The 118,205-nt window shown below is 34.8% G+C and overlaps 12 protein-coding genes across 13 annotated transcripts; 7 read left to right on the top strand and 5 right to left on the bottom strand.

Moving 5' to 3' along the window:
- Positions 1-12,475: 12,475 nt before the first annotated feature.
- On the bottom strand, positions 12,476-14,110 carry LOC149386082 (Octicosapeptide/Phox/Bem1p family protein). The gene is made up of 2 exons (XM_089625790.1): positions 13,748-14,110; positions 12,476-13,634 (listed from the first exon to the last, which is right to left on the bottom strand). Exons 1-2 carry the CDS (start codon positions 13,989-13,991, stop codon positions 12,745-12,747), a joined length of 1,134 nt encoding a protein of 377 aa, XP_089481916.1. The 5' UTR covers positions 13,992-14,110; the 3' UTR covers positions 12,476-12,744.
- Positions 14,111-21,587: 7,477 nt separating this feature from the next.
- LOC149386081 (equilibrative nucleotide transporter 3-like) lies at positions 21,588-24,442 on the top strand. The gene is made up of 9 exons (XM_089625789.1): positions 21,588-21,887; positions 22,005-22,109; positions 22,190-22,345; positions 22,428-22,571; positions 23,029-23,134; positions 23,217-23,395; positions 23,499-23,641; positions 23,760-24,018; positions 24,105-24,442. Exons 1-9 carry the CDS (start codon positions 21,849-21,851, stop codon positions 24,213-24,215), a joined length of 1,242 nt encoding a protein of 413 aa, XP_089481915.1. The 5' UTR covers positions 21,588-21,848; the 3' UTR covers positions 24,216-24,442.
- A 15,787-nt stretch (positions 24,443-40,229) lies between these two features.
- On the top strand, positions 40,230-45,373 carry B160 (protein). The gene is made up of 12 exons (XM_089625925.1): positions 40,230-40,973; positions 41,082-41,227; positions 41,908-42,013; positions 42,107-42,239; positions 42,322-42,385; positions 42,467-43,196; positions 43,290-43,619; positions 43,855-44,385; positions 44,472-44,544; positions 44,637-44,722; positions 44,897-45,016; positions 45,108-45,373. Exons 1-12 carry the CDS (start codon positions 40,353-40,355, stop codon positions 45,183-45,185), a joined length of 3,018 nt encoding a protein of 1,005 aa, XP_089482051.1. The 5' UTR covers positions 40,230-40,352; the 3' UTR covers positions 45,186-45,373.
- Positions 45,374-46,957: 1,584 nt separating this feature from the next.
- Positions 46,958-51,557, bottom strand: LOC149386079 (uncharacterized). The gene is made up of 5 exons (XM_089627130.1): positions 51,115-51,557; positions 48,838-50,176; positions 48,438-48,707; positions 47,964-48,119; positions 46,958-47,570 (listed from the first exon to the last, which is right to left on the bottom strand). The coding sequence occupies exons 1-5, from the start codon at positions 51,126-51,128 to the stop codon at positions 47,451-47,453; spliced, it is 1,899 nt and encodes a 632-aa protein (XP_089483256.1). The 5' UTR covers positions 51,129-51,557; the 3' UTR covers positions 46,958-47,450.
- Positions 51,558-53,825: 2,268 nt separating this feature from the next.
- Positions 53,826-54,499, top strand: LOC149386078 (uncharacterized). The gene is made up of 2 exons (XM_089627072.1): positions 53,826-53,857; positions 54,104-54,499. The coding sequence occupies exon 2, from the start codon at positions 54,139-54,141 to the stop codon at positions 54,436-54,438; it is 300 nt and encodes a 99-aa protein (XP_089483198.1). The 5' UTR covers positions 53,826-53,857; positions 54,104-54,138; the 3' UTR covers positions 54,439-54,499.
- Positions 54,500-63,937: 9,438 nt separating this feature from the next.
- LOC149386077 (transcription factor MYB102-like) lies at positions 63,938-65,658 on the bottom strand. Its single transcript, XM_089625110.1, has 3 exons — positions 65,340-65,658; positions 65,097-65,226; positions 63,938-64,997 (listed from the first exon to the last, which is right to left on the bottom strand). Exons 1-3 carry the CDS (start codon positions 65,470-65,472, stop codon positions 64,268-64,270), a joined length of 993 nt encoding a protein of 330 aa, XP_089481236.1. The 5' UTR covers positions 65,473-65,658; the 3' UTR covers positions 63,938-64,267.
- Positions 65,659-75,332: 9,674 nt separating this feature from the next.
- LOC149386076 (Inositol monophosphatase family protein) lies at positions 75,333-80,210 on the bottom strand. The gene is made up of 9 exons (XM_089627559.1): positions 79,974-80,210; positions 79,794-79,890; positions 79,602-79,704; positions 78,788-78,990; positions 78,647-78,706; positions 78,137-78,483; positions 77,490-77,568; positions 77,350-77,400; positions 75,333-75,769 (listed from the first exon to the last, which is right to left on the bottom strand). Exons 1-9 carry the CDS (start codon positions 80,069-80,071, stop codon positions 75,629-75,631), a joined length of 1,179 nt encoding a protein of 392 aa, XP_089483685.1. The 5' UTR covers positions 80,072-80,210; the 3' UTR covers positions 75,333-75,628.
- A 6,436-nt stretch (positions 80,211-86,646) lies between these two features.
- Positions 86,647-90,822, top strand: LOC149386075 (uncharacterized). Of its 2 annotated transcripts, none has more exons than XM_089626043.1 (5): positions 86,647-87,021; positions 87,136-87,190; positions 87,874-88,229; positions 88,724-89,725; positions 89,883-90,822. In XM_089626043.1, exons 3-5 carry the CDS (start codon positions 87,993-87,995, stop codon positions 90,210-90,212), a joined length of 1,569 nt encoding a protein of 522 aa, XP_089482169.1. In that variant the 5' UTR covers positions 86,647-87,021; positions 87,136-87,190; positions 87,874-87,992; the 3' UTR covers positions 90,213-90,822. The 2 variants fall into 2 exon arrangements, with proteins under 2 accessions (XP_089482169.1, XP_089482168.1); XM_089626042.1 differs by having other exon boundaries at positions 87,136-87,195.
- Positions 90,823-91,724: 902 nt separating this feature from the next.
- On the top strand, positions 91,725-92,828 carry LOC149386074 (receptor-interacting protein). Its single transcript, XM_089626806.1, has 2 exons — positions 91,725-92,241; positions 92,337-92,828. Exons 1-2 carry the CDS (start codon positions 91,987-91,989, stop codon positions 92,502-92,504), a joined length of 423 nt encoding a protein of 140 aa, XP_089482932.1. The 5' UTR covers positions 91,725-91,986; the 3' UTR covers positions 92,505-92,828.
- A 2,796-nt stretch (positions 92,829-95,624) lies between these two features.
- Positions 95,625-98,258, top strand: LOC149386073 (PapD-like superfamily protein). Its single transcript, XM_089625821.1, has 7 exons — positions 95,625-96,163; positions 96,780-96,850; positions 96,958-97,039; positions 97,146-97,264; positions 97,478-97,555; positions 97,643-97,762; positions 97,856-98,258. Exons 1-7 carry the CDS (start codon positions 95,848-95,850, stop codon positions 97,913-97,915), a joined length of 846 nt encoding a protein of 281 aa, XP_089481947.1. The 5' UTR covers positions 95,625-95,847; the 3' UTR covers positions 97,916-98,258.
- A 4,242-nt stretch (positions 98,259-102,500) lies between these two features.
- On the top strand, positions 102,501-105,376 carry LOC149386072 (GDSL esterase/lipase 5-like). Its single transcript, XM_089627471.1, has 5 exons — positions 102,501-102,898; positions 103,390-103,511; positions 104,118-104,348; positions 104,645-104,900; positions 104,981-105,376. The coding sequence occupies exons 1-5, from the start codon at positions 102,643-102,645 to the stop codon at positions 105,214-105,216; spliced, it is 1,101 nt and encodes a 366-aa protein (XP_089483597.1). The 5' UTR covers positions 102,501-102,642; the 3' UTR covers positions 105,217-105,376.
- Positions 105,377-108,837: 3,461 nt separating this feature from the next.
- Positions 108,838-111,800, bottom strand: STP12 (sugar transporter protein 12). The gene is made up of 4 exons (XM_089627470.1): positions 111,475-111,800; positions 111,065-111,390; positions 109,785-110,414; positions 108,838-109,518 (listed from the first exon to the last, which is right to left on the bottom strand). The coding sequence occupies exons 1-4, from the start codon at positions 111,605-111,607 to the stop codon at positions 109,063-109,065; spliced, it is 1,545 nt and encodes a 514-aa protein (XP_089483596.1). The 5' UTR covers positions 111,608-111,800; the 3' UTR covers positions 108,838-109,062.
- Positions 111,801-118,205: the final 6,405 nt, after the last annotated feature.

The raw sequence follows: 118,205 nt of genomic DNA, 5'->3' as shown, positions 1-118,205 counted from the left end.
TGGCATTGGTGCAAGAGAAAGCCTGAAAGGTCATGAATAGAAAACCATTTGCATGTTACTGGGAGACCAAACTAAGCTTTTTCTTTTTACTTTCTGTTTTTATCAACGTCGCTTTTTGCATGTATGTGTGTGCTAAGTGCTAACCGACGTCTGATCAGTTATTGTAAACTCATGCCAAATTTTATTTAGGTCCTTAACATCTTCATGGTATTAATAATTTTATCCTTATTTTCCGGATTCGATCATGATTCACTTTTGAAAACACAAACTCTCCAGCCAGATCAATTGGTTTTCGTAGGTGTCCTATAATCCCCGCTGATTGCCTCGATCAATGCTAGATCAGATATTCTTTTCTTAGTGTAAAGTGTAAACAAGTTCTTCTTCTGATTCATGGTCATCATCTACAAGACTATAACTGTTAATGCGATTTCTCGGATAACATTTATGAGACACGTGTCGGGGTGCGAGCTTGCGACGTGTCTTGATCTTGTGTTGTTGGGGTAGTGTTTCTTGAATTCTTGAGAGGGTGGTGAAAACTCTTCATTCTCCTGAGAGATTCTGAGATTGCTAGATGCCTTCTGGTTTCCTTCCTTGTTATTCTCGTCTTTCCTGTATTCTCTACGTTGGGTAGTCAGGTTTCACTCATTGTATTTCTTTTTCTTGAAGAACAATTGGGTCCTTGATCTTCGTATATGGGCTGTGAGAATTTCGGAGTTGAGAGAAAAATGAGAGTTGAGAGGATTCTGAGCTCAGAGGATTCTGAGTTGAGAGTGAATTCTGAGTTGAGGGTGAATTGAATTTTGATTTGTGTGAGTGAACTATTTATAGGGAAAACATGCCGCTTGTTGCAAATTCGCTTGTCGCTTGTCTCAAATTCGCTTGTTGCTTGTCTCAAATTCGCTTGTCGCGTGTTACAAATTCACTTGTCGCTTGTCGCTTGTCCCAAATTCGCTTGTCGCTTGTCCCAAATTCGCTTGTCGCTTGTTGAAAATTCGCTTGTCGCTTGGTTTTAGTCATGCTTATTTTTAGCATTTGACTAAATTGTCCTTTTATATTGTAACGTCGTTTTTGCAATTGAGGCGTCGTTTTTGCAATTGAGAAAAAAGACGGTATAACATTAACCCCCCAGTTTCTTGAGCGACTTGTCGTGCGAGAAATTTAATTTGAATTCCCCGAGAGCTTCGTCGTTGATATTTTTGGACCGTTTGGTCTTATGAATTAGATACGTATCTTGTAGCGGTACGTCTCATGGGACGTGACTTTGCAAAATTTAAGTCTCGTGAGACATGGCCCATAAGACTAATCCCGTAGGATTGAGTCTCGTGGGACGTGGACTCGTAAGGCTAACTCCGTGGGGTTGATCTCGTAGGACTGAGTCATGTCGCACGTGGCCTCGTGAGGCTAACTCCGTGGGTTGATCCCGTAGGACTGAGTCCTGTCGCACGTGGCCTCGTGAAGCTAACCCCGTGGGATTAATCATGTAAGATTAAGTCTCGTGGGACGTGGCCTCTAAGGCTAATCCCGTGAGATTGTGTCTCGTGGGATGTGGCCTTGTAAGGCTTGATCTCGTAGGATTGGGTCCCGTGGGACGTGACCTCGTAAGGCTTGATCCCGTAGGATTGGGTCCCGTGGGACGTGGCCTCGTAAGGATGACCCCGTGGGGCTGTGTCTCGTAAGACGCGACCTCGTAAGGCTGATTATTTCTTAACTCTTTTATTTCTCTGAATGCATAAGTTTTGAAAATTATTCAAAAACAGCAATGTGAGCGGAAAAATATTATTCCATTGCAAAAGAGGCGTCCGCGATGCGAATTACAAAAGTCGGGCCCTCTTAAGGGTTTACAAAAGTAAAGACATAAAGAAAAATAAAAACATTTCCCAGTGGAGGTTGCGAATTCAAATTTCAAAATAGGTGATCTAGGCCATGGGATCCATATATGGCACGGATCTCTAATTTGATAGACGGCTCTTCAGTTGACGATGTTGAGAGGAGTCGGCGCTCGGTTGCTACGGCCATGTGTTTCTCCATTGGTGGTCGCAGTTTGTTGGCTTGTAGAGGCTCTGGCGTTGTTGATCATGTCAAGGATGAACTCTTTCAGTTCTCCTTGCTGGATGAGGGCCTCAATTTGCCTCTTCAGATGGAAGTACTCGGAGGTTAAGTGTCTGTGATCCTTGTGAAACTCGCAATACTTTGACCTGTTTCTCTTACCCGATTCCATCCTCAAAGGTTCGGGGGATCTGAATTTCTCACGAGCTAGTACTAAGATTCTTTCAGGCCTCGTGTTTAACGGAGTGAAATTGGCCTGATCTTGGAATTTGTGCACTAGGCCACGCCTTGGGTCAGTCGGGGGGCGACCATTGGCATCAGTTCTCGCCTTCTTCCTACGTTGGTCCTCAGATTCATCTTCTTCCCTTCTACGGCTTCCGTGGTCGTTAACTCTCCGGCCATGAACGAACTCCTCAAGAGTAATGTACTTTCCGGCTCGGGCAGTGAGTTCAGTCATTGTTTTCGGCTCCTTCTTGATCATAGAGTCGAGGAAGCCTGCAAGTTAGAGTCCATCTACGATCGCCAAAATAGCGTCGTTGTCTTCAAACCTATCGACCTTGTTTGATTCCTCAGTAAATCGCGAGAGGTATTCGCGGAGAGGCTCATTCCTTCTCTGCTTGATGGTGCAGAGATGGTTCTTTCCAAGCTTTCGTTCTCTAGAGCTGCTGAAACGAGCAAGGAAGCTTTTTTTGTAGCTCTTCAAAAGATTGGATGGCCTCAGGCCTCAGTTTGAGAAACCATTGATAGGCGGGGCCACTCAAGGTGAAGCAGAATGCCTGACACGTGATTGCCGACGAGTGTCTCCCCACCTTCATCCACATCTGGTAATGCTGGATATGAGGAAGAGGATCGGTCTTCCCGTCATAGGTTGACATGATCGGGAAGCGAAAGTCACGCGCAAATTCCTCTGCCAGGATTTCCGCGGCGAAAGGTGAGACGATGTCCTCCATCATTCCGCGGATGTCGGGTGTCAATGTTTGAGCAGCTCGTAGAACTCGCACTTCGTCCCTCAACTCTTGGAAGAGGGTCATCATGTCCGTGTTATCGAGGGGAGTCGTTGTGGGGTCAATTCTTGTCGTGCGTCCTCTCTCATTTGACGCTTGGTCGAGAGGTGCAATGTGTAGTGGAGTCGGGTTGGCCGGGATCGATCTCGTTCCCGCTCGGAGATTTGTTGGTTCGGGAGGGGGGAGATTTCGTGGAATCTCCCACCGAGCATTTAGTCGTTGTCTTAGGTCCTCGTCATGGCGGGGCACGGGCCTTGGGTCGTGGACGCGTCTTGGTGGCGTGAATCTCCGAGCGTCGGTGTTATCTGCTATGTCTTCTCCGTGGCTTATGCGATCGAAAGCGGATTGACGAGAATGTCTTGTTCTTGACCCGGAGAAGGAGTGAAAGCTTCGCGAGGTGGCTTGGTGGTTTCGTGACCTTGGATCAACAGTCGTTCGGCGAGCCTCATGCATCTCGTGATTTTGGTGACGTTCACGATTCTCTCTCGTCTCCGTGAGGACGATGCGCCTAATGTCACGAATACTCGGGTCAGGGGCGTCGTCGCTAACCTCTTGGCGGGGCTCGAGGTCTTCTTCTTCAGGGTTGTGGTCGTTGTTGGGACATTGGTCCGAGTCTTGCATCTCGGGTCCCAATGGGATATACTTCGGCGCATCTCGCTCGTCTTGATCGTTGAAGGTGTCTTCAACGACAGTGTCGCGGCCTCCAATCCTTCCAACAATGTCGGCAAGTTGGAAGAGACTTGTCTCAATTCGCTCCATTCGTGCATCTCGGTCGTCACGAACGGGCACGGGGTGGGTCTCGTCTCGATTGGAGTTGTTCTCTTGAGCTTGGCGGGCTCGAGCCCGAGTGTTGAGTGCAACGCCTCCCATTGGAGGGGCACCGCCCTCGGAGATGGCTAAGTGGCTAGCCATTTGTTGTCAGTGAATTTCTTGGTTTCCGCGGAGGAAATGAATTTGTTGGTGGAGAGCCCGTGGTTGTTCTCGGGAACCCCTCCTTCTAGCGCCAAAATGTTAATGCGATTTCTCGGATAACATTTATGAGACACGTGTCGGGGTGCGAGCTTGCGACGTGTCTTGATCCTGTGTTGTTGGGGTAGTGTTTCTTGAATTCTTGAGAGGGTGGTGAAAACTCTTCATTCTCCTGAGAGCTTCTGAGATTGCTAGATGCCTTCTGGTTTCCTTCCTTGTTATTCTCGTCTTTCCTTTATTCTCTACGTTGGGTAGTCAGGTTTCACTCATTGTATTTCTTTTTCTTGAAGAACAATTGGGTCCTTGATCTTCGTATATGGGCTGGGAGAATTTCGGAGTTGAGAGAAAAATGAGAGTTGAGAGGATTCTGAGCTCAGAGGATTCTGAGTTGAGAGTGAATTCTGAGTTGAGAGTGAATTCTGAGTTGAGAGTGAATTGAATTTTGATTTGTGTGAGTGAACTATTTATAAGGAAAACATGCCGCTTGTCACAAATTCGTTTGTCGCTTGTCGCAAATCCGCTTGTCGCTTGTCTCAAATTCGCTTGTCGCTTGTCTCAAATTCGCTTGTCGCGTGTTACAAATTCGCTTGTCGCTTGTCCCAAATTCGCTTGTCGCTTGTTGAAAATTCGTTTGTCGCTTGGTTTTAGTCATGCTTATTTTTAGCATTTGACTAAATTGTCCTTTTATATTGTAACGTCGTTTTTGCAATTGAGGCGTCGTTTTTACCATAAGAAAAAAGACGGTATAACAATAACTATACCTCGTTGGATTTTTGCTCATCGCCGAAGTTTCTCCCACATGAATGAAATGATCGGTTTCCACGTGAATTCAGGTTCCAAATCTGAAAAAAAAAATGCTCTTATTTTCAAAGTGTTGTTTGGTTGGAGGGATAATAAATGGTATAAGAAAATATGAGGAAAAATGTATAGCTAATGAGTGGAGGGCCGGCCCTGATCTAAGGCGGGTAAGGTTTATACCTTGGGCCCCCAATTGGGTTGGGCTAAAAAAAATTATTTTACACTTTTTGTTTATTTTTAAGAGAATTTACATTTTTTTACCCTAAAAATTTATTCTTTTGGTCCATTTTCTAAAAAATTTACATTTTTTACCCTGAAAATTTAATTTTTTATTAGTATTATAGGGCCCCAAAATATTGAATCGCCTAGAGTCCCCGGTGAGTTTGGGCCGGCCCTGAATGAGTGGATCCATATTTTCATGAAAAATTGGGTGGGAAATGAAATTCATCAAAATTTATAGACGTGGGGGGTTTGAATTTGTGTCTAGTTTCTATATTTTTTTTCCTCTCATTTTCATGAATTTCAAACATGCAGAATTTTGATTTTTCTCCTACTTCTCCTTCAATTTTTCTTTTCCCTCGCTCATAATTTCATTTTATTTCGCATTCCTAAGATCTAAAAGGAGTCTCAGAGTTTGCTGTTTGGGAGTAGCAGGATTTAAGCAGGATGATCAATTGATTTCATCTTGGAACTTCCTATCAATATATGTCATACAAACATAGTTTTTGGGTGGTTAATTTCGGACCACAAAATAATTTGAGAACGCACTCAAAGATTTATTTGGAGCACAAGTGCAAGCCAAGGTTTCTCACTACAAAAATTCCTTGAGAAACATGGAGACTAACAGTGAAATCAATGAATTTATCTTGAAAGAACATAGTTGTGCTGACCTTTTCACTCTACTTGGTCAAAAATATTGACTAGAAAGAGAATATCAATGTGATTGATGACCTTTCGAATGAGTATGAGATATATTCATGATTGTCGATCAATTTGAGATTGGATCTTTACGACGTCAGCTATCTAGAATCGCTTTTTTCAATCATGAAGCGAAGCGATGCTCATAAAGACATAGAGTAAGATTCATATTATTTCAGAGAAAATTTTATACGTTCTTTAATGGTATAGTTCAAAATAATTAATTAAATAAACGATTTAAAAAAAATTGATTTTGCGCGTGTTCGTCGAAGGTCGCTTAGAGGAGTTAGAACCGAAATAGTTCGAGAGATATATAGAGAAGTGAGGGAATGAGAAAAAATATTTTAAATAAGGTATATGACATTATTGTCTAAAAGCTTGACAAAATTTTATTCTTAAAAGCATGTAAATTAACATATATTTAGAATTATTTGCTACTTATCACGTTTAGAAAATGAAATTTTCTTGCACGAGAGAGAGAGAGAGAGAGAGAGAGAGAGAGAGAGAGATGCATGTGATACTATGAGTGCGTGCATGCACGCTTTGCCCCCATGCAGAAAGCATTATCATATCATTTTCGACTATAGAACAACGTTTCCAATATGACCCTTGAGTATTTTCTTTAATAACAAATATACTCTTCGAAAAAAATATATATATAAAAAAACGCTAATATATTATTGGTTACGTCATAGTTGTTCTTCTGTCTTTATTGTTTTCAAATTAATTTATATTCCCTACATCAAGAAAAAAAAAAAAAGAAAAAAAAAGTCATGATTAAACCACTATTTTTTTTAGGAAATAATTTAATATTCCACCAGCGGTTATTTCACAAAATATTTCATTAATGAATTCTTCCGGTTAAAATTTTGGAAAATGCTGTTCGTATATAATGTGTATGTATTCAATTTGACGAACTTGAAATAATATATTTAACTTTTCAAAACACAAGGACGAAAATGGATTTTTGACAAAACTCGAGGAATATATTAGTTTTTCTATTTCCAATAAGCGATTTTTGTGAAAAAGATAAGAAAACTTTTGAGAGCGATGTTATATTTTTCTCGTTTATTATTCCATATTAATTATATGTACATATATACTCTGTGTCTATATTAATTCGTGTGCATGTGATTTTGTGTATTAATGGTGTTAATATAACGAAGAATTCTGTAGACATTTATTATTAATTATTGTGGACGGCGATATTAAATAAGAGGCAATTAAACTAGCAATTCACCCGCAGTAAATTAAATTAACTAAAGAATTAGTTTAATTTGTACTGCGGACTGGGTAACTATTTTTTTAATGAAATAAAACTTGTAATAAAATAATAAAATAAGTCAATGGAATGTCTAATTAATTGCAATAAATATTTTATTAATGAAGTAGGATTATACTATGTAACGTGGCCAAAAACATAAAAATACCAAAACGTCCCCAAGGAAGAACGGCCTAGGACCTAACGTCCGAGAACACGTGAGACCTAACAACCCGGAACCAAACCAAACGTCACCGAATTGAAAACAACCTGGGACCAGACATTTCGATCATGTCGCTAGCACAATCTCAAAACATCCCGACTTAACTACCTCAACTAACACTAACCCACGCTCAAGAACTCATGTATTTGGGCAAAGTGAGAAGTTAGCTAATTCAACCGCCATTGGAGGCTTATGAAATCTAATTTCGACGACAAAGCTCAAGGTCAAAACTTGAAAGACTATTTTTTTCACAATTTAGCAAGCACCTTATAGCTATTTTCAAACTTCTTTTACTTTTTTCACACTCGGACCAACTCGTTGTAGTGCCTTTGCCACAGTAATCTCTAACAAACGTTTGATTCCTTATCATTCATTGCATTGTGATATCTTATCATCAATTACAAACCTCGATTATATGAATTTCATTTGTGATTAGCAAAATATTACATAAATTATCTGTAGCAAGAAAAAGGAGACATCAGATTAGGCCTTCTCCAGCCGGACGCTATATATCGGTAATAGCGTATATTGATGCTCCAATCGTACGCTTTATCTCACGCTATTATGGCGTGAGATATTTATTGAGTTTGGTGTCACGCCAAATATGACGTGACACTATTCACTACTCCAAAATATTTTTTTAGTCCCTATTAAATTTATAATTTATATATTTGTATTGATTTATAAAATTATATCATATTTATCCTTAAATTATTCATTAAATTTATTTTCAAATACAACATTAACAGTTGGAGTTTGGGAAAAACTAAAACGACATTAATATTAAAAGAGAAATAAAATAACATTACAATGTGTAAAAAAAAGAACACTAAAATAAATAAATAAATAAACAAAATACAACAAAATAAAATTAAACATAAATTTGCAATACATAAACTAGTAGTCGGGAAGATTAGCGCCGGATCCTCCAAGACCGGTGAAATATTGTGAATATGAATCAGAATTGGAAAATGGTGTTTGAGATTGTTGTTGTTCGGTTCTCTTTTGTAAAACTTTGGCTTGTTCAGCTTCCCAAAATGCACGAACCTGAGGATCTGATATTTTATTTAAATTCATTTTCATTATTTTATTTTCTTCTTTGATTGTTTTCAAATTATTAGCCTTATCTATACTTTCTAAGAGGCGTTCCCTCATATCACCTGACTTCTTCATTTGCTCAAGAAATGCATTGATCGACCATTTGTGGGAGAGATATTCTAATTCAGATGTGTAATTGTACTTTTTTTATTTTATTTTATGTTATTTTTTTGTATTGTATTTTGTGTTTAATAAATATTAAGTTTACTTTGTGTTAATTTGTATTTTGAATAATTTTATGGAGTAATACTTCATTATTAAATCATGAATAAGTGGTATAATTGATTAATATTAAATAAATATAAGGATATAGAAATAAATAAGAGAAAGTTGAATATAAAATTAATATTTTAATTTGGTGTAAAAAATAGAGTTCGGTTGAAGATGAGATAGTGTTTGATGTGACATGTACTGTAAAATAGAGTAGAAAATAGTGTTATCTGGTGGAGTTGGTCTTAGTAGCTCAAAATACCCGAGGACACGAGCCCGAAGCCAAGTTGATGAGGAAGTGATAGCGTACGTTATTTGAGAGTGTACACGACAAATTGATGAGGTAAAGATAAGACTTTGGAGCAAATCAATGAAGATAGATAGATCCATTAGACCCTATAAAACATAATAAATTAGTCAGAACAGAGGCCTAATAACAAAAATAAATTTGGGCTTAGCACGGAACTCAACTCAGACGAAGAGATAGTCGGCCCATTAAGTACGATTGAAAGAAAATTGCCCACTATGAGGCACGGGGTTAAAAAAACAAATTCCATAATAATCTCATTCCAAAATGGTATTTTCAATAATGCCTCACATTTTCAAACATTTATAAATAGCTTATCTTTTTTTAATTTTTGAAATCTTTGTACGTATTTTAATGAAACTCTAAAATAACAGAAAACAAGTAAGTAAAATATAATTGTAAAGAAGAAGTAAAATGTAGTAAATTATGTAATATTGAAAAAAAAAATTAGTAACTTATATAATCAGGAAATCAGTCAGAAGATGACAGTTCCAAGAACGTCTCATATTTATAAATAAATAAATCATAAATAGATTATTTTATATTTTATAAATGTTTGCCCTTATTCTAAATGAAACCATAAAAAATAGTAAAAAAATGGTATGAAGTAGCCAATTTAAACTATGACTTTTGCAAAATAGCTATAGTTTCATTAGGTATAGCAAAATAGCCAATTGAGAGTACAGGTTTTCATTAAATTTAATCCTGTCTCGATTAATTTTAATTCAGCCTTCATAAAGCTTACATTCTGTATTTATAGTTCGTTGGGATTAAATTTAATCCAGTCTAGATCAATCTTACTTGGGCTAGTTTGTTTATAGTTGACAAACTATGATTATTTTGCAAAAACTTAAGTTCTATTGGGCTATATAGCCGCTACAAAAAAAAAAGTCAAGAACTATAAACAGCAAGTAAAATGATTTACATAGTTAGGAAACTGATTCTTCAAATAAGATATTTTAGGTAAATTCTATAAAATGGACAAAAAAAATTGTCAATTTTGACTTATTGTAATAATTTGCAAACATAATATAGGTCGTAATTTGATATGAATGTCTGGGGGTGGCAAATGACCTATTTTGACTATTGTTTTCCATTTGATTTTAATAGGTACATTAATTCCTATTTTATCATTATCATTTTTATCCTATTATGCGTTAAAAGCATTCATAGAGCGTTTGTGATAGAACGCTTTGTGTTTTCAGTGTTTAATGTGGAAAAGTTGATGTTGTGTTATTTTGGAATTTTAATTCGCTGGAAGGAAATGGATCAACCGCGCTGAGAATACAGCAAAATGGAGTGAGTGAAATTTGCCTTTGATTGACACGTTTCAACTGTTGTACCTTGATACAACTAAGCACTATATGCTCCGTTACAAGCTGAGTTTGAGTAAATATTCGGATTCTTTTTTTTTTATATATATAAAAGACTCTGGATTTTGCCGTAACACAGAGATATCAATTTTGAAGAGCAAAAGTCGGACAACGAGAAGGTTTTGGAGACGGGACTCAACTCGAATGATACCATCATCAACACAAAGATTTGAGTAATCAATCTTTGTCGTTTTTTTTTTATTTCTTTCCAATCTCTTCTTTATCACGAATTTTATTTGTCTTTGGGAATTTTTTTGGTATGAGTAATTGAATTTCCAAATGATGGAGGGAAATTTCAATCCTAAAACACGACTTAAAGATCTTTGGTGTAGACATTGTAATTATTTCTCTTATTGAAGTTATTTTTTTTTCCAATTGTTAATTGCTCTTGAATTGTGCTATTGCTACTTTGATTGATCACCTATATAGGAATATTATTGTTTTTTGAAGTACTTCTAATTTCAATACATAACTGTTAGGATTGATAGTAACTAGTTGAGCAACTATGGTTATGGGTTTCATGAGAATCTTGTGACCGCTTGAAAATTTAACCAAAATTAATTGAATGGCATGTGTTATATTTAAATTGTTCCCGTGTCTCGATTTCAAAATTTGTTGTTGTTAGATTAGATCTAAGATGCGTGTTCACTAGGTTATTTGACGATTATGAATTTTCATCGGTACAATGTCATGATTAGCTAATATCATAATCTTGGGTGATTTTTTTAATTAATTTTATAATTCTTAAAACACTTGATTCTTTTTTCCTCTAAGTATCAAACCCTAAACCCTTTACATAGTACCCCTGGTACCCAGTCTTTCAACTATAAAACAACAATGAAAAAATAAAACAAGCTCTATCAATACCTAATTTTTTAGTGACTAATTCACATCAAGAGAACACAAAACCTTAGCTAGCCGTCATCGACGTTCGTTTGTTTTCGCTCACCCTCGATGTCGCCCCTCATCGCTTGCCCAACGATGTCTTTTATTATCTATAATTATAGAAGGAAAACTTCGAACCATGTCTATATGTATTATTGAGATGATGAAGATACTATTGAAAATATATATTTTTTTAATCACACGTGTGTTTATCTTTAATAAATATTCTTTCTATAAATTTTCTATGAAATTGTTTTTTAGGAAACTACTTTATCTAGTGTAACGATGGCGTAAGACGTAAGTCATGAAGACAAACTGAATTGTGCATACAAAAATCAAAACATGAATACATACACTATTTTCTAATTTGTAAACTTTAATTACTTTCGTTGAATTGTAATATCGCTTTGGTATTTTTAATTTTAGGCGGATGCTATTGAGATATTGTTAGTTGTTTAATTAATAATTAAGGAAATATTCATACGTTCTGGAATAGAAGTGCAGAATCTAAATTTTTGAGAATTTTGTCATCAGTTGATGGTCTTTTTGAACCTACTTACTATATTGGCTTGTTAATTGGGCTTGTAAGCCTTGTATTATCGCTCACTTCATTATCTCATTTCGATTGGAGCCTCGCACTGTTCATAGCGATAATCTTCGATTCGATCTGTTCCGAGTATCTTCATAGCATCTTATCTTTTTTATTAACGGATAAATATCTAGTAGTCAATTATGTCAAGAGCGGATAAATAAGGGATATATTATTTTTAATCGTGCATACCGGTTAGTAGACTCGCTTTAGAAACCGAATAAACAGTTACGAATAACGGGTAAAAATTTAAGATGAGTTCGAATAATAGATTTACCCGGCCATACCGTTAGACATTCCTAGTTTTTGGTCACATTATAGGACGAGATCATATAGAGCTCCGAATCGGAAGACATGCAATGTAGATGTGGGTCCTACACTCCCACCTCTAAAAGGTGAAAATAATGGGTCCCACTCTCTGCCCTTTCTTATCTTTTATGCATTATTTAACCCTCTCATGGCAAAGCCCAAAGCAAACAATGATTGGTGTGGTCAAACCGTCAAAGTCAAGAATTCAATGTTTTACAATCCCCTGATATATTTTACCAAACCGTTATTTCGGCTCGCTCGTGACGTGGCCAACCATAAACTCACGCAAAACAAAGGACCACAAGACTAATCTACGAGAGTCACACCCATATACTTCTTGCTCGTGAATTTTTTACATAGCATACTAAGATCAGTGGAACTATGAGCAGCACTAAACACTTTGCCTAGAGCGAAATATCATATGATCATAATACGGCCAAAAAAAAAACTCTCTAACTAACATTCACAAGAAAAAGAAAAATCAATGAGAAACATCTTCCTTCTTCATATACTTTCTTATATATATAACAATTCACACATCAAACAAGAGAGCAATGAAAAAAAAATCATAGCGAAATTCCAATGACTTACTTACACATATAATTTTTATACAAATCAATACATCCAAGCAAAACATGAAACCCTTTCAATATATATATATACCAAAATCAATCACGCCAAACAATTTTTATTTTTTTTTTATTTTTTGAACTTATTCATTACCGAAATGAAATGAAACAATCGACCATTATCATCACGAATGCGAAAAATTACCCGTTTTCGGGTCGGGCCCGGATCCCCGAAGCTCCTCCCCCGCCGCCACGACCATCCCCGGAAACCCCGACACGACCGTCTGACCGCCGGAGCTCCTCACACCGTACATGACGTGATGCTCCGGCAACGACACCACCCTCGGCGAAGCGTCACGAGGGTCCACCGTCGCTACGGCGGGCCTCCCGTACATCCCCTGGACCGGCTGTCCGTACGGGTACTGAACCGGCATGTACTGCACCGGAGCGTGGTGGCCCTGCACGTAGTACACCGGCATCGGGTGGTGCGCCGGCGCCGGCGCCGGCGTCTGAACGTAGTGGCGGAGCACCGGGCTGGCCTGCATGGGGATCGAGTCCGCGTGGTCGGGCCGGGTCTTGACCGGCGGGAGATTCGGGATGGACGAGAATTGCGGCGGGAGGATGGTGGCGGGGGAGCTGGGGTCGGAGACGGAGACGGCGTCGTGGAACGCGGGCCGGGTCTTGATCTTGGGCTGGGATTCGTCGGAGTTGTCGAGGCCGAAGAGGTAGTCCGGGACCTCCGAGACGATGGAGGAAGCTTCGGAGCGGTTCCGCTCCAGCGGCGGCGGAACTCCGTTTCCGCTTCCGCCGCCGCTGTTGAGGGCGTCGATGAACCAGTTGTCTCGGTTGGCGCCGGAGCCGTGGAGGAGCGTGGCGATGCCGGCGCTGTTTGGGGGGAATTCGTCGTCTTTCGGGAAGAGGAACAGACGGAGGCGCGTGGCTCGGGGGTTTTGATTCTGTGCGACGCGGTCGTACTCGTCCATCATGTTCTCCACGTCCTCGTCGGTGCTCACGGAGATCAGAGCGTCCAGGTCCTCGCTCGGGAGCTGGTACTTCACCGCCACGTTGCTCGTCCCTGAATCAACCAATCAATCAAATCGAGGATTCGGTGAATCGAAAGTCGAAATTGGGAACGGGGTTTTTCTTTTTTTCTTTTTTTCTTTTTCCTAGGGATTCGATTGGGTTTACCGGCGAGCTTGGAGAGCTTGGCGAGGAGGGAGGCGTAGGTGGCGGAGCGTTGGACGGCGACGATTCGAGTATCGCCGCCGACGTAGCGGAGCTGGTTGTCGTGCGGGCGCGGGATGATTTTGCCGCCGAAGCTGCACATGAAGCGCACGCGCGCGTGGTCCGGGTGGTGCGCGTCGGAGCGCGGAGACGACGCCACCGAGTCCGTCGCGTAGGATTCGATCTCCGACGGGTGGAGCGACGCCATTTCCGGGAGGGGAAGAGAAGTCGCTTCGTCGGCGATGTGACTTTGGAGACTTTGTTGTTTTGGTTGGTTGAGTTTGAGTTGTTATTCTTCTCAACTCTCAAGGCTGGCTTTGTCGGTTTTTTTGTTCATATCACTTTTTTTTTTTTTTTTTGTTCCACATGAGATGAGATTAATATTATTATTTAGTATCGTATCACGAAATTGAATTTCTTTACTTTTTTTCGCCCATAGGAATAGGCTATCAAAAATCAAAATCAATATTTATTATCATTTTAATGGATTTAATTACAATCAGGAAATTTTGGTTAATTATGGTTTCCAATAATTTGTAGAAAAATCATGTTTCGGGCCATGGACAATCTTTACATTATGTAGTTTCATTTCACTATCGTATTATATAATATTTCCTTTAATCTGAAAAAGAATGTTGTGAACTGTTGTATTATAAGCATAACGCATGAGTCATGACTGATTATATATTATTTAAAGGAAAGCTTAGTCAGCCCCAATAAACAAGAATTTGTACTTACTTAATTGTTGTCAATGTCATTGTCGTTTGCCACTTTCGGTTTAATCTTTAAACTCGATGACGTACAAGAGGGCCCCACAGTTGCAAGAGAGTGGGTTTTTTTTTTTTTTTTTTTTTTTAACACAGGGTTGGTGGGCGTTTCCATTGGTTTCAAACAACTTATTGGTTTCCAACTTTCCACAAAGATTTATTGAAGCATTTGTTTTTTTTTTTTTTTTTTTTTTTTTTTTTATCGAAGTATTTGTACTTTTATCTACTATTGCCTCAGTGGAGTTTTACTTTTACTGTTGATAAAAAAAAATGCTATCACAATTGGCTTCACTCCATGCAATGCAAGGTGGAATCATATTCAAAGGTGACAATTGCTCTAATAATTTCAGAACTCGTGAACTTGAAGAAGGATATACCATGGAGGACATCCATGAAATCAACAAAGAGTTTATTTTTAAGTGGGTTATTGGCCGTATATATATTTTATTTTTTTTATTTAATACCATGACCATTTGTTATTACGACAAAAATACATAACGTTACGTTTTAGGACCACTGTTACTCTCAATCCGTTAAAAGTACACGTGGAGGCCCAATAAAAAAAAATCCCATATGCTCTCCCTCCCCCTCTCTTTCAATCCCCTTCTCTACCTTGTGGTCTTCTCCGTCGTCTTCTCCGTCGTGTTATTTAGCTACATGTGAGAAACATTAATAAGTAAAAAAAAAAATAGAATTCTTGAAAAGGATAGCAATATCTCCATTTCCTTTGTCAGCCTTCTTGGGAAGTAGAGTTTGGTGAATGTGTGGGAAAAAAAAGCATCTGACTGTTCAAAGAGATTCTCCGCAAGAATCGTGTTTTTGGGTTTGAGGAGCGTCGAGAATTTCAGGCGGTGTTTTTTTACGATAAGATGTCAGAGATGAGATCGATCTTGACGTGTACATCGGTTTGAGTGTCGGAGATGTGAAGTCGATTTCGATTTATAGTTGCAGCGATGATGGTTTATTGAATTCTCCGTTCATCTCTCTCTCTCAATATGTTGTTTAATTTTTCTTTTTTATTAAACAATTTTATGTTTTATTTTATTTTTAATGGTATTCTTTTAAGAAAAATTAATCAAATATTGTATTTAAAATATCAGCTCTCCACACGGATTTAAATGGTATTTATTAAAGTTTGTGACGTTCACGTGGCATTTAATGTGATCAAAGCTAACGATGATTTCAAACACAAACGTTAGGTATTTTTGTCGTCGAAAAAAAAAAAATTTGTGGTATTAAAGTGTATCAAATAAAAAAGGTAATGTATTTATACCGCCAATAACTCTTTTAAGTTTATATTCTATTTCTAATACTTGATTTTATGTACCTCCTATTTTTATCAACTCTTTTGGTGGCGGATAAACCTTTGCTCAATGTGAGCTAATAAAACAGAGCAGCAGACTATAAGAGAGAATCATAGCAAGCGATTACGAATGAGATCATCTTATTATCTTGTATTTTTTATAGTCTAAATTTTCTTAAATTATACGCTAACCAAATCCATTATTTATCAATTATTTGTTGATAATCGTTGAGATCATGACTCTGTGTAGTTTCTTAGTGATAAATGTTGAATTCGTTATCTCAATGGTTATATGTGGATATTTAGGCCATATTATTTCTTACAAGTGACAAGTTTTAAAAAAATTGCATAATGTCTCTGATTTCTTCGTTGCGTTGGAGTCGGGGCAGGGTTCTGGCATAGAGGTCAAATGGTTCTTGTAGGTGCAGTTGAGGCACGTAATCACGATTACATGTGAGCATCATTGAAAATCTGATGAGTTGCACAATTATGGGCTCTCTCGCGTAAATGCCTTCTCCAACGGTCGTGTTCGCTTGTTCATCGATTAATTTCTTTTTTCTTCTATTTAACGAAGAGTTATGTCAATTTGTACGAGCGACTATTTGATCAAATGATCGTGTTCTTTGCGACTTCAATTGTTGTTCAAATGAGCAAGATCGGCTTATCTTCGTGTTAATTCACGAAATAGAGCATATTCGTATATAAACAACATTATTTTTGGAAATCAACACCCAACGTTAAATTTCTCTCTCCCACAAAAATTGTTCTTGCCGACGTTCGAATTTCATTGACTTTTAGTTCAGTCCAAATACATGCTTATGGCGTCTTATGGTATTTTTGTTCGAAAGCTTTAAGAAATGTTCAAGGTGCGGAAAATATTATTAAATTATGCGCGTCTCAAATTCAAATTTGGATGGAACTTCACACACTTTTTATTTAGTTATAAAAAAAAATTCAAAAGTGAAATGTAATAAATTCTATTCAATAAATTATTCAGATGTGATGAGAATATTAAATGCCCCCTCCCAATAATATATATATATATATATATATATATATATATATATATATATATGTGTGTGTGTGTGTGTTCAATAATAAATAAAAAAAAAATACATTCAAGCCCTTGTGCAGGCCTACACTCGTACGAGATTAAGACGTTAAACATGGTTCCAAATTAACATAAATATCTTAATACGACAATATTTGAAATCTAGCCATGTTTAATTAGTTAGGGAAACTGGGAAGGATCCAAGTGACATGAGACATGGTTTGATTTGGGCGGTGGATATTGATAACAACAGTATTGCTTTCACTCCCTTTTCCCCTCAAAGATTGCGACCTCTAAGTCCAAAAATTGTTGCATAAGAAATCTCATCGCATTGCTTCTTCTGTAAGCGTGGAATTCCATACCACAACTCGCTACGCAATATAATCGTCGCCAATGACTGGGATTGGGCTTCTCACAAAAAAAAAAAAAAAAAAACTTGGACTTGTCATGATCGATCAAAATTTAAAGACATTTAGCCTATGACTCGAGCTATGCTTCACTAAGTTGGGCCGCATTTCTTAGGGTTCAGTTGGCAAAAATGTTACATTGTCGGGAAAATTGGGAAATTACACAAGTACCTCATTTGAAGATATGGTTTTTTGATTACCTAAATTTTCAAACATTCTATAAATACCTTGTTCTGTTTTACTTTGAGATGATATTGTGGATATTTTTAATGAAATATGTAAAGTAATAATAAAAATTGAAATAAAACCACAAAAATTACAAAAGATAAGTCTAATAAAAATGTAAACAAGAAAAAGTATAATTATATTATATTTTCATAATAAAACGAGACATTTTCAGAATAGAATGAAAAACGAGGTGTTCTCGGAAAAAAATTATATAACAAGGGTACTCATGTAATTTCCACTGAGGAAATTGTAAAACAAAATTTCTTGCTATAATCGTAAAACAAAATTTCAAATTATAAATAATAATTTCTATTTGTCTTGATGTTTACATACATTTTTTTTAAAAAAAAATTCTATTTAACTTTGATTATTGTTTATTGTTTCTTTTATAATAAAAATAATCTCAAATAGTTGTTTAAATCTTGACAAATACTATTCTTTAAGGGGTTTATTTAAAACAACTAGTATTTAGAATATTACACTTTAAGAACACTATTTATATAATTTTACCCTAGATATTGAGGGTAAAGAGGGAGGAAATCAAAGAAAGCCCATTTAAAATTTCGAGCATAAAACCCATAATTATATGCGTAAGATGATGGGATTTGGACAAAAATATTAATAGTTTGGAAGATTTTTACCAAAATCAACCAACATAATTAGAACAAAAGTATTAATAACAGTTATAGAGAAAAATCTTTGTGTACATGTGCAGGGGCGGAGCTACATAGAGACCAGCGGGTGCACGGGTCCCCACTGGCTCAGGACAAAAAAAAAATTAATAGGCTTAGTTATAATTATTAAAAAAAATTAAATAATACATATTAATAAATATAATAGGTACACTAATATTGTCACAAAGTTGTTGCAGCTCAAATGGTCAAGGCTTAAGAGTACAGTTGGCAGTGTTTCAGGTTCGAATCTAGGCTGGACGAAAATTTGTTTTAATTTTTTCTAATACAAACAGCAGACTTTTTAAGAGAAAAGTCCAAAAAAATATTCATTAACAAGTCTTCTTTCATCTTCAATGTTAAAAAAAAACTCCAATAGCAACCATACACTTTTTTTTCTTCTAGTTTCTCATTTCAACTATTCTCCTTTCTTGTTTATCATTAACAAGGTAAATGTTTAATATATGATTCATACGTGCATTGCTCATTTTTTATTTTTATTATTGGAGTTCTCTAATCTTTTAATGCATACTATGTGTTTGATGAAAGTCCCAAATGATTTTTTTTTTCTCCAATCATTTGGTGTTGATTTTTTTTTATGAGTATAGATATGGAGAGATATTTCAAAAGAAAAGTAGACTCAACAACGACATTAATAGAAGAACATGCTAAAAGTGCAAAGAAGAGAAATGGTATGCGCTCAAGTGTAGAGTTTTCATATTTGAAATTGAGCTCATGGAACTTGATGATCAACTTGAAAACGATATTGTTGATATGCGCTCAAGTGTAGAGTTTTCATATTTGAACGGGATTAGTCATCTTGCAAAAAAAATGGTTGAAATGGGAAGAGATAAGGTGTATCATTTAGTCTACCGACTATTGACATTGGCATTGATTTTGCCGGTTGCGACTGCTAGCGTTGAAAGAGTGTTTTCTGGAATGCATCTCGTGAAGACCAAGTTACGCAATCGTATTGGAGATCAGTGGTTGAACGACAGTTTAATTATTTATGTTGAGAAAGAAATTTTTGATTGTATTGATAATGAAGTCATTATAGATCGTTTTGATAAATTAAAAACCCGTCGTGGAAATATGTAATAATTTTATCGAATTGGATATTTTTATTATATATTTTGTATCTTTAATTTTGTTGAATTTTTTTTTTTGGTCCCCCCTGAATTCAATTCCTAGCTCCGCCACTGTACATGTGTACTCTTTCATTTTTTTTTTAAATTTTTTATAACGATTTAATTAGTGAGTAAATAATTTTACGTCAGTAACGCGTATCCATTAGTTTTATATTTATCCATAAATCGAGAGAATGCGGGTATAGGTGGGTATTTGGAATTCTATGAAATTTCTTTTAGGGATTACCATGATTTTGGTTCTAAATAACATGAAATGTTATGGCCCAAATAGTATTAAAATTCCGGCCAGATCAGAACGGGACACTGTTTATATACTAAAACAAATCATTAAAACCTAAATGACTTGCTCTTGCAGTATGAGATTGACGCTTTTGCCAATCGCATTTTCTACTATTAACTATTATTTTATTGTGCGGCAATTAAACTATAAAATTAGGCCACATTTTTTTCGAGAGAACAAAATTAGGTCACCTTAAGAATCGGCTTTGGCAGTTTAGATTCAATGTTGAGATACTTATTACTTCTATGATTCTATCGGATTCTATGCATGTGGCTGTATTGGAATATCACTTTGCGAGAAACAGAGGAAGATCACTATTTTCTAAATAAGGAAACCATTTAAGAAGGCCTATAAAATAATTATTATAGCCTAATTGTGGATATAGATGAAGTATATATACACCATTTTTGTCTCCAAACGTAAACCCGTGAAGTCTTGATTTGGCATCAAACATTAATGTGATCTAACTCTGAAAACAAATTAATCGCATGGAGTATAGAATTTCAAAATTACAGGAGCAACATAGCTGGCAATTGTTGAAGTTCTTTAAGATGAGACAGTACATATTTCCAAAAATAAATTATTTTTTGTTTAACTATTTCAAAATGAAATAAACCAAATCTCCAAGATATTCCTTTGCAAAAGAGTTTAAAAATATCCACTATCATATATATTATTTTTTTACCGTATTTTACAATTTAAGAGATATTATACTTATGGAATTGCTACATAATCATAGCACTTAACACATAATTAATGACGTGGCACTAAAATGCAGTTATAATCCAACTCCACGTGAGTATAAAAAGTCAATTCCTTGATATGATTTTTCTGGAGTACGCAAACCTAGGGCGATTATAAATACGATATATTAAAAAAAAAATCCATTACTCTCACTCTGGTCTCTCACTAGTCCGTACATCGGCGACGGTAACAACCCTCTCTCTCTCACCGTTGATTTACCTTATGTTGATTCTTCTCATGTTTATCGTCGAAGTTCTTGATTTTCTGAAAGAATATTTATTCGTCTATTTGTATATGTGCGTGTGTGCTTTTTTTAGCCTTTTTTTTTGTGTTGATGGAATATACAAATATTCAAAGCCGAATGATAACTTTTGTTATTATTAGTCACATTGTAGAAGTTTTAGCTTGTTTTATATTGGCCATGGCAGATTGTGAATCTATGGCGTTTCAGTAATCGCAAGAAGAGGGGATAAATTAACCGTTTTTTTATTTATTTATTTTTTGTTGATCCGATTTCAACTTGAACAGAACCGGATTTTTATCTATATAAATAAATATATAACAAAACAAAATAACAGTCGTATATAGTCTATTTGCGACTATAAAGATCTTTGACGTCTTTGGTGCGCGTTTACATGGTTTGGTCAACTCGAAATAAAAGGGAATCAGTATCAACAGTGCAATATAAGTGGGAATCTTTTTCTTTCTTTCTTTTTCTTTATTTTTCTTTTGTCTTTACTTATTCCTGGCAGAATATACTGTATTTAGATATTTGTATCATAAATATATTATTTAAAGCTTATTCATCATTACTCAATTTGCTTTAGTTGTTGCTTTCAAATTCCATTATTATTATTTATTAAAAAAAATCCATTATTATAACTATTAAAACAAAATTTTATAAAGCCTTCAAATTCCATTAATGGTTCGGCGTTAATGATATATATATATATATATATATATATATATATATATGTAATATGATGAGATGTGAATGCATACTAGATAATAGATGGCATATACGTATATTAATTTGCTTTTTTCCCTTCTTTTTTCTTAGCAGTCCATGTCCAACCATCCATAAAAAGCTTTACACTTTTTATTTATTTATATATTATTCGCATTCAAATATATAATATATATTTAGGCTCATAGCTCAGATCTCAGAAGATAAGGCCCATCATTCATCATTGGTCTACTTATTTATTATATTTTTTTTTTCTCTTACTCTCTAAATTCCTCTGCGGCAAATAACATATGTAATTGTAAACGCATATTTTGATCGTGGAAGCAATTATTAGAAAACAAAATACGCTCAAAAGATTGCGCTCATCGAGATATATTATATTATTTTTAAAAGCTATCAAAATATTCATCTATATAAATCTATAGAATTGACTGTGCAGTCTATATCAAACTCATTGACATATTGAAGACGAAACAGAGAAGAGAAAGAAAGAGAAGCCATGACGATCGAGTCTGGAGTTACGGTGGTGAACCACGAGGTTAGTTAGCCAGCTAGTAAAAGTGATTAATCTCGATGTTATATGTATATTGTTTATCCTTGTTTAATTTAACATAATAAATTTCTTATTTATAAAATAAATAAATAAAAAAAACAGGGCAAGTTAATGGCAATGTTTGTTTGCTGGGTACTGGGAATGGGCTCACTTGTTGCCTGGAACAGCATGCTCACAATCGGAGATTACTACTATGAATTATTCCCAGTAAGTACACACAGGACATAAAAATCGTCTTAAATTGAAAAATAATTATACACTAATACTCGTTTAATTTAAATACGAAGGATTACCATCCATCCCGGGTTTTGACGCTTGTGTACCAACCCTTCGCTCTGGGAATGATGATGATCATGGCGTACCACGAGGCCAAGATCGACACGAGGAAGCGCAATATCTTCGGATACGCGCTCTTCTTCGCCAGCACTTTTCTCCTCATCATTGTAAACAAACGCACTCATTTAGATTTATTATAATTATTTAAGGCTTAATTGTAGTTATTTATTAATTAATTATCATAAACAGGTTGATTTGGTGACATCTGGGAGAGGAGGCGTGGGGCCGTATTCGGGAATATGCACACTCGTGGCTGGCTTTGGCGTCGCCGACGCTTTTGTCCAAGGTGGCATGGTCGGCGATCTCGCCTTCATGCTTCCCGATTTTATGCAGGTAAGCTTTCGAAAAATAGATTTCCTTAATTTTTTTTTGGTCCATTAAGTAAATAGCCACATTTACAGAAATAGTCGATGTTTCGTAAATGTTACGTAAATAGTCATTTTCATATATTTAGTGAAGTAAATCTGAGATAATTAACTACTTTCATTTATTAGGTCACGCCATATTTATGGCTATTTACTTGAGATTTACGAAACCTTAATTATATAGCAATTACAAACGTTTTAATTGACTATCTATCTATTTTTTTTTCGCTTAAACGTTAAAATTATAGTTGAACTATCAAATAGTTTAGAAAAATAACTCAAACAAAGACAAGACGCAGATGCGACATATTAGGGGATATTTAGGCATAAGATGATGAGCCGCATTTTTTATAGTAGATTATAATTTTAATTGAGGATAAGCATTGAACTATTTCAAACAATTTTTTGTTTTTATTGTGTTGCAGTCCTTCATGGCTGGCTTGGCCGCGTCGGGAGTTTTGACTTCTGGCCTGAGATTGGTGACGAGAGCCGCTTTTGACCAAACCAGCCGCGGCCTTCGCAAGGGAGCTTGTAAGTGCATTTTTTTTAAAAAAAGAAACACAAATAAATAGTCTCTGAATTATTACGCGGACTCATACGAGCGAACTCGCAGTGCTGTTTCTTGCGTTGGCTTCGCTCATTGAATTCGCTTGCATATTTCTGTACGCGTACGTGTTCCCGAAGCTTCCAATCGTGAAGCACTTCCGGAGGAAAGCTGCCTCGGAAGGTTCCAAAACCGTCTCGGCCGATCTCGCGGCCGTTGGCATCGTCGACGCGCACTCTGACCAAGCGGTACTAACAATAAACATATAATCGCTTAATTACCGCCTTTTCTGCTTTGCTTTCCATCCACAGCATTCTAACTCAAATTTTTTTATTTTTTATTTTTTTAAAGGTTATGAAGCCAATGAGCAAGAAGAAGCTGATAATGGAGACCCTTGATTACTGCCTCGGCCTCTACATGATCTACGTCATCACGCTCTCCATCTTCCCCGGCTTCTTGTACGAAAACACCGGGGAACACGGCTTGGGCACATGGTAAGAATGAAAAAAATTATAGTTATTAATTTTGACACAAATTTTGGAGACCTTATTAGTATTTCAATAATTGAACATTATATATAGAGTGATTTATTTATTTTGTTGGGGGGGTCAGGTATCCACTAGTATTGATTGCCATGTACAACTTGTTGGACTTGGTTGGGAGATACCTTCCGCTGGTGAAGATTCTGAACATAGAATCAAGAAAAGGACTCATGGTTGCGATTCTGTCGCGGATTCTGTTCATACCGGCTTTCTATTTCACGGCAAAATACGCCGACCAAGGCTGGATGATAATGCTCGTCTCTCTCCTCGGTCTCACCAATGGACACCTCACCGTCTGCGTTCTCACCGCCGCCCCCAAGGGCTACATGGTATTTTTTTTTTTTTTAAGTACCTTAAATTATGGATATCATCTATGTATGAATAAATTTTTTATTTTTATTTTATTTTATTACAGGGACCTGAACAAAATGCTTTGGGCAACATTCTAGTGGTGTTTCTTTTGGGAGGAATTTTCTCAGGGGTCTGTCTTGATTGGTTGTGGCTCATTGGCCACTCCTCATTCTAGTTCTACTAAAATATTATGACTAAATATATAGTATATTATTTTACATGTTTTGGTAGATTCTTTTAAAGTCAATATTTGGGTTAGAAGGTATAAGCTTTAGGAGAGACAAATGCATAAATGTGCTATTGAATTATCTGAACTTCAAGTTTTTCTTACTTTATTTATTCATTTTATGGTTGCAAGTATTTGTATATTTATTTTATTTTAATCTTTTTTGCTTATTATCATTTTTTTTTATATTATTACCATCTTAGAAGAGTTGAATTGATATTTTTCTAAATTGTTTAGCCATGACGATGGATATGTCAATTGCGATCGCATAGTCACTATTATTCATAGGCAAGAAAATAATTAAAAAAAAAATATTTATTTCTTAATTACACTTCTTCTCGAGGCCCTTGATGCCATTTTGGTTTACAAGGGGCGAGGTTACGACCTAGAGGAGGCTCGTTTGATCCTTAGTTTCATATTTTTGTCTTTGTCTTTTTCTATTCATTCGAGATTCTCTGTTCGGATCCTTTTATTCTACCGGGAGGACTTTCTGGCCAACCACCTCTCTTCGATGTACCCGAGTTTTGGGCCTTGTGTTGTGGGTTTTCTTCTCAGGTTATGGTGAAGTGTGGCATTGCCCTTGCCTCGGGTGGATTTTGGTGTTTCTATCGATACTGTCAACATCGCTCCTAGCTCCTCCCCGACATGGTCACATATCTTCCGCACTCCTTGAGGCGGGTCTGCTGTGGCCTTCTTCCTCGGGTGGATTTTGTTGCTGTATTGTGTTTGTTTTTGTTTTTTTGGAATGGATATAAATTAGTCGCTTTTCACTATATTTGTTTGGTTTCGTGACATATATTGTATATATAAGATGAAGAATAATATTTTTCAATGGTCATCGAACCGCAGTTGCTTGAATCTCTCTAACCATTTCGTCTATATTGAAAGAGTCAAAGGAGTGCTCGAATTTTAATGTGCTCTATATTCAATATGATTCCACAAGATCTAGTTTCGTTCATACTTCCAAGACAACGATTATCTATACTTAGTATCAGATCTATTTCGATCTAGACTCGTATTATGTATAAGATATGTTTTCACTTGTATCAATAAATATTTTACCATTGTTCTAAAGCTTGTGCGATGAGCACGCGATTTTTTCGTAATAATAATAATAATAATAATAATAATAGGATGTCGCTTAATGGCTATCTTAATGAGTTTAAAATGGTAAATATTACTTGAATCACCTTATTTCTAAAATAGTACTTGATAACACCTCGCTTCTCATTCTTATTATGAGAATACTAATTTTATTATGAAAAAAATATATTTTATAGTTTTTTCTTGTTATTTACAGTTTTATTAGACTTATTTTTTTACTTTTCAGTTTTGCTTCAATTTTATTAATTGTTTACAGTAGGCCTGTGCACGGTCCGGTCCGGTCCAAAACCGGCCAAAAAATCGGACCGGACCGCTCAAAACGGTCCAAAAAAACTCAAACCGGACCGGACAAAAAAACTGTAAAAACCGGATCGGACCGGACCGTTTTGAACCGTTTGGACCGTCTTGAACCGTTTAGACCGGACCGGACCGTTTTAGACCGTTTTGGACCGTTTGGACCGTTTTGAACCGTTTTACATAATTAAATTTAAAAAAACCATTAATTTTCCACCAAAACAAAAACATATATAGTCATTTATGGGAGGGAAATACATGCACAAATGCCTAATTTGGCTAATTGGACATTAATTTATTTTTTTTAAATAAACCGGTCCGGTCCGGTTCAACGGTTTTTTTTTTTAAAAAAACCGGACCGGACCGTTTGAAGTGAGTAGACCGGACCGGACCGAACCGGGGAAAAAAAACTGTTTTAAACCGGACCGAACCAGGGAAAAAAACTGTTTTAAACCGGACCGGCGGTCTAAAAATCACCGGTCCGGTCCGGTTTATGGTTTTTACGGTTTTTTTTTTGCGCCGCCCTAGTTTACAGTTTTATTAAAACATCTATAAAATCATATGAAAATAAAAAACCGAGGTATTTACGAAATGTTTTAAAATTTGAGGTATTTCGGGAATCATCAAGAATTCCCATGGTCAATAAGTTTGGTTGGGCCTTCCACTCTGGTGCAAAATCGAAACCTAATTTAGCTAAGTTGTACTTCTAGATCTAATATCGGGACCTAAACTTGGATGATCTCATTTCTCGAAAATTCCATATAGAAATTCTTACGAGAACGTGTACAGATGTACACAACGTACTTTCCTTGGAGTTTGTATTATGTAACAATAGTTGTAGAACGTATTCAAATTTTGGTGCAATAGAAGAGGAGAGAGACAGAGTCAGAGTCGTGGTTTATATGTAGTACAAAGTTTTAAGCGGTACAAGCAAAACCAAGTACAAATATGGCCGATGACCACATTTTAATATTGAATATCAGCCTCAAAAATCTAGCTGAGAGAAAACAAATTCTCGCTACATGTACTGCACTATTAAACTAGGACTTTGTCATTGTACGATAATTTTTTATTATCACTTTTTTATTTTCTTTTTCTTATATCATTGTGTACCGCTTCCATCTATAAACATGAATGAGTTTTATGCAATGTTTTATAATTTCAGTCAGAGAAGAATTTTGTATCGAAAAGGTTAAGTGAAACGTCATTGAGTGCAGCGTTGATGAAAACTAACAATTATGAACTTTTTTCATAGTTAATCAATATCCGTTTGTTTTTTGGAATTTTCATTAACGATGCACTCAATTATGTTTCTATCCTTTTGGCATTGGACATTGCTTCCTTGTTTTCCCTGGAAACCGGTATGGAAAATACTCTTCCCTCATCAGTTATTTAATTTAAATATTTTCTTGTCAATCTCAAAAATCTCTACAATAATCATTTTGTTAAATGATTATTCTTTTTCTTTAAGGGATTTGTTATCATGAAATATCTTTTATCTGAAAGTATCTCACTTCTTCTTTACTACCCAAAATTTTAATAAATTTCAAAATCGAGAACTTTCTACTGGTCAAACAGGTGATTTCAAAGAACAATTCTCGATTCAGAATTTACAAAATTTTAGAGATTATTTTATTAGAATGGAAATAATTTGGGGAAGAAAGTCCAACGGGTTAGGAATGAGCACCGCTACCTCCTCATTATTCTGAATCTAGACCCTTTTTTTCCCTGCTTAAATATACAAATATACTTTGAGGAAGAATTAATCCTAGACTTTAGACATACTTTGGCATATGATCAGAAGCTGTATTCTTTTTTTTTTTCTACTCCTTGTTTAATTATGATTCATATTCTTCTGTTCTGTACATATAATGCAAGTGTTTATAGGAAAAGAAAAAAAAAAGGAAGAAAAAAGAAAATTACACGACTAAGCGACTTGAAACGTTGATATTGTGAACTAATCAACGTTTTAAGATTTTAAGCAAAAAGGTCAATTTTGATGATGTAACAATTAATTCAAAATTTGTATTTCACTTGGTGTAGTTAATTGTGAGATTTTTTTTTTTTTTTTACTTTTAAGTTCATTAATTATAGCAATTATTTTGTTTGAATTTTTTTTGGGCGGTTTAGTTCTTTTTTACATGATGAAGTTGTTTGAATAAATCCAGAAGTTTTGGGTTGTGTCTGGTAGTTAACTCAAAAAGTTTTTGTTTTCTATTTCCTAATTTTTGTAGTTGTACTGAAAAATTATTTTGGAGTTGTTTTCAAAAAGCTGTTTGGTACAGTTTTCATTTTTGTTTTTGAGAAAGTGAAAAAACTGAAAAAAGTGTTTGGTACAGTTTTCATTTTTGTTTTTGAAGAAATGAAAAGAGAAGATGAGGAGAAGGAGGAGAGAAGAGAAGAATTTTTTTTCCAAAAACACATTTTATTTGTTTTCAGTTTTCTTTACTTTTTTACAAAACAACGTCAAAATTTTTTGAAACAAACACATTTTTACTTTTTGTTTTCAAATATTTCAACTCAAAAACTCAAAAACTGTTTTTGAGATAAGAACCAAACATGACCTTGGACTCTCTCTCTCTCTCTCCGGTTGGTAATGGTGAGGCTTAGGGTTAGGGATAGGGATGTTGCTTATGTTTCCGTTCCCGACGGCGACGATCTATGTCGACTATGCGCTCAATGAGTATTTGATCGCCGACACGCGAGCGTCTTATTTCTCGCAAAGATCGGCGATTTTTTCAATCCACAAAAATAGAGAAATCTGTTCTTTGAAACTTTCTTTATCTCTCTCTTTACTCACGATCTTCTCTCTTTTCGCCATGGCCGCCGCTTCGGCCTTAGCTTAAACTCCGACCATGACACATCGATCGCCACGGCGACAAGTGATCAATGCCCGCGTCGTCTCCACCTTCGGCGACTACCTCTGCTCCGATGAAGACTCTCACTGCTTCGCCTCCGGTCTCCACATCGCTACTCCGACGACCTCCATCGCTTTAGCTACAGCCCCTTGGTACGAGTCAATTAATTATTTTTTATTTATTTAATTATACAATATCTTTTAGATTAGATTCGTTAGCGTTTGTGGTGGTAATTGTGATTATTTGGTCATTTTTATGTGTTTGATTTTTGTTCAATATTTTTTAGATTAGATATGAGTTTCATTTGTTCTTTTTGTTATTTACAATTCTGAATCGTGTACAGTTAATTCCTGTAAATATTTGTTAATGTTTGTTAATAATAGTTAGCTATTGTAAATATGAAGTCGTGTTCATCTTTGCCGGCAAATTCTTTTATGGCAAATTCTTTTATGGTTTTTTTACAGCTATTAATCGTTAATTATTATTAATTTCGGTATATATATTTGTGTTAATATCTTTAACATGTGTTTATTTGTAATTTTTTGCAGCCAGAAAAATCTGGGCACACGGGGTTTGAGCGCCACAATGAAGAGTAAAAATCGGAGCAGAGAGACAAATTCATTGTTAATGGAAAAAGAGAGAGAGAGAGAGAGAGAGAGAGAGAGAGAGAGAGAGAGAGAGAGAGAGAGGAATTATTGATCATTCAACGATTTATAGTCAACTCGTTAAAGACTTGTATTTTTAATTTTTAATTATGAAATGTTTAATTAATGATATTTTAAATATTTGATCCTCGTTTATTTATGTTAATGGCTATTTTACAAAATTAACAAAACGTTGACTATTTAACAAAATTTAAGTTTGGTGACTAATTAGCAATAGAGCCCAAAAAAAGTATGTTTTTGCATTAACATAAATGATTTTCATCAACGGTCAACTGTTGATGTGAGAGAGGAGGTGGGATCCACATGTAAGATTGGTCCCACTCCTCTCTCACATCAACGGGCCGCTCCTCTTTTACTAAGTAGGGAAGACTAAATAATGAATCAAAATAAATTCAATAATATTCATGTTATATAACTAGATTCAATTATAGATTAAATACTTCACACTTTTTTCTTTACCCCCATTTTGACTCTCATTCTCTTTTATCTCTCCGGAAAAGTAATTTTCCTTTGTTTGTGTTTTTTCATATTTTCATATTATTTTCGATGTATGTTGGAGATTACTGAATAATACAGTGGAATATAAGGAATTTATATTAACTTGTTGGCCATACTACTGAAAAATAATAATTAAATATGAAATCTGTAGTAAAAAAATTCGATTAACTAATTTTCTTTTGGCAGTTTCTAATGACTGATTTGCACTTTTCTATTAGGGTCTATTAGGAAAATAACCAACTTAAACATTTTACATTGTTAAATAATCAACGTTTGGTAAATCTTAAGTAAATAGCAACCTCCATTTATTAGGTCACGTCATTATTTATGGCTATTTACCTAAGATTTCGTTGGCTATTTAGCAATGTCAAATGTTTAAGTTGACTATTTTCCTAATTTTTTGTTTATACTATTTCTGAAAATAATTCAGATGATTTCCTATGAACTTCACCGTATTCTTAAATAATATTCATATATCAACAATCCTCCAAACCTATGGAAAAACTTTTAAACTTCACTTTTTAATTCAAAAATAAATTTTGAATGAGATTCTTGGACTTTTAAAGAAAGAGAGACAAAATAAAATTAAGAGATTTGTAACTAATTATTAGGTCACTTTAAACATGTGATTTTGGATCTAACATATGTTTGACAATTTTTAGGGATATAGCCAAATGGCTTATGTGGCAATAATTAAGGTCTTATTTGTCCTTATTTATTAATAAATTCGTCACTGTCTCTCTCATATTTTTTTTCAAATATTTTTTTTTGCATCAAAACTTCAAAAATTTGTATCTTTCTCATACGAACCCGAAATCGAGTTATTTCAAATCCTACAAATTCGTGGCGTTGCGATTTTCAAAAATAGACCCATTGTGTTTGATAATAATTATTTTTAATGCATCATATTTACATTTCCATTTTTTTTTATAATTTCAAAAAATTTCAGTTATTTCCATATTTAAGGTAGCTTTTTCTACATCTATGGTATTAAGCATTATTTTTCATCAAACACAATGTATCTATTTTTTAAGATCTCGGCGTCACGAATCCGTAGGATTTGGAATCACTCAATTTCGAGTTCATATGAGATAGATATGGTTTTTTTGAAGTTTTTATGTAAAAAAAAAGTGTAGGAAAAAAATAGGAGAGAGAAAATGACGAATTTATTAATAAATAAGGGTAAATAAGACCTTAATTATTGCCACATAATCATGTTGATTATTTTCCTAAAAGTTGTGAAACATAGACTAAAAACAAATTTTATAGTTTCATTTTGGATATTTCGCTACAATGCCCTAAAATTAAAGAAGTAGTTTAGAGTAAAAATGGAGGCGAAAAAGAAAACAACGTATCCATGTTATTAGTTTCGTCCATAATGCAACGAGAGGTCTATTTTCGTATCATGAATTAATACTATTGAATCTATTTTTGAATTTCGATACACTATTGAGTCTAATTAGTGAAATATATAAAATGGATAATTATATTAGTGTGGCTGTTGCATCAAGGATATCCATTTCATTACGGCACCAAAGCCACTTAAAAAGAACAAAAGCCCATACAAAGATTCTTGAGGAGTTCAAGTATCATCCTATTTTAATTTAGTAATTAATCATCGGATTTGAAATTGGTAAATATAATCATCTGAGTTAACGAATACGGTGGAATTGTAAAATCAAGAACAAAAGAACCATTAGAAAAGAAAATAAGTCTTTAGAAGCGACAAAAAATATTTCCAAAGGCCCAAATACTGCTTCTAAAGTAGTTTAAAAGCACCGTAAGCGATAAAATCTGCTTATAAAACTCCGCTTCTAAATGACGTAAAAGCGAAAAGACGTCACTTCTAAAGATTAGAATCGACACTTATAGAAACAATATATATCGCTTCTAATGTTTCTTCTGAAAGTGAAAGTGTATCAAAAATTGATAAGAAACTAGTCGCTTCTATTAATCAAACACTTATAATTTAAATTCAGTTTTCATAAATCTTGGTGGTGGTATTAGAAGAAACTTGCCGCTTTTAATTAGAAGCATGGTTAAGACCGTTAGAACTGAGTTTGTTAGACTTTTGCAATTAAGGTCCTTTGAGTTATTGTAATTAGGCACTCGTCTCATTAAGCCGTAAATCAGTATATAAAGATTGAGAGAGAGATCTTGAGTAAGAGAGAAATAAAATATTCTTGCTATGAAGATTGTTCAGAAGCTCTTGTAATTGGTGATCTGATTCTTCATCGGATTTTGTGATTGCTTCATAATGGATCGGGAAAACAACATGTCTCACACCTTGACTTAATTTAGGATTCATATCGAATCCGAACCAAGAATAAAATCGCAATGTCTTTACTTTTTGTTCTCGGCGCCTTTTGCTCTAAATATTTTGTGTAGGATATTATCTCTGGTAATGTTTTGATTTTTTTTATTAACGCATTTGAGTGTTTTCCGTTGTTATTATCTAACACAAACACTATCTCATTTTGTTTGATAAAATTTATCTTTACTAAAAAATATTCGATGATATTTATAATTTTATATAGCCGTTCAAAACGGTTCGACCTGAATCTAGATTTAGAGACCGTTTCGATATCGGATCGAATCGAAGCGGACTATGTAGAGTGTCAAATGGACTGGATGACTGTAACATTATTTTAATAGTAATGTTATGTGATTGAAATTTTCCCTTTAAAATATTATTTAATATTGTAAATATGCACAGTTTAATTAGAGTAAAAATAAACTCAGATATGTTCGGGTACATGCGGTTATATATACAAAGAAGTTATAAATACTTCTTCCTATGGCTTGTCTTCTTTTAAATACATAAGGAAGGGGAGAAAATAAAAACTTAATTACCTTTCCAAATCGAATTTGTGCCATTTGTAAGTTGTTACGCCAATATTTTTCCGTCCAAGTTACTTAAGAAAATCTATCTGGCTAAGTTTACACTTGTCATAAGATCAACTTATCTAGCTTACGCTTGGTACTAATTTACACTTGTCATTCGGGTTTTAAAAAGCAATATTTTACATATCCCATTACTGCCTTGTCGCTTTTAAATCTTTTCATGTCAAGAAATTGCGTTGTCGCAGCAGAATTATGTGTTTCTTTTGCTTTTCCTCTATACTTAACTTCATGCATGGAATCAGTATGTACCTGGAGTGTTAGCAAACATAATACATATCCATTGCTTCTCCATCAAGTACGTACTTGTCTAGTTTTGTTCTCCTTGTTAACACAAGTGTCTTGATAATTTAATCTTCTCTAGTATATAGAATATACGAAGATCTTAGCCTTAGTTTAGAAACTCCATTACTTCACTATCCCTTTCCTAACGTGGAAGAAATCCATTTTGGAATTTGCTTTTTCTCTACTTAATCAGCTTCATGCATGGAATCAGGGAAATACGTGGAGTGAAGCAATATTAATGCATGATACTTATCAAAAGATCATTCTCTTTCATGAATTAGCCAATCCAGTTTTTTTCTTTTCTATGCTTAATTTTCTCCTAGTTCACATATATATACATATATATATATATTGTAGTTCTAATACTTGGTTTACAAGTAAAAATGTTGGCATTTAGAAACTCATTACTCATGAGAGGCCAAAAACAAAATCCAAACATTCTCTCTTTCCCAGTGAGAAACTACAAGAAATCCTCACTTGTCCCCGTCACGTGGAAAAGACCCGAAATCGGGTGGATAAAGCTGAACTTCGACGGATCTTCGGACATAAATTCTAAGAGAGCAAGCATTGGAGGGGTGTTTAGGAACCACAAGGCCGAGTTCTTGCTAGGCTACGCCGAGTCCATTGGCGAGGCCAAGAGCACTACAGCGGAGTTCTCGGCCCTAAGAAGAGGTCTAGAGTTGGTGTTGGAGAACAAGTGGAGGAATGTATGGCTCGAAGGAGACGCCGAGACGTTGATCGAATTTATTAATAACCGTAGCCGAGTCAAGTGCAAGGAGTGTCAAAATCACGGCACCCAAATAAAAAAAATTATTCTGGGACTCAATTGCGTTGCCTCTCATATTCCTAGAAAAGGAAATAGGATCGCCCATAAACTAGCTCGGATTGGGATTAGCTCCGAGAGCCCTAAAGTTTGGATTGGCCAGCCTCCTCCGGAAATTTTGCGGTTTCTGCTCGAAGATGCCGATGGTAAAAATACTTGATTGTTGAAATTTAGTTCGACCTTTTTGTAAATATATGTTTTAAAATGTGTACGTTTTGTAAGGCTGTGCTTGTAAGTGTTGTAGCATATGTGCAAGATGTATGATATTAGAGTGTCCACAGAATTAAAAAGTTCGTATAGATTTTAGTGTTTTTTTTTAACTGTGTATATAAAAATAAGCTGGTTAATGTAATTTATCTTTACTTATAATACAAGCTATATGTACGAAAAAGAGCCAAAAAGAGCTCATGGTTTATTTATTGAATACTATATCAGAATATTCGGTAAATAGTCGACATTTGATATATGAAAATGACTAATTATTTAAGATTTTACATTTGAAAGTGGTTATTTATCTATAAATTATTATCAAAACGATCGTCTTAACTCAAGTATTTTTGGCTTTCTCAAACTCAAAAGTATTCTTCACTGGCGATCGTGATGCCATAAAATTATTTTGATAATTTTAGATATGATAATAATTCATATCATAAATGAAAATAGTGCTAGAAATACCATAGACTTCGAATTCAGATCCTTTGTCTTTTTTTTGGTGTCCATCTAATTAAAATAAGTCAATTTAATAACAATTATTTAGCAAAATAGCCAAATCAAACCTTTAAAATTGCTAAATAGCCAAGGTTTTGTAAATACTAAGTAAATAGCCAGATATCATTTAAGACACTTCTAAATTTACCAAAACGCCCAGACTTTCCCGCCCATAACACACAGTTGACTTTAAAAAGAAAAACAATAAAATAGGTAACGTGATTCCGAGAATCGAGGAAGTAATAACTGCATTTAAAACCGAATACTCCCCACCGATTTTTACTCTGCCATAAAAAAAAAATCGCTCCCAAAATTATTTTCATAAACCAGCTCCTCTCTCCGACGAACTGCAATATTTTGGCGACTTCCGACGAACTGCAACTATTTTTCAGACCTGCTCCTCTCTCCGGCTGTAACAGGTATGCATGTGTGATTTTTTTTCGATTGGAACTCTTATTTACTAATGTTCAACCTCGATTTACATATTAAAAATTTTCAATTTTTTTTTTTTTTGGAATCGATTTTGAAATTAGATGGTATGGAACATTCCTCTCCCTATGTGTAATGAATCCGTGGATTATTGGTCATTAATCCTAAAATTTACACAAAACCCTTTTCATCACAATGAAATTTGGGGGATCCGACTATTGTGATTTTAAATTTTAAATCATGTGTTATTCAGTGATTATTATGTTTATTGTATATCCTTTTGAATGTTTAAATGTTGTTGGAACGAGTTTGATGTATAAATCTTGATGTGTTATATATATATATATATCTTGATGCGCAGTAAAATGAAATCATGTATCAGTGTGTTAGTTTTCCCGATATACCATTGTGAATGCGTTTAGAAAATTGGGTGTTTGGATGTTAGAAGAAAAAATTGGAGTCGACATATTTTGCAGTAAATCTGAGTAAATATTGGATAGTCTAAGTTATTTGGACCAAATACTCTTTTACACATATTTACTGCTGAGTTTGGATGTTAGAAGAAAATAATAATAGTCGACATATTTTGCAGTAAATCTGAGTAAATATTGTATAGTCTAAGTTTTTTGGATCAAATATTTTTTTACACATATTTACTGCTGAGTTTGGATGTTAGAAGAAAATAATAGTAGTCGACATATTTTGCAGTAAATCTGAGTAAATATCACACAGTCTAAGTTTTTTGACCTTTTCTTTGTTTACACATATTTACATCTCAAGAAGAACGGCAAACCGGTTGCAGTGAAGCTTGCCATCAATGAGAGAACAAAATGCGTTATAAAGAAACCAACAATGCTACATTCAGCATATGTCACGAAGAAGAAAGTAACAAAGCAGGTTGATGAGAATCCAAGCAGCCAGTCTAGTTTCTCACTCAACATCGATGATGTCTAAACCGTTTATCTTTCTTTTTAATTCACCACCAGGATTTCAAAATTTATTCTATTACTTAATGATGTGTATTTTGAGATTTATGTTTGCTAACTCTTTTGGTACTTTGGATTCTTCGTTAATCCAAAGAAACATATATATGAGTAAACTTTGTCATTACTAAGACCTATATATTTTGATATTATTGGTTAAACTGAAACATGACTTATGTAAATCTGGGTAAATAACTTATCGACGCAAATGTAAATGAACACTCAACCAACATTATTTACATTAGTTTACTGATCCCTACAGAAATCAAGAATGCAATATAAATCTGGACGAAAAATATAAGAAAGAATATATAAAAAGAAACAAAAAAATTACAACTGCCACGTCCATTTAGTTCCTAAAATAAATGGATCATTAATAGACTAAATCATGTTCACACTTATATCAAGAAATACAATTCCAAAAATTTCGGGAATAAATTTCATTCAAAAATTCAAATTAGTAATTCAAAATTCAAACGCTCATGGGCAATTTTCGGAAATAAAAAAACCTATTATTGGGCCACGTAATCGGAATGACTATTTACTTAGTATTTACAAAACCTTGGCTATTTAGCAATTTTAAAAGTTTGAGTTGGCTATTTTGCTAAATTACCCATTTAATAAAATGATGACATGATTTATTTTGATTGGATGGACACCAAAGGAAACACCAAAAATAAACAAAAGATCCGAGTTCTAGACTTCGTCCTCATTAAAAATTTGATCGCCGAAAAAAGTCCAATATAATCTAAAAGTGTTGACCGCTAAAAATAAGAGTCAAGAAAGGTCAATTGAGTCGGCCTCATCTCAACTCAACAAGACGTTGATTGAGAAGGAGAGTCGAGCTTAAACTCTCCCTTTTTGATTCTGCTACGATTATTCATACGCCCAGAAAATGTAATACTGTAGCCCATCTCCTTGCTAAAATGGCTTTGAATTTCCACGCACCAGCCATCTGGTATGACTACGCTCCTCCCGGTCCGTGGGAGAGCATTTTGGCAGATTTGCCCAATTAATGACCAGTCCAAGTGACTTTTCCTCAAAAAAAAAAAAAAAAAAGAAAAAAAAAAGAAGGAGAGTCGAGAAATGTAAATTGGGTCAGATAAAAGCGCATGGATCAAATTTGAACGACGAACTCGAAATAATAGCTGACATTAATGAGGATGTTACGAGGTCAATATAAATGCGAGATAATTGTTCACAATGATATCTAGATATAATGTTGAAAAAGCCATCTCATATTTTACTCTGTTGGAGACTAGCAACTATTCTTTTGTAGTCCGAGCTTAGATTCTAAATGATAGATATCATTGTGAACAATTATCTCATATTTTACTCTGTTGGAGACTAGCAACTATTCTTTTGTAGTCCGAGCTTAGAATCTAAATGATATTTAGAATCCCTTTTTTTTTTCTTATCTTGTCACTTTCAATCTAGTTTTTTGCTATACTGAATTCCATTACAGAATTATCATTTCATATTATATCTGATTTCTATATTAAGTTTAATTCAAATTTTATTACAAGAATTTGAGACTCAACATCCATAAGTTTAAATTGAATTTCATCAAATTATTCGTGACTGTTCAGCGAAAAAATTCTCAGCCAACAATAACCACTTGTTTATTTGGTTTAATAGTCATTGGCTATATTGACCATTTTGCAATTTCAAATGATTTAATTCCTCTAATTTTTTTGTTTTTAAATCCAAAAATTTGTCACATAAATTTTTGTATTATTTTTTAATATAGCTTTTAATCATGATAAGCTAATAAATATAAGTACGTTAAGTTTAGTCTCATAATACACTCTTACTAACGGAACTAATTCTTTGATCTTATAAGGTTAAAAAAAATTAAAAATTACAAGAAATTTTACAAGGCTAACAATATAGCTAACTTTAACAATAAACCAACTACCACTAGTTTTACAAGGTTAATAAGTACACGATGTAGTTCTTAGCTCGGTCTAGTGATAGTTTTACGCCACCTCATTATGCGACATAATGAATTCAATACCATTGGTCGTAGATGCCCCTTATTTAATTTGCTATTCGTGGCGCACATGGAAATTTTTGTTAGTTAAGCTCTAAAGTCATTTACTGCGTATACATAACGTAACATGGCTAACAATCGCGTGTAAAATAATAATTTATTAAAATAATTACCGATTATTCATTTAATAAAGATAAATACCAAAAAAAAAAAACACGTTGAAGGATAAACAACATCTTTTATATTAAAAAAAAAGGATAAACAACATCTTGATTACACTATTTTTAGGTTATATCTTTCTTTAAGTCTTTAATTTTTTTCCTATAATTTGTTTTGTCACTTATGCTAAATTATTTCAAGTAATTTATCAAGCATTCAAGTCACACGAAAGAAGTGAGTACATTAATCAAAAGAGAAACAAAATTGAAGAGAAACACCACAAAAAAAAGTTCTATTTTGAAAGATAAATATCTTTATTGCATCATTTTTAAGGTTTTATCTTTCTTTAAGTCTTAATTTTTTTTTTTTCCTGTTTGTTGTGTTATTTGTATTAGTACTTCTTTTTCTTTCACCCTTTTTTTCATGTTTAGTAATTAATTTGAAATTGAATTATATCATAGACCATAAACAAGAGAATAAGGAGATAATAATGAACCAAATATAGAAAGTTGGGAAATGAAGAATGTCATGATGTAATTGATGACAATAAATTAATGTTAATTACAATATTTAGTCATATTTATGATGTAGATGATAGTAAAATCTAGATAAGTAAAGAAATCTACTAATAGAAAAAGGTACAACACGAACGATGAATCTAGATTTTCCAATAGATAAAAGCTGTAAGCACTTCTCAATATTTTTCATCATTACGGAAAGTTCGAATAGAAAGAAATATGACATGATATGGTTAGTTTTGATGGAAATTCTGATCTCAATTGTTTAGATTTATTTCATGAGTCAAAAGTAGTAATTTAAGTATTTCACAAAAATGGTTGGAAGTCATGGAAACAATCAATTTTTTTTAAACAAGATTGATTCTTTGATTGTAGAATAATGTTGATGATTCCCGTTTATGTTCCTTCCTTATAAAATCCTTCGTGAGATACCCTATGTCCTTAAGAATAAGAATGAATGAACTTACTATTTTGTTAATTGAAATAAATTCTTAGATTATCTTCTTTGAAGGGTATTCTTAGATAATCTTGAATATAAAAAAATCTTGTTATTAAATTGGATCCCAAAAATTAATTAAAATAAACTGTGTAAGTAGTTGGTCAATAATATAATTTTGTCAAATTTAAATTTTTTTCTTTCTTGGTATCTATCCATGCAAGTAATTACTAGGATAAAGGTAAGCATTTCACTTAATTTTCCTCGCCAACTATAAACATGCGGCGCGTGCGCGTGGTTATGGTTAATTTCCGTTAGCTTTAGCTAAACAATCCTCCCAAATTATTTGGAGGCGGCACGACCTATAAATAAATTTTTAGCAACAAATAAAATTACTCATAGGACCAAAAATTTGGAAGAAAAACAACGAAGCATTTATTGATCAATTCTTCTTATCTTCGCAAATAATAAAAATTGTTGATTGAGAGAAATTAGGTTAAGGAGAGATTATAAACTAACTAAGGTGTAATGAAAATTGACAATTTGTGATATTTTTACTTTATCATTTTTACCTCACATATATACTAAATTAAATATTTATGCAAAAATTACAGGAAATAATTCAAGCTTCAATAGTAAAGACATTTTTTTTGTAGTGATGAAGATTCAACTCACGCTCTTACGCAAAAGTGCTCTTACGCAAAAGTATAATGTCGCCCAAACTAAGTGGTTGGTGATCATAATTTATGTTTCGGCTTCATTGCCCTACACAATTAAGGCCATCTAAATCTGATAATTTAACCTGCAAATACATTCATAGTCACACTAAACACCCCACATTGTCATGCTTTGCAAAAACACAACTCTTTATAATAAACTTTTGACAGAGAAAACTTCTCTCTGTTTTTTGGTTTATTTACTCCACAAAAAAAACTGCATGATATCATGCATAGCAATCCGTTGACCCAGAACAATTATATAACCGTTTATCTACAATACATGTTTATAAACAGTATTAATAAACGTGATTTAAATGTCTCTAAAGGAACTGAACGAGATACAGAAATAAACTTCTATCTAATTAAAAAGAAAGAAAAAAACGTTCTGTTTTATCTTTTATGATGAGAAGTGCCACAAAGGAAAAAAAGAACACTACGGAGTTGAGTGTCGTGATTCGTGATCGACTATCTTGATTCTCCGCTCGTAATCAACGTTACCCGAATTAGACTCTTTATTCCCTCGTAATTACGAGATTTGCCATTTTTGTTTTGTTTATATATTTAATTTATTTCCCTGCTTCTTTCTCTCTACTGTTTGTCCCTCTCCCTCCCAATTAATTACTCCCCTTTTTCAACGCTAAAAAGAAGAAGAACAGAGCTTTCCTTTTCCCGAGAAAATCACCAGAAATCTGAGGTAGATAGAGAGAGAGAGAATGGAAGAAGACGGTCCGGTACCGGACCATCTCCGGTGTAACCGAACCGACGGACGGCAATGGCGGTGCAAGAAGAGAGTCAAGGACAATCTGAAGCTCTGCGAGACTCATTACCTCCAAGGACGCCACAGACAGCACAAGGAGAAAGTCCCGGAGTCCCTGAAGATGCAGAGGAACAGCGGGAGATCGGCGGCGAGTCGCCGGAGTGTGAAGATTAGGGCAACGAAGGTCGAGATTGTGGCGAAGCTGATGAAGAAGAGGAAGCAGCGATCGGGCGAGGGTTTTCGGAAAATGGCGGCGGCGACGACGAAGAGGACGAAGAGGGGAAACACGGAGTTGGAGCTGATTAGGATGGTTCTGAAGCGAGAGGTGGAGAAGAGCAACGGGAAGAGTCTGAGGGAGAGAGAGATTAGCAGCGACGACGACAGTGAAGAAGAGCTCACCAGAGACCTTCCCAACGGACTCATGGCGATCTCGTCGAATTCCTTGTCGCCGTCGCAGGGTAATGCCGGCGCCGATTTGCCTTTGGGCGTCAAGGTCGGAGCCATTTCCGGCCCGGTCACGATGATGCGTCGGTTTCGCTCCAAGAATGTTGAGGCGTTGCCCATTGATAAATGGCAGGTGACTTTTGGTTTTCTTTCTTGCTATTCGTTTGAGCCACATTGCATTGCTTCCATTTCTTTGTGTTCAGTCTGTTGATTATTTTCTTTCCGATTCTGGTTGGCGAAGGTTTTGCCGTCATCGCAGACGGTGGCGAAGTTGAGTCGGGATAAGAGAAAGAAGTGCCATTGGTGTCGGAGAAGCGGTTCGCAGATTCTAACCAAGTGTTCGAGTTGCCTAAAGCAGTTCTTTTGCTTGGATTGCATCAAAGAGCGGTTAGTCTATTAATCTCAGTCAATCATTCGTTGTATTTTCAATTTTTTTCTTACCTTAGAGAGAAGAACTCTGTGTTTGAAAATCGATACTGTTGCCATTTACTTTTCGACCATTTTGAGATCGTATCTGGATATTTTATGAACAAGGCAAATGTATCCCGATAGGTTATGGTTAGATGTAGACTGTAACTATGGGCTGCTTCTTGAATCTCCGTTTTTGCAGTTTTGTCATTGCTCTGTTTGAGATATTTAGAGACAATATTGGGCTTGGATTATGAAACATTCTTGATACTTACAGTCAGTTATTTTTAGGTTAGACATTGGTTAGCTCGAGAAAACCTTAGACGCCGATATAAGACAAAAAAGAAATCTGATAATCAATACTTGCATTTTATTACGAAGATTCAGCTATTAAAAAAAATTACAATACAGGCTGTAAGTTTTCCTGTTGTAGAGATTCTTGCTTGTCTTCTTAATATCCTTAAAACTATGCTTCATTAGGAAATCGTACCCGGTTTTTTTCACGCACCTTAGGCTTGTTTAGTACTTGTCCCAGTTTTATGAACTGATGTAAGTACTGTTGCTGATACTTTTTTTAAGCTCGATTTTTTTTTTTTAATGAAGTATTGTACTGTTTATTTGGGATAAGCAGCTGATAACTATGTTGGTTTAAAATTCAGGTACTTTGATACGCAAGATGAAGTCAAGGAGGCATGTCCAGTTTGTCGCCGAACTTGTACATGTAAGGACTGCTTCAGAAATTCATATACAGACACTGAAAGTAAGGTCTGACATCAATGCTGAGCAGCTTGTGAAAAGGAAAATTACTTGACTTGATGTTTGTTCGTGATTCATAATTTTTGCACATCTTTATTTCAGGAATTTTTGGGGGAGAAACACAATGTTGAAGTCATACTATGTATACACTACTTGATTTGTATGCTTCTTCCGGTGTTGAAACAAATAAACGTAAACCAGAGTGATGAACTGGAAATAGAGGCAAGAATAAAAGGTAATGTGATGACAATTGTTATTCTGAGCATCCAGTATATTATACACATTGATCACTTTTCACATATCCTTTTTTATGACAGGAATAAAACCAAGTAACCTTGAGATAAAGCAAGCTGTTATTGGCTGCAATGATCAACACTGCTGGTATGGTCTCTGCCTCTAAAGACTACTATGCTTGACTTTTTCTGTTTTGGTTTCGGCTGATTTTCTGCTGTATGATTTCAGCAATAAATGTAAAGGTCATATATTGGACCTCCACAGAAGCTGCCCCAATTGCTCATATAATCTTTGTTTAAGTTGTTGTCGGGATCTACATCATGAAGGGTTGCACGAAGGGACTGATATATCTCGCTCTGTCTCCCTCAACAAAACGAAAAGTGGACTTTTGGATAGTACACAAAGAATGGAGGAGAAACCAAAAAGAACCAAACGAAACCCCAATAACAAGTACCTATCTTCAACTGTGTCTTTAGCTCGCTGGAAGGCTCATAATGCTGATGGCGAGACATCTTGCCCGCCCATGAACTTCGGAGGCTGTGGAGAGGGCCTTCTTGAGCTGAGATGTCTTTTTCCTTCAAGTTGGACCAGAGAGCTTGAAGCAAGGGCCGAACAGATAGTTTGTAGCTATGATTGTCCTGACACGTCAGACATAGACTCATGCTGTTCTTTATGTCATGGGACCAATCAGAGAGCTGAAGCAGCTGTGAGGAAAGGTGCTACTGATAACTTCTTATACCACCCCACACTTGTGGAAATACACAGCGATAACGTCGAACACTTTCAGAAACACTGGCTCAAAGGTCATCCTGTTATAGTTCGAAACGTGCTCAAGGCTACCTTAGATATGAGTTGGGATCCTGTATTGATGTTCTGTACTTATCTTGAGCAAAGCATTTCCAGACGTGAAAACAACGGAGGTATATGTGAATCTTCCACTTGCTTGGATTGGTGTCAGGTCAGATATTTTGTCCATTGTATTTTTGGGTCTTGCGCTCAAAGGTCTAACATGTTAAAAAAATTCTTAATTGTTTTTTTTTTAACTTGGCAGGTAGAAATTGGTATGAGGCAGTGCTTTATGGGTTCTCTCAACAGTGAAACCTGTAAGAACACGTGGAACGAGACTTTGAAGTTAAAGGGCTGGCTGTCTTCCGAGCTGTTTAAACAACAGTTTCCTGATCATTATGCTGAAATTATTCATACCCTACCGCTTCAAGAGTACATGAATCCAGCTTCTGGTCTTCTAAATCTTGCTGCAAGGTTGCCACAGGGAATCCTAAAGCCTGACCTTGGTCCATGCCTCTATATATCATATGGTTATGCCGAGCAACTTGTACAGGCTGAATCTGTGATAAAACTGCACTATGATTCCTATGACGTTGTAAGTTCTTTTCATTCTCCTATTCCATTCCTGTCCAATATTTTATTATCTTGGTAAATATACTGTTTCTTTTGCTATTATATATACCGTTTCTTTTAAAAAAAAAATCCTTCTTATATAGACAATTCAACTTTTGTCCAACGCAAACCTTGTGTTTGTAGAGATTGAGTTGTTAAGTGAGAGTCTTAGGACAGAGATTTGTTTTGTACTTCCTTTCTAATTTGTTTGAACCCAGGTTAATGTGTTGGCACATACCTCAGATGTCCCCATCTCCGATGAACAAGTTTCTAAAGTAAGAAAGTTACTGAAAAAGCACAAGGCTCAAAAACAAAGTTCGTCTTCCATAGCAGATCAAAACTTGGTAAATGAAGTCGAGAGAAAGGTGTTGCTATCTGATGATAAAATTAGAGCTTCAGGATCCCAAGATAGAATAGGAGAAGAAATGCATTTTCGCAAGAAAGTAGCTGGAGTATCGTGTTCCTCTATTACCACCCAGGGATCATATGAGAGAAATCATTTACAGAGCAAAACGCCAGATGTGGAATCTGATTCAGAGACCGATTCTGATTCTGAAGATTTGTTGGCCCGCCGACGAAGCAATGGCGCAGTAACTTCAGAAGAAGGGAAGAGCAATGGGAAACATTCCCAAGCTTCATCCTGTACCGCACAGTGGGATATATTTCGAAGGCAAGATGTTTCGAAGCTCACAGAATATCTCAAAAGGCATTCTAACGAGCTCTCTAGTACACCTGATTTTCGTGATAAAGTAAGTCCACAACCCGAACCATTGTGCCTTCTTCTAGATGAAAATCATGCTAGCTAACTTGTCACTGTATTCCATCTTTTCGACAGGTTGTTCATCCAATTCTTGATCAAAGCTTCTTCCTCGACGCTTCTCACAAAAGGAGGCTTAAGCAAGAATACAGTAAGTTGTGTGGCTTACACCAATTGTTTGTGGCAATTCAAAAACAATAGATGCTAATCTTTTTGGGATGTTTGTGTGTGTATGTTCACCAGAGATTGAGCCTTGGACTTTTGAGCAGCGCGTAGGAGAAGCTGTTGTCATTCCTGCTGGATGTCCATACCAGATTAAAAGTCCCAAGGTCACTTATAACGCTCTATGCTCATCATTTCTAACCTCTTTCCATATGGTTATCATGCAATGTCTCAAACTACACTATAACTGGTTTAGATTATACTTATAAATTACGTTCTTCTGGCTGTTATGCTACGGTAGTGCCGTGAACTATATTGTGTGATTTATTTTGTTCATGCAGTCATGTGTCCATGTGGTTTTGGACTTTTTATCTCCTGAGAATGTCACGGAGTGCGATCAATTGACCGATGAAATCCATCAACTTCCGACGGGCCATAAAGCAAAAGTTAACAATTTTGAGGTGAACATTTAAGATTCATGCTATTTCACTTCTGGTTTGAACAGCAAGACCTTTCGCTTATACTTGGATATCATTGTTGCTTTGAAAACAGGTGAAAAAAATTGCTCTTCATAGTCTTAGTGAGGCAGTCAAGAAAATTCGCGAGCTTACATGTGCAACTGCAATCTGAGTTCCGTTACGAGATGTTCATCTTCGGGTTCCATGAAATTGTGCTACTTTTAATTGGAGATTACCTTCATTGGAAAATGTCAGATTTCCATACTATAGTGTACAGCTTTAAATTTTAGGTACTCACATTGTTCTAATTTGTCCATACATTATGTCAAAAATGAAAAGTTTTCTTGAGATTGTAGATTATGACAGTGTTAGATCCGGAAGGATAAATTAGTAATTTGTTTATTTAATTATATTATAGCATAAATAAGTAGAATGGGTCATTTGGTTATGACAAAAATTACTGAAATAGTTATTTAATGTTCTATAAACCTAGAGTTGTGCTACCGGAGAGATTGATTCACATTGTAAATCGAGTTCATGCCGTATCAATGACTGTTGACATCAGCTACAAATGACTTATTTTAAAAAATAGCTAGAGCATATGTCAAAACTCAAAGCTTTGTTGCTAGAACTTGCTGACAAGACATAGACGAGGCATTAGAAAAGCAAGCCCATTAAATCACGTCGCTTGCTTGAGAACGAGAAACATGGGAACCGACGCCATAAATTAAAATGAAAGGAGGTAATTGAAAAATCGTAGTCAATTTGTTTTCCACAGTTCATAGATGCATGACTTTAATTGAGAGTACAAGAGGGCTCTTCAACGCTCTATATCGTGCATTGGAATATAAGCTCATAGCGTCAAAAATACGAAACGGGTTTAGGGCAACAATGTAAGAAGGCAACATCATGAGGCAACTCCCTTGTGAACTTGCTCTTATAGATCCCAACGTCGTGCCGACTTTCTCAACGTGCCCAATCTCTTAAGGATTTTGGATCAAATTCTTCTTTTTTTTCGAGCAGCCTCCCGTCTTAATGTTGTTCACCCGATTTGTCCACCTCACCATGCTTCCGCTCTTGAACATATAGGTATGAAATTGATTGAAGACTTTTGGGGATTTGATGCCGACTTAGGGTGATTCAGGATCGACTGACCAAGGATAGCCATATGTCCATTTATCCTTTTGACATGGGATGTCATTCTCCTCGTTTTGATGAAGCGCCGCTGATCCACTCCGAAGCCTTATAACCTCAAACTTGTCTAAGTAAAGAGACATTGCTTCAAGTTAATGGAATGAAACAAGTTCTAGTGTGTTATGTTCACCGATGTGAATTTGAGGAATATGGTAAAAATGCACAACAATCCTTTGGAATATGATTTCAAGTATAGTGGTTCGCTTTCTAATGCTCAATTTCTCGTTGGGTTGGTGATGCCCATCAATCAAGGACAATTGGTCTCTCTCTTAATCTTTCCAACTTTTCCAAGATGAGCTAATCCTCATTTATGTTTCAGTTGAGACTGTCATTTGAGAAGAGCGCCTAAATTTCGAATCTCCTCTCAGTTAGGGACGAAGATGCTCTTCTATGCGAACAACAAAGTCATATCGTTGAAATCAAGAAGTTGCAAAAGGGCTTGCCTGTTTCTAATTTTGGTCTTAAACTACCGGGGCTTCCGAAGCGAAGCTTTGCAAGCTTCAATCGGAAATCATGGCTCAAGGTTTGCATATTCTATTCAGTGTAGAAAAGGAGCTTTATTGAATTGACAGCTAGTGAGGGACCTTCGTTCAAGGCCATCAAATCGAGTGTTGGGTCTTTATGAAAAAGATTTCGGCTCCAAGCCTAATCTCAGTCCAAAAAACCTTAAACAATAAATAAATGTCCAAAACAGTAAAAAATTATGTCAAACATAAAAAAATAAAATAATTGATTGTTTTACAGCTTAGAAAAAAAAAATTATTTTCGCAATAAAAACTCTATGCTATTAGCTAAAAAAAAAAAAAAAAAATTAAAAAACACTACAGAAAATTTTGTGAATTTCCACAAAGGGTATTCATACTTGTTCATACGAGGTATTATAATGTAAAAATAAACACTAACACCTAGAAAACAAAAGTTTTTCAATAACATTGAGCTGTACATAACCTGTTAAGTAAAATAAAAGAATAATGAGTCACCGCTTTATTCCTCTCCTCCTTTCAGATTTCTTCATGGTTTTGCACTTTCACTCAGCGAATTGCTTAACGCAAAACAGCAAGCTAAAATTCCTAAGGCTTTCTTTCCCTAGGGAGCCTCAAAAAAATAAAAATAAAATAAAAATGCCTAAGATACAATCAAGTGGATTCCTCAGGACTTTGTATATTCTTGTTTTAGCAGTGTCAAAATTGTTTTCAGAAGAGATGTATAACCAACGAACAAGATCGATTCGATCGCCTCTTCTTCACGGGGCCATCAGCCCCTCGATCGTGTACGAAAGGGACTTTGCCCAGTCAGCTTTAAGAAGCAGCGTTTGAAGCGTTTGCATTACATTGTACGACGGATCGAGTTTCCTTTGCCATCCCTGCACCACCAAACAAACCAACATTCGTCCCGTCAATTTATGTTCTCTTTCGATAAGACTTATTTGAAGAATCTTCAAACTAGTATTGCTCACAGGGTAAGCCCAGAGACCATGTCTGGTAAGAACGAAGGAATGGATTGTTTCAAAATATGTTAGGGAATGAGAGAGTTATTTGTGGATGAAAATTGGTTAAAACATGTTGTCAAACTTTCACTTTTTTTTTTCCTTCCAAAATTAAAGAGGCTTAAAAATTGTGGGCACCAGGGATTTCATAACTTCTCCTAATGAACCCATATTTCTCTCCTTCCTATCAAACACAGGCAAGGGGGGTCAAGGTGGGTATTCCTTTTTCTTCCGTGATATTAGGCAGATACATGGAAGTCAGTTATTTACCTCGAGAACCAAGGTCGTGACCATGACGGTACAGACATTTCCATCGATGTTGACTCTGTGACGCCGGACTTTCTCGAGCAACTGTTGCATGCACTCAGCTGGGTGTACTAGATCGCCTTCCGGAGTACCCCAAAATGTGAATGATGTCTCCACTTCCTGTTTATAATAACACACCATGGTTTGAAACAAAGTGAACAATTCACTCGCAACTGAGTTACAGAAGGTAGGCTTAACCACTTATTCTACTTAGGTAGGCTTATCCAACAAAACAAATTAGTAAGAAGAATTACCATGCATTTAAATTAGTGCAGGTTCCAGTAATATACCCGCCAAACAAAGTTGATCAAACTGGATTATCCAAGAGATTTTTTTCATAACTAGTAATGATGGAAACTAAAACACGTGAATATCTAAATTTCTTACCCTAATTTGTGTTCTGTAAATAAATTATAAATAGATGCAAAAGCTGTTTACCTCGATGAAAGCCTTAGGATCGGGACAATTCTGTTGCTTAGACAATCTCAGTGCGCACTCAGCAGCAGTGCGGCCATCTCGGCGAGCAACGGCTTTAAAGAACTCCAATAGATTTATTCGGTCACTTCCAGAGAGTTCGGCGGTCATGCCCACATCAAGGAAAACAACATGCGGCTTCGATTTGAAAAGCCGTCTTCGAGAAGACTTGCTTGGACCCACCCGAACAAGGATATTTCCAGGGTGCATATCTGCATGTATGAAGTTATCCACCTGAAACACAAAGCCCCTTCTAATAAGCCAAAAGAAACCAATGTGCATGTTTAAGATATCTATGACTAGCCTAGCTTGAGGTTTATCTGGCAAAATCATGGAAAATAATGTGAATTTCACGACAAATTACCAGAAGCATCTTTAAGAGAGCGTGTGTGCCGATGTGGGCAAGCGCTGATTTAACCCTGCTATGGCCTTCAAGCTCATCAACAAAATGTGCGACACTTTCACCTAGCTCAAAAGTTTCCACCAAAACAGCCGGGTGAACAAGTGGATACACAGGCTTTGGGAACGAAACGTCCTTCCATCGCCTGAAATTGTAGATGAAGCGGCTCAAATGGGCGGCTTCTCTGGCAAGATCAACTTGAGACATCATGAAGACCGCAAACTGCTGTACGCTTTCATCTAATCTCAACCACTTGAGAGTCGGTACGACTGACGAAATTTTCGCCACGAAATTTATGATCATAAAATCTCTCCTAATCGATTCGCCAACACCAGGATGCCTGACCTTCACAGCAACTACCATGGGCTTCCCTTGCTGACCCGGATATCGAAACCTCAACGACGCACGGTGCACTTGGGCAATGCTTCCAGATGCCACAGGTAGCTCCTCGAAATCGTCGAAAATTTCGGAGAGCTTTCGTCCAAATGCTCTTTCGATAGTCTTCTTTGAATAAGCAAAGCTGTGTTCGGGGGCTTTCGTATGAAGCTCGGAAAGCTTGACGCATAAATCTCTAGGGAAGAGATCCGGCCGAGTGGCAGCCCATTGACCCCATTTGATAAACGCAGGACCAGCTCTTTCCAAAGTCCGATGAACAACACGAAGCCAAAGCCTCCGGTACTTCTCTCCGCAACAATCGGCCAACGGTGCCATCACGATACTGGGCGAGAACAACACTGTCAGATAAAAAGCCCGCATAAGAATTATCAAACCTTCGAGCACTGACCAAAGTAGCGATGTCATGTAAGCATGCCCATCTTGGGCACGCATATATAGACCGTTGTGTGAAGTGTAATCGTTGTCGGTAAATGACCTTTGTGCCCATGCCGCCTGTCCACACGCCACGGCGAAAGCGCCGGGGACGAGCGGGTGAGCACGTGTCACCGCCAAGCTAACAGCCTGTGCAATCTTGTTTATCGGCGTAAACGAATAGGGCTTCGAATAGCACTTTTGAGAAAGCCTCTTCCAAGCAATCTGGGCATGGTGTGAGGCTGCACTGCTTGCAGAGAACAAGGAGAAGCTTCTGGACAGACCAGTCATTCCAATAAATTTTCCAGTACTGTACAACGAGAGCGAAGCATGAGTATGAGATCCGATTGGAGACCTGTACTGTGAGTACAGCCTGTATCGAGGCAAATTCAGTCCTAATGCAACAGTCCCATATTTCCCAGCTTCTGAGTAGCTCCGATCCCAGCTCTTCAGAAAGGAATTCGCAACTCTCTTTATGTGTTTAGATGTCAAAAACCTGCAAATTTCAAGATAAACCCAATAAACATAATTCCCTTTATCAAATGAGCCGAGATAGGGTACCTAAAGTCAGTTACAAGACCCAGTTTTGTACTCCTCACAGACGCTAATATGTCCAAAAGCAACAATGTCACATTCAAGCCCCTTTTTTTGAAGACAGCTTCGCTGCAGTGGGGATTGAACCCACGACCTCCACACAGGAGGTGGTGTGGAATCACCACTAGGCTATCCTAGGTACCACGTCACATTCAAGCCCCTTTGAATACCAATAAAATGAAATCTCCAAGTTCATGCAAAGCGATTACCATACGGATTATAAAATTTTCACGACCGCAATTTTTTCAAGCAAACATATATTAGACAAACAAAACTCTTATGACATTTGTCATAGCTCAAACGAGCAACTTGGGGAACAAACTTCCCATCTATAACTAATGAATTCACACCAAACCGTTATACGATCAATTACTTAAGCTCCAAGGTCGGCAACATCGCCACTTTTTCATGAACCGAAATCCGATCATGCAATGACGACCCTGATAAAATCGTAAATCAAGTCTCTAAATCGAAATCCCTTAAATAAATGAGAGAACTTACGCCCAAAAAGAAGAAAGACATCTTGGAAACATAAAACTGGGCAATAAATTAGTGGTCTGATCAACAACTTTATTGGGCAACAAAGGTATATAACACAACACACCTTCAAGATACTAATAATTTCTCTTCAACACCATGCAATCAGAATATAAAAAACCCTAATTTCACCCATCCATCCACGGTGTAAAACCAAATCAGCACTAAACAACAAAAATCAGAACATTAAAAACTCACAAGCTCTAGACAACATAATTCCCAAACAACCATTCAAGCTCTAAACTCAAATCCTATTTCAAGCTAAAATCACAGCGATAATTAGTTTGCAAATACCCAACTCACCTCGTCGTCGTCATCGTTTCGGGGCAGTGAAGGCCTAGTCGTCGCCCATAACAGAGCGGAGGAAGAGGGCGGTCTCGGCGTCGTTTCCAATCCCAATGGGCTCCGTTGATTGGGGATTTCGCGGCGGACTTAGCCGCACTTCTCGAGCACGCGGCGGACCACGGCGGGGGTGATGGACAGGTAGGGGATTCTTGGGGGCGATGGGTTGGATTGGGAAGGGATCAAAATTTTATTTTTTTTTCGTTTAGTACGAGAGAGGGATTTTTTACGTGAAAGACCTTTGCTTGAACACCACTTTGCAGATTTGGACTTGCTATAAAAGACTTTTTCTTGTTGGAGATTTAATCATATTATATGAAGTTTCGACGATGAGACAGTCGGCGAGCAATTGGGGGCGACGGCCAGATGAAAGGTATCAGTAGAGTTTACTTACTAGGTTTTATATTTAAATAAATAAATATATATATATATATATATATATGTATTTAATTATATTCAGAGTTACTGATTAAGGGTCGACATGGACAATTTATTTTTTTTATTTTTTTACAAATATTTAGCTATATGAGCAAAAAAAAAAAAATTAAATAAACATTTGTATTTTAGCAAAAGTTTTGTAAATTTTTCATAAATATTTCGTAAATAATAAAAAAAAATATGACGTAACCAACGTTATTTACACATAATGAAACGTTGGTTGTTTAGAAATAACGTAGTTACAAAATAACCTTTTGGTCTCGTAGAAGCTCTCGCATCGCATAAGGTGGGACAATTCGTGACCAAACTACATTCGAACCTATACTAAAAGCATCACGGTAAAATTGTGGGCCACGACATTACAAGGACGGGGAAGATAGACAATATCGGAGCTAGAAAAATTCAAACACATACCCTTGATGTCTTCCAGGATCGTTCCAAGTTCCACCGTCGGAGTAGCGCTACTGTTGATCGCACGGAGCACCGCTAGATAATCCGATTGCACAATTACTCGGTCATTCTTGAGGTTCGAAGCCGCAAGCACTCCATGGATAATAGTCGCGGCTTCCGCAAGAGGGGAGGAGTAGAACAAATTCTTTACTGACATTTATGAGACGATGACAAAGCCTCTATGGTCACGAAGCACGTACTCGGCGCCAAACCTGCCCCTTCTCCCATCAATGGCCGCGTCTACGCACACGGAGATGACTTCCCTCGTCGGCGGGGCCCACACATTAGCCTCGCCCACACTGTTCTCCGGAGAAGGGACCGTGTTTGCCTTCCTATACTCTTTAAGGAAGCCTCCGATCCATTTCACAAGATCTACCGACGACCACACATAAATCAATTTTTTCAAATTAAGGCAACAAATAAAACAAAGTTACGTACCTCAACAATGTTTGTAGTTTTGACGAAGATGTTAATGACATGGGAACTGATAACATAATCTTATAACGAAATTGATGTGTACTGATAATATAAACATTTTATAAAGGGGTGTTTTAAAACAAGACATCTGTAATTGGTCGATATCTATTCTCTCTCTCCTAGAGAAACTTCGGAACAGAACAGAGGGGAAAAAACCCTAATTTTGAATCGTTGCCGCCGCCCCTCTGGGTTCGGACGTCGTCACAGTCGCGGCTCCGGTCCGGAGGGGAGGGCGATTCTCCACGAAACCCCTTCTCAGTGGATGTCATTTCTCTGCTTCTTAGCCGCCGAGCCGGCACACCACTACCGTTTCAGATCCGTCAACCATGTGGGTTCGTTGACGCTGTGCACCGCCGGACTCCTACGGTGCGACCGCCGTCCGCGTCTGACCCTCGGAGTGTGGCTCTCAGTGTGTCGTCGTTGTGCGCGTCCGCATCCGAGCTACCGTTCTCCGACCGTAGTGCGACCGCTGTCGGTGTGCGCCGCCGGGCTCTTGCTCTCCGATCGTTGTGCGACTGACGAAGGTTCGCAGATCTGGGTTGGTTGGATCTGAGGTGGTAGTAGATCTGGGTTTTGTGGTTGGTTTACTGTTTCGGCGGCTGGTTTTTGGTTTTCAGTTTAGCTATAGGGTTATTGATTGGAATATGGATCCTTTTAATTTTTATTATGCTTGTTTTGTTTTGGTTTATTTTGGACTCGAATTAGCCGTAGTCTCATCTCCCGTAGTGGATTTTATGTTAGGTTTTTATCTATGTAGGTTGAAGAGCCACCCTATTCGTGGTTATCGGACCGAGTTTGGTTGGATTTTTCCATCGCCAATCTTTAGGTTTTTTAACGAGCCTCGTGTGTGCTCTATTGGTGCTTGTAATTCTTCCCATTGTCGGAAGTTTGCACATATCGTACTTTTACCGGAATTTAGTGTTAGATTCACCTCGAATTAGGTCTTGGTAATCCATGTACTAAGGTGTTATTCTCATGTATTGATCGGTTTTTTACCCAATTTTAATGGAAAATCTGTACTATTAAAAAAAATAAAATAATAAAGGGGTGTTTTCTCTTTTTTATTTTTTTTTTCAAATTTTTTCCATTATCCTTCTACTTTAGTTTCTTTTTGGATAAATTACATTATTCCCCCCTCAACTATGACACTAATAACGATTCACCCCCTGAAATATGAAATCGTACATGACAAACCCTGAAATCCTACATTGTAACGAACACACCCTTCTGTCAAGTTTTATTAACGACTGTCAAATGTTTAAAGGGTAAATCGGTAATTGTACAATTAAAAAAAATTATTACTTTATAAATCCCCAAAAAGCTTCGACATTGAAACCAGGTAAATCCTTCGACTTTCTATATCATCTTCTTCATCGAATTATATGGCTTCGTCGATATACATTCTGTTTTAGTGCGTATTTCTCTGTATCGATATCCCTTTCGGAATCTACTATTTCGAGAGACGATCAAATTCTCGCTCCGTCGCAGCGTGTTTTGACTATCCGATCAAATCGAATTTCTCGAGACGATGAATTCGTTCCGTCGCAGGAAAATAATCGGTTGTTGATGTGTTTCGAGCTTTCAGGCTAGAGAGAGAGAGAGAGAGAGAGAGAGAGATAGATGAGTTTCATAATGGAGTTCGCGGAGGATCTGATACTTCGGATGATGGAAGATCCAAAAGAGAGGGACGAGAATATAAGGAAGCACATCTACGCCGTGAAGGATCGGTGCGCGAAGACGAAGGAGATGTGGAGTTTGCCTCTCCGTCCGTACGATTTCTGGACTCTCGAGCGACACAACGCTCAGCTCCGATGGGACGCTCAGATCAACCAAGTCGAGGGACGCAGAGACCCATACGACGACGCTTTAGCCCAGGCTTACAAGTCCAACAAAACCTCGTCCTCTTCCTCCGCTAAATGAGGTTCGTCTCTTCAATCACTCTGTTTCTCTTTTCTGAGTATTTATTGGGTTTTGGGTTTTTTTTTTTTAATAGTGGCGATGATTGGTATGTTATTGGGATTTAAGTGAGGTTTGTATGATAATTGCTCTTAAAAAAGAAAATGATTAAGGGTAGTATAGTAAATTCATTGTCCATCACAATTTCTGTCAAATACTTCTGTTAAATATTTGACAGAAGGTTGAGTTTCGTTACAATGTAGGATTTCAGGGTCTGCCATGTAAGATTTCATATTTCAGGGGGTGAATCGTTATTAGTGTCATAGTTGAGGGGGGAATAATGTAATTTATCCTTTCTTTTTAGTTCCTTTTTTTTTTATAATTAAACTTCTTTGTATATCTATAAATAATGGTAAAATATATGTATATATAATAGTGATTTGATAATAATGGTGGAGTTTTTTTTTATCTCATTGAGCGAAGTGGTGCATATATTAGAAGAGATCTCATTTTTTAGCATAAATATTTAGTGAATTATGTTTATGTGATAGTGATTTCATAATAATAGTGGTGAAGCTTTTCAAAATATGAATTAATATCTGATTATTTCATATTAAAATTATTGAAATGTTTCACAACTAAGTTATCTAGTAATTGTTATAGTATACTATTAGGATTTACATAATTGAACTTCGTGAATAAATTAATTTGATCAAATATTTTGTTTTAGTGTACAAAATTATTACATCGTATTAGTAAAAAATATATTTAAAAAAAAAAGTTATGAACTATTTTTTTAACGTGAAAATGTCGTTAATTCAACAGTTGTCTTAATTCGAATGCGGAGACTAGTCAATTATCTAAAATTGAGCTAGGGTATTTGTCTGCATACTACTAGTTCGACTAAAATATCAAAGATGTCAGTTGGCTGACTATAATTTATTTAGCTAGTCGGTTAAGCTATACAATTTATTTGAAAGATTATCACATCAGCATTTGATAAATTTACTTAATAAAAAATCTAGTATTTTATCATTGTTATATGTTATAACATGTTAATTAAGAGATTATAATACAAATTAATATTAGATTTCACATAGTATGTCTGAATGGTCACAACTAAATTATATTACTTATTGTTACAATATATTACATAAATTATAAAATTGAACGTCAATGATTAAATTATCCAACATTTTGCTTTTATTCTCAACACATAATTGTTGCATCAATTAGTTCTAAGGTATTTCTTAATTGCTTAAATCAACGTATTAATTCATTTTGACTATAATTGTCGTGATCAGACAGTCGTCTAGTCAAACCACAAGGTAATTAGCTAAAATACTCAAATTCAATCGGTAAGCACTATATCAAAAAAAATTATCGCTATAAAATAGTATCGGTAGATATATTTGTAATATAACTATCGATATAGTAGTCAATTGATATCAGTAAAATGAGATATTTGTTATCAATATTGGTATTGGTATTTTTAATCCTGTGCTAATTAATTTATTTTAATTTATAAATTATTTTTCCACTTTTTTTTCCCAAACAACTAATTGGGCACTGTGTAAGTCAATTGATCGATTATTATATATATATAAAAAAACAAATTATCAATAGTTTGATACGTACGTTACTATAGATGATAAAATATTTGAATTTTTTTTATTGATATATATATATATATATATATATATATATATTTTAAGTAATAAATATTAAACTTCATATAATATGATTTAATCTCTTACAATCAAGTTATATTACAAAGATTATGCCCTATATTATAGTTTAAATTACTGTTTCAGCGCAATTGTTGCAAAAAATATTGTTGCTAAAATTTAAAGATTTTAAAGATAAACGATATAAGTGCATAAATAATAAAAAAAAAATTGTCAAAGTTGGTAACCCACAGTTCGGCAAGTTGTGCCTACATCAGAATTACATTTGCTCGGTGGAAAGCAATTTACTATGATAATGTGGTACAATAAGGATTTACACTCAACGACTCAATCGCTAGTTACCCAATATACATCTATCCTCTTCAACAGCAATTTAAACTCCCCCTAAACTCGAGATCCCCTCGATTTCCACATAATATCTCTCCCGCCCGAATATAATGGTCGTACCTTTAGTTATAATGATTGTTCACAAGTTCATCGGAAAACACCGTTTGTCTTTGTAGTCAATACAACAAATATCAAATTTTGATACCTAATGTTGACTAAAAATAGTGAAAACTTATTATGTGCTCGACGAGAGGATCATGATCAATTAACAGTTTGTAAAATGGAGTTCCGATTGTTTAAAGTTTGCCATAATTGTAAAGCTTAAGTTTTCCAGGGAACAAAAACAAATTCGATAATTAAAAGTGAGGAAAATGAAATGATGTTGAGAGGAGAGAAGGAGATGTCAAGATAAGATATTAAAAAAAAAAAGAAAAAAAAAAGTTAAAAAAGTTGAGTGAAAAAATTGGAAAACACATAAAAATTGTTTTCTGATTTTCTTCATTAAAACAGAAAACAGCTTGAAAACTTTTTGAGTTGTATTATAGGAATCATAAAACAAACAGTGAATTCAATTTTTTTCATAAAACTGTTCAAGTTAGAAAAGTCAAAAACAGTTTTCAAGTTAAGAAACAAACAGACCCGTGAAGTTGTGAACTGACTTGACTTTCGTAGTTCTAACTTCTAACTTCTATGCAAAGTGTACTAAAGTATACTTCTTTCTTTTGGTTTATAAATATATATATATATATATATATATATATATTATGTTATAATTAAGTACATATATTTTTCCTTGGAAAGTTTCATTAATTATTCTCATTTAAAAAAACATCAGGCGAGGATGTCAAAACTCAATATTTCAACTTTTTGTCGGCCTAAACAATACAAAAGTTATGTATATTATTCAAGGTCGGATAACGAATATAGAACAAAAAAAAAAATCAAAAGGATAGTATGAATGTGTATGCGCGGAAAAATAATGCCTTCTAATCTCTTATGAGCATCTGAGATTGTGAAATATACCGAAAAAAATAACATGCCATTGAAAGTGGTGAGAACAAGGAAAATTAAGAGAAATTAAAGGCTAGATTGGGTACGAAAAGACACAAACACACTTTAAGAGTTTACTCAATCAAAACAAAGAAGAGCTTTTTCTTTGGGCGGTCGAAAGAAAAGGAAATGCATGGAAAAGAGAGAGAGATGATATATAGTCTCTACGTATAGTATGGTCGGCTGGTATATATTCAAAGCTATCATATAGCCAGGCTCTTTGTTCCAAAAAATTGTCTCTATATTTAGACACGTATCAAGGCATAGCTCCAAAATTGATCTTTTAACATAATGATTACAGAACTTTTTTTTTGCTTCACATATTGACATACCCAAAAGAAAAGAAGCACATGAGCTGTGAGAGAAATCAAGGTTAAAGGTCAATAATGGGGTACTTTTTATTTTGTCTGTTTTTGTACATGCAATAATTTTTCGGTATACGTGTAACTGACGTAATGGCTTACTCAAATGAGATATATTTGCAATCAATTGCTTAGACTTTTGACCATGGGATCGTCGGTATTTGGTGACACCATAAACCTTCTAAGTACGAGAAATATATTTGTGCTTTCTGTACTCTCGCGCTGGCAAATTCTTAGCGAAATATTGATGCTTCGTATATTAGCGATTTATTGATGGTTCGTATCCTTCTGACATAATATTAGTTGACAATATATACATCTATATCTAGTGTTCCATAACATGATAGGGGATATTATAGCCACATATTGGGACGAAAAATTACTGCATCTCTTTCTTAAATTATATTGTATCCGGAAAGAATTTACGTTGGGTGGTTCTTATTCGGAAAATCTTTTTAGAAGCAGAAATGATAGTAAATAAGTGTCATTGGCTTATTAGTAAAATAAACATATTTAAATTTTACTAATCTTCCTTTTTTTAACAAATTTCTATAAGTAACTAATTAAGTTCAGCGTCAGCCACGTTAAACTTTAGCCATCAATGATTCTGCATTTAACTATTTCGGGCATATGCTTTTTTAATTCACTAGTCTTTCATTTAACTTTTTCTCTAGAAAATTGATCGTACATAAATTTCTAACTTACAGTATGAAAATTTGTTCTTAACAAACTATGTATTATGACATATTTTTGTACGACTAGATTTATATCGAAATCTAAAAGATACATTGTTGATGAAGAAACAAGCAAATTTTATTGGTTGATACGAATTTACAATAAAATAAGTATAAGATGACTCAAATATTAATGTTTTTCGAAAAATGCTCCATCGAAAGTACAACAACAAGTTGGTTGTGAAATAGTGAGAAAAATTATTCTCTCCATAATTTTCTAGCTCGAATTTCTACTTGCTATAACAGGATGCTTTGGTAATTATGGAGATCGTCGGGAGGTTGCAAACACTAATAGAAATAGGATTTTAAAAGCGATATTTGTCTATTTTAAAAGTTCAAAAGTGGATGGCGCATTGGTGGTGGTTGGATGCGATGGGAAGAGGCGTGGAAGCGGTGCGATGGGTCGGATCAAGAGAGAGGCAGGTGGGGGTGAGAACGGTTGAACCAAGCTGAGAGAGAGAGAGAGAGAGAGAGAGAGAGAGAGAGAGAGAGAGAGAGAGAGAGAGTGCTGTGTGTGGTCAATCCCCAACAAGCGGCATAGTAGAGGATGACGACGAAACAAAAGATAAGCATAAAAGTTTGTCAGAGCATAGAGATGGAGAGAGAAGAGAAGATGACACAGAGAAGAAAAATGAAAAGAAAAAGAGAAAGATATATATATATATATATATATATATATATAAATATATAATTTTTGACCTATATAACTATTAGAAGCGCATTAAACGCTATTAATCATGTTTTTTTAACCGCTCAAAATATTCACTAAATTTTAACCGGACTTTTACAAGCGACTACTCGCTTCTAATGACTTGTCATCGTCTTTGAAACATAAACTCCTTCTACCGTAGTCCCTACTCTTTTACCAGAAATAGTGATCCTAAGTTTTTATTTTACTTTTATATTTAACTTAACATCCTTAAAAATAGTGTGGAGAGAGGACTTAAGTACAAGGATAATTTTGTTGTAAAATACATAAAGTTTAGTTTGTGTTTGTAATGCATATTAAAATGAGATATTTTGCTCATATATTAGTTACAATTTATCATCTAAATATTAAATTTCCACAAAATATATATATATATATATATATATATATATCACATTATTCAATTATATAGTTTTATAGTGGGAAACTCGAGAAACCAAATATAATGCAACTTCACATTTGAAAATTAAGCTCTTGACTATCAGGAAAATCAAATTTTTGGATACGTAAAATTTCAAAATACCCTTAGTTTTTCGTGAAAATTTGTTTTTTGTTCGTCTGTTTTTTTTATCTAGGAGTTTGAAGTTTCACTTTCAATTATAAACTTTGAAATTTATTAACAAAATCTTTGAAATAAAGTGAATTTTTTTTTTTAATTCTTGGATAACAACGTACTGACGAACACAAAACAAATTTTCACAAAAAGTTAAAAGCATTTTGGACTTTTTACATACCCAAAAACTTGATTTTGTTGATATGTCCAACAGGGTTTGGTTTTTAAATGTGAGGTTAAGACTTGGTTTTTCAAATTTGCCTTTCTAATTCCCGAGCTATTAGTTCTTTTCAAAGGATCATCATGAGATGAAAAAAAAAAAAAAAATCCATGTAAAAATCATTGATTTTTATAGTTCCAACGTAAGTATATTTAGATATTCTTACCAACGCTAACAATTTACTAAGTGTTAACAGTACATTATTTGCTACATTATTCACCGGTTAGGTTAAAGACTAAATTAACTATATGATAATTTAATTAAGTAAAAACATTGATTACGTAGAGTTCATTTAATAGTACTGAAAGTCGGTCAGATTCTAAAGCTACCTATGAAACAGAACAAAACTTGTTCAAAGGGCAACGAGTTTAACGTGTGGCAAAGGAACTAGAAATTACATAGACATGTGCATTATTACTCTGGTAGTGTAAATAAGGCCAAATTCGAGAGACGTGCGGATATAGATTATATATTCCTTGGCCACGTATGAGGATTACAACCTCAATGGGTTTTGCTGCTATGAAACGAATATATATATCGTATATGGATTAATTCATATCTACTGTATGCATATTGGACAGCATAAACCTTGTTTCCAAGTGGATTGACCATTACTCATCATTAGTATCAAGCCGAAAAGCTTCACTGCGAAGAACGAGAACCATACATTTGCAATATGTCGTGTCTTGAATTCTGAGGTCTAAATAGCCGGTGGTTTTACGGTCTTTTATACATTGCACGAAAGTGAAAGTTCGCAAATATATGAGCAAAATAGCTAATTTTAAAATAGCTATTTTGTTCATATATTAGACAAGGATAACTTTGTCTCCGCTCCAAATAAGACTATGAATTACTCTTACCACCGCTAATTGATTTTGAGATGGAGTTGTATCAAAGTAAAATTCTTTCTTCAACATTGTATCAAAGTAAAAAAAAAAAAAAAAAAAAAAAAAAAAAAAAAAAAGAATCTCGATGTTAGGCTATGAATTTTAAAAATTTCACGCTCTAACTGTTCAATTTTAGGTGTGAAGAGAGTGTATCAAAAAGTCCTATATCGATTGAAGATGTATCATTGATATTTTTTTTTTATAAAGATCATGAGTTACGCATCTAATTTTAATTTATTTTGAGAGGGACTCGTGATAATTTAACTTGATCATCTTTGTAGTTGAAGAAGAAAAAAAAAATCAACCTGATTGAGATGTTAGTCTTCGAAGTGTGATATAATTGAACTCGAAAATAAATTACTGATAAAAGGATTGCATTAAAGAAGAGTAGAGAAGGAGAATTAAATCCATTTGAAAATTTTATTGATTTTTATTTCTACCATCCTTTGTAATGGTGGAATTTAAGTTCCCATTAATATTGAAAGTTTTCTATATTTCAAGCTTAAGGTTTCTTATTTTATAATTTAGGTTTTATGATATAATTTATTGTAAATTTTATCATGTAAAAACGGAAACTCGTATGATATATGATAATTGATTGCTTTAGAACACAATTATTAATATTTATTTATATGATTTTGCATCAAAACTTTAACGAATTTGCCAAGGGCTCTCTCTCTCTCTCTCTCTCTCTCTCTCTCCATGTCTAATCGGGTCGAGTCCGGTCTATGGTCAAAGAGCCCAACTCATGTGGGCCCACCATGCTAAATTATTGAGACCACGTGTCCCAATAGTGACATCATCGACATTAGGTTCTTGGTTTGACATTGTGAGGCAATTAATAATAATAAGATAAAGGGCCAAAAAAGGAGCACAAGAGCCATGCCTCAATTTTAAATAAAAGCTGGTAATTGTGAGTTTCTTCATTTTTATTTTTTATTTTTTATTCTTTAGAAGTGGTCCCAATCAGAAATAATTGGTCGCTGCTCGCCGTATCGCCACGTACGTTTCGTTTTTCGTCAAACTCACATTACAATGATAATAATCCTTTTCATGCAAAAAATATTACTTTATTAGTAACGTGAAAATGACAATTAGTGGGACAGGTGGAAGGAACACGTGTCGCTCATCGGAGCTCCGGTAGCTCGTGCCGGAATCTATGATCCAATAATCAGGATTTATAAGAAACAAAATAAGGGTCGAAGAATTAATATTTATAGCTCTTGCGTTGTATACAATACACACACAGTTACATTTTCATATATATGTTTAAGAGTATTGTCTATTGTGTATTAAAATAATATATTTCATTACTTGTTCAGACTATTATTTGAATTAGACATACTTAAAAGTCATACGCTTAATTATTTATACTGAAAGGTATACAGGAAAGTAAGTGTGTGTCAAAACAAAACTACAAAGAAAAGTAGAAAGAAAAATAGTACCACTAATAAATGGAAATATATAATAATTACTTTGAAAAAAATATATAAAAATAAAGTTAACTAGGCGTTTGCTATGTACCCTTTTCCTTGCAGCAATCACGTAGATATTTCAAGTTTTTATTTTATTTTTTTATGAATCATTTTTAGTACGGACTAACTATCTAGTTCAATTATTAATTTAATCGAATAAATAGTTCAAACTCAAATTCAACAATACAATATTATACTAATTATACTTTTTTACAATAACGTCTTCATCGTCTTCAGCACTAACAATTCTGTCACATCAAAATTTTCGACTCCAGAGCTCCGACATTCGAAGACATGAACGGAATCGAGATTGACTCCGATGTTGTCGAGTTCGGTTCCGCCATTGTACGGAAACTCGAAATCTTAGGCTTCATGAACTGCTTACTCCAAACCCATGCTGAGCTCGACCTAACTCGCCAAAGAGAAATCGAGTCATTTTTCGCCGCCGAGAAGCCCGAATTCGTGATCCTCGCCGGGGACGGAGAAGCGATCAGAATAACACACACAGAGTTAATCCGATTAACCTTCACAAATAAACAAATTAACTATCACAAAATAATTCACATAACTGGACTTGCGACCTTCGAACGGCCGGATCGACACAACCGCGGGACTCGTCGATGTTCGAAATCATTTTTAGAAGAGGTTTGTCACAGTTAATCAGATTAACTATGACAGTTAATCGGATTAAGTGTCGCCGAACTGGACTTGCAGGAGCGAATGAGTCAGGGACACAAATCCATCCATGGAGGCCCCACCTCGGACGCTCTCCATCGGCGTTGAGCACGATCAGAGACAATGCTATGTCGTCCCTCTCTCCCTCCTCGCCAAAATCCTAACCGAGGCCAGAGAGCTTCTCGCCAAAAAAGAACCAGCAAATTCCTCTCTCGATCTCATTGGATAAAAACCAGTTCCGTCTTCCTCAGCCCTCCCTCTTCTGCCGGATCTGCTTCGTCGAGGAAGATTTACGTCGGAAATGTTCCGACGGACACATACGTGGTGAGATTCCGAGGCTTCTTTATTAAAAATGATATGTGGATTATGAAGATCTATTCATGTGGGGGTTGGAGAAGAAGATGTGGATTTGGAAAAAAGATATTATTGGGATTCTGATTAATGTTGGCTATTTTATTAAATAAATTAATAATGTAGCTATTGTTTTAAAAGATCTCTCATTGGCTAATATGCTACAAATCCCTTTTTTTTATGTTATCCTCCAATAATTTGTTTTACTGATCAGTTGATTTTTTAATGTATTAGCTTTGGAAACGGGTCTTATTTCTGAATTATTATCGAGGATCAACATCAATATATTACAAAATTTAAAGAAAAACGCATGTAGCAATTGTGACTACGTAACAAAAGCATAAACAAACCTTATAATTGATTCGTGAAGTATATATGTAAGTGAGAAAAGATCCTTATAATAGTTAGTGATCATGTGTGCTATCATTAACGTAAATCATTATTTGTCAAAATTAAAAAATATGATAAGAAGATTCACGATGAGAGACAAAAGACAGAAGTGCGTATATCACAGTACGTAATTAATAATATAATATAAAAAATTGATCAATAATGGAAACTTCCCAATAAAAAAATACAAAGCCACTAGCTAATAGATCTTTATTTTCTCGATACAGAAAGCGCAATATATAATAAATTAAAAAAAAAAACAATTTAATTATCAGACAGATTTTACACGCCCCCAACCAAAGTCCAAGAGGCTAAGAAAAACAATCGGAGAAATAAAAAAACAGCCTCTCTATCTCTCTCTTAGCTTGGATCATCATATGATCGGTTTAATTAATTTTCCTGAGCCCCTAATAATAAAACTTAACGCGTACATTACATAAACTGGTCGTAGTAATTATTATCCAAGATATCTGAGAGCTCAAACTTTAAAATCTCACTGCAATAGCTCTCGGGCTCGTCCTCGAAATATGTCGTCGCTGTCGTCGAATTGGAGTTCAAAGCCGTGGTCGGGCTCGAAGAAGGCGTTGACAAAACCGATGACGTGGCAGGGAAGCTAAAACTCTGGTCTCGACAGTCATAGTTATAGCTCGGCAAAACAGGGACGTAGTGATCCTCGTTGTTAGTGATCACGGCGTTATTATTACAGCTTTGCCACTCCGTGATTTGAGAGCTCGGAGAGTTGATCAAACTCGTGGCGTCCAAAGTTGGGTACGTCTCTAGCGACTGGTCTTGGAACATCATCGATTGGTCGGCGGTTTGAAGTACTGGGGTGACGTGGCAGTCGGAGAGTTGGGTGTGATCTTGAGGGTAATAAAACTGTGATTGTTGGCTGTTCGTGATGTTGTTGTTGGACATGAGAGAAGTGGCTAGCTTTAGTAGCTCCGGGTTGACGAGAGCGTGTTGATGATGGGCTCCGAAGAGCCTTGACACGTGGCTCATCTGGGAGCTGAGAATGGAAGAGAGGTCCAGGAGATCCAAGCGTGGGCTGTGAGTCACCGGATCAATTCCCATCCTCAGAAGCCTCTTCCGAATGTGAGTGTTCCAATAGTTCTTTATTTCGTTGTCGGTTCTTCCCGGCAAACGAGCCGCTATAGCTGACCATCTGACACAGTAACGGATGACTAATTAATTATTTTATTTTACATAACGGAAAAAAAAAAAAAAGGAGTGTGGTATATATTGTGGGTAAGTATTGACTTACTTGTTGCCCAATATGCTGTGGAGCTGAATAATAGTCTCTTCTTCTTCAAAGGAAAATCGTCCTCTCTTTATGTCAGGTCTTAGATAGTTTGTCCACCGAAGCCTACAGCTTTTCCCACACCTCTGCAACTCTTTAAAAATAAAATAACAAAATTAAAAAAGTTAATTAAATCTTGAAAATTACAAAAAAAATAAAAAGAGATTATAAATTAAAGAATGAAAATTACATATATCATATATATACCTGCATTTTTGGGAAGTGTCCTCCAATTTCCATAGCCATGTTTATGAATGTAATCAACGAGTTTCTGGTCCTCCTCTGGAGTCCAAGGACCTTTCTTTAACCCATTCTTTTCACAACACGGTGCTCTTCCCATTTTGATTATATTTATATCAGTTGGTTATGCAAAAACTCGGCAACGACCAACTCTATATGTATAACACCTCTATGTGTATGTCTACGTTGTATAGTAGTAGTAGAAGTTTGGTGTTCGATCGATATATCGTCTGGGAAGTTAATTTTGCTTGAGACTTTGAGAGATGTATATTGAATAGAGAGATAGAGATGTAGGGTCAGTATGGAAACGCATAAGGGTATATATAGGCAAATAGGAAAACGGATGAGATGGTAAAAAAAAAAAAATCATATTATGAGAAGTCAAATGGATTTGGTTCGCCGTGCCGTCCTTTTTTTCTTCTCAAATACATGGCTGTTATCGTATACGTGTCCCTTCTGAATAATAACTCGTATATTTTGTTACCCTCTCTTTAAAATTGACCTTATTATTACTGCTTAAAATAATATTATATTTATATATGTAAGGCAGTATATATATGTATACGTCAATTTCCGGCGGAGCGTGTAACTCCAGGCTTTATGTATTCATATTAGCTGTCACCAACGTGGGATACTGCCACGTGTGCTTTGATTTTTCTTTTTTTCTATCCTTTTCTTATAAGCACTTTGGCGGTAACAGTGACCGGTCTTTCTGCTACGAGGCCAATGATTGTCGAAATGACGTACTTGCCCTTGAGGGCAACATTGTAATCCTCATAGGAAGCTGTGTTCACTTCTGGGCTGCTTGGTATTTTGCGCCGACTTGTGTCGTTTTGAGTCTTTTGACTCGCTGTGATTGTACGGACGGCAATAAACATAAAATGAAAATGAAAAAACAAAGAGAAATAGTTGGTCAATTTAATTTGTAGGAAATATATATATTTAACATAAATGGGAAATTGATGATGAGTAAGAGGATCAGCGTTTAATGAAAGATGGGCAATAATAGAGTTGGGCGTTTGCCGAAATACAGGAGCATTAATTGTGCATGCATACATACACGTTATTTTCTCCCTCAATTAGCTCTTTTTTTGTTTTTCCTTCCAAGTTCCAACTCACCTTTTGCCAATTTGAACTAGGAAAAAAAATAGGAATTATAATCCCCTCAATTTTGCGTTTAATATTATTTTTTTCTTCTTCTTCTTTGATACCAAATTCTTGCTCACATTTGTTTCACTTATTGAAATAAAATATTTTGTTACTAAAATAAGCAGAATGAAAATATTCAGATAATTGATTAATAGTGAATGGGGAGCAATGTAATAACGACAAAATATGAAAACCTAATTCGATAATGGCAACGGGTACGACTAAGAGCATAAGTTTTGTGCATGCAATATGCAAATCAACTTTTGTTCGTAGTACACAATAATCTCTTTTTTCTGATGTTGTCATCGTTTTTCTTACAACTACTATCGACAATCACAATTAGTGCTCTCATGAATCTATGATAATCTCATTTCAACTCAAGCCCTCTGCATTGATTTTTTGAACAACAATATAATGAATAAGAGACATTAATAGCACAAACTCGCACTAACACTACAACATATTGTAAGAACTTATACACAATTTAAATGTGTTATAAACAACATGAATATGTAAAAGAGAAAGCGAAAAGAATCGAGCTAGCTCCCACATTATTGTGTTTTCCAGCGAGCTTTGGACTCCGACTTCGACAAGTTATTTTAAGGTTCTTCTAAGCTCTCGCTCTCACCCCGAGATGATGTTGGTTTTCTAAATGTGTGAGTGCGCTTAGAGACTAAAAAACGTTTATATTTATAGCCCACAACCATCAACGAAAAATTTTACGTTAAAATCAACGTAATCAATTTTCTTTATTTGGGCCATAAATCGTGCGCTATTTTGGGCCTAAAGTCGTTTGTTTATGGACCATACTAATGGAGAGATAATTTCCAATTATATAATAAGTAATATGAAAATATTCTTATAGATATACCACTTTTAACAGTGACATTATTAAATCCATATCATTCACCATTAAAAAGGTTTTAGTAGCGACTATTCCTGCTAAACATTACCGACTTTAAATCAACAGTGATTAGTCGCCGCTGCATCACCCACAAAACGGCGAGAGACGCTTTAGCGGTGACATATCGTTGTTGAAACAGCTCCCACCATATATATGAGGTACAACCTCGCACATTTCGACAATCGTAGTTATTTATTTGTTCTATTTTCGTGAGTGAATTGTATTTTTGAGTGTACGAAAATTCTATATAGGAAAACTCTGTACAAAAACTATATTTTTTAAATTTATATATGAGAACTCTGATGGAAAATCTATTTTTAATTTATTATTTCTCAAGTACCTTGCAGGATAACATTTTTTGTTGTTGTTTACCCATGTGATAACGGTATATCATGGAGCATGATACCACTAATGGTAGTAAAATATTACGGTATATCCTAAGAAAGTATGCGAGTTACCAATAAAATTAAGAAAAAATGGCATGAACTAGCCAATTCAAACTATGGCTTTTGCAAAATAGCCATAGTTTCATTAGGTTAGGCAAAATAGCCATCACTCTCTCCACCAAAAATGAGCACGAGCAGTGCCGATGTGACTGAGATCGTAAGCAGTGACTCCACAGACATACATTCCCACATTTCCTTCCACTTTCGGACTGAAAACTTCCTTCTTTCTGCTCATCGTGTTGTGGAGCCAGAGCTCAGAAGACGACGAATTCTCTGTCGCTTTTCCGGCGGAACTACCTCGAAGGCTCTGGGCGATCGATGGTGACGCGCCTGAGGAGCCGAGGCATCGGAATCGGATGGGCTTGAAGAACAAGGGGTGAGCCGAGGCATCGGAATTGGATCGCCGAGGCATCGGAATCGGTTCTGCTTCAGATCCTCGTCTCCGGTGTCGGATCTGATGCACGGCTGGATCTGTTGGATTTCCAGATTGTCATTAAATTTAATCCTGCCTTCATTAATTTTAATCTTGTCTTCATTAGGTATAACAAAATAGCTAATTGAGAGTACTACGATTTTTAATCATGCCTCGATTAATTTTAATCCAGCGGTCATAAACCTTACATTCTGTCTTTATAGTTCGTTGGGATTAAATTTAATCCAACCTAGATTAAGTTGGCTAGTTTACTTATAGTTGACAAACTATGGCTATTTTGCAAAAGCTTAAGTTCTATTTGGTTATATAGCCGCTTGACCCTAAAATCAAACATGCAACGCGATTACGGTAAGCAATACTTCAATCCTTCATTAGTTCGCACAAGAGCAGAGCTCAACAAATTTTTTCTGATCTTATTTGTAATGCCTACAGTAATCGTTCTATGAATGATAGTCGCATTGTTCGAGTAAGCCAGGACACGATCCATTAATGTACAAGGATGGAAAATGTAAACAATTATGAGAGATCTACATAAACTGAGAAATAACCAAATTTTATAATAAAAACAAAAGTATTCACAAGATCATGGGATCACATTTGGTTTTGAATTCCTGAAAGTCACCAAGTTTAATACTTGTGAGTTAAAGGACAAGTAAAAAGGATTCTCACATTCAAAAGAATAGTTTGCTAGGTAATATGTTTTATATTTTTATCTTCTTAATTTGTAATCTGTGTAAAATACGTACAAAGAACATAATGTACTTAATCTAGCTATTTGAGTAGATATTTTTAAAAATATAAATATTGAATTGAGTATAAACAACATTATAGAGGAAGTTTAAATACGATATTGTTGAAGAAGAATATAGTATTTGACTCAATTATGTGCCTCTTTTACGTTATCTTTGATAGGTTTAGCTAAGGAAATTTCCGAAGCAATGTCCAGCTTTTTAAATTCAATGGCTTAATTAATTTTTTTCCTTTAAATTCAAATATGTTCTTAAATATGGTTCATTTTATTCAAATAGAGCAGACTTTTGTACACAAATGATTTTAACTAATAAGTTTCTTTCCTTAAACGATCAAATACAAGGTACCTTTATCACCCCCTTCAGCTTATATAATTATAAGGAGATACATGTCTAAATATTTTGAAACGACTTAGGAATTTTTATGGTGGATATTTCATAATTTATTAAAGATTTTTTCTTTTCTCGTCGCAAAGAAAATACTTGCACCTTTAAAAAAGAAATTAATTAATGCCGTTTACTAACTCTTCCGTAGGCTTATGGAAATGTTCTTTGACTTTAACCTATATTCTTAGCCGATGCAATGTCGTATTTATTTCAGTCACATTTTGACACTCGATCCACTCTCAAGAAAAACATCAATGAATCAACCTCATTGACTTTGGAACATGTGGTTGCTCATAGTCTTGTGAATATTACAATATAGGAGGTTTTAATATATTCAAGTTATTTTGTCATTATCTTCACTTTTCTTCTTCTTCTTTTTCAATAAGAAACTATTTTTAAAATTAGGTTATGACACTACCCTACCCTTTTCGTCTTTTGGATTAGTAGTATCTAATTGCAGAAAACTACCTAAAACAATATAATTTATTCAAATTTACCTAATCGCACATTCCATCAATCATATATGTTAATATAAGAGGCCCATAAAACAAAGAAGTTTTAGTTTGTTGCCACTATTTTTTTAAAATCCAATTTGATGTAACTATTTACACAAAACATGTAGCTTCCATATATTTGATATTTTCTGAGCCTAGACTCTAGACATATATCACATTGGCTCTTTATGCCTGTGTCAGTTGTGTGCGTGTGTGTATTTTTTTTTTTTTTTCAAAGCCCTACGGTACAAAGTACAAATCTGAATCTGATAACAAATTTTTCTAACCAGTTCGTCCTCTAGTGCTATTTTTCTAAGTTATCCTTAGCTTTGTATATATCTTAATTCTTAACTAAAACAGCACACATTTTTATTTTTATTTTTTTAATCTCTATACGTGATTTCGTTGGATGACCAATCAAAATGTAATATGTCCCCACTCTGCTGTATAAAACTATATCTACGCCTGGTCATAGCTTGTACACATACGCACATCCCATCTTAGAAAATAAATAATTCACTAATTAATCAAATGGATTTGATTCGCTAAGCAAGTATTTGTTTGATTTGTTTTGACCCTTTTGTAAGCTTACAAATGGAATGAACGGATTGGTAAACATAATTCCCGGAATTAAAGATTTAGGAGCTGAGATCAGTGTGATGGGCTTTTCAAAGAAGCAAACTACAAGTTCACTTCTAGAAAATGTGTTAAAAAAAATTGGCCAGGATTTATCAAATACGGTCAAAAAAGAAGAATTATATACATATATATATATATGGATCAAATTTTGGAGTGGTACAAAAGTCTGGCCGGAATAGTACAAAAGCTCAAAGCCTCAAACTAATGATAACGAACTTTTCAAGGTTTTCCTTTTTTACGCCGAAATCAAACAAAAAAGCTTCAACAAGTCTAAAGCGAAGGTCAGACTAAAGATAGTGTGAATCGAAGAAAAAAAAAATAAGCATTTCGATATTCTACTTTTGCTTTGCTTTATTCTATATTCTTTTTTAAATGGTAACACTAACACAATTAAGTAAAAACACTAGTAATTTAGCTTTATAATTCAACGTTTTTCACATATTATAATGAAGAAACTGTTTACATTAAAAATGTTATCCAAGCATAAAATCTAATTTAAACTAATAGGAGAAGAAATTTGTAACTTCACACACATTTTTGTTACTGTTTAAAGAAAAAGAAAAAAAAAGAACTGCTGTGATCTCTGTAATATGACACACGAGACTAATTCATAAAATATAGTAAAAAATTATATTAAAAAAAGGGAAAATAACATATTTATACCCTGTGTTTTAGTGAAATGTCGAGTTTAACCCTCGATTTTCAAAAATGTCGAGTTCATACCCTCTGTTTTACTAAAATGACGAAATTATACCATCTGTTTAACTAAAATGACGAAATTATACCCTGAAATAGATAACAGCGTCACAAATCTCTCTTTCATTGATATTAACTCTTATATAAGAAAAACAAAATCAAATCTAAATCAGTGCCCTAACTTCCAAATTGTCAATTTTGAAATAAAAATAGCCTTAAATTGAAATTAAATAATAAAACTCATACCTCCTAAGAAATGACTTCATTCCGTGTTCAAATTGTAACTCTAAATCCTGGATTCTCTGTTCGAATATGCGATTTTGATGACTATCAACTATCGATGTTTACCCCTTTGCCTCTTTCTGTGTTCTTCACGATTAAAAGACTGTTGTTTATTTTTTAGTTTTTAAATAAATTACATATATGGCGCGAATGAATAAAGATAATTGGTGTTTATATATAAATATTATACTCAACGTCAATGAAAAGTCAATAAAAAGAATATTCGTGACACTGTTGTCTATTTCAGGGTATAATTTCGTCATTTTAGTTAAACAGAGGGTATAATTTCGTCATTTTAGTTAAACAGAGGGTATGAACTCGACATTTTTGAAAACCGAGGGTTAAACTCGACATTTCACTAAAACACAGGGTATAAATGTGTTATTTTCCCTTAAAAAAACCCACTCGGCCAGAGTCTACCTCACTCCTTTCGAATCATGTCATATTTGCATGCATCACAATGACGAACCTATCTTCTTGTTCCGTAAGAACAAAAAAGTCATGTGCTTTCTTAAAAAAAAAGCTAAACCTAATTTCAAATTTTGAGAGAGCTTTTAACAAAGTTTGACCTATAGACGTGTTGCATTGCGAGAAGTGGAGTTTTAAAAAAAAAAAGTGGGACCACATGGTTGAAAACCGCGAGGTCTTACAATATAGACCGTTGAAAGATCTCCACGTAATGAAATCTGACGGTTAATATTTGTCTGCTTCCTGGTTACAGCAAAGGAGACAAGTCCGTGTTGAGGTTTTTATTATTATTCTTAATTACTCCACTGTGTATGTTTTTCATGACAAGTTAAAGATTAGAGAAACAATAGAAGAGCTATAAATGATCAATGGCCAAATTGAGTAAAAATCGAAATAATTTTTATATGAAACCTTCTGGAAGTGGACACCTGTTAATAATGATATGAATGCATAAATAATCATTAATTAAATCCTTAACTAAACATCTCTAATATATATATAAAAAAAAAAAAGTTGATATACACCTCACATTGGGCAGTTGTCAAAAAAAGGCGTTAAATTATGTTTTCTTTATCAAAATTTGACATTGTTTATTATGCGAGGAAATAAATAGGCCAACAATTTAAAAGCGTCAAATCATGGGTAAAGATACGGTGAAATCATGTGCCTGTCATCTCATTCGCTTTCGTCCAAAGCATATAGATATTTTTCCCTCTTGAATATGGTCAAACATTTTTATAATCTTCCCATAGATTTCTTGTTTGATTTTCTGGAGACCGACACTAAATAAACTGCAATATTACCATGTATTGTTTTTTTTTTTTTTTCATTTTTTTGTATAGTACAATGTGCTAGTGTGTTAAATTTCTAATAGAGAACTCATATATAAATGTGTGGATAATACAGAAAGTGTGGCTCTAGTGAACGATGATTTATTATATGACGACGACCCTAGATTTCGGGCAGATGTCTCCATGCATGGTATCAAAGCAACACAGGTTATATTATATATATATGCTGAGTTTCGGAAAAACTTCTAAGGGAGAATTTATCTGAGTTAGGCTGGTTTCTGAAGTTTCATATCGCCTCTTTTTAAATGCATTTGAATCGATGAGTGGAATATCTCTAATTATATTATATTATATATATATATATATATATATATATATATATATATATATATATATATATATAGTTAGAGATTACTTGTCCAAAATGTGCACTCACCTCCTATAATGAGTAGCTAGCTATGAGGGTTTTGCCTATACGTTATGGGTTGACTATCAAGATTGTGAATTGCGTTTTTAGTAGATTATCTAATTTTTTTCTTGTTAGATTAAGCTTTGTATCTAAGCTGTTTAATATGGTAAACGAACTCTTGAATAATGAGGCAAACTTCTTCATTATCTCAATCCCTTTCATTCTTTTTTTTTTCTTTTTCTTTTTTCCTTTTTTTTTCTTTTTTTTTTAAGAATGGAACTATTTAGCTTCTTTTAGAATCGAGATAATGTGGTATGTTTATTAGCATTGTTTTCAAACTTGATAATATATATGAATAATCAATCTCATAAACATAATTTCAACCCATATTTTACTAGACATTCGGGATATGTTACATAAATATCGTATTACATTGGGAAGCATATATATAACGAACACCTGGCACATCAACTTTCTAGATATTTGTCATTTTTTAAGGATTCATTTGATTGATTCGAATTTAAGCAACCATCATTCCGGTTACTTCATATAATTGGTTGCTCTAAATACCAATCAGATGAAGTAACTTACTAATTTGATTGACTTTCGTAGATAATTTTATTGTTCAATAAATTGGGATTGTTTTTCTACTGCTGCAATAGAATTCATACAAGGTAATTTAAAAAGGTTGATGGAGCTAAATAGCCGATTTAAAGTTATGAATATGCAAAACAGTTAAAATTTGTCTTAATTCAGTTAAATAACCAAAATGTGCAATAATTTGATTTCAAAATTTTGTTAATCCCAAAAGTAATTTTTTTTAAAGTGATAAATTACTTATAATAATCATTAAAAATTTTAATCTTAACTGTAATTTTTTTTTTTAAATGTAAATTTGATTATTTTATTGAAAAGTTGAAACTTTGACTATTTTACTAATCAATAAATTTCAAATGGCTATCTTGTAGAATTTTTCCATTTAAAAATAGAGATTTGTAACTAATTAGGCCACTTTAAACATGTGATTTTGGATCTAGCCCATGTTGGACAATTTTTAGGGATATAGCCAAATGGCTTATGTGACAATAATTAATGTCTGATTAACTCTTATTTATTAACAAATTCGTCAATTTCTCTCTCCAATTTTTTTCAAATAATTTTTTTTGCATCAAAACTTCAAAAATTCGTATCTTTCTCATACGAATTCGAAATTGAGTGATTTCAGATCCTACAAATTTGTGACGTCGAGATCTTCAAAAATAAACCCATTGTGTTTGATGAAAAATTATATTTATGTCGATAATTTCAAAAAATTTCAGTTATTTCCATATTTAAGGTAGTAACATGATTTTTCTACATCTATGGTATTAAACATTTCATCAAACACAATGGATCTATTTTTGAAGATCTTGGCGTCACGAATTCGTAGGATTTGGAATCACTCAATTTCGAGTTCATATGAGATAGATATGGTTTTTTTGAAGTTTTTATGTAAAAAAAAGTGTAGGAAAAAAATAAGAGAGAGAAAATGACGAATTTGTTAATAAATAAGGGCAAATCAGACATTAACTATTGTCACATAAACTTATTGGCTATTTCCCTAAAAGTTGTGAAACTTAGACTAAAAACAAATTTCATAATTTCATTTTGGCTATTTTGCTATACTACCCTTAAAAACATAGCATGTCTCACGAAAGATCTTATATGGTAACAATACAGACATTAGATCTCCATCATTCAGACAAAAAAGTTTCCATTCTTAATTCAAATAAATTCATCTAGAATTCTTCACTCAAACAGTCACTGCCGACCTTGGGTTAAGGCGGACTAGGCCTAGGCTTAGGGCCCCATATGTGGATGGGCCCCAAAAAATTTACACTTTTTGCTTATTTTTAAGAAAATTTACATTTTTTATCCTAAAAATTTACACTTTTTGCCCATTTTCTAAAAAATTTACATTTTTTTACCCTGAAAATTTAAATTTTTAGTAGTACTATAGGGCCTCAAAATATTGAATCGCCTAGCGCCCCCGATGAGTTTGAGCCGGCGGTGCAAACAATGGCCTGATCTTATCTTCATTGCATAAAATGTAAATTACATAAGTAGCGTGTGATCAACTGTAAAATTATAAGGCCCCAGCCCTCATCACAAATAAATAAATCTCTCTGGTTTTTTTTTTTTTTTTAATCTTATTCAGAAGTGCTTACCAGCTGAGAAATGTTCATTACTTTCCCGTTATTATGGGACATAAAAATGCAAAGAATAGCGTCAAATGATTTTTTTTTTTTTAAATCATCTAGAGCTTTTGCCAAATATGGCACCAAATGATTTTGAAGACTTGATATATTATTAATAGTTTTTTTTTTTTCCATTCCTGTAGTCCCTTGAAAAAAATACGACCTTTTTCAATCAAACCTTTGAAGAGATGAGCTCTAAGATCCGAACGTGCAAATTTCTGTTGGAAACGAGAAAACCACCGGTGGGATATATGATCCGTCGTCCAACTTCATCCGCCGAAAGCTCAATCTGATTACCCCTCCAATCGCTCACCTGGTATCACGTTATCAACATTGATCATTTTGGGATCATATGCACGTTATCAACATTGATCATTTTGGGATCATATGCACGATCATATGCCAATTTCTTGTCAGAAAGATTGGAAAATACCATGGGACGGCAAGGACGGTTATCTCTCTTATCTCATGAGGAAATGCATCGCTGTTTATGGATGATTTTTGCTTACGGATCAATGATCACTTCAAATCGCAATATAAATGCATAAAACGAGATTAAGAGTGAGGAATCGAAGGATATCTTTTAATACAAAAACCTAACATTCTCTCCAAAACGATTCTATAAAATCTGCCACTAAATTCTGCAGTGGAGTTCTTACTATTAGGGATGGCAATTTGACCCGTTACCCGCGTTTCGGCCCGTTACCCGATTTATTCGGGTCGGGTAATACCCGTTCTTTTTGGGTAAACGGGTAAACGGGTAATACCCGTTAAGGTTTTAACGGGTCCGGGTACGGGTAACGGAATAGCCATCCCGTACCCGGTTACCCGGGACCCGACCCGTTAACTTTTAAATATTTAAAAATATAATAAATCATATGTTTACATAATTAGATGATATATTTTAAACATTGTTTTTAAAAATATAATAAATCATATGTTTACCTAAAGATGATATATTATTTTTAAACTTTATATTGTTGGTAGATTTTTATTTTATAAACGGGTAAGCGGGTCTACCCGACCCACTACCCTTTTTTTAAACCGGGTAAACGGGTAACGGGTCCAACATTTTTAACCCGTTTACCCGGCGGGTATCCCCGTTACCCGGCCCGTCTCAAACTCCGGGTAAACGGGTCCGGGTAACGGGTAAAAAATTATAGCGGATACGGGTAACGGAATAGGTGTACCCGGCCTTACTCGTACCCGTTGCCATCCCTACTTACTATTCTTGCCACAGAGACATCTGACCCACGCAGTTGCAACATTTTTTTCCAGGGGAATAGAAAACCAATGTTCAAAAGGTTTTGAGGTTGATCAATATTTAAATTAGGGTCAAGTGGCTATATAGCCAAATAGAACTTAAGCTTTTGCAAAATAGCCGTAATTTGCCAACTATAAGCAAATTAGACTAAGTAAGATTAATCTAGGCTGGATTAAATTTAATCCGAACGAACTATAAAGACAGAATGTAAGCTTTATGAAGGCTGGATTAAAATTAATCGAGATAGGATTAAAAGTCGTAGTACTCTCGATTGACTATTTTGCTATACCTAATGAAACTATGGCTATTTTGCAAAAGTCATAGTTTGAATTGGCTACGTATCATTTTTCCTTTAAATTAAGAGAAGTCACCGTAACAGACATTCTCTAAAGTTGATTGATGCAATTTTTTTCGGTCTTGAGACTTTATTCGTTCAATCTATTTATCTTTTATGTCAGGTAAAAAGATTAAGCAAATGACTGAGTTTGGAAAATGACCGAGTTTGACATTAGTAGATTTCTGGGTGTTCCCATTTCATTTTATCTTTCAAAGCTCGTTATTAGTTTAGAGACTACTTGATAAACATGTGATTCCATTATAAATAATATAAATAAAAATTGGAAACTAACCTTGCCACCTGCTTCATGCACACATATCAAGCCAACAGCATGATCCCAAACCTGTTTTTTTTTAAATAAATACAGTTCTAAGTAACACTGATGAAGCTTTTGAAGTCACTGACCGTTAAGCTCAAAATTATTGTATATACCTTGATAAGTTTTTCAGGTTTTACACCAAGAATGTAAACTGAAGCTCTGCCTGAAGCCACCATAAGATACTTGCATAAGCTACAAGCATCAAAACACATAAAATTGGCAAAAGTCACGAGATTTCAAATCTGTCTACAGAAAGAACAGAACAAGATGGAGAAATCCGGAATCTTTAAGAGTACTTAATGAACTAGTTCACGAGTCTTGACTGATTTGATACACCTAAGAGTTTCAAAGTTCATACAATTAATAGAATTATATAAGGTATGAATACTATCTCCAAGAGGTTTGTGTTATCAGTAAGCTTTTGGGAAAGTCAATTGCAGTATAGCCTTTTCGCCTTCGGTGTTTCATAACGACTTAAAAAGTTTTTTTCTCTGTCAGATTAACCAGGGAGTGGACTAGTGCTCACTGTTGGGGCTAGTTTAGTTTTCTGTCGGTTATGGTGCAGTGCAATGGTTTGTGATATGGTGGCTTGGCAATTGAAAAGCACAATTTTGTTATTATATATATATATATATATATATGTATATATATATATATATATTCAGTATCTCCTAAAATAATATCAAAGCAGTCAAGCCATAGAATTCCGACAATTCATAAAAAGCCGTACACTATATCCTATAAATAAATAAGAGCTAACCTTCCACAACACGTTGGCAACAGAAGAATTTGATTGTCCCCAACATTATCAGCATCAGTTGCTACACTGTATGAAGAAAACAAAGGCAAAAACTCCCATGATTGACTATCTTGAATACAAAAGCGTGCTCGATGTACCAAGGAATGATGATCAACAAAGGATCTTGTCCAGCTAGGAAGCGTGTCATCTGCTCCATCTAGCATGGAAGGCAAGTTTTTCTTCCATGTCCCACAGCCAACATGAGCAATCATTATGATCCCTGCCTCGTCCGAAGAATCATTCTTCCAGTTAGGGCATCCCATAACACCTAGCACAATCTCTCCTTCGGCTATGAGAGCCAAACCTACCTGCAAAAAACTAGGGCAATTTCCTCAACATGTGAAGCAAACATAGATAAGGAACTAAAACAAGAAAGAAGAAACCACGTTCCTGTTTTACATCGAGTCTAAACAAAGAGTTGCTTCAACTAAACTTTGGAATATTTATTCGAGTTAATATAGTGAATCCTACCACATATAAAGCATCGCCTCCTTTAAGAAATCCCCGTGTCCCATCAATTGGATCCAATACCTACATCAAGCCACTACGCTAAGGCATCATAAAGCTTAAATAAAACTGTGATGATTAAATACAATGCTTACGTATACCCACCCAATATGTCGCTGGTGTGGTTCCAAAAGTAGAAGCATCCTCGCCACCTCTATCGATTGCTTGCAGTACCTCAACTTCTGTACACGGAACATCTGTATTGCTTGCTACGGCATTTAGAACCAATCCAGTTAGATTGTTGGAACTTACGAAAGCAGAGTCCTCTTCAGCCACCAGAGGAATAGAAGGAAACATGTTTCCTAGTTCTGCAGCCGAAACATTAAAACAAAGGATAAAAAAAATCAATTTTTCTTTCCGGGTTTAGATCGAGTACTAAGAAGCGGGCACTTTCAAGAACAAATTGCTGGTGGTAAGTACTAAGCGCCAAACCTAAAACTATTTCATTAGTGTATCAAGGTTCTGAGAACTAAACCGTACTAGATTGTCAACCATGAAGTGCCATAAATGTCCGCCCACGTTAATAGAGTTATTTTGGATTTAGCCATATTGGCAAGCTCTGAGATATTTTATATACTCCAACATTATGCAAAGGAAACATCTTATCTAATTATCTCAATCCCAAAGTAATAATCAGGAACATAAGAATTCTCAATGATGTGCTGTTCAATATATCGAAAGTCTACCAAATATCAGTGTGTATTTCTAGTGATCTCTACAACATTAATCGCAAGCTATCGATCGTGATTGCACTTATTCAATTTCCAAACAAATCTCGCCACATTATGCTGATCAAAACTCGGACTTTCCTTCAAAATTAGCAAACAAAATGCACACTTGCAGAGCAACAAAACCTAGTTTCTTCAATCAATTAAGAATAAATAATCAGAGATCGCAACCTAGTATCTATATAAATTACCCAAACTGACCAGAGCCTGAACTCCGAAATCGGCGATAGTGACCGGAGTTTGGTCGTTCTTTTCAACTATACGTCTGTCATCCGAAACCAGCGATGATTTCACCTGACATTAATCCACAATTTATAACATTTCAACGCCATCGGCAGCCAAAAATATAGAACAAAGGTTTTATGTAAAAGAGAAATTATTACATCCAGGCAGAGCCGACAAGCTCTCTGTACGACGTCCATGGCGGCTTGGAGCTCTCGGTGGTACTTGGCATTGTGATCGGGAAACGGAAGAGACGACCTGAAATGCGAGCCATGGAAATAAAAGAGTAGAGCTTCTGAGATCCCGGGGATGTGTTGTGAGGTATCGACGGAGAGAGAAACCTGGCGGAGGGGAAGAATCGGCTGCGCCGAGGCGCAGGGGAGGAGCTGTGGGAGACAGTTAATCGGACGGCGGAGGAGGCTGAGGTTAGGCGAGTCATGACGGCGATGAGTTTAATTGGTGGAGCAACTTCGATGTTGGGTCTCAAGATTTAACAAGACGTGGCTTAGCTGGCTGAGAAAACGACAAAATTACCGAATTTAAGATGGGATTTCCCAAATAGACCGGTTAACAATTGAAATTCTAAAATTATCAAAATCCTCATTGGTGGCGAACTCCACTAAATATTTTTAGATAAAATGAAAGAACATGAAACTCAACTCAAATTAGGGCGAAGATTGAAACACCATCTCAAAACATGTGCAAAAGAAAAAATGAAATAGTGGAAGAGAAACGGAAATATTTAGAATTAAATTGATTAAAATGTTATTTGTAGAATTAAAGTTCAAAAATTGGAACTAGATGTCATTTTCTTCTTTTTATTATTTTATTATGGATGGGCAAGTCTATTAATAGTCTATTCGAATAAAATAGACACAGGTTATTTAAATTAAATAAATATCAATTTTGTTTTATAATTTTTTTGTACATGGTGCCTGAATGATATATTCATTTGAGGGAGTTAAGGTGCTTTCAACAGTGAGTTAGTCTCTAGCTTTCAAAAGTTAGTCATTTTCATCATCGTCGCTCATAAATCCATGTAAATACTAATGCCACAAAAATAAAAAAGGGTTATATAAGTACATAGCCACACTGTTATAAAGGGTTTTAGTTTTAGCAAACCTTCCGTTAATTTCCTGTTAATAGTCACAACAATCTATTTACAGCATGTTAAAAGACGTGAATGACCTCAAATAACTCTAGCCAAATTCCCGCTCATTATTTTCAGTCCATTAATTCAAATAGAAAACAAAATATTCGGCCATAACTACTCGCACAAATTGAGGGAGCATTTAAAACTCCATTAATGCAGATATCTATATTATCTCTTTATCTCTACACAACCGATAAAAACAAAATCAACGCTCTGCAACATCGGCCGACGCTTCACCCTCTGTAACATCGGCCGACGCTTCACCCTCTGTAACATCGGCTCTAACACTCGCCCACCCTTTGCAACATCGATCGACGCTCGTTGATGGTGACCGGACTGTGCCTATCGGATTGGATTGGTGGAGGGATTACAGGATTTCTTGTATTATGATGATCCTTCATTTTTTTCTCTCTTCTTCTTCTTCTTTTTCATCGGAATTGCTGGTGGTTTTGAGTGTATGAGATTTGTTTCAGTGATTGTGAATTTGCTGAGATTTTGGTTCTGGTGAATTCTTATCCAGTATTATAAATACGACGTTGATTTATAGTTAATACCAATTGTTTCATCGTAATACATTGTAAATACAAAGGTGATTTACAGTATATTCGTGTAAAAAAATTTAAAAAAATTCTGGAAATATTTTGGACGTTCTAAAATTATGAAAACAAATAATATCAATAAATGAAGAATATATTAACAGATTTTATCCATAATGAATTTCCACGAAAATATAAACTAATTAGCTAAAGTCAACGCTGAAAATTTCCAAATACACGTTAACAATCTTTCCAAATCGGTTAGATTCAAAATTAAATAAAACTGCCTAATTCAATTGGCGGGCGTAATAAATAAGGGCAAAGGTGTAAAACTAATTCAATTAATAAGATGTCACGTAAGCAAGATGACTATTTACGGAAAATTAATGAAAGGTTGACTAAAATCAAACTACTAGTGTTTAAGATGGCTACGTAGCCAATTATTTGAAATAAAAATCAATGCATTTTTTATTGAAGAATAAATCAATACATATGAAATACACTAAAAAAACACTAATTGAGCAAACACATACAAACAGCTAAACTCATTTTAAATTTAAACTTATAGAACCCTAGTATATATTTTACTTTATCCATACATGTTATCTTAAGAAAAGAAAAAATAAACATAACACATGAGATGACATTTTTTTTACGTAGACAACTAAAATAGTAATCTAATGAGAAAATTTTATATTTGTAATTCCTGACTTGGTCTCTCGTGGCTCGTAAGAAAGATAAATGCAAATCTTGAACATAGCAAGATATCATTGACATTTTTAAAAAAATGGTGACACTGTTGACTTTAATTGATAGTTGTAAAAAACACGAATGCAAAAAAAAAAAAAAAAAAAAAAAAAAAAACAGCCAAAGACGTGCTCAACTTTGGCTGAGACAACATACGCGTTTAATATATTATTACGCATTAAAAATCAAACAATATAACGATGAGACGATCAACTAATAAGGAAGCTTCATAAAATTCCTACGTAAGCAGTGAGGTTGTCCTAATCTAAACACAATCCAATAACAAGCGAACACGTGTCATTACAATTTACAAGCCCTAAGAAAATTAAAAGTACCCATATCATCAATCCTTATCCTTGTTTCCAAAGACATTACATAAATAAACTTCATATACGACCGTCGCTATATAAACACAAAACACAAAGACACAAAACAAAACAAAGCAAAACAAAAGCCATTTAGCGTGGATGAGTTTGAGGGTATTGTGGCAAGCAGGGACAAAGATGAAAGACCAAATGCTCTTTTGTCCCAAGGCTCTATGTGACTCAGCTTCTTCTTCTTCTTCTTCTTCTACACCGTCTTCGTCGAAACAAGCCAGGCTTTTCTCGGGAACGATCGACTCAAGTTCTGCTAATTCGAAGGTCGCGAAGAGCGAGGCAAGTAATAATCAGGCAGAGGAGTCTATGAGGACTATCATGTACTTGAGTTGTTGGGCTCCTAATTGATTACATACATCCACGTGTGTACTCTGTATATATATTGGATATGCTGGTTTATTCAATTGGTTTCTTGTAGATATACGATTTCTGTATATTGTATATATAAATGTATATATTTGAATGATTCTCACTTTGAGGATCGTGGCGGTGAACTATAAATGTTGTTTATTTCAATGTAGTTTTTTCAGGGAATAATTAATTTATGGATATGAAATGCAGTCATTAAATTTGAATTGTGTTATTTTGGTCGTCTATATATTAATCCGGAGATTGATTTTCTTGTAATGGCGACGTTTTGCGAAGACAATGTTAAAGGTTGGTGAGAAATTTTCCGTTCAAAAAATGTTAAAAGGTTGATTTTTTCTAGTTTCATGACGATCTAGCACGGAGACGTGAGAGGATTTACAAACATTTTTTTTTTTGCCAGTTCTTTTTGTAGATTATCCTTTTTAGATGACATGTCGTTTCCTCTCTTCAATAACAAAGGACTAAAATCTGCATATTTAATAACATTAATAATTAATTACTAATTATCGAAGCAAATTTCATACAGTTTCCGCAATAAAAAGATTTAATTTAATTTTTTTTTATAAAATAGCTCGAGGTCTTTTATTATTAAATGGGTATAACACCCACAAGTCAAAGAAGAATAAGACCTCAAGATAAATACAATGATTCAAGACTAAATTTCGATGAACGCACATCATACTTTAATTTGTTTTTGCTTTTAATATAATTTCGCTTTCAATTAAAAGTATATTAAGTGAGGTATTTAATTTTATTTTGTTATAAATTAAACTCAATTTTAAAACCGCATTAATCACGGAAAAAAATTATTAATTACAATTTTAGTTTCATTTTATTAAATTGATTTGATAAACCGATTCATGAATTTGTAACCAATGTAATTTTATAAATAATAATTAAATCAAATTTGCAATTTAATTGTGATAAAAAATAATTTATTATTATTAAACGTTATAGACTTATTTTTTAAAAATGGTTCACCGGCTTTAAACGATTTTGTTTAACCAAACAAATTAAAATAATAAGTTTTTCCTCAATTAAGAACAGTTAAAATTAAGTGATAAAATGTCCATTTTCAAGATCGTCGAATAAAAGGTCGACCAGTGTGCTGAGCCTCCGATAGTGCATGCGGCATGAGTGTCGAGTATTGCGGTTGGACTAGGCAAGGACCTCGTGTGTCATGCATTCTCCTATCAAAATTTGGGGCTTAGAGCTTACCTCAACATACACTTCTTCATTCAGAACACCATTCAGAAAAGTACTCTTGACATCCATCTGAATAACCTTGAACCTCTTGAGGCATGAAATACCAAGAAGGAGTCGAATCGCTTCATGTCTAGCCGTAGGAGCAAAAGTCTCATCAAAATCCAGGCCCTCAATCTAAGAATAACCCTGAGCGACCAATCTGGCTATGTTCCTCGTGACATTGCCAAGAGCATCAGATTTGTTCTTGAAGATCCATTTTGTTCCGATAACATTCACTTCATCAGGTTTGGGAACAAGCTTCCAGACCTCATTCCTCTCAAACTGAACTAATTCCTCTTGCATGACTATCATTCAGAAATCGTCATTAACAGCCTCAGTGACATTCTTTGGCTCAATTCTGGAGGATGAGCCTAAGTGCAAGCCTCATTCCCTGGTTCAAGTCTCGCACATATGCACAAACTCTATCACATTCTTTTGGGTGTATCAAGTGCAAGCCTCGACCTTGGGTCCCATGCGAGGGGCAAGTCATTTGACTGAATCAAGCGCATGCCTCGATTGAGGGTGCAGATCCTAGGCATAAAGCACACATCCTAAGGCATCCCTTTTGTTAGGGTCTTGCCCCCGAGTATGGCTAACAAGGGAGTCAATCATTTGTCTTGTTTTGCTATATGCCTCGCTCGGTTGGTTACCAACCCTGAGGATGCCTTAGGTGAGGTTCTTCGTCAGACCAAATAGTTGTTATGGTTTGTTGTTCGAGCCCTTCCCACTCAAGCAAGAGTATCCGAGTGGACTTGCTTATTCGGATCTTGGATGCCTCGTTATGTTAAGATTTATTAACTACAGCATAAGCCCTCTATTTTGAGTGTGACATATATTACACAATTTTTTCTCTGTCCATCTAATCTACGCCGAATACTCAAATATTTTATCCCTAAATCTTTATTGACCTTCCTCTATGGTTATTCTCCGTTTCAATCAATATCCCAAAATTCTTCTCAACATGGGCAACCCAAGTTTCATCTTCGTCATCTTTCTCGTCAGAGAACGTACCCTCTTTTGTATCTACCCAAACTCTGTCTTCGTCATTGTCTTCGTCGGCCAATTCATTTGAACAAAAAAGTCGATAACTTCTTTAGGTCGCTTCTATATTTTCTATTCCAGCGGGCCACGACTTCACCACGAACCAACTACGTTGACTATCCATATTTTGTCTATTGTTCCTATGTTACCAATCTCACTCGATCAAAATTCTCCACTAGCTTCTCTCGAGTGTTCTAGCGAACCTATGCACTTGACGGATTGTTATCCTCTCAGCCTATAATCCTGTTAAAACAATTGCACACATAAAGAACAAGAATTCAAACAGCTGCACTCTCGCCTAGAGTTTTCTATTAACATAGGTCGATCATGATGACTACAACAAAAACATGATAATTTACTCTATATCGAGTAGCAAACAATCCTAAATAAGAATTTAAAGGTAGCTAATCAATGAATTAACAAGCACAACTAATAATCAAACGAACATAATTGGGAATGAGCAATAAAAAAATTTACATCATCAACGCATTGAGTATCTGCTAGCCCTATAAAAATCTAGCCACTAAAAGAATTCATAATTAAAACTAATCATAAAATATTAATCAAAAGCAAAAGAACAAACAATAAAACCAAAAACGAATTCATATTAAATAAAAAAAACGATGTTCAACAGGGAATAAAATAAATAAAAGGGAAGATGAAAGAAGAACGATTGAATTTGGAGAAGAAGAACTTGTGTTAGTGTCAATTCCGTTGAGAATCCATTTTTTTCCTCCAAAAGCTCTAAACAAAAACACTCATGAAAAACTAAAAATAAATGAAATATATGTTTTTGGGTGCTAATTTCGTTTATATCGGGTTTAGGGGATTTTCGGAACTATTTGGACCCTTAAATGAGATACTAGGGTAAAAAACACTTTAAAATCGAGAAATTGACGAAAGCCGTGTTTTTGGCCATTAAGGCACGCTGAAATTGGACAACTGCGTAGTGATTTTGAATCGGTCGTAACTTCTAGCTCCGCTCGATTTTCGAAAATAAACATTCATTGGAAAGCTAAGAGAAAGCTCTATCCAATGGTAGAAAGAATTCATCCAAAATCTTCACTTCAAAATCTCAAATCATGCAGAAGAAGACGCCATATTTCTTGATTAACTTTAGTCGTTCGAAAAGTCTTCTAATCATCCAAAACACTTTAAGCTCATGAAAAACCTATAAAATAAAAAATACAATAAGATATAAAAAAAAAAACACCTAAGAATCGCTTCGATTCAAGCTTGAGAACGAGCGATTTGTACGTATAAAATGCACTCATCATCGATCCCGTTAAGAAATTCCAAATGGATCTCTCGAACTTTTAGAAGGCCTACTCTCCCCCAAATTTCTTCCCCTTAGTTGTTGTTTTTTTTTTTTTTTTTGTTTTAAATGAGAATAGCACCTATGAAAAAGAAGATCAATATTTAATACGTGAAAAATCGAAGTTATTTCATTATGACTCTCAAACAATAATAAAAACCCAAATAAAATAACAACATAGATTATCTATTCCATTCCTTAGTAATTATTAACATTACCATTCGTATTTGATTTATCGACCAAACACTTATCGACCAAACACGATGACTCCTCAATTTGATCTCTCTCACACACAGACTCGGTGACTATCACTTTCCATTCCATAATCTCTCTCTCTCTCTCTCTCTCTTTCTCTCTCTGAGACCACCTTGCTCTCCGATTCTACGCGGCGTCGCCTCCGCTTAACATCTCCAAAGCTCTGTCTCCGCCCACCACAATGATCTCTCATCTCTCTCAAGCCCTAAAAGCCTTTCTCTTCATAACGCTTCTCTTGCTCTCTCTCTGACTCTCACATGCAATCTCACTTTCTCTAGGTTTATGGCTTTCTCTAGGTTTAGGGTTTCTCTAGGTTCTCTTGAAAGCTGAAACGCCGGCCGTGACTCAATGGTAAGTGATTATGGCTCTTTTTTATATACGGTTCTTAGAGCATATCCCAAACCCAAACCCTTTTCGTGATTCTTTGTTTCTCACTTCCTTTTAATTTCCCCTATTGCGTTTCAGTGATGGTCTTGCTCTGGGTCAGATCCTCTCAGACTGTGGTCTATCGTCGAACAAAGTAAGGTCAGACATCTCAAATACTTACGCAAGAGACGAGACCATTCAGAATCGACAATTTCCTCTTTTATTTTGTATATTTGGACAGCTCTGTTCTGGACTTTCACGTATATTTTTTCATTTCATCTGGTGTGCAAATGGAAGTTCATTTCCTACAACTACTTTTGGACACAATTTAAGTACACCCATGACATTATTTTTGTTGTTGTTACATAAGGTTAAAAGTCTTTGCATTTCCATTTTGTAAAAGATAATTTGAAACAAAAATGCATGTATCAAGACCAAGAATAGCCAATTTGTTTCCTCAAACATTTCGTTTTCTTCCTGGGATTGGATATGATACATAGGATATAACTGTAATATTGTTTCAGGGTCATGATCAAGTCAGCATCATAAATTTTAGATTCCCGATGTTCAATTGTTGGTGCTTCTTTTCCTTCACGAATTTATTTATTTGTCAATCTATTTCCCCCTAAATTCTGGTTCTCCTCAATGTTATTATTTTAGGAATTGGACATGCATATGTAAAATTGATGTTTTTTTACAATTCTTTTAGTTGGGTTTCTGTGAAATATCCATTTTACTCTTTTTTTTTGTAATTACTTTATTTCTTTTCCTCGTCTTCCCTCCATTAACATGCAACTCATCCACTTCTCTCTCCCTCTCGACACGTTCTCTCTCTAGGAATTCTTACGGACGAAGCAAGGTCGCCAACACCCGTCTCCACAACTGCCCCGAATTTTCTATCCTTCTCGTTTGCCTCACTGTACTCACCGTCGACTCTTCTCTCTCATTAAACAAAAATGGCTGGCGATAAAAAAACTCCTCGAACACAGAGAAGCCCCAGTATGGCTGCGGCCCTTGCTCTGCGCTGTTTGTCGCGAAAGAGGAAGTCTGCGACGCCCAAACCAAGAAAGGAGACGCCAAAACGGTCAAAGAAGGTTGACGTTTCCGATTCTTCGTCTGGGTATGACGATTTTGACGTCTCCAGAGTGGAAATGTTGCCCGTGGCCCGAAATCCAGAGCCGATTGGAACAAATGTGAGTTTTTTTTTTACTTACTAAGTTATTTGGGCAATTAGTTTATTGATTTTAGGATGTGCATTGGAAATTTGGAAGTTGATTTTATTTAGATGTCACTTTTGTTTAACTCTTCGTTTTGTTTTTTTTTTGTTATTTTGATGATTGGGTAATGAGTTTTTTTTTTTTTTTTTTTTTTTTTTTTTTTTTTTTTTAATGGTTGATTGTTTGAATGTATATTTTTTCATTGAATTTTCTGGTTGGTTAGTTTTTTTACACTGGTTTTGTATAGTTGCATCGGATTTTGGCTGTGATTTTGGAATGATGCTTAGATTTGAAGGTACATGATATCTACGGTTAGTTGTAGTTTTTTGTATTGTAAATCACTAGTAACTATGGAAAAATAAAAATAAAAACACAACATTTTGCATGGTTTAATGACAAACTTGTCATTAAATCCTATTTATAATATACGGATAGTACCTCAAATGATTATTATTCTTTTTGGAATGTAGGGGTGGACAAGACCTATTCCCGAAGATTCGATCCCAAAGAATAACTTCAACTTCTATGGCGCTTTGGACAAGTTTGAAGACTCCGTGGACATGTCCCCGGAGGAGAGGCGGTTGTTTGGCCAATCGTGTTTTGGGCATTTCCTCGAGATGCCCAAAATAACCAAATCGTCAAAAATAATTAACCACCTCCTTATGAGAGTGGGTGATTTCGAGGGCTCGCAGTCTGATGCCCTTTTCATCGAGATTGGCGGGGCGCCGAGAGCATTCACGAAGCAACACTTCGCAGAAATCACAGGGCTTCGTATCGTGGACGAATATTCCGAGTGCCAATATGACCAAGTAGTTGAGAACGGGCTCTACAACACAATCTTCCGCGATGGCGTCCCGAAGCAGCGCGAGACACTTACCTCGATGGTGTCCGAGAGCAAGAAATGGGAAGACTCACTTAAGAGGGTCAAGTTTCTACAGCTTCACTTTCTGTGCAATGTCCTCATCCCCGGGCCCGCAAATGTCAAAATTCCAAACATGGCGTTTGTTAAACTCGTGGAGGACCTCGAGGAATTCAACAGGCATCCTTGGGGTAACGTGGTGTGGGATTTCTTCGTCTCGAACGTCAAGACGTATGTCCACAAGACTAAGATTAAGGTCGGGAAGGAAGAGGGTAAGAAGGCAAAAGTCAGCCTTCCGGGGTTTATGTTGCCGCTTCAAGTCTGGGCGTACGAGTGTCTTCCGGTGCTGACCAAGCTCAAACAGTGCGAGAAAGTCTCAGAGACGGCGATTCCATTGATGCGTCGCTGGAAATCTTTGACTCACGTCTACGAATCCACTCTGCAAACTATCAGATTTCAGTCGTCGGAGCTAGTATTCAATGCACTTGGCATTGAGGTCCAACATCAGGCTTTGCAGAAGCCGATACTAGTAGCACCAGTAGAACCGGCGAAGCCCTCCAAAAGAGAAAAGATGAAAAGACCGATGGACCCGAAATCAACAAGTCATCTGGAGGTATAATCTTATACTGTGGTGTTATTTTTATGTTTATAGGATTTAATGACAAGCTTATCGTTAAATAACAAATCTTATATTTGTTGACAAGCTCATGTCACAAAATTATGCATTTAGTGCAAATTTTGATGTTCACGTTATATAAATTTGTTTACAGTCGCGGTTAAAGGCCATGGAAGACCAAGTCAAGCAAATGAAAGGTGAATGGATAGCCTTTCAGAAGGAAATTAAGAGCATGGTCCACACTCTTACTAAAAGTGTGGACTATGTTAGTGACAAGATGGAGCTATTTTCCGCAAGGAAGGCAGCCAAGGAAAAATTGATAGAGGAAGAATCCGATATGAAGAAGAGGCAAGAGGAAGAAGAAAGAAAGAAGAAAGAAGAAGAAGATAGGAAAAAGAAAACGAAAGAAGGAGAAGAAGAAACAAAAAATTACAAAGAGGACAAGGATGAAGAAGACAAGACAGGGAAGAAGAATAATGACTAGAACAAGAACACGGAAGAAGAAGACCGTGAAGACAAAAATGAGGGGGAGCAAGAATGAGTGAGTTCGGTGAGAGTGTTAAGTTGATTAGTACTCCAAAAGGTCTAAATTGTATCTTTAGTGATGATTTAAAGCAATTTACGACACGATTTCCATTTTTGACATTGGGGTTGGTTGTGAGGAGTTTTTTCATACTTGAATTTGCCTGGCTGCCTTAAATTCTTAGCAGAGTTGTTGAAGAGATGATGCAGAGAAAATGGACAGAAATAAAGAAGATTTTCTTTGCAGTATTCAGTTACCATCAAAATCATTAGTTTTTGTTGTTTTTTGTTTTTGTTTTTAAGAGATTTAAGATGGAGAAGTCATCGAATTGAAGTGTCTTAAGACCTAAAAAAAATCATTAGCTTATCTGATCAAGCGAGAAGTAGCGACAACGAAGTTGGTAAAGCATTCGAACGTTGTATGAGGTCAGTTCTTCTATGTTGGGGCTAAGTCTTCGGTTCTCTTCTTTTGAGTTTTTGTTTTTTTTAATGGACAATGGTAATGACTGGTTCAAAGTTCTGAATCTTGGTCTTTGATTCAATTTTTTTATTGACGTGTTCGTGGTTTCTTATATCCTCTTTAATTCCCTCTTAGTTTCTTGTTTCTCCACTCAAGGCAACGATATTTATTAATGTGGATGAGTAGCAACGAGTTTGAGGTCAGCTCATTGCACGTACGAGAATTAGTGTACAGTTTATTTATCTACATTCGTCGGTAATTTTGAATTCTTTTTGTTGAACTATGCTTGTGGAATTTGGAACTTTCTTTACATTGTTTTTCTTTACTCATTTCCTCGGATGTTTAGTCTTCTTTTTCAGTTATTGCTGTTTCTCCCAATCGTGCATTTATATTTAGTTACTTACACTCTGTCTAATTTTATTCAATTTGTTGTGTTTAACCTTTGTCTGCCTCGGTTTTAGCTGCACGCCAAAACAAAGGTTAGTATCTATGATTATGAAGAAGGTGAAAATAAGAACAAAGAGTAAGTGCTTCAATCTTCTGCAAGTTTTTTGTTCTATCATTAAGTTTATTATTTTGCGCTTCTTTGCGAAAAAAAAATAAAATATTATTGACAAGATTGATCGCAATTCGAGTTATTGACAAGATTGATCGCAATTCGAGTTAGTTCGGTGCTTCTGTAAGTTCTCTGTAACCGTGTAAATTATAATTTACTTCGGTTATTCATAGGCACTGAGTTCTTTCAAGATGGATGATTTGAAATAGAAGACTTTAACAAATGCATTTGTTCTCAATAGGCAGATGCGACTAATTTTATAAACGCATATACTTTGATATTTTGTAAAAAAAAAAAACAGTGACCAAAACTATATATTATGAATGAATGCTTTTTTTTTTTTTGCTAAAAATATTTGTTTACCATTGTCCTCACGGGATTTTATATATAAACTTATAGTACCATGTTATTCCAACAACTTAAATTACGTTTCCTTAATAAGCTTTTATTCATCATTTTTCCTAGTATAACGAATCAAGTACAAAATATTGAGGACAATTGGGCTACACTTTTTCTTTTCCCCTTGAACTCTTTATTATTTACAAGAATAATTTAATTTTCTCTACTATGGAATCGGATGATGCTTTTTCCCACCCCAAATATCCCCTGGCAATCTGAGCCACACATCTCACACTATATCTCCAAACACAACAAACCGATAAGCCATGTGCTCTTGTAAACCTCCCTTCAAACATCAAAAACCAGAGTTAAAAAAAAAAAATGTTGTCACTGAAACCATGCAAAACAAGATTGTTTGCAACTCCTTTTTCCAGCCCCAATAGCCCAAGGCAAAACACACAAACCAAAGCTATCAAACCGTTCAAGAAAGCAAAACAGTCCCACCGTGTAAGAGCATGCTCTACGGGCCAAGAAGAAGGAACGGAAAAGAAGAGAACTTTCTTGACAGTCGAAGAAGCCGGGCTCATCGAAATCTCCGGCCTCGACACTCACGAGCGCTTTCTTTGCCGTATAACGGTAAGCTCTCAAGTTCATACTTCATACACACACACACTTAGAGCATCTGTGTTATTATAGTTTGATTGTTATATGTTTTTTGATGTTGGTTCTAGGTTTCGTCGTTAAATTTATTGAGAGTGATAGCGGAGCAAGAAGAGTGTTCAATCGAGGACCTAAACGCTGGGAAGTTATGCGACTGGTTTGTCAAAGATAAGCTCAAGAGAGAACAGAACATTGGCTCTTCTGTTCTTCAATGGAACGACTCTGGATTCCCACTTTGAATCACTGTAATCCATTTACTCAACTGATTTTTGAAGGATAATATATGTTACATATATACCTTTCTTTTTCTTTCTTACCCAAGTTTTTTTTTTTTGGAACCTTCATTCATGTGTTCTTATTTCACTGTTGTGCATGTATACGATGAAAAATATCGAAACTCATGTTGAGACTTGAGATTAGTTTTAAGCCACTTAGCCACGTGATGTTGATCTAATCGTAAAGTGCATATATTTAAAAAAAAAGAAAAAAAAAGAAGAGAGTGTTAATATAGGAATACAATACTTTCCCATGACAAATTGCTTTCCCAACCAATTTTATGAGGCTATATTATCTCGGTGGCCACTAAATATGTTGTGTAATTGCACTTTGGTCATTGAAATTTATTATTACAATCATTTCTCTGAATTTTTTATTTCGAGTATTTTGTCTCAATTTTTTTTTGTTTTGTTTGAAACAGTATATTGTCTTAAAATTTTGAGTTGGTATAGTCAACAAATTACCAACCTACGCGGTACCGACTCTCTTCTCCTCTTCTTCTACTAACGTGGCTCAGTAAACTTCTTTGTTACTGGTGAAACATTTACCAATTAACCTTGATCGAAACTTCTTCGAGAATGTATCTCTCTTAGGCCTAAACTTGTTGGCGGGGTTATTTTCTTTCAAGCTCTCACCTTATTCAACAACGTTTGTCTTCTCATAAGTGTTCACCTTATTATTCTTGATCTAATTTTGCTTAAACTTAAGGTAGATATTCTATGTCCTTTCGTTTCTAATACAAATTTTTAATGACCGAGGCAACCTAAAATGACTCATCATTAGTCATCACTCTGACCAAAAATCATGGATGATCAATTGCAACTCGTGCACACTACTCGAAATCGTATTTGAATTCGCCATATGAAACACGAGGAAGCGGCCTAAGATTTACTTCTTAGAGCTCATATCTTCGATTTTATACTTTCGATCTAATGAATCCCAAGCTCTTTGTAGGAGCGTTTGGAGCCATATAAATCGTATATGAAGTCATTTAGATTATTCATCATATAATTCTCATACAAGTAGTCAAAATCTTTTCACGAGTTTAATGCAGTTTCTTCCTCTAAGAGAATCAGAGGATCTTCAATAAAAATTGAACTAGACCTATATAAATGAGCATTTTTTTTTCTGTCTACTTTTAAAGTTCAACTCTGTGAACTTATTAATATCCGGTCACTATTTAAAAATATGAAAATAATCAACTACTTTCGTTACCCACTTTCTTCCAAAATTGCAAGTTGTCTAAAACAAGTATGATATGATATGTGCAGGAAAATAAATAGACGGTTTGTGAATATTAATATAATTTTCATTAACGAAAACTTATAATATGGAAAACATAGATAGTACGAAATACAACAACGAAACCGAATACATACACAAGAAAGTATAAAATATTGGGCTATCCTTGAAAACCTTAACCATTTTTAAATGTATTCATATACATGTACTCAGCCTTGGGGACTTTCGCAAATTCCTTTATCCTCACAGATTTATTTAATTTCTACAAAAATAATCAATTTCGAGAATAACAATTTGGTTAAATCGAACCATTTTGGCAAATGGGTGCCGCTCAAATTATTGTCATAAATGTAACCTTTAATGTGCATTACTCTTTAATTAACATTATTTCCCAACATGTCATTTCATATATTATTGCACGATTAACTGGTGCATTCTTGCCGTGTATACAAAAACCAAATAAATATATAGCAATTTATAAGAAAGAAAGACTTTTTTTTCAATCACTACTTGTGCAACGCGGAATTGACTTCCATATTTACTCTTTTAGACTTTGAACCCAAAGGTTCAAGTTGGACTTCATTCTCTATTTAGCAAAGGCAGCTCATTTATATTGAACACAGAAAATGTTACCTTTACCAAACAAGCTCAAAGTATATTCCAAATCAGCTGTTTTCATTTCATGAATAGCACATGAATCGAAAATTTGAGTTGTTGTTGTTGTTTTTTTTTTTTTTTTTTTTTTTTTTTTTTTAATATATAAAGAAAATAGATGGATAGTGGGAATAATATATACAATTGGCATAATACGGCGTTAGTGACAATCTTAATTATTTTTATTTAAATTTAAAATCACGAGATAGTGTATTATGCAGTATGATTGAAAGGTATATGAAAAGAAGATGGATGTTATTTAAAAAAAAAATGTGCGGTGTCATTAAGGTATATGGCAATTGATTTGTCCTTCAATTCGTATCCCAATCCAATTGTCACCTTCAATCCAGCCTTGATTGATTGGTTCTCCATAATATATTTATATATGTATAGATAAACTATACATGTACTGTACAGCACATTTTATTTCGACTAAAGTGGGTCTCCAAACTTTGAAATACTGCTTAGTCTTTGTAGAATTTTCAGAACACAGTTTCCTTTATTTTTTATTTTATTTTTTTGTAGTAAACTTGACCATTTCCAACTTATTATTGGACCACTTAATTTTATTTCGAAAAGTCAAATTTGTAAACGGTCACATTTATCCTAATGCACGATAGAAAGTAGCAGGACTTAATATTTAAATAAAACCATTTTAATCGAAGCTAATCCCACCAAAAATTTAACAAGAAACACGAAAAAATAATTTCTCTTTTTTCTTTACTCATATCATAAGTCAACTAATCTTAGTAGTTCAAGTCAACGGGCCCGCTCTTTGCCAAAATCCACTATATGCATACGGTAGAAAAGTAATACGAATTTCTAGGCAAAAGAAAAAAAAATAGTAATACGAAAGTTGCCATGAAAAGCTGTTGGAAAACTGTTCCAAATATAAAAACAGAGGAAATTAAAATTATTTAAACAAAACCTATTTATAGCAAAAAAAAGCTTTTTCTTCCTTTGAAAATTGAAAGGAACAACATGATAAATTTGAGACAAAGATATAGAAAATGTTTAATACTATCATATCATTATTCTTAAAATTGTTTGTTTTTCGAAACTTTATAGTTGGAAATTGAATAAATTTAAAGAAAAATTAAATTTCTTAATTACGAAGCGACGTCGCTTAGTCAGAAAGAGAAATGTAAACGGTATAAAAGTGGCTTCGGACTTGAAATCGAACGTGTCCAAATTCATTAAATCCCTTCCCTGAGTTCCGACCTGCCCCAACTTTCTCTCTCCACTTTCCTTCTTCCATTTCCAAACAAAACGCAGGCGAAAATAAATAAATAAATTGTAAATTAAAATCGTCCAAAAACGACGCTGGTTTTTTTTTTTTTTTTTTTTTTTGGGGCACCAAATGCTCTGAAACCGGCGTTTTGAAGATCGAAAGAAAGGATAAGGAAATAGATGGCCATAGCTGAGACAAAGTCTTCTTCTTCTTCTTCCTCGTCGAGCGACGGAAAACTCTGGGGATTCTTGAAGAAGCCTTTTCGTCAGTCGGAGAAAACGACGCCGAATTTCTCGTCATCTTCGTCGTCGCAGAATCAGTACCACGGTCACGGTCACGGTCACGGCCACGGAATGAGCCACCATAGCTCGTCGCAGTTCGAAGGAGGTTCGAACGCTCACGCCTCGAATCCTTCCGTCTCCTCCGTCGCGAGGTCTCTTCTTCCGACTCGCCGGAGGCTCAAGCTCGATCCTTCCAATAAGCTCTACTTTCCATGTTTGTCTCTACCTTCTTCCTCTTTTTTTTCGTCTTCTTCGAATTTTGTCTTTTTTTTCGTCTGGACATATTTGTTTTATTTTTTGCTTTTTGCGTGATAATTTTCGGATTTTTTTTTTTTTTTTGGTTATTGCTATCTATTTGGTTTCGAGGCTTGATCTGTTCAGAAATCATGAATTTTGTTACCGTAATTGATGGATAAATTGAATTACTGAGATTTGGATCTCTATTGCGTGAGTATTTTTTTGGCGTAACATGTTTGTTACTTGGATATTGTGCAAGATTTAGTTTTTTGTACAACGAAAATTTTGATTTGGTAGATTGGCATTGGTTGATTAATGCAATGTTTTCGCAATTCCATGTATATCCATGTACCGACGACGTAGAGCTTTTTGATATAAAACAACGACTTTATAGAGTAAAAAAGCTCAACTTTTGTGTACTGAGAACGCTTAGCATTATTTTCATAGAATTGGATGGCATTCATGCATGATCTTTTTTTCATAATTTCGGAATCCTTTTGTCGCAATTGATATCTGCTGTATATTTGCATTAGTTTTCTTCCTAATTTATTGCTTAATTAATGTTCTAAATGGGACATGTTTTCCTTTTGTAGGTGAACCCGGGAAGCAGGTTAGGAGTGCCATCAACATTAAAAACTCAAGCAAATCCCATGTAGCTTTTAAGGTAATCAATTAATGTTTTAACCTTGTATTACTTCCATTTAATTTTGTTGTTTTTAACAAATTCCTTCTTTGAAAATTAGTCCCTAATGGGTATTGTCTTGCTTTCAGTTTCAAACAACTGCACCAAAAAGTTGTTTCATGCGGCCTCCAGGGGCTATCCTTGCTCCCGGAGAGAGTCTTATAGCTACTGGTAATTTTTCTTAATGCAACACTCAATTCACCGCCCAATTGATGTTTGTTTTTTTTTTTTTTTTTAATTTCATTTGAACTAATAAGTTTATCATGTTTCGTAATAGTGTTCAAGTTTGTGGAGCTTCCCGAGAACAACGAAAAACTGGTGGATCAGAAGAGCAGGGTCAAATTCAAAATCATGAGCTTGAAGGTGAAAGGACCGATGGATTATGTTCCTGAGCTGGTGCGTTCTGCTTATCCTCTATCCTCTCTGTATTTGTGTATATAGTAGAATTTATTAAAATGTTTTGCGTAGATGTTCTTTATGCTATCAATTGAGCTTCAAAAGTGTTTTGGTTTTCTTAGATATCGGTTTGTACTGATGCACAATCGCCAATCTTCTCAATTAATTTCGCTGACTCTGTTACATTTTCATGTACTCTGAATTGGGCTGCAGTTTGATGAGCAGAAGGACCAAGTTGCAATAGAGCAAATATTGCGGGTTGTTTTTCTAGACCCAGAACGGTCCAGTCCGGTATGTAATAACACTGTCTGTATACACATCTTATATGTGAAACACACTTGTCGTGATAAAGAAATGATTTTGTGCTGTTTGTTCTAGACTATGGAGAAGTTGAAGCGCCAATTGGCTGAGGCTGATGCTGCGCTCGAGGCTCGCAAGAAACCCCCGGAAGATGCTGGTCCGAAGATCATCGGGGAAGGCCTTGTAATAGATGAATGGGTAAGCCATTTTTTCCTTTCTTGTAATTTCTGTTTGATTCTTTGTGAAACTTTTTCTTAACATACCCTTAATTAATTTTATTAAAATATTCAGAAAGAACGGAGGGAAAGATATCTCGCTCGACAACAGGTTGAAGGAGTGGATTCGGTGTAAAGCGACGAGTTTATCATTTGGTGATGCTTTTTTTTTTCTTTTTTTTCTTTGATTGGATGAGATGAGCATCTATCTGCTTCTAAGAGAGAGTCAATCTATTTCATTTATCTTTTTTTTTTCTTGTAACATGACGGATGTTTGTATCCTAAAAAAATGTTTAGGACTTGACAGTATATTTCTGTGTAAAAGAAGGGGAAAAGAAAAGAAGAAAAGAAAGAATGGACCGGAGAGAATATTCTGGAAGTGGGATAGTCTCTATAAACTCTGGTTTGTTTGTCATACTTTGCCTGTGTAGATAAAGTGATTTTGTTTCCAGAAATAAAAAGAACCGGTGTTTATGTGATGTAAATGACTAAGATAGATTATTGACATGTCAGTTTCGATTCTATTCCCTATCTGCTTATTAATTTGCCTTCTTACTTTATGGTGTCATATACGTGACTGTTATTTATTCCGACTTGGCTACCTCCATTTGCATTGTGATGCTTTGATTCTGTGAGTCAGTAAAAGCATAAATGCTGTTCATGAAGTTCATGAGCTCTGTATCTAATATCTATATCTGTATATGTGTTCCCTATATAAAGTTGTTCATGAAGTTCATGTGCCATATCTGACTTGACGGTCAATTTCTGCTGTGTTTTCTGAACAAGAGGAATGCAAAGCCTTGCCTTGTGGTAAAACTTCCGTTCTTTTTGTTACTGTTGATGTGAAAGTTTGTGAGTCCAGGTAAAATACACATTCATAGATAAAAAATAAAATAAAAAAAGAATAGTGGAGATAGTGGTTTTGGTTTGGTGGAATGTCACTTTAGGTGGCACTACCCCACGCCAGCACAGGCGTCATTAATAACAGCCTCAATCTGGTACCAAGTTTGCCTTTTGCAATAATAACACACAAAACTAGTGTTTTTCAAGAAGATGAAGTCTCTCTGTCTCAATAACAACTTGATTAGTTGATATAGTTTTTTCATTATTTAACGGCCCTATTAATCAGTGTTTTTTTTTTCTTCTCTAAGACGACTAATAAAGGTTACAACTTCCTGATCTGCCTTCGCGAGGTTTTTTGAAGTTAAGGTAAAAGTTTATGGTACAACCAAGTCTACTGTCTATACTACGGAATAGAGTAGTCTAATTTAATCAGGCTAAATAGAAGGAGAGTTAGACTTTAAACAATCTAATTATTAGAAAATAACCCAAACTAAAATAAGACGTATATGCTATAACACATATATAAGTTATAGCCATTGTTGTTACATTAATTGGCGATTTAATGTTGGCAAAATAATATAGAATCGTGGAATATATTATCGGATAGCGTTGGGCTTTGTTACAATTTCCGGTCACAAGTGTCGCAGTTTGTGTTGTAACAGTCCTGTATAACAGTCTCGGCCCATTGACTTTTGGGCTTCGCTACTCCGACTTGAAGAAGGATTCCAGCGTGGATTAATGAGATAATGGGTTGGTCTTCCTAATCCGACTTCAAGATTCGTGTTGACCTAGTTTTCTCATATAAATAGGTCATCACCTCACCTTCTACACTCACGCCTTTTGAGAGATTTATTTGAGTGTTTAGCTGAGCTTAGAACGATCTGTGTTCAAGCTTTTAAGGTGTCTTTTACCTCTGCTTTGTTGCCTATATACGGGTGATTGTATTAGAAGCTAGAGGTTAGGTTTTTCAATTGTTTTTGTTGGGAAACACATTTAGAAGTCTCGGGAGAGATATTCTGTGAGAATCGAGGGGATCTCGTACTTAGGGGGAGCCTAAGTTGCTGTTGAAGAGGATATGCGTAGGTTGGGTAGCTAGCGAGGGAGTCGTTGAGTGTAAATCCTTATTGTACCACGTTATCATAGTAAACTGCTTTCCACCGGGCAAAGGCCCTCCAGACGTAGGCACGAATTGCCGAACTGGGTTACCAACTCTGGTGTCTCTTTATTATTCCGCACTCATATCGTTTATCTTTTATTTTCTCTAAATTTCAGCAACTGTCGCATTTTCTGTTACAACACTTTCTGCAACAGCTGCGCAGATTCAGTAATTTCAGCCATAATTATGATATTTGAATCATTAAATATAACTCTAATTAAAGATAACTATTCGACTAATTGATATAGTGTTTTTGGGTTATATAGCTGTACATAAATTTTAAGTTTGCATAATAGTCAACGTTTGATTAATTATAGTTAATTAATTATTGATTCTTAATAGCAATTAAATTGACAACTTTACCCAAATAATCATGCTCATTAATTGAGTTGTTTGGATAAAATTGTAAATTAATTATAGTTAATAGAATCATTGGCTAATTAACTATAATTAATAAAACGTTGGCTTACTACTCAAACAATAAGTTTGACGTGGCTTCCTTGCTTATAAATTTCTAGTTTTTTATTTTTATTTTTAAGTAAAAGTTCTCTCTACCTTGTTGAATTTCATCCCTCAACTGATAATTTATTATTTCACTTCTTCTTTGATTTTTTTTTCCATTTTAACTAACTATTTGCTCTTTAAATTTTTAATATATCTTATTTTTTCTCTTGAACTCTATTTTCTAACTTCGTCAATGAAACATAAATAAAAATATATCCAATTCTTGCAACATAATCAAAGTTCATTAATGAATTTGCATACATAATTTGAATTTTTAAGATAAGCTTAAATTCGAAGATCGTTCAGCAATAAATTGGCTTTGTTTTATAAAGTTTATAGATTTTATTATATATCATTATTTAAAACGGGAATCCAATAATAAATTTAAAAAAAATCGTTGATAAAAAAGTAATGAAAAGTCAGGGGCAGATCCATCGGTGTCATGACCTTGGTTGTCGTCGATGATAGTGTAACGAGAGTCACTATCGATTGTGTTGCAGCGAGAGTTGTGGTCGGCGAGTCTTCGTCTCTCACACTCCTTGAACAACGATGTTATATACATGCAGCGACATCCATTTATATTTACAATTTTCTTTTTATTTATGATTTTTCAAGTTCAATTTTCTTTTCAGTCTTTTCGGTTGTCGTTCTGTACAATTTGTTTTAAATTGGATTATGAACGGACTAGCCATCATCCACAATTCTAGTTTGAGCTTTTTTTTTTTTTTTTTTTTTTTTTTTTTTTTTTTGTCTATTAAGACAGAAGGATCATCTTTGTTATGATCATCAGAGTGGTTGATCGAATAACATCATCAACCATTACGTATATTTTGAAAAAGTTTTATATACGCTCGATTCTTTAAGTGTCATAAGCATACACAGGATAAGTGATCACCTCTACTTAGTATCATATTCATTATGATTTACGTATGTGACGTGTTTTGGACTAAGATCTTATTTTTATGGATTTCTTACCCTAATTCTATTGTATTGCTTCGTGCATTTTTTTTTTTTAAATTGAGAAAGGAATAATCTCTAATGGTTAAATATTGAGTTCAATATTATTTATGTACCAAACTAAAATTAAATTAAACCCCAATGCAAAATTGAGCTTAACACCGTGATTATTTTTTTTGCACCGTGATATAATTGTCATTTCTGAAAGAGAACTTATTTCTTTTATCAGGGTCACTGCTATTATCCATAATTTAGCACTCCTGGGATAGTAATTTTACCCATTACCCGTTACTTAGACCGTTACCACCGTTACTCGATTTAAATGGGCCGAGTAATACCCATTATTATTGGGTAAACGGTTAGGACCTGTTAAAGTTTTAGCGGGTGCGGGTCCGAGTAACAGAATAGGTGGACCCGTACCCGTCTATCCGGTACCCGGTCCGTTAACAATTAAAAAGTGCTTTTTTATCAATAATTGATCTTGGGTCCTTTAGGTTGATTCATGTGTTAGCTATCACTTGATTAATCTTCTAATTTGATAATATTCTTTTATTATTTATTATAATTAAACAAATTAATTAAAAAATAAAAATAAAAAACACTAGACCATAACCCTAACGTAATCTATGTTTTGTTGGTTATTAATGGTATTATATTTGTTAATCATATAGTAGTATTGTTTATTTTTTTTAACTTGATATAAACGTAATGATAGTATTATATAGCATTGTTATAACTTATAACCTGTTTATAATGGTAGTATATTATATTGTTTGTATTTTATAATGGTTTTGATTGTATTAAAAAATATGGGTAACGGATCCAGCACTTTTTACTCGGTGAATATACTCGTTTACTCGACCTAATTTAAAAATCAGATAAACGGATCCGGTTAATGGGTTCATTTTTTAACAGGGTCTGGGTAACCGAACGAGTGGACCCGATCAGACCCGAACCCGTTGCCATTCCCAGCATTTGAAATCATGATTAAATAAAGTCCCTTAATTATTGAAGTTTTATAGGGTATGATTAGTTTGTTTATAAATAAATGATCCAACTAATGTAATGGATAATCGATTTTTAAATTTCACAATATATAATGATATATACTATTGTTGCTATTGGCTACGAGCATTCGTATATGACCTCCGACACACGTGATATTTTTTTCTAGATATACGCCAACGTACTACAATAAAACTTACCCTTTTTTTTTTTTTTTTTTTTTTTTTTTTTTAACTTTGGACTAAAGAACAAAATGCTGACTAAAATCCAAATGCAGATAAAAAAGCTCTTTCTTATCAGCTCTCTAATTCTATCTATATATCTAAATCCACACAACCAAAGAGAACCTAGCAAGACTAAGGTGGATTTAGTTACACAGATCATATAGCGAGAGTGACATGGCAAGAGCTAGATCATTGAGCCACGTCATATGCCTCATCACAACCATCGTCAGCACCACGGTGGCTGAACAAAAGCAGCCGGAGGGACAGGTGGCAATGTTCGTGTTCGGCGACTCGTTGTACGATCCCGGCAACAACAATTACATTAACACCACCGCGGATTTCCGAGCAAATTTCCCGCCTTACGGGGAATCCTACTTCTCAGTCCCCTCCGGTAGATTCTCCGACGGCCGTCTCATTCCCGACTTCATTAGTAAGATTCTTTCTAAAGTACTAAATAAGATAGATTGATATTATTCTTGATTGATGATTCAATTTTTTTTTTTTTTTGTATGGTTGTGTGATGCTCTGTGTAGATATAAAAAAAATATTAGACAAAAGGAGTGAGGATGTAATTCCTTGAAATATGGTCGAATTTGTAATTAAGATAAATTAAATAGAAAATTGAGCTGATTTTGGGGTTATTGGATAGTTTTGTAGAGCAATATTGATCGCTATGCAGAGCGGAACCATATATTTATTAGATGAGTGATCTTAGGACATTTCATTTTTTTTTTTTTCAAAATTTATGGTCAACCCTTTCAAAAAATAAATCAAATCTAGAGGGGTGAGCTAATGGCTTTCTTTTACAAATACATACACTAGAAACCGGTGCTTTCGATTATTTGATAATAATTTTGATTAGAACTGCTGATGATAAAACTTATTTTCTTTTAATATAATTTAATTAATTACGTGGTATAGGCGAGTACGCAAAATTACCATTGATTCCTCCATATTTGAAACCCGGAGTCCACAACTACAAATATGGTGTAAACTTTGCCTCCGGTGGTGCCGGTGCTCTTGTTGAAAGTTATCAAGGTTTCGTAAGTAACGTTTTTCTTTTAATTCAATTATGTATTTCTTTAGAATCCAGATTTTGCCATGGAAAATAAAAATAGGTGGGAAAATCTGAGTGCAACTCAAAGTCATCTATTGTCTTTTGGTCATGAAATTTTTTGAGGGAAAAAAAGGTTAAGTCACAACTAATTTCCTATTATTGTTTGGACGTCTTTGGAAAGGTTGAAGTAGAAAACTATAGTAAATTAATAGGTTAAGAAAAGAAAAGAACCATACAGGTGCGAGATCAAGAAAATAAAATCTCGCACAGATCTTAATTTCGATTGAGATACTATATTTACCGCTAACATGCCGCAGCATTAATTTTACTGGTAAATCGTGTATTACATAAGTATTTCGCAGGTATTTGAGAATTCCGCGGTTTTTCTGCGTGGAAACTGCTGTATATTTCACTTGAACTTGGCTTTTCTTTTTCTTACTAACTATTTTCAAAAGAAAATTGTATCTACATCTTAATTATATTTCCTCAGATCTTCAACTATTTAAAATGGGGGGATAACATTTTTGGATAACATAATTATTGCCACTCGCCTAGTAGGCTAATTTATACGCTTCTCAATTTTTCCCTAAAGGTGGTGGATCTTAAAACCCAGCTGAGATATTTCAAGAAAGTGAAGAAGCAATTGATGCGTAAACTCGGGGCGGAGAGATCGAAGGTGTTGATCTCATCGGCCGTTTACTTAATCAGCATCGGGGGCAATGATTACATCTCCCCTTTCACCTTCAACCCCAGTTTCTATAGCAAATACTCTAAACAAGACTACATTGGCATGGTTCTTGGCAATATGACCCAATTTATTGAAGTAAGTAATATCTAATTACCTACTAGTCATTAATTCTAAAAGAGGTTAAGCAATTAAATGAATAACTTAATGCACCCTTAGATAAAGGCCATATTAAGTAATTGTAATTATCCATCAATCAAATCAATACAATGATCAGAAAGTTTCCCTATCAAATTCTCTATTTTTATTTTCCCTCCTAAAATTTATATTTCTACGGAGCCAACACTCGTTCGAAGATTTCGATTTGGAAATCTAACTTAATTTTCAAAATGGGATCCTTTATAGCCATGTTTGGCGTGTCCATTTGGTCATAGGGAATGTACAAGGTGGGAGCGAGAAAATTCGGATTGGTAACAATGCCACCTTTGGGGTGTATTCCCGGGATCAAGTTACTCGAAGCACGAAAAAACGGGGCTTGCTTCGAAGAAGCCACAATACTAGCAAAGATGCACAACAAACAACTTCCTAAACATCTCAAACTAATTCAAACCCGCCTCTCGGGGTTCAACTATACCATCCAAGACTTGTACCCTTGGATGACCGAGATACTAGAGACCCCATCAAAATACGGTAACTAAACCAATCAATTAAGCCATTCATTGATGATCAAAAAATTGTAATTTATATTTTCTTTTGTGTGTCTTGTCAAGGGTTCAAAGTTGCGAATATGGGATGTTGTGGAAGCGGACCATTCAGAGGAATCTTTAGCTGCGGAGGGAAGAGAGGTGTAAAAGAGTTTGAGCTGTGTGAAGATGTTGAGGATTTCTTCTTCTTCGACGCGGTTCATGCGTCTCAGAAAGCCTACAAACAACTTTCAGAGTTGTTGTGGAATGGAGATTCTGATATCACCAAGCCTTACAGTTTCAAATCTTTTTTCGAATATTAGTCGATGAATCACTATGAGCTTTGAAATTTATATAAAACAGTGAACCGATTGCGTATGTTCTCTTTCTTTTACCAAGAAAAGACCATCGAAAGTACTTAGTGTGGATTTGTTACAAACTTATAGAATAATAATAGAATTATAACGTAGTAATTTTTGATAGATTTATTTTTGTTAAACTGTCAGATTGGTAAAATCCAACCTAAAAGACTCATATGATTAGTTTCTAATCCATTTTTACCTTTATACAAAAGCTTTTTAAATATTATTTGGTGTCTTTATATAATTTCGTAATGATTTGATATAGAAACCCGTAGTCATTTCGTGAAAATGGTTTTTTTCCTTGATTTTGATTTTCCGTGTGAAGTATTTCAACACCACCATATCCCCCCTATAAAAAGCGTTTTGGGCATAATAATCATTAACATATATAGTCTATTTATCTATCAAATATAAACTAATATATATTTTGTTATTTCTCAAGTAAATTTACAATGTATTAGAATTTAACTTGTATTCTCATTCGCAATTTTATTTTCATCATCAACAAAATTTAATATTCTCTAAATACTTATCGGTATTGTCATCAATGATCGATATTTGCATAACAGTGGTGTTTTCATCAGTGACCGATATTTGCAATATAAAAAAAAAAAAAAAAATGCATGCATGTTATAGATATAATGTTGATTAGTGGTACCTAACTTAGTCTGATCATCTCATCACACACAATATAGCTCTTGGGTTCAATCTCAATGAGTAGCAAATGCTTAGTAATAAATTCGTTTTATTTCCATATAAAATGATTTTATTGGTGCACTTATCAATGTTTATGTTTAGGCTCCTATGTTTAGTATATATGATATAATTTAGCATTTGTAATCACCTAATTTTTCTTCAAATAATGAAGTGCATATTAATAATTTTATTATTAAAATCATAATTTATCTACAAAATAAATTAAATAGTGAGTATTTCAAAATAATTAAATTGAGACTGGCCACTGGGTGTAAAGTTTCTTATTTTTCAATAGGCCCGTGTTATTCGACTTCATCAGAGCATATAATCCACAGCCCACATTCATTCATGTCGAAAAAAAAAAAATAGAGAGACTATGCATGCATGTTATTCCTTATGGCTTCGCAATTGGAGGCAAAATATCAAAATATCTTAAAGCCATAAACAAGTCACAAAATTCACGTAGCGAATCTCGGACAAAGGCTAAGTTCATTTTTCTGTACATTTATTCCCTCCACAAAGGGGAAACACAATTTGCTTTGGTCACGCCTTTACCTATCCCCAGAAAGAGTAAAAGAAAAAGAAAAAGAAAAGAGACGAAAGGCAAAATATATCATTAACCCAAAAAAGAATAGCATATGATACTCCAAAGTCTTCTACATCACTAATTCCGGATAGGAATGAAAAGAGAGACAACTAACTAGAAATAAATTCCTCTTATCCAATTTGCTTTATCCAAAAGCAAAATCTAAGAGAGGGAAATTTAAAAGTTGTAACTATTTAATTTAGAAAGAAGAAAATATAAAGTGGGTTTATTCATGCTGCTATTTTTTTCTAGTTCATCGTAAAGCTCGTGACTAATTGACCCAACAACTCAAACTTTCGGTTCAAAATATTGGCCTACCTTAATATCATGATTTAATGCATATTTATCCACTTATTATTTCGGACATTGCTTTGTGAGAGTCACGGTGAAGCTTCTTTCGGACACACAAAAGTCTTGCAAATCATTATTACATGGGAGATAAAGAAAATTTTTCCACCTCAGCAAAGCATGTGATGTTCTGATTCCACCACTTGGGAATAGAATTGCGGATAATGGAAGTGTTTTCATTCATTTTCGTGGGATTTCTTTTTCCTTTTCCTTTTCCATTCCCTTTCTTAGAAAGTGCCTTCTGTTCTTCCCTCCAAAACTACTATCGATATTGAATATTGATTACTAGTATGGCTAAAACGTGTTGACATTACCCTATTTTTAATGTTCTTAATCATTTGTTACCTTTGAAATTTGTTTGGAGTTCTGTGATCATGATTACCAAGAATGGCACCACTATATAATTTTACAATGAATTGAAAAAAAAAATACTTGATAAATGAAGTGTTCAATTATTTTAGGATATCAATATTAATACGGACAGAAAATATTAATGTTATGATTTTAATTTTACAAGGTTGATTTTTAGCAATTTTTGTTTTGACTTGTCATTTTTTTTTCGTTTATTTCGCAATATATTGGCATTCACGATCTATAACTCTATTTTGTCTGTGCTTTGTTGATATTTTATAAAAAAAATCATAGAAAAAATATCGGTAAGCCTAATTTTATATTCCATCAATAAGCGATATGTTTTCTATAATCTCGTCTTTGAAAATTTTAACTTTTGATAAAAAGAAATTAAACCTATTTGTATTCACTGAATATATAAAAGTATATGCAATGTTACAATATGTTATAGCCGTTACGATAACAAAAAATGCTTCTAAGTGTACAAAACCAAGAATACTATTAAGAGAAGAAAAATATGTAACAAAACAAAATTAAGAAATTTTTTATTTATGAAGATATGGTTGTTAAAGTCTTATTAGTTCTTCCCCTCTCAATACCAAATTTACTTAATGAAGATACTTTTTTTTTAGAAGTGACATTATTAGTCAAAATTTAAAAGATAATTTTAATCTTTTGGTTTTACCGTTTATATTTTTTAATGAGTTTAACATCTTTAATTATATATGATGGAGATGAAGTTAGACAATAATGAGCAAGACACAAACAATTTGTTGTAGTAATTACAATTATGGTCAAGCAAAAGATATTTGCATCCTTTAAGAAGCGAAGCAGAACTTCCATGCTCACTTAATAAATGATGGACCAAAAATTTAAGCCACCAAAGTGTAAACACATAACAAAGACTACATATTTCTATTCAAACAGACAAACTCTCTAATTCAAGCAATTGTAGTAAGAACCTTATTTACATATTTCTGAAACTGCTTTTGACTTGAAGTATAACATCTTTTATAAATATGAATGCGATTGAAAGACAATTATGTAAAGAGTCCCTAAATGACAGACAATTTTCTGTGAAACTATCAGAGCCTTTGTCAAGTTGACTTGCAAAGTCTTCTACGACTATAATAACTATTGCATCATGTATTTATAAACGGTGAAACAAAACCACAAACCCCACTAATTAAATGGAGCGATTTTGAATCCCAGTTTCAATTCCAACCAACCGACAAACACTCTAATTAATTTAAGGCACTGTAAAATACTTATCAAATATATCTTTTTTTGCGTAAAAACACGCATTTATCAATACAGTACATAAACTACTAATTATCACTTGATTATCACAGATTTCTAAAAGGGAAAACTAGGAAACAGAACCGAGAGGATCAAAACAGAGGATGTTACATGTCACAATGATGTAAGCTTTTTTATCTTTCTGAAACCCCCGACACAAATGACAAAATAACATCCCAAAGATTTGGAATTGCAGTTAACTAGGGCAAAAAAAAAGGTAAGAAAAGACGATTTATAAAAGTACATAGACGAAATAACTTCAAATTTTTAGAAGAAAAAATAGAGAGGAATTGAAGAATTAGTTAAATAAAATTACTCGGATTATATTAATAAATTTGATCAACATATAATTTTTTTTTTCTTCATTCTCTCCAAAACACAGTGTAAATAAAAAAAGTAAGTCATAAATGAACACCAACCGAATCAATAAAAGACAAATGACAACATGAATAACAATAATTATAATAGTATGTACCCCCACTAAACAAATCCCCCAAAAGACAAACAAAACCCCTCCTTGTTCTCAATCAATTTTTGTGACCGTTGGGTCTGGCGGGGAAATCATCCTCGGTGACGTACTTGGACCAGAACCAATGCTTCTTCCAGATTTGGCTCATCTCCTCAATTGGGATTCCTTTGGTCTCCGGCAAGAAGAAGTAGATGAATACGGTCATCACGGCAACAAAGAAACCGAAGAAGATGAAGAGCCCGAATTTGAGGTGGCACAACATTGTCAAAAAGACTTGAGCCACGATGAACGTGAAGAACATGTTGACCGAGACGTTGGTGCTCTGACCGGCCGATCGGACCTCCAACGGGAAGATCTCACTCGGCACAAGCCATCCCAGTGGGCCCCACGACCACGCGAAACCCGCCACGTACGTGCAAATGAACGCCACGACCACACCGGCGTACCATTTCGGAAGGTTACCGGGATCTCCGTTCACGCCGAATTTCACTCCGATAAACGCCGCAACAGCAAGCTGCAAAATCAATAAATAAAAAATTGTACAACAAATATATATATGTAAGCAATTTCAGCAGATGTAATTCCAAATATATTGTGCATATAGATTTAAAAAGAACAAAACGGACAAAAAAAAGTGAAACAACGAATTCGAGGATCCAATTCCAAAAATAAAGGTTTGTAACTTGATTAAGAAAAATAGATAAATAAAATAAATCAATTAGGGAAAGGTAATTAGAAATAAAAAGAACTATAAGGACTAAAAAGCAAATAAAACATTACCTGACAAATAAGCATTTGCACACCGCCGGCGAAGAAAAGAACACGGCGTCCCAACTTGTCAACATAGATAATCGAGGCAACGGTGGCGACGACGTTAACGATTCCGGTGATAACAGCAGACATGAGAGAAGCGTTGTCTCCAAATCCAATAGTGCTGAAAAGAACCGGCGCGTAAAACATAATAACATTGATCCCAGTAAACTGTTGGAAGAACGGAATTAGAACCGCCATGGTGGTCTGAGGCCGGTAACGCCTCTCGAGCATGGTCTTCCACGGCTGCGACACCTTCTTGGACTCATCGCTGGCCGCCACGAGATCGTCGAACTCCTCGTCCACGTCGGAGATTCCTCTCACGCGCCTGAGCATCACGCGCGCCTGCTCGATCTCGCCGCGCTCGATCAGAGAGTTGGGAGTGTCGGGGAGGATCAGAGCGCCGACGGTGATGATCAGAGCCGGGACCATAGCGCCGCCGAGACTGAGTCTCCATCCCCAGCCGCCGGGAATCTTCGCGAAGAAGTAGTTGAGAACGTTCGCGACCAGAATTCCGATCGTGATCGAGAGCTGGAATCCGATGTTCAGAGCTCCTCTGTATTTGTACGGTGCCATCTCCGACAGGTATAGCGGCACGGACTGTAAAAATTAAAATTAAAATTGACCGCATGGTTAATAATAATTGAATTAATTGGGGTGTGATGTGAGTGACAAGTTGTGTGAATATTTTATTTAGGTAAATGTAAAGGAGCTGTCGAAATGCCAAAATATTCCTTTCAATCGCTGTTAGAGAGAGACTAGGAATAAGATGTTTATGTCATGTGCGAAGAAAAAAAAAACAAAGTGGTGACTATTTTAAAAATAATAAAAATAAAATAGTAAGGAAGAAAGTGGTGAGTTTGACTTGGTAAAAGTACACACTCCTAGACAAATTAGCTTAATTAGTTTCTACATCTAATGAGACCGGTGTTTAAAAAAAAACAAACTGAGGAGACTTTTTTATGGTATGCCCTAACTTTTAGCATAGAAGATTAGGAATAGAGCTAAAAACGAAAATTCAAAAATTTAAAAATTAATATCGCTTTTAGAAAGATAGAAATTAAGGGGAAAAAAAATGAGAAACAAAAGTAAACAGAAATAAGAGTAGAAAAAATATAACAACAGTTTTGTCATATTTCAAAAAAAAAAAAAAAAAATTGTCAGATCTGTAAAGCTACCATCATTACAAAAACGGAAAAACAGATCTATACACACATATATGTGTATATATATATAGTATAGGAATATACCTGATTGGCGAATCCAATACCAAAACCGAGGAAAATACGACCGATGATAAGCATCTCGACATTCTGTGCGAAGCCGTTAAGAAGAGCACCGGCAAAGAAGAGAAACCCGCCGGCAAACATAGACCTTTTCCGGCCAAACCTTCGAGTAATATCACTCGCAACAAGCGAAGAAAGCAACGCCGCTAAGTAAAGCGACGACGTGAAAAGAGTCAGCTTCACGTTGTCGTATTGGCAGTACTCATTCACAACCTTGCTATCCCCGAGCTTCCTCCTCAATACCTCCGGAAAAAACTTCTTCAAAAAAGGGTTCATCGACGTCACACCACCTAAACATATAAAAAAATAAAATAAAAAAACTGTTAGAAATGAATAAACACACGTGTGAATGGAGGAATTTGGGTTGTACGGACCGGAGATTCCGATATCGTAGCCGAAGATGAGACCGCCCATGGCGGCGACGATGCACGTCACGGTGACGTAAGGCGTGAGGTTTCCCGGATAGGCCTTGCCAGGCGCTCCGCCTGGGACTCCACCGACAGCCATTTTTTTTTTTTACTTAATTTATCGGTGGATTTAACAAGACCTAATTCCAGAGAAAGACTCGGAGGATTTTTTTTTTTTTTTAAGGAGATTTGTGAGTAATTGTGGGTGATACGATGATGGAGAAGAGAAAGCTTGGAATATATAGAGATTTTTTTGAGAGGTGTGGGAGAGAGAGGGTTATATATAGCAACGATGACCCTGCTTGCATATATATTATGGGATACATTTACACACTATTGAGCTGTCAATTAAAGGACCTTTATTTATTTATTTTTACGAGAAATTAAATTAAATACTACGACGACTGTAACTAATTTGTCCGTAAATTATCGGATTCTTGATTTCAATGCTTTATTAATGTAAATTATGTATTAGGAAACTGGATATTCATAAAATATTGTCGTGTTATTTTTTTAAGATTTTTTTTTTTTTATGGCGCTCAAATCGTTAGCGGATAAGATTTTGAAACGGAAGAGAAACCACTAAACAATCTTTTGATTTATTTTTTTGAATGAAACCACTAAACAATCTAGTTGGCGATTTTTTTTATTATTTGTATATTTACTTCTTTAGGTTTTCAACTCTCTAGTTATAGCCGTTGGATGGCCATTCGAATTGGGTAGAAAGAAATAATAAAATAGAAATCTGACGGTGAGACCTCAAGAATCACATTCATTCAATTCAAGTTCAACAGACATTATTATATTTCAGGCGACGATCATAAATGTCACTTTAATTTATATTTATTTTCTTTTTCTTAAAATTTCAAAAGCATTAATGATTAATGCTTGAGAAAATAAAATACAAAACAGAAAAAAGGAAAGGGTAGTCAGTCGGTAACGCTATATGAGTGACTAGAGGGCGTTTTACAACTTTAATGACATCTTCACACGTTGGAGATTAGTCACATTACCTAAGAAAAGATTTGCTATTTTACCCACTTTGATTTCCTGTGCCTGTCTCAGGGCTGAGTCAGATAATGCCATTATTAATATTAATCTTTTATTTATTTTTCCTTGGTGGCCCTAGCTGTCGATTTGGATAAATATTGGATATAACTTACGGAAGTTGGTCGCAAACAAATAACATCGACGACAACTAAACACAGCTTACATACAATGATTATTACGATAACATATAATTAATGTGCCTTTAATTAGGGGATACAAATCTGTTAAAAAACAATACTAACGATCTCATCTTCTAAGAGAGACGTGCATGCGATTTTTTTTTTAAATTGGATTACAGCGAGTGGCAGAGCTGTAAATTGGTAAAAGAGTGGTGATTTATTTTATCCAAGAAGTGACAATTGTGTGGGTATCAGATTTAGATATGTACGGTACGGTCTATTCTAATTCCAAAACTCTCGGAAGATTTAGATATGTGGTGATTTCTGTATTCGTATTTTTGGAATGTTTGTTTTTTAGAAAGTATATTTTCCTTGCATATAAAACTATGTATTAACCGCGATGGACTTTATAAGGTTGATCGGGTAGTAGCAAGTGAAATAATATTGTAGGAATTAACATTTAAAAAAAAAAGGAATTAACGCAACGATTACAAGAATATTTTGAAGACGTAGCTTCCTTTTAGGAGCATGAAAATTCAAGATTAGGCGCGCAAATACCACAGTGATTTGTGAGCTTTATCTTTCTTGGGAAAGTTTATTATTATTTAATTTTTTAATTTGGATAATGTACATATTTAGAATATTCGCTCTGAGCTAAATTATATAATACACTTCTACATTGGGAATAAAAAAAAGGGTAAAGATTACCAATGTTTTCCTTATTTTATTCGTGCATCACTTTATTGTGGAAATAAACTTTCCTTAAAAATGTTTTTAAAATATATAATTAAAAGAGAAGTGCCAAAAAGAGGTTTATCGATTAACCCCAAATACTGACATCTCTATTATACGATAATGTACTGTTATTATATTTATTTACGCATATGGTTTGTGTATAATTTATGATGCAATGTGAGTCTTGACGGTGCAAATAAAATGCAACCTTATCCAATATTTTTGACAAAACGTGAACGAAAAGGTTAGTATGTCAAATAATGTGCATTTTTGCAGTTCATGTGATTTTTCAGCTGAACATATCTTGACGTATATCTTATGTTTGATTAAAGATTCATCCACGTAATTCCTGGTTCCAGAATCAATGACGTAATAAATTGTGTCATTAAATTACGTATATATCGTATACTTTATATATAGATAATAGACCTATCGCAAACAAATAAGAGGTTAACGTTACCAAATCTCAGGAAGTCTCGTAATCACTTGATTTATTAAGGTGATTTCCTTAAAATAAAAACTAAATAAATAAAGCCATCATATTCCCAAAATATACTTTTAATTAACACTTCCGTAAAATGAACACAGACGATTAATTATACAAGATCACCATATATACCCTCTTTAATTATTTTGTTTCCATTTTTCTTGCTTCCTGATCATGTGTATATCGAACGAATATATCTCATAACTGCGTAATTTAATGATTAAGTTCTAATGCCAGCAAGGAATCCGTATTATGAGAAGTTCATCTCTTAAAATAATCAAAGTCGTTTTTGTATTGCTGCTAGAAATGAAGGACACCATCGTAATTATATATGTATATATTAATTATATTGATCATTTATTTTCGCTATATGTTATATATTATATAATTATTGATCATAATTTTCAGTATATGTTTTGCAATTGATATCCATCCTTCAATTTCCAATTGACGTTAATGCGGAATTTTCTTGTGGAAGGATAAAAGAGATAACGATATGATATATTCATATCATAAAAGAAGAAAAAAAACAACTATTATATTCTGAAAAAAAAAAACAGAAGCAGATTTATTCTACATCATCTTGAATTATCTTGTCGCTTATTTTTGGAAAACTATTTAATGGTGCGAGCGGTTCGATCCAATGTTGGATCAAGTAATGCGCTCGAGCCAAATATGTCTTTAACCAAAAAATTCGGGTTTTTTTCTTTCTTTCACGAATGGTCGAAAAACTTGTTCGTCGGACGACTTGAAATGAGATGAAAATGAAGTGGATTCAAAGGGACTAAGAGGCGTTGCCTCTGATTACCTCTCCGATGCTCAACATTAGTAAAGTTGAAATGAAAATTATTTTATTTCAAATAAATCTCAAAATTCTTAACTGCCCGTTATCCGATAAAAGCCTAAAATTGCTAATAATAAACAAAAATCTCCAACGCTATTAGTCACAAATGCTTTTTGACAAGCATTCGCTGCAGTAGGCCGGGTGAACCAAAACCCTATTTATAGATAAGAACACAGTCCAACGAATTCCAAAAAAAAAAAATTGTATCATATTACAACTAGTAACTAATCCAAAGAAATCGGAGAATTTATTGGGAATCCTGCAAGATCCATTCATTCTTTTTTCTCTAACAGATGGTCTGAGCTTCATCTGGGTTCGAATCCTCCTAGAGATTAGAAATTCTTGAAGAAAGAACAAGATGTTTCTTTTGTACCTTCCAGGCGATCGAAGAATAAAGAAATAGTTAATATATTCAAGACAATTACGTATTTACAAAATACTGTCTCAATTCATCTTATTTCATCAGTTCCGGGATATCTATCGGCTCTATAAACAACAGGCAATAAACAACTCAAAAGTTTTATGTTGTTTTTGGGTGTTTAGGATGAGATTCGAGGGAAACAATAGCTTCAATAGACCTTCAGACAACATTTCGGTGCTCAGATATTTGTTACCTTTGTTTAGTGTCGATCGAGTTTGGTGTTCTTTGGGATGCGTGTAGATGTGGCCTAGGCACATCAAGACCTGGTTTCTTCCCGAGGAGACCTGATCTATTCCCAATGAGACATGGTTTCTTCCCGATGAGACCTGGTTTCTTCTCGACGATACTTGATTCCTCTCGATGAGACCTGATTTCTTCTCGATGAGGCTTGGTTTCAACGAGACCCAGTTTCTTCCTAATGAGAATTGGTTCCTTCCTGACGTGGTCCGGTTTCTTCCTAACGAAACTTGATTTCTTCCCGACAAGACCTGGTAGATGGTGACGTCAGAGACCTTTTTGCGCCTTTTATGGGCCATAGCCCGTTTTAATAAATTTTCTAGTGAGACTAAGAGCACATTCTCATCGGGTAAATATAGTCTCATATCATAATATATAGAATAGCCTATGTTTGATATACATATGCAAATTATACACTTAAATTGGTACACCGCTTCCAGGGAATTCCATAATTACGAAGTCTTAACTATGAATCCAGTGAGAAAATTAAATTAAGCTGGGTGGCAGAGGGGAGAAAAGTTTGGTTACCACAAACTTTATTATCTCTTATTATCGAGATAATGATTTTCAACTAAAGATAAATGGCTGGGATACGAGATCATCGAACTTCATCATAAAATAAAATATGAATCATAAACTCATTTCTCAATAAACATGTAACCGCATGTATATATTTAAGAAAGGATGTTATAATTAAGTAGTCGATTAAAATTAATAGAATTTGCAAATATTTAGAGAAATCGTCAAATTGTGCAAACATTATGTTTCAATAAGGTTTTTTTTTTTTTTTGAAGTTTTTTATTAAATTTTTCAGAAGTGATAAATTATTTATATAGATAATCAAAATTTATATAACAGTGTCAACAAATATTGACGATTTTTCCGAAAAAAGACTATTTAACTAGTCAATCAATTTCAAATGAATGTTGTGTATTATTTATTATGCAAATAGCTTGAAATTATGACATGTCTCAGTATAAGTAATATCAAGCCAATTTGATGTAACACAATAAATATAAGTAATTATTAATCACAAAGAATTACGGCTAGTATTACTTTATTACTACCATCGCATCGATTAAAAGAAAGAAATTCAAAAGAAAATAGCTAGACACTTCCAAATTGGGTCGCATGGAGTTGGAGCATAGGCTGCATAGCGAAAGACTTCTAGATTGATCCCTATTTGTCTTGGCATGAACAACAAAACTTTCATCTCATCTTGCAACTACTAAATGGCCCTCGCTAATTTAGATTTTTTTCCCCTGGAGGCAAAGGCAATATTGTGAAGGGAAAATATCATGAGTATCCCTCGTGTTTAATCGAAATGCGAGATTTATCCCCTCTATTTTTAGAAATATCAGACATATCCCTTCAGTTTAATATAAATGACATATACATCCCCTAAAAAATGTTATATTACAAATATCACCATTTTTGTTTATTTTTTACAAAAAAATAATTTGAACTCCCTAAAATACCCTTAATGAAATAATTTTTTATTTTCTATTCTATACAAAAAAATTAAATTAAAAAATTTCTTTATAAAAAGTTAAGGATTTTTTTTATAAAGAGAGATTTTGATTTTTTTTAATAAAATAGTAAATACATATATTCTATTAAGGGTATTATGGGGAGTTCAAATTATTGTTTTGTAAAAAATAAACGAAAAGGGTGAGATTTGTAATATAACATTTTTTTATGGGAGATATATGTCATTTATATTAAACTGAAAGGATATATATGATATTTCTAGAAATAGAGGGGATAAACCTCGCATTTCGATTAAACACAAGGGATACTCCTGATATTTTCCCTTCAATATACAATAAGGAATTAAATGTATTTTATCTCATTATTCCCTCGAAATAAAAATTAAGTTTGCTGGCCAAAAATGTGAGTGTTCTTTAGGAAAACGACTATAGTAAAATGATTGTTATGTGAAATTAGCGGTTTATTCAAATAAGGTTGGCTTGACCTTTCACCCAAATTTGCAATGGTAGTCAAGGAAGGAAGAGCCAAAGCGTGGGACTCAATATCCCACTCGGTTTTAAATTTTTAATAGACAAAAAGTGGGAAATCAATCCCAAGCGTACGATATGATAATTTTCATATTCGAATTCGCTATTGTATCATTCTATGTCATCAATAGGATTATAGAAGATTAGATGGGTCCCATTTGGTCATGCAACTGTAAAATCCATATTTTAGTATTCTTTTTTATTCACACGTACGACGTATTGCGACTACACACAGGTTGTGGTGCACATTACATTGGACGCCATTAGCATTTTCATCAAAACCAAGAACATCACTACTTAAGTAACTTTGATTTTTTTGTTGTCTTGATTTAAGAGATTTGAAATGATAGGAGTAAAGTTACGACTGGAAATGATAAGTGGCGGTGTGGCCACCGCCGAGATCCGGTGTCACCGCTATAAGTGTCGATGCAACTATCGATGCTAGAGGAGGTTGGTTTGGAATCGGTGCGTGCTCCGGGACCACCAGGGGCTTGTTATTGCCTCGGAAATCTCAATTAAGCGTTTTGATTTCTCTTCCCCTTCTTGCGGGAAGCTTTCGCCATTCTTCGGGGGTTGTTTTTAGCAGAGGGGCTCGGGGTGGATCGGATAGTGGTGCAATTCGATTGCCTTGATGTGGAATTCGTGCAGTACTAAGGAGCGGAATCATTCCTACTACGGAGCTCGGCACAATCTTAAACAATATTAAGGCAAAAAAAATTATTATTCTCCTGAGTTTAGTATTATTTTTGTCTCTCGCTTTGGTGAAAAAAAAAAAAAAACGTTTATG

The sequence above is a fragment of the Urtica dioica genome, chromosome 9 (assembly GCF_054948205.1).
Source record: "Urtica dioica subsp. dioica isolate 48M chromosome 9, U.dioica_male_clone48M_v1_H2, whole genome shotgun sequence".
Classification (NCBI taxonomy): Eukaryota; Viridiplantae; Streptophyta; class Magnoliopsida; order Rosales; family Urticaceae; genus Urtica; species Urtica dioica.
This window is presented reverse-complemented; position numbering and strand designations above follow the sequence as displayed.

Coding starts and splice junctions, on each gene's coding strand:
- LOC149386082 (XM_089625790.1), bottom strand. CDS start 13,991: ATGGCGTCGCTCCACCCGTCGGAGATCGAATCCTACGCGACGGACTCG. Junction 13,635..13,747: donor CAAGCTCTCCAAGCTCGCCG/GTAAACCCAATC, acceptor TGGTTGATTCAG/GGACGAGCAACGTGGCGGTG.
- LOC149386081 (XM_089625789.1), top strand. CDS start 21,849: ATGACGATCGAGTCTGGAGTTACGGTGGTGAACCACGAG. Junction 21,888..22,004: donor TTACGGTGGTGAACCACGAG/GTTAGTTAGCCA, acceptor TAAAAAAAACAG/GGCAAGTTAATGGCAATGTT. Junction 22,572..23,028: donor TGCTTCCCGATTTTATGCAG/GTAAGCTTTCGA, acceptor ATTGTGTTGCAG/TCCTTCATGGCTGGCTTGGC.
- B160 (XM_089625925.1), top strand. CDS start 40,353: ATGGAAGAAGACGGTCCGGTACCGGACCATCTCCGGTGTAACCGAACC. Junction 40,974..41,081: donor TGCCCATTGATAAATGGCAG/GTGACTTTTGGT, acceptor TGGTTGGCGAAG/GTTTTGCCGTCATCGCAGAC. Junction 42,014..42,106: donor ATACAGACACTGAAAGTAAG/GTCTGACATCAA, acceptor TCTTTATTTCAG/GAATTTTTGGGGGAGAAACA.
- LOC149386079 (XM_089627130.1), bottom strand. Junction 48,708..48,837: donor CTCTCTTAAAGATGCTTCTG/GTAATTTGTCGT, acceptor TTTGTGTTTCAG/GTGGATAACTTCATACATGC. Junction 47,571..47,963: donor TCACGACCTTGGTTCTCGAG/GTAAATAACTGA, acceptor TTGGTGGTGCAG/GGATGGCAAAGGAAACTCGA.
- LOC149386078 (XM_089627072.1), top strand. CDS start 54,139: ATGAGTTTCATAATGGAGTTCGCGGAGGATCTGATACTTCGGATGATG.
- LOC149386077 (XM_089625110.1), bottom strand. CDS start 65,472: ATGGGAAGAGCACCGTGTTGTGAAAAGAATGGGTTAAAGAAAGGTCCT. Junction 65,227..65,339: donor GACACTTCCCAAAAATGCAG/GTATATATATGA, acceptor TTATTTTTAAAG/AGTTGCAGAGGTGTGGGAAA. Junction 64,998..65,096: donor CACAGCATATTGGGCAACAA/GTAAGTCAATAC, acceptor TTACTGTGTCAG/ATGGTCAGCTATAGCGGCTC.
- LOC149386076 (XM_089627559.1), bottom strand. CDS start 80,071: ATGACTCGCCTAACCTCAGCCTCCTCCGCCGTCCGATTAACTGTCTCC. Junction 79,705..79,793: donor CTTGTCGGCTCTGCCTGGAT/GTAATAATTTCT, acceptor GATTAATGTCAG/GTGAAATCATCGCTGGTTTC. Junction 78,707..78,787: donor CCACACCAGCGACATATTGG/GTGGGTATACGT, acceptor GGCTTGATGTAG/GTATTGGATCCAATTGATGG.
- LOC149386075 (XM_089626043.1), top strand. CDS start 87,993: ATGGCTGGCGATAAAAAAACTCCTCGAACACAGAGAAGCCCCAGTATG. Junction 88,230..88,723: donor CAGAGCCGATTGGAACAAAT/GTGAGTTTTTTT, acceptor TTTGGAATGTAG/GGGTGGACAAGACCTATTCC. Junction 89,726..89,882: donor AATCAACAAGTCATCTGGAG/GTATAATCTTAT, acceptor ATTTGTTTACAG/TCGCGGTTAAAGGCCATGGA.
- LOC149386074 (XM_089626806.1), top strand. CDS start 91,987: ATGTTGTCACTGAAACCATGCAAAACAAGATTGTTTGCAACTCCTTTT. Junction 92,242..92,336: donor GCTTTCTTTGCCGTATAACG/GTAAGCTCTCAA, acceptor TGTTGGTTCTAG/GTTTCGTCGTTAAATTTATT.
- LOC149386073 (XM_089625821.1), top strand. CDS start 95,848: ATGGCCATAGCTGAGACAAAGTCTTCTTCTTCTTCTTCCTCGTCGAGC. Junction 96,851..96,957: donor AATCCCATGTAGCTTTTAAG/GTAATCAATTAA, acceptor TCTTGCTTTCAG/TTTCAAACAACTGCACCAAA. Junction 97,040..97,145: donor AGAGAGTCTTATAGCTACTG/GTAATTTTTCTT, acceptor GTTTCGTAATAG/TGTTCAAGTTTGTGGAGCTT.
- LOC149386072 (XM_089627471.1), top strand. CDS start 102,643: ATGGCAAGAGCTAGATCATTGAGCCACGTCATATGCCTCATCACAACC. Junction 103,512..104,117: donor TTGAAAGTTATCAAGGTTTC/GTAAGTAACGTT, acceptor TTTTCCCTAAAG/GTGGTGGATCTTAAAACCCA. Junction 104,349..104,644: donor ATATGACCCAATTTATTGAA/GTAAGTAATATC, acceptor ATTTGGTCATAG/GGAATGTACAAGGTGGGAGC.
- STP12 (XM_089627470.1), bottom strand. CDS start 111,607: ATGGCTGTCGGTGGAGTCCCAGGCGGAGCGCCTGGCAAGGCCTATCCG. Junction 111,391..111,474: donor CTACGATATCGGAATCTCCG/GTCCGTACAACC, acceptor TTATATGTTTAG/GTGGTGTGACGTCGATGAAC. Junction 110,415..111,064: donor GTATTGGATTCGCCAATCAG/GTATATTCCTAT, acceptor TAATTTTTACAG/TCCGTGCCGCTATACCTGTC.